The sequence below is a fragment of the Thermobia domestica genome, chromosome 15 (genome assembly GCF_964235325.1).
Source record: "Thermobia domestica chromosome 15, izTheDome1.hap1.1, whole genome shotgun sequence".
NCBI classification, from domain to species: Eukaryota; Metazoa; Arthropoda; class Insecta; order Zygentoma; family Lepismatidae; genus Thermobia; species Thermobia domestica.
The window spans coordinates 40,133,579-40,277,757 of NC_137468.1; the positions used below are offsets into that span (position 1 = coordinate 40,133,579).

Genomic DNA, 144,179 nt, shown 5'->3' on the forward strand with positions numbered 1-144,179 from the left:
CCTAAGTTGAGAGTATTATGAGATATTCAAGTTTTCGCATAAAGTTTGAATTTCTCACTCATATCTTAGGATACTTAATTAAAACCACATCATAAATTAAAATTAGGATATGGCCCAGTCGTGTATCAAAAATTATTATCACAGTCATTCCAGCGGTCTAGAAGGGGTTCACGGGAAAACACCGTTAAATACATTTTTAAATGCATAGAAGATGCCTCCTTGCCCATTAAACTGAGAATTTTGAAAAAAACGCTGGGATACAGGAACTATTATCTTAAATGAAGAATGCATATACCAAGTTTTATCTTCCTAAGTTAAGAGGATTGTGAGGCACTTAATCTTTCGCAATATTTTGAACCTCCAGCCCCCTTAGGATACACAATTTATCAAATGTAACATAATAGAAACCTTGCTTACACCATGGTATCGTCATACACCAAACATCATCAAAATCAGTACAGCAGTCTTGAAGAAATTGGCGTAAAAAACATTGTATATTTAATTTTAATATGCATAGAAGATGATCCCTCTTCAAACCTTAAAACAGAAATTTTCAAGAACGTTGGGTCAAATTCTATGATTTTAAATGAAGAACTTACATACCAAGTTACATATACCCAGGGGCGGATCCAGGTCGGACTTCTAAAGGGGGGAGCGATGGGTTATAATACTGCTACTAAGAGCTACTTTTAAGAGCTTCAAACTTGGAGATGGGTTTTATTTATATATAGTGTTGCCACGAGACGGGACAGAACCCTTTTAGACGAGACAGACTGCTTGTCCCGTCTCGAAAACGAGACGAGACGGGACGTCTCGTGAAATGTCTCGTCTCGTCTCGTGTCTCGAAAATGAAAATTCTGGCGGGAATGGCCAAGATTGAAATTGCCAGTGGTCATATAGATTGCAAAAGGAAAATCCCCTTTCTGAGAAAACATGTTAAAAAGCCTTCATAGAAAAGTGTCCTCTGTCTATTGAATGAAACAATCTTGATACACGAGCTTCCAGGAATATCATCCTTAATGTCTTGTCCCCAATTCCCCTTGCTGTAAACTGAGGAATTCTCATTTTTTTCATTTCTGGCTGGAATGATGACAAACAAAATCAAAGACAGGGAAGATTTTTTACAAGGTCAAGAAACCGAACTACCACCACCATCTATTCAATTTGAAAACTGGGTAAGGTCTATACTCATTACAGGTTGTAGTTGAAAGTTCTGGCTGAGATGGTGGAAGAGAACAGAACTACACTTGTCTTTATTCTCTGGTGGCGGTATTCTTTTTGCTATATGAACCGAAAACGGCAATTGAAGTATGTGATCTTGCAACTAAAATTTTCTCTCTCTCTCCCTCTCTCTCTCTCTCTCTCTCTCTCTCTCTCACACACACACACACACATATATATACACACACATAGAAAGACACTTTTACCATTTTACCAATCGCTCGCTTATTATACAGCAGTCATGTTGTAAAATTCACCTCTTCGTTTGGAAGGCGGGCGAAGGACAAAGAAAGCAAAGATATTATTGACGAACCCTTCAAATTGTTTGCTTTCAGCAAATTTATGATACTAACAATAACACTGGAAGTGAAGAGGTCTTACAGGGGGCCCTTCGTTTTCTTACGCGGAAATGTTTGATCTGAGCAGAGTGCGAAATTGCCGTCTGCTTCCATGTTGTGAGGATGGGAATACTTCCCTTTCCTAGTGAATAATATTCATTAGGACCTGAATTATCTTCAGAAAAGGTTTCTTACAGAGTGTAAAGAACATTTGGTATAATATTCATGGAACTCCGTTCAAAGCAGAAAATATAATGAGAATGATCAAAATTCGAACATTGAAGAACATAATTAACAGAAAAGAAATAGGATACCCAAACCATATTTTTAAACTTGCCATAAAATGTATATCCTATATTTTTACTAATTCCTTACTCCCATGAAAGTATCCTGGGAAGGATATTCTCTCCAATTTTTTCAGACTGAAATCCTTTTATCCCGTGCGATTTCGCCCCCTGACATAATACGAAAAAAACAAATGCTGTTAAAATCCATACACATTACCCTTCCGGGACTCAACCCGGGTCCTTCAAGCCGATGGTCTATCGCCACAGACTGCTCGGCTTGGTATGAAGATGTACGTTGTATGATTGCGAATAGATCACGACAATATAAGAAACTTTAATCCAAAATGGCCACCCAAAAATCAAATTTTTTTAAGACCACTAGCTAATCTGGGTGTACTGTCATGAGTTTGTTACACAAACGGGGCAACCACCATATAGTGGCACACAACCCCGCTGTTATGGGAACAGATTTGTACCATGGAGGTGAAGACTGGTCCCAAGCATTCTTTCGTCCGATGTGTCGTTCAGCTCCCATTACTATGGCACTTTAAGTAGAGCTTACTGTGCAGTAACATAAAGTTTCAATCAAATACTTTCCATTACTCAATAAAATTATTTGGTTCCGAGCTTTGTTTTTAAAAAAAAAAATAATTGCAACAAATCTAAACATGCTAAAATGGAAAGTAGTTTTTGGATTGGTGTGGTTAACACTGTGAAACCTAAAGGCTGGAATATATGAAATCAAAGTGTACATACATATCTATCTCTCTATTTATCTATATATCTTTCCATCTCTCTCTCCTCTCTCTCTCTCTCTCTCTCTCTCTCTATATATATATATATATATATATATATATATATATATATATATATATACAGACACTATAAACCAAGTTGGCTGATAGTATACGATAGTGTAGGGAATGGTGACACCTTTAGATCGAACTTTGCTTGTCGTGTAAACGTTATTTGACATTAGTGTCTTCATCTTCGACGTACCTATGAGCAGTTTACTGTATATTCGTGTATTGAAACTGGTGAAACAAATTTCAATGTTTCAGAATGTTAAAAAAAAAAAAAAAAAAAAGGTCGAGAAGCCTCAGACAACTAACAGCAGAGATATATTATCTTGTAAACTATTTGTCCTTGCCTTGTGAGCTTATTTGATTTTATTTTTAAGACCCTTAGGCAACTTTGGCCCACCCCGAATAGATGATGATGGGAAAATTAGTGGAATGAAGAAAGTAGTAGGATATTAAACAACTTCGAGAAAACACACACATTCGAAAAATGAAACGAAATGAAATCTTTGAGTTTTACGTCCCACGATTATGCCGGTTAGGCTAAAGGAGACGGTGATGATGAGTAATGAATAAAATGGTGGAATGAAGAAAGTGGGAGGAAACGGGAGAACCCCGAGAAAACCCACGCACACGGTGTTTGTCCACCACACAGTTCACTTGGCGGGGGCTGGGATCAAACCCGAGACCTCTAGCACCAGAGGTGAACGTTTTGCCACTGAGCCATCGACAATCTGCTTGTTAGACTTAAGTCTGATAACGATATTTCTTTGTCAGTTTTGAAATACTCAGCAAGAAGTATCATCTCTATATCACCATGCATCATCTTTTCCATATCCACCATGTTAGTTGGAAATTTCGACTCATGGAGAACAGAAACTTCACGCCTTCGATAGGGAATCTTATGAATAAATTATCAATTAAAGTCTGATAAACTGATGATTTCTTATTTGTTTATAAATTTAATTTTTGTAATTACACATGAAGGTTTGATGCCATTCCCAAGTTCCCTCTCCCGTCTAGAAAGCGAAAGGGAACGAGGTTGCTGGAAAGTGTTCATAGGTGAATAGGAATTTCCCTCCTTCTTCCTGTTCAATTAGCACATTACTGTTTGCCCTGTGCCAAATTACGATGAATTTCAACTAAATTATCATCGATACTTCTGAGTGGAACAAAGGATGAAATTTGAAACAATCAAATTAAGGTAAGTATACGAACGTAAATGTAAAAATAGTGTAAAATTTTCCATACAATTATGCGTACAATCCAAACTTAAAATTTCCGTGTAATTAATCTTACAGTACAAATTTTATGCCTATTTTAGTCACAACTTTATGGGTTGATTGTCCTGTGCTGTAAGCGCTCCATATAATAAACATAAGCTTCAGCAATTATTATAGTAGAAAGCAATGGATATATGAAGCCAAGCACTGTATTTTTTGTTTCTGATTTTTTTCTTAAATAACATCGATCGTTTTCGATCATTTTTACAAACTAACTCACTACTAATTTTCCATATATAGAATGTGCCCCATCCCCCATAAAGGAGAATTTTAAAAACTGCTAGGATGTTTATTTTCAATAAACAGTTAATACACTGAATTTCAGCTCCGTAAGTTTAACGGCTTGCGAAATACTCATTTTGTTTCGCAAAAATTCGGATTCTCACTACCTCCTTAGGATATTATGCATTATAATAAAAGCAATATAACATCCCAGTTTGGATTAAGGTCTAACTATATACCAAAAGGAATTTCATTTGACTTTGCAATTTGACCGTGATGATCAGGCACACATAGTTACATTCATTTTTTCATATAATAATTTATATATTACAGTGATTCAAAAATGTATTTTTTCCAGTAGTTAGCTCCTCTAAAAACTCACAGGTCTCGAATGCCAAGTAGTAGTATAAGCCCTATTGCTATTATTACAATTAAAATATCAATATCCAAAAGTGCCTGAAGATCTTTCTTCACTTGGTTAGGTTTACTCATCTCAGGTAAGTAGACAGAAATAAATGGAAAAGGAAGGGAAATGAAGATCTTGAAAGTAAAACGAAGAAAAATTTACATTCTTCAGAATATTCTGTCTACAATGCAGTGAGCAGAATGGGTCGGTAGATCATACTGAGCCGGTGGGCCGCAGTGGGTCATGGTGGGAGGTAGATCGCAGTGGGTCACGGTGGGTGGTGGGCCGCAGTGAGTCAAAGTGGGTGGTGGGTCGCAGTGGGTCAAGGTGGGTGGTGGGTCACAGTGAGTCGCATGCTGTTGACCCACGACCCACTCAGAAAACTTGACCCACTTGACCCACCGACCCACTCCATCTCTGTTCTTGTCTTGTGTGTTCAGGGTAATAACTTAGTTGTATCTTGATTAGCATGGTGCAGCCTGCTAGATTTTACTTTCGTTCCCATGATATGCTGCTATATTTTTACGAGACAATACGAGACAAACGAGACGAGACGAGACGGGACGGGACAGAACCTCTCGAGACGAGACACGAGACGGGACGAGCACAATATTTCGAGACGAGACTCGAGACGGGACATGCTTTGCACGAGACGAGACGAGACAGTCTGAAGTCTCGTCTCGTCTCGTCTCGTGGCAACACTATTTATATATAAAATAAGAAAGTTTCCTCTTCTAGGGGGGGCAATTGCCCCAATCGCCCCCCTGGATCCGCCCCTGCATATACCTATGTTGAGAGGAATGTGAGATACTCAATTTTTCGCGTAAATTTTGAACCTTCTCCATTCCTTCCCCCCCTTAGAGCAGGCATTTTTTAAAACCATAGTTAATTGACAAAAACGTAAGCCAGGTAAGGGTGAAGTAGAGACCTGCCCGGGCCAAATTTTTCTGCCCGAGCCCAATCCAGCCCAGGCCCGGAAAGTTTTGGAGATTTTTGGCCCGAGCCTGGCCCGATAAGTTTTTAAAATTCTTGGCCCAAGCCCGACCTGGGCCCGATAAATTTTGAAAGTTTCTGGCCCGACCCCGACCCGATATTTTTTTTTAAAAAATTAGCTCGAGCCCCAATCTTTCTCAAGATTTAGTATTAAACTTGACCTAACCCTCAGAAACATTTTCTAAACTCTGGTTCACAACCTGACGCTTGTCTCCCGAATGGTACCATTGCCCCCTAGAACTTTGCCTGTCATCGAGAGAACAAAAACTCCATTTCCTGTAACAAAAATCTAATTTAATTGATTTTTAGCATAAAGTGAAGATGGCAATATTGTTTAGTGACAGGTAAAACTTTCCCACCCCTTCTTGTCATATTTTGGATTCAGGGAAGGTAGGGTTAGAGCTCAATTTACCGCGCAATGCCTGCAATCCTCTACAGTGAAAGTGGAGCCGCTAAGCAACACAAACTGTAAATAGGTATCGCATTCTTTGTGACATTTTTCACGGGCACACTTCTTCAACGTTTTGCTTTATTCCAATTATCGTTTAACGAAAGTCAATAATTATTAAAGAATTGCAATTAGTCGGCCCCAGCCCGGCCCGACCTGAAGAGAAATCAGTGTCGGCCCGGCCCAAAGAAATAACAAAGTCGGCCCACCCAAGCCCGGCCCGTGCAGGTCTCTAGGGTGAAGTAGGCGCCAATAATCGTAAATTTAAAAAAAAATGGTCCAGGGATCTAATATAAGAGGAGTTGAGGGGCAAATATGAATATAACCATTTTTATATACGATCCGCTCTGGTAAGTTGGTGCCACTTCCGTTATTGAAACTGAGTTATTTGGATGAATGGGTTGAGATCGAATCACATAATTGTATGCAGGTATCTTTATTTCGAACATTCACCAGTAGATGGCAGGGGAAGCTTGTTTGGTATGTGTCATTGCATTGAGTTGAGTTGAGTTGATTTTAGTTTAGCGTCCCTTTCAGCAGCGAGGCTATATGAGACGTGAACCTACGGATGAACGTGGGATCCGAACCACATGAGCTGCCAGGAATCGAACTCGGGTCTCCCACGCCAAAGGCGCATACGCTAACCACTGAGCCACGAGGGAGCTCTGTCGTTGCATTGAATAACATGGAAATAGTCAACCTTGTTTTCCAGTTTAAATGAAAGTTAGAAAATGTGACATACCAATACGTTCGTTGGAGCCGCCCATCATTACGTTCATATATCAAGAATATATCAAGGATGAGAAATGTCCCTAAGAATGTTAATTTTTTGTGTGTTTGCACAGTACTGAAGTTAACTCCCTTCAAAAATGAGATTCCTCTGTATATGTGTGTGCGTGTGTGTGTTTATAGAATATTGCTGAATATTGCAGAGGCGGATCTACAAGCTAAAACTGGGAGTGGAGGAGGCAACCAGAACTCAGACTATGATAGGTTGATCATGAGTTTACTATACATTTTCAAAAATACGTAAGTAACAGTTTCAATTATTTTTGCTACTCAGAAAAGTGGGGGCCTAGGACCCCCGGCCTCTGGCTAGATCCGTCTTTGGAATATTGCGAAAATGAATCTTGGACTGTTTCGAATAGCAATATTATTGACTACCCTCATGAAAATAATAGAAGCTTTCCACGTTTAGTTACATTTCTGCTTGAAATTTTTGTACTAATTGTAGGGCATCGCATCCAATTCAACAGTTTTAAGACAATTTGTCGAGAATATCACACACACAAACACACACACACACACACAAAAAAAAACTCAAATTTGGACATACGTAGGTACAGACGTTCCAACTTCGAGCAAGATCTACCAAATATCAAATATGGCTCTAATAATCTTGTAAACGTTCGTAAAACTTAACTTCTTACAGCAAGTTGGAGACCTAGCCTTTATAATCGACGCCTTTAACCATAGCGTTTGTGTGTTGAAACTTATCTTGGATTGATTAAGCTTCATTAATCAATCAAGGAGACGAAGACGAAAAGGAAAAACGGCTAGAAAAGATCCTTAAGAACTGTTAAGGAAAAATAAATCGTTACTTTTATCATTCAAAAATCTAGGCTCTTTAAAGGTTTAGCAAAAGGATTTTTACGGCTTTAGGAGAGTTTTTGGCTAATTTATATTTTGGCTCGACAGACGAAAGGCTTGCCTTTCTGAAGTCATTTAACGACGACCCATGCCTAGTAAACTCGATTTTGTATCTTCCAGTGAGGGAAAAAAAATCAAGGGCTACTATCGGCTGTCATGGGACCATCACAAGAAACTAGACGAGAAACAACTTGTTCTCGCGACTGCAAGGCTTTCAATTCTTCTTAGCAGTCTAATACCTATCCTTCTCGAGGTCATGACTATTCCCGGCCACTTGCTCGTCCATCGTATACTACAGCTGTAAAAAGTCCACCTAAAACAACAGTCGCATCAATTGAGCCACCTGCTATTACATTATCAGCTCCTATGAACGTTTCAGCCTCAAACTCTGGTATCATTTGTATTCTATTCACTCAACTTGATCGTTCGTTACTTAAAACTCATGCGATATTGTAATCGCTTTGATTTACACCAATTAATAAAAACACAAAACGGGATTATACTTGAAACAACGAATTCTAATCTGTACCAGCAAATTATATACATAAAGTCGGTCCAGCAATGTTCGGCACTAATGGAAAAGTTCAATTGTTGAAGTCTCCTGTTCAGAGAACACCATCTCCACTTAACTGTGCATCATTACTATCAGTAGTGATTCGTGGCACTGATCCTACAATTACAGTGCAAGAAATTTTGGATGAACTTAAAGCTGATGGCATAAATCCTAGCCGTGCTTTTCAGATTAACAATGCAATTGGCCCCGCATACATGGTTCAATTGCTTACTGACGATAAGACTCTGATAGATGACTTACTTCAAAATGGAGTATATAACGCTGTTATCATTGAGTTGAACCATCTCATATACCATGTCTCTCTCTTTGTGTTGCGAAAATTGTCCTACCTACAACTTGCACTCGACCAACAAGTGCACTCTTCCATCCTCATTTCAAAAGACGTCACAAAATCAATAATTGTACGCTCTTAATTCAACCTTCTATCTGCAACATTTGCAATGCAAACCACCCTACTTATTGCAATCAATGGAAACCAAAACTTTTCCCTGACAAACCAGAGACTGCCGTTCCACTGCGCCTTCATGCCTCTTCTACACCAGTCAATGTTTCTACAGGCACTTAAACATGATTACTTCCACCTTCAACTGTGGAACATGTTTTACAATTCGTTACTTTAGTTCTACAAAACGTCTTCCCATTTCAGCTTTACTCTATACTCCTTCATGCCACAAAAGCTGCATACGACATCTTTAATATTCATATGGCAGCCACCTATTCAGGTCTACATTCACGTTTCCATTTTCACTCCGAGCTAAATTCTATTGAACAATATGGACAAGAACAAAATAAGAAATTAATCAAACATCTCTTTGGTAATATCCATTCTCTCAAAACTAATAGAATCTTACTGGAAATTATAATATTGACTGTGTTGCACTGAAAGCATCAGAACGCTTCTATCTTCCTTGTTACCATCATCTTCGTTCCAAACTGCCTCACCTTGTTCGTGGAGGAGCCGCACTTGCAGTCGAACCCTCATTATCTCGTTGTCATATCATACAACCATATCCAGATCAATATTCTGAACATGTCATTTCAACGGTCTAATTACCAACACTTACTCAAACTTTCGCCATCATTTATGTTCGCTTCACCCAAACTTTACCATATCACTTCCTTTTGTACAAGGATCAAAAGTTTAGAACTTGTATCATCCTAGGTGACATCAATTATCATTTACTTACAGCAGTATAACAAAAAAAGGTTTGAGGACTTTTTACAAACCATCCGCAGCACTTACATATCTATATCACATCTCACTCGTCCTGAGAGTAACTCCACTCTTGATGTAGTTATTGTTAGTAACAACCTCTTCACTATGTGGAGGTACTCAGTTCAGTAGGCAGCGATCACTTACCTATTCTTCTGACAATCATTTCGTCTGGCACACAGCAAACAGATCCACAAGTTTTCATTACGAAATATAATTTTGCAAAACCAAAATGGGATATATCTCGTCTCTATATCTTAGAACTACAATCTACTGACACTTCTATCATATCTTTATGTAGATGACATTGACTCCATCTCCACTTCTTTAAGTTCTATCATTAGTCACGCTACCGATCATACAGTTTCAGGAAATAGCTTTCACTCTAACCGGCCTAGCTCACCTTCTCACGCCGTCACACTTCTTCGCCGTTCTCACGATTATTTAGAAGAATACCGAGAAACACGTGATCAACACTTCCTACTACTACATCGACAATTTCAACGCATGGTCAAACATTACATTGTCGCTCACAAACGGCTAGATTGGAGAACTTCTTGTAATATATTAACATGCATGAAACGAACTCCACGAAATTCTCGAACTTATTAAAAACGGCTTACTTATCAGTAGCACGGCTCACAGTATGACATTCGTCCTAAGGTACTCACGTAACAATTTTTATAGAGGAAATTTGGCGACGGGCATATAATTTGAAGTATCCACCAACTACTTCTATAAAAATTGTTGCGGAAGTACCACTTGATTCTGAAACATGGATATTTGTATAGGGCACATACTAGTTCCTAAGTGAAATCTTGACCCGACTACGATGGGCCCTAGAGTATTGAAGTTATGGGCCTTTAAAGTTCATGTTCTCATGTTTTCAGCAGTCTATAACTTCGAAATGACGGATTTCTGCTCCCAGGTTGGTCTCTACTTTTTGTCTTATCTTAGTGTCAGGAATCACCTCGCAAATGTTGTCGGTGTTGTTTTCAAATACCCTGTATATCATAATGCTTGAGTGAAAGAAGGTTAGATAAAGAACTACCATTGATGCCAATATTAAATAAAGGTTAAATGCTTGGGTAAATTTATAGTTGCACATTTTATACTGATTTGAGGATTTTAACCCCTTACCGCATGCTGTGCCATATATGGCACATACCTTTTTTTTCACTTTAGCTTTTTTTTGTGATTTATCAAAGTCACCAAATGACTGTTTTGTCTGCTGTGTGAGATATTGACGTGTATGAATAAGAGATTTTGGTGTCATCTGGCATGTTCTTTGTGAGTTGTAAGTGTGTCATATATGATACTTATTTCTCGTCGGAATTAAGTGAAAAATCTAAAATTCAAGTTTTAATTCATTTTTCAAGTTCCCATATGATGATTTCCAATACTGATTTTTTTCGCTAAAAGAAAAAAAATCATGCAGAAAGGGGTTAAATCGAATGGAACTACAATATTTTAAAAAATGTCAGTCCATACGGTTACGAGAAAAATGACTTCTAATTTGTGGATATAAATAAATATAGACATCCCAAATCTGAGGTCATTTACCTGGTGACTCCATTGTCGAACAGGGTTGAAAAAACACTTTTTTTAAAAAAAAAAAAAGAAAAAAAGTTTAAAACATGAAAAAGATGTTCAAAATTTTTTAAACGTGTTTCAAAACACACAAAAAACAAACATGTTTTAATCATTTTTAACAGTTTAAAACATGATTTTAAACATATATTTAAAAAGTGTGTAATAACTTATTTGATAAGACTTTTTGCTCTTTACTGGCAACCAGTGATGTTATTCTAGTTTTTTAATAACTGGTGATATACATATACATACATATACATACATACACACACACACACACACATATATATATATATATATATATATATATATATATATATATATATATATATATATATATATATATATTAACAACCTTCCACCGTCGTGCCTATATAGCATGGGGATGAAATGTAAAATGACGGTCGAAGATCGCTGCTACTCACCATCTAGAATGAGTAGGTACAGGATGACGGAAAGAAACCACATTAATTAACTTTGAACTAAAACTTTGTATTTTCATTAAGCTTGTGTATTATTGTGATTGATCGTCGACTGAATATAATCGCAAGATCACATATCTTTAAGCAGCTAGGAAGTTAACCACGATGAACTCAAACATAGCTGAGATACACGTACCTTTATACAGCTGATGACTGGAACTGCTATCGATGTTCTGGACGATCTCTGTATTGCTGCCAATAGTCTAGAATGGTTGACTATTGTGTACCATTATCTACTATAATGGTCTGCTGAACTATTAGATCTCCTGATCTAATACTGAACGTAGAATCACAGAGAAGTGACTACTGTGACATGAGCAACTATGTGACTACTAGACGTACGATGATCTCTTAGACTCCACTCTGAGACAAATGCTCGAAGACTGCTCCCTAGAGACTGATCCTCGAATCCCCCCATCTCTAAAACTATAAGGTTTTATACGAAGATTCCAGACATCTTGGAATTCATTCTCGTCGACTTTCTGTATATCTCAGCTATTGGTAAAACGTTGGTTTCACCCGAATTACATCGTGATCAAATTCTCAGACTTACAAATTTCTGCGAACTCAACGATTATATCACAGTCAAAGTGTGTCAATGTTACAATGTGACAATCTGATGACAATTCAAAACATTACAAATACAAATTACAATATCTTACAAATTGACGAGCAAGCGTCTAGCCGTAGAACATTCATTACATACACACAACATTGATGTCAACACATAAACACACACACGTGTTTACGTTACGTGATAATACTTATTTTCTTAACATTCAATTTTATTAAATCTACTTTCCTTTACCAAAATAATATCTTTTTGAATAAAATCAATGACATGCCTCAACATGCCCCTCCTTTAAAATAAGAGAACTCCGTTCTCGACTCAATTTCTTCCCTGAAATTGACCGAAAACTAATTACATAAAATAATCATATATATTCAACCATCACCCTGTATATATCTTTATATTCATTTTTCACATTCGAAAGAAATCATCAAAACATTATTTATTTACAATCATTGTTTTCGTTTTAAAAAAAAATACTTTTCAAGAGTCCTCATCAGAGTATGAGCTCCTGCCATCTATTGAGTTACATATATAACTACTTGAAGTTGTGTTGCATTTCCTGTGCTCGGAATTGCTCATATATATACTTTTCCGTTCTCGTTCTTGAAAACTTTCCACTGAAGTTAGTCGCAAAGTTCAACTCAGTGTTTATTGACTCTGCATAGTTTCCACTAATACCAGTGACCATATCACTGATGCTTTCCATAAAAATAATGCACTTCATTATACACTAGATTTGCTGTTGGAAATCACTAATACACTAATGAACAACGTCTCCTATCGCTGCATGATTTTGAGACACAAAAACAAACTTTAAAAATATTATTCACTTCACTTATGGTAAGTTTGCCATCTATAGAGTTAGCAACTCTCGATGCACTTCCTTCCGCAAAATGTTAAGTCAGCAAACGTTTTGACACTGAACTTGGACAAACTTCCACGTCTTATCCTGTTTGCCGCGTTGCTTCGATGTATAAAGTTAACTTTGAATACGTGCTCCGCATTGTTCGTGAAAATTTCGGCAAAATGTTCACAGGACCAAAATGTCGCAAGGACACATGTACAGTTTTTCGTGTTTCAAGTTTGTGACCAAATGTTGATCCGTTTTTTTCTGCTTCAAAACCGGATAATTCGTGATTTGTGTTACATCCCTCTTTGGTTTTGGTGCAGTGCATACCAACAATGTTTAAGTTAACTTGTGGTTCCTTTTTATGCTCAAGATAGTGATCTGCTTTGTGTTTTGTGCAAATAGTGTGCTTTTTAGTGTGGTTTTTATTAATCTCTGCATAGATTGGAAATAATTCGCAGTTTTCTACGTTACTAATCTCGTCATATACTTTTTTATTCTCTACTCTTCCTTCCTGTTTTTTCTTTCCACTAAATCTACGTAATTTAATAATTAAATAAATGATAATTATAGACGTTGCTAGTACTAAAGTTATTAACGATGTTAAAGCAATAGCCATTACGGTAAACTTCTTTTCCATAATACCTGTAAATATATAACTAAGTGTGAAATCGTGTTTTTATTTTCTTAAAAACTTATATAACTATACCGCGGTCTATGACTCTCTTCTGAACAATATATTCATAATTTCAGCATAGGCCTAATGTTAATGTTCATTAATCGTTCATTATTTTCTTTAAAATGCATAATCGATGCATATTCTAAATAATGAATAGTGTTCTAATCACTATGTAACCTATTCGGATACAAAACTGCTATCCTTGTTACATTTTCATTCGTTTGACGCTGTTATTGTCTTTTTTTTTTTTCAAAGTCGGAAAATCCTACATTTTCGTGCATATTTCAGCTCTTGAATACACTTTATTACTAGTTTTAACGTTGTTTGTAGGTACAGTTATCTTTATTGATGTTTAATCTATCTTATTTTAACATTCCAACACTCTCTGTCCTTAGAATTCATTCATAACGCATCAAAATCATTGTGAATACAAGTAGCTAGTCTCCCGTGGGTGGGACTTGTTGCTATGCTGGCGGCCATCTTCTCGTAAACCACGCCCCTTAGCAACCGCTCTCTGCTGCATGAGCGCACGGAGTCCTCGCCAGGATTCCGTCGTCTCGTAAGTAGTAAACAGAAAACTACTCAACGGAGTACAGTACTCTCATGAATATCAAAGATACTCATGAACTAAATACAATAACTTATTATAATACAAATAATCTATATACCAATTGATCATTTGATAATAATAATGAATCAATAATTCCTCTCTCATTTTAAAAAAAAAACGTGAATTTAGAAAATGAATTTTGATAAAAATAACGTGTTTTCATACAACTTAACGTTGATTATTGATATGATGCATTATGATTGTATTCTATTTGCGACTATTTCTCGTGTCTTATCTATGATTTTCCTACTTTTCTATTAAAACTATTTACTTCTTTTCAACGACTTTTTCGTACTTTTTCCGTACTTTTTCCGTACTTTTAACGACTTATTATCGTAGATTTGTAAGCTTACTTGAACTAGTTTATAACACTAGTATCTACTTTATCTATGATTTGTCTATTTATCTAGCTTTACTAATAGACAACTTTTCTATTTTTCTTCTTTTCGCTTTTGTTTTCTATAGCTTGAAGCTACTGATTTCACTAATATTCTGATGTTATTTAACTTAGCTATTATCTATTTACATGCTTTTATCTATGCTTGTCTATGATGATCTATTATCTATGCTTATTTTCTATTGCTTCTTTTCTACCAAAACAAAGAGTTTTGCCGTACTAGCTCTACGTAACCATTTTATTTTTTTTCACCGATTTAATCGTTTTCACCGACTCAACTAGACCAATCCTAGTTTTATCTAGGATGACAACCAAAAGCTTTTCAACTCACAACTACCTCATGCTGTAGGTAAGTATGTCTACATATTACCAATTGTTTTAAATGTTAATTCGATATTCCTTTTCAGGTTTTATTGCAACTTAGATATTTTTTTTTCAAAATAAACTCCATTCTTCTCCATATCCATAAATGTAAAAACTCTATGTTATATACTATTATTACTTACTTATATATACTATAACTATTATTCATTACCTTACTTATACTATTAATTATTTACATATAAAATAAACACGAGTATATAGGAATATATATAATTCTACTAACCTATTCTATTTACTGTATTCAAAACCTGTCTAACGATTAAATTTCTAGTGAGAAGTCCGCATTTCCTCAGACTCCTAAGTGAGGCTTTTGTTGTTAAACTGCCGCCTGACTGGCAGTTGCATCGATAGACCTATTTTGTCTACAGTAATTTTTAGTCCCTACCTAAATAAAATAGCGTATATACAATTGTCGCAAATCGTAAAAACTCTTGACCCGATTTAGTCCTCGCTTTTAATTAACCTTGTAATTTAATTAAAATGAACTCTAAATCAACAATGTTCAACAAAAAAAATTCAATATACTTGCAATGAATGCAATATGTAATAGAATTTTAATTTAATTCATAATCATGAAATTTCAAATGTCAAAACCGTGTTTTTACCCAAATTTCGCAGTTGATAACTATTCAAAACAAAATCTAGGATTTCGTCAAAATCATTGGAAGTTTTATACGTCTACATCTGTATTAATATAAATGTCTTAATCCAGTAAATTATTCTTAAGTAACATATCTCATAAATCATTAACTATTTTCTTCTTAGTCTTATAATAACAATAATACTGCCAAATGGCCCATCTTCGATATGGTAATCCTTGTCTTCTTTACGAATAGACTTTCAACTTTAACCACATCTAATATTGTTCCTACTTTTAGGGATAATCTTTCGACCAGTTTTCTCACTGTCTTTTCTTACCCTACATTTATTCTTACTTCTGAGTATCTCTGACTCATTATATTATATTTCTATACTTCTACATTTCTTGTAGCTACTATAATTATATATCTATATATTCTTCATTATCTCTATTATCTTTCATAATATTCTTATATTTCTCATATATCAGTATATTCTTATTAGTCATTAATCGAGTAAACATTCGTCTATTCAAGTAATCATTAGTCTTATCCTTGTATCTATTAATGTCTCATTATTTTTATTTAATATCTATTCTCTATTTCTATTTATAACTTTATCTATCTGTCAGCTGTAATGATTTCTCTTATCTATTCCTTATTCCGAGAACCTTTCGTTGGAAATGTAAAATCTAAGATCTAACATATTCAATATATCTCTCTATATTCTATATTTATTTCTCTTCTTCTAGTTCTCAAATCATGTCGTCTAAACCATATATTTAACTTTTTTTTTTCCTATAACTCTATGTCTATATTTAAATTATCTATCCATACTCCTAGTACTACTAAAATATAATCACTTATTCCTACTCAATAATATATTATTCAAATAATTAATCCCGTAACCTGATATCTTCTATTTACAAAACTTAACACTATCTTCAACTTAATACATACTAATAATTAACTTACTATAATATAAAATATAATATCTTTAACCTAGTCTTAACCTACAATCATTTAACCTATACCATGTTGTCCACTAGCAAAATAGGAATTTATTTCTTTCTACAAATAAACCAGCAAATGCTGCTAGGTCTAAGAACATACTTTCGTTAGCTACAATGATCTTTGACTTTTTCTCGTAACACTTAAATGTTTCGACCAAATCCGCGATTTGAATGGCTGTCGAACACTCAAAATTGTATCTAAACCTCTCGAGCCAACTGTCAACTCTCAGTTGGTCAACGCACTCCCTAAATATAGCACAAATTTCATAATTCGGATCTGTAAACGTGAGTGCAAAAAATGTTGCTGTTCTCAAACTTAGAGAAGTCTCAACTACTCTTGACACTGTAGCCAAAAAAAGTCGTCTAAATCCTAGGTCAATAAGCTCATTTAAATTAAAATTCTTTTGTTTAAATTGAACCATAAACCAACGCTGCCTTTTCCAAGTTTGAACATTGTCTTTAAATATTTCCTCTTTATTTTCACTGTATGTTGGACCATACTCAGTGAAACTTCTTAACACCCCTAAGTCCAATTTATAAAATTTTGATGATGAGAACATTGTTGCGGGAGTTCCATTATCCTGTAGCACAGGGTAATGTTCCCTATGGTTATTCACTAGCGATAACATATTGATTATTTACTACTACTTCTTACGTACTACCTAACAATTAATGCGGGTGGGTGGTGCGGGTTAATGTATTACTTATTCTACTTAAGTCAATTGCCTTTAGTCATTCGTGATCCGAACCAACTTTCATCTTTGAGTGGTGAACGATTATAATAGCTGATTTCACCATAAGACTGGTGCGACCTATTTTTAACACTGTTCGGGAATCGAACCAAAATATCTCCACCATAAAACTGGTCTGGAATTGCTACAAAAACCAGCGTCTCTACCATAACAATGATGAGAGTTACTCCTAGTACTTTTCGGGAATCGAACCTCACCATAAAACTGGTGAGAGCTACACTAGGACCGCTACAAAACCAGCATCTCCGCCATAACAACCTTCCACCGTCGTGCCTATATAGCATGGGGATGAAATGTAAAATGACGGTCGAAGATCGCTGCTACTCACCATCTAGAATGAGTAGGTACAGGATGACGGAAAGAAACCACATTAATTAACTTTGAACTAAAACTTTGTATTTTCATTAAGCTTGTGTATTATTGTGATTGATCGTCGACTGAATATAATCGCAAGATCACATATCTTTAAGCAGCTAGGAAGTTAACCACGATGAACTCAAACATAGCTGAGATACACGTACCTTTATACAGCTGATGACTGGAACTGCTATCGATGTTCTGGACGATCTCTGTATTGCTGCCAATAGTCTAGAATGGTTGACTATTGTGTACCATTATCTACTATAATGGTCTGCTGAACTATTAGATCTCCTGATCTAATACTGAACGTAGAATCACAGAGAAGTGACTACTGTGACATGAGCAACTATGTGACTACTAGACGTACGATGATCTCTTAGACTCAACTCTGAGACAAATGCTCGAAGACTGCTCCCTAGAGACTGATCCTCGAATCCCCCCATCTCTAAAACTATAAGGTTTTATACGAAGATTCCAGACATCTTGGAATTCATTCTCGTCGACTTTCTGTATATCTCAGCTATTGGTAAAACGTTGGTTTCACCCGAATTACATCGTGATCAAATTCTCAGACTTACAAATTTCTGCGAACTCAACGATTATATCACAGTCAAAGTGTGTCAATGTTACAATGTGACAATCTGATGACAATTCAAAACATTACAAATACAAATTACAATATCTTACAAATTGACGAGCAAGCGTCTAGCCGTAGAACATTCATTACATACACACAACATTGATGTCAACACATAAACACACACACGTGTTTACGTTACGTGATAATACTTATTTTCTTAACATTCAATTTTATTAAATCTACTTTCCTTTACCAAAATAATATCTTTTTGAATAAAATCAATGACATGCCTCAACAATATAGTATGTATACGAGAGAGAGAGTAAATGGAGAGACATAATTATCTTAGGAAGCAAACCGTACAAGCAGGGGTGTAGCCACGGAGAGCGATCGAAGCCATCCCCCCAACAAATGATTTCCTGGACTTTCCAATGACCAGCTTTTAAAACATCATCGTAAGATTACCTCGCTTCAGTCATTTAAAAATAACAAAGTTTACATATACTGTAATTAATAATTCACGGTAAATTATTCACCGATCGAAAAATACTATGGTATGTATAGTATCTCTCTTCCGTGTAAGGAATGGCCAAATGCACAGCTTGCTACCACATCTGCTACAATTTACCGGTTTTTTCAGGCCTCAAAATCACTAGCTGTAACATTTTTTTGTGTTGATGCTTGTCTTCTCTTTACACTTACAAATGGACTCCTAACAATATCGCACATACTACGTATGATCCCATTCTAAGTAATGTAAATTTTTCAATGAATTTGAATCGTTACACTAACCTAGATTCTCTTCTAAGAAATTGATACAAGAATTCAAAACAAGGAAACTTGCTGTGAATTTACAAAAAGTAGATTGATAATGAAAAAAAAAAAAAAAACTTGAATCCACTTGAAATTTGCACACACATATACCGCGTCACCTTCAGCTTATCTATTCTCCTTATGGGAAAAAAATGTCTGTAGGCTATCTTTATTTAAAGTGGTTATCTCAGCCAGTACAAAAATAATTGCGTTGCAGCTTCGATACTGTTTTAAAAACTGTTGCAGGTTTATGTGTTAAAGTTAACTAATTTTAGGGAGGGTCAGACTCCTTTGCTGTCACATACTTAAGAACAGAATTTTGACATTTTCTACTGGCATCTGTAAGTTTTGATTTTGTATGTATGGACTACGTTTTTCTTTAACTTGCATTGTGTGTCATATAAATTCTTGAATATAGAGTCTTGTTCAAAAAACTATTTTGTCTACCACCTCACTTTGAAAACCCTTATATACATCCCCATATAAATCAAAGAGCTAAGAAAAATTGAATAGCTAGACACTCAACACTGTTGTTAGCATACATGCTTTAGGTGCATCTGCTGTTAGGTTCAGTTTCGTGTGAAGCTCAGAATTCTTCATTCTGAGCCCTGAACGTAAGGAAATTGGGAAGTACGTAACTTGTACAGATTAAAATTACAGTGGTGTAAATACATCTGCTTTGTTTCCCAGAAATTACAGCAAAATGTATAATAAAAATCATGACAGAAATGGCTTTTTCCTTTAATATCATAACATAGACTGCCATCTGTTGGCAATAGAATGAAGTTTTGACATCATTTCTTCTGATAACACATTGACTTAATCTAAGTCTTTCTCGTTGGAAAAGTGACTTACACCATTGTAATTTTAACCCGTCCAATTAAGAAGCAGTGAACTCTGGTAATAGAATTAATATAAGAATAATCGATCTGCTAACCATTTATCATCTAAATGAATGCGTGTCTCTGAGACATTACGTCTAATCCTTGGTAACTTAACACCAAAAAGCATGAGACCTTCTCGTCTTGAAAGTGACGTCACGTGTCGGCAAATGCATCAGTTTCTATTGCAAGATCTGCATTTCGTCACGAAAAGGAAAATTCTTGTCAGGAAAATTCTCTCATGTGAGCATCCAAACAATTTGTGAAGCCACATAGCACACAACGTCCCTTGGACGTTCCATTTTGAACCCAATTATCCCATATAGGCCCCGGAATTACCGGAATAATGAGGTGACCTCCTATGGACGTCCTGCATCGGACGTCCTAAAGGATTCCCACATAGGATGTCCACGGGCGTCCCGGATGAGACAGTAGATCACACGAAAATCCCACGTCGGACATACCTAGGACCACATTATCCGACGATTTACCAGTGGACATCCCTTTGAGGTGCCGTTGAATATCCCGCTTACCGGGATATTAGCGGACATCTGGATATCACGCGGAGGTCCTATGGATGTCCCGAGAGCAAATTCGAATAATCCTGGGAAGTCCCGTTGTCCATTGTGGATCAGTCTCGCACGTTCTGTGAACGTTCGTGTGCTATGTGGGGAATATTTTAGTAAGGGAAAACACAGAGATTCAAAAAAGCCGGCCTTTTTTAATCTTTTTTTATATAAAAAGCTGGCTTTTGTTAGGAAAAAAACTTAAATTTTAGCTTTTATCATTTTCATTATTTTTCTATCTAAATAGCTTTCTTATAGTATACGGTACTCTATAGATAATTAAGGTTTCATGACCTTAAATGCCATACTTCGCTCTAGAATTTACCATCATAATGGATGGAGCATATAGTTTATGATTAAAGTTAACATAAAGTACGTAGTATTTCAGGGCAATTTTAGAGGTTATTTAACTTTTATTTTAACTTCCGAGTTATCGAGATTTTCCTTCTCTAGATCATTTCATTTGTAGTCATTCGTGCTTCATTTCTTATAGCTTAATGCTCTACATTCTAGCACATAAGTTAAACTTATGTTTTTCAATATATCTGTCAGTGTAGAACCAATAAACACCCAAAATTGGAGTTAATCGATTTGGGTCCTGAATTCTCAATTAATAAGGATAATCAGGATTGTTATGTAGAGTTCAACCCTCAAGTAGGCAGAGAAAAAAGTATAGCGGCCTGTAATGTTATCACTTTAGAGAAATATTTGCTCTCTTTCTTCATTTTTTCATAATTGACAACCCGAAAGAGTTTTTCTTGATAAATGTCGTTTAATTTGATTGATGATGTCACACTCCACTTGAGAATTCAATCTTATTTTAACGATATTATCTTCGTATCACTCTGAAGAATACGTGTTAGTTTTGACTATATTTGTATTTTACTTAACCAATAAGAGAACGTTGTTTTAGTTCCGTGTTTGCGTGTTTGTATAACATTTTATAGGTGTTAAGAGAAGGAAGATATTGCAATTTAAGTACTCAACTGTTCGAACAAGTATTGAACTCTCAGGAACAACAATGCTGATATTCATACTAGCTTCTGTAAGTCTCATCAACACTGTTATCTTTATTTTCTTTTAGGTCACAAGTTCAATGGAAGGATATGCTGCGTGGTTATGTCCTGCAGAAGTATTTTATGTCACTTAGTGCATAAGCACAGTTTTGATTGCAGGAGTGGTTCAACCCAAGAAGCTGAGGGAATACTCACTTGTTGTATCTTGTTGTGTGTCCCAACTTCTCTTCTCGCGAAACCTTTAAGCTGAAGAATGATTCTGTTTCTTCTTCTTTCCTTTTTGTTTTTCAAACCTTTACTGTGTAGTAGACAATAGGGGATGACGTAAAAGAAATGAAACAAATCATATCGGGTAGTGAATCGTGCTTCAGTTCACTATTTCTCGCTTTTTTCTAAAAGTGAGAGACTGCTATAGTGTTGGTGTAAGAAAAATGCATGTTTAGAAAAAAAAAAAAACAAGTGAATCGTCCTTCATTTCTTTAGCTAGCTACCCTACAGTTGGTTCAGTTAAGTTTAGGGTTGTTAGGTCTTCAAATTCTTCACAGCTATTCGGAAAATAATAATTTTAATATATATATATATATATATATATATATATATAGGATATATACAGTGGCGGATCCAAAGGGAGGGCTATAGGGGCTATAGCCCCCCCCCTTGACGCTCAGGTTTACACTGGATAAAACAGCAAACTATGGTTTAGCCCCTCCCTTGATCATATCCTGGATCCGCCGCTGTATATATATATATATTTAATATATATATATATATATATATATATATATATATATATATATATAAGTGCTTCAAAGCATTTTTGTTTACCAAAGTTCAGTTTGTAAGTGGTCGTTCTTATATGGTATGATTACATACTTTCTTTGACAGATACACCGTTTTATACATGTGCTAAATTTCCAAACGACGCTTTGATGTACTATTATAATTTAATAATTCGTACATTTATTCGCACGTGTACCGCACAGATCGGTAAATTTTGTTATTTCACAGTTGAACCTTAAGCTGTGTGCAACATTTGATCCTATTGTTTCTTCTCCTTCTTGATGTTGAACTTTTAATGATAAATACTGAATTTTCAGTGTAGTTTTCTCTAAAATATAATGAGAGGAGGTATGCCTGTAATAATAAGTATTGTCATCTTTGATAAGGAATGCTAGATTTTGTAAACCACCATAATATATCCATGTATTTTGAAGCTCTTGATACTATACATTATTTAAGAGTTTAAACCTTGACAACGAAAGCACACCTGTATCAATAAGGTAGTTATTCAAGAGGCAGTCCAGAATGTTCCTCTATGGAAAGAAAAAAAATTCCCAATCTACAATTTCCGATTTTGCTTTCTTATTTGTATGCTTATCCATTACAAAACAACTACTATAAAAGGAAAAAAAAAAAGATTTATTGTTGTACAAAATCAAATTTTCCATATCAGCATGCATTTCGTGGTGTTATGCTGAGGAATAGTGGAAGATGGCTGCAAGTACACCGAATAAATTGCACTGTGCTCGAATGAGCAAGTACGAATTCGTAGCAGTGGTTAATTTCTTTTTAACAACGATTTGTAAAATCCAAAATTTCGAATGTCTACTTTCTGGTGATTAAGATTATATCTATTTTGTAACAAGACCTGTGGCAAGTATCGATTCAGACATATTTACAACGTTTGTTATGAATTATAATACCACTGTCATGTTCTGCAGTGTCGCAAACAGAGCACATAGCACAGAAAGCATACAGGCACGTAGCCAGGATTTCGTGAAGAGGGGGGGGGGAGACCGTGACATGAAATACTGTGGTCATCGCACCAGGGGCTCGATCATTCTAAACTATTTTACTGGAACATATATTGGTTCGTTTAGCAAGGATTTCGCAACGGGGAGGAGGGGGGTAGGGTGACATGAAATTCTGAAGGCCCAGGAGCTCGATCGATCTAAACTACTTTGCAATCAACATGTATTGGCTTGTTAGGACAATAAAATGAGGATATGTTGATAAGAATTTTAGTAACAAACTACGAAGAAATCTCGAGTAAAATAATAATAATAATAATAATAATAATAATAATAATAATAATAATAATAATAATAATAATAATAATAATAATAATAATAATAATAATAATAAACAATATTGAAAAAGAGTATACAATATTTACGTCCTTCCTCTGTTTATTCAAATATAACAATTTTCCTTTCATTATGACCTCAATTATTATAAAAAGTACATACTATCCACTATTATAAAAAGTACATACTCAATAATGTCTTGTAAAATATTTTACAATATCTGCGCTCTTTTATCTGTTGAATCAAATGTTAACAGAACTTTCTTTGCACATTAACTTTTGTTTTTATTATTCCGTCAACTAGTGTCTGTTCCAAATGACTGGTTAAAGGAGCAGTAAAAAATTGTTTTTGAAATAACATGTTTGATACTGCAAGGATCTGATGACGAAAAGCACTATGCTTTCGGAAGCTTGAAATCTCCCTGACTAGTAGCAGAAATTCTGAGAATTCTGTAACTTTTCTAGATATTTCAAATTCCCTAACTCTTCCAGGATATCCCGCTCACCTCGCCACCATGTATTGCAGGTAATACAAATCTCCTCATAAAAAAGAGTAACTAAAAGCTTCTTGTGGTTTATTTATAACGCTAATCCTTTTTCCCATTTCATTTTGTTTCATCCTTCCTTAATTTTTTTTTTATTTCTGGTCTCGAAGGGGGCGGCGTCCACACCTCCGGACCCCCCTTCCTTGGCTACGTGCCTGACGCATATGAGTTTAACGTTCCACTATTATAAGAGAAACAGCTAAGAGGATCAGTAATGAACGAAAGGGTATAAAGAAGAAAGTCAGAGGAAACAGGACAACCGCGAGAAAACCCACGCACATGGTTTGTTCATCACAGATATTATGGACCCGATATAAGCGCACTTTCACTAAGGCACTGCGGGAGCTAAATGATAATAAAAATTTGTGTGTTTGTTTGTTGGGGTTAGGGTCCCTTTCAGTAGTATCAAGGCTGCATGAGGTATGGACCTACAATTTTAAGATGGAATCCAAATCAGAGTAATGGGTTCAAATTTCAATAGTTTCTCACCGAGAATCGAACCTGAAACGAACCACACGCACCTAAGGCGCTCGTACTAGCCACTTTACTACTAAGAAGGGTAGTGGATTCGGAACTACACTCTGAGGAGCCCAAGTCATAATGCTGTACAAACCCACGCAGCCCTGAAATTGTATCAAAAACCCGTGAGGTACGGTAGCTCAGTCATAGAGCGCTTAGCTCTGGTGCGTGGGGCCAATTAAGTTTGTGGTGGACAACACCGTGTTTGTGGGTTTTCTCGGGATATTCCCGTTTTCTCCGACATTTTCATTCCACCAATTCCTTCATCATCACTTATTTGCTTGAATCATCCGTCTTCCTTAGCCTAACGAGCATAATCGTGGGACGTTAAGCTGCCCCATCAGGATCCTGCCGCCTACAGTTGGACAATTTATCCATGCCGACCAGGTGCCGCGGTCGGATTGCCGGCGCCGGACATTGGCGCCTTTCCGCGCGATTTTTGACCGCCACGAATAGTTGTCTTGCCGAGCAGTCGGCAAACAGCCGGAAATGAGCATTAAATTCGGCGGCGCCGCTGTCGAAAAGAGGCCGGCATAAGGAGTCGGCAGAGGGTCGGAAAGAAGTCTGCAAAATGTCGGCAAAATGTCGGCAAGGGGCATTTTATTTTCCGATTTTCGACCGCTTGCCGCCTGGGCAAAAGGTTGGCAACTTTGAACAAGTAGATCGTCGTGCCGCCGTGGACGGGTGCCGGCTGCCTCCGGCGGCCCGCCACCGTCGACGGCGGCAATCCCTCTTTCCGACCGCGACTTCCTGATGGGGTGAAAGCTTTTGTACCTAGATATAGGAGACCCTTCTCATACTAATAATATGTGAAGAAGATTTAGATAAATAAAATACTGTATAAATAAATAAAATAGGATAAATAAAATTAAATAAATGATGTAAAGTGAATCTGATCCATTCCTTCACAATTTCATACATTGCTTCATGTGTTAATGTAGTTAGACATTAAAAGAAATTTTTAAATCGATTTATTTCTTAGCTTATTTGTATTAAATCGTATTCTCGTTACAGATATTGCTGATATCACCAATTAGAGCCCTAAACAGAAGGTATGTTTATTTATATATTTTAGATAATCCAATACTCAAATATCCAAAATGTTTTACTCCTGTCACAAGTCTATCTTTACTACATCACTATTATTATTATTGCCTTGTGTACGACAGAATAATCTTACATGTAGATTTTGCTTTTTATATTGTCATCGATGACTTTGTCATTTAATTTATTTTATGATGTTTACCTAAGTTGTTTAATTAAATTGTGCTATTTATTCAACGAAGTTCTTTTGTTTATTACAGTACATAGCAATGTAATTTTAAAACATAAATTTTGGAAGCTAATTTTCTTTCCATAATATCAAAAATTGTTTAATGTTATAAGTATTTCAGCATTTTTAGTATCTGCGTTAGGGAAAGGAGGTTGGTTTTACGTTAGATTTATTTATTTCCATGGTTGTAACGCCCTGTACCTATCTAACTCTGTGGTTTATGGAACCCGGAAATTCAATTCCGCTTTCATAAAAGCTCTCCACTGACTTCTCTCCTTAACCAGCTGGATCCAGTTTCTACTTTGTATTCCTATTTCTGCGAGATACATCTAAATATTATCCTCTCATCTGCGCCTAGGTCTTCCTAATGGTACTTTTCCGATTGAACTTCCAGTTAAAACTTTGAAAGCATTTCTACTTTCTTCTATTCTGGCTACATGATCTCACGTGAGTCTCTTTGATTTGATGACCCTAACAATGTTTGGTAAACGATATAAATTATATTATTCCTCGTTATTAAGTTTCTCCCATTTACCATACATGTCCCTCTTGGGTCCGAATGTTCGTCTTAGAATTTTGTTCTCAAATACTTTCTGTCTGCGATCTTCCCTCAGAGTAACGCTCTACATCTCGAGACCAAAAAGCTATCGAGAAACACATTTGCTATTACCTTTCGTATCTTGAGAACAAAAAGAGCTATTAGGAATATAAAATGTTTGTCTTAAATACAAAACACATTATACTCGTACCAGGCATACCCTGTGTCTCAATGATGAAACCAGCTATAAAAATACAACACGTCTAACGCCCTATTTCTGTAGGACGAAAAGAACTATAAAGAAACGCGTTATGCCCGTCATACCCTGTATCTGCAGGATGAAAACAGCTATAGAGAAGTTCGTGATGTCTGTAATGCCTTGCATCTCGAGGCCGAGAAAAATTATTAAGATACACACAATGGCTGTAATGCGCTGTATCTAGAGGTCATAAGGAATTATTGAGAAACACATGATACCTATAACAAGCTGGACAACTAGAACGAAAAGAGCTCTTGAGAAACACATGATACCTGTAATGTACTTCATATCGATAACAAAAGGAGCTATTAGTAACAAATTATATGTGTAGTTATCTTTGTCTCGAGAACAAAATAGGATATTAGAAACAAATGACTGTAATCTTGAGAACAAAAGAAGTTATTAGAAACATTATGACGATAATTCCCTAAGTCTATATAGAAACATGTTAAGACTGTGACTCTCTATGTCTTGAGATCGAAAGAAGGTATTAGAAACATACAAACAAACTTTACCGAGCGAAGTAGCTCAAGTGGTAGAGCGTTGGCTTCGCATTCGGGAGGTCATGGGTTCGAATCCCGCTGCCGACCATCCTGACTGAGGTTTTCCAGGGTTTCCCTCAGTCCTACCAGGCAAATGCCGGGATGGTACCTTCCCAAATCCTTTCCGATACCTTCCCAATGTTGTTGTTGTTGTTGTTGAATATCCAGTGTAAAATGGCCTCTGAGCTGTATCTGGTGATTGTTAAATAAATAAATAAATAAATAAATAAATAAATAAATATCTGGAATTCCCTGAATTTCGAGAACAAAAGAAGCAAATTGTGTCTGTAATTCCTTGCGTCTCAAGAACAAAAGGAAGCTATTGAGAAGAACGTGATGTCTGTATTGTCTTGTACTGTATATCGACAACTAAAAATGTTGTTCAGAGACACGTTATATGTGTAATACCCTGAATCTCGAAAATGAAAAATGCTATGGACTGACTGTTTTTGGTTCAGAAATAACATTTTCAACTTGCTCAGTAGTTGCAATATCATAAATGTCCATGTCCTCTATCTGTCAATGGGGTTGCAACAAACCTCTTTCTGGAAACTTCGATTAGCAACTATCGACATATGATCTTCAAATTCAGATTTAACACCCTAGATTTACATGGTCGTTTTAAATATCATGTCCTGTTTTCTCAATCTTAGTGGCATAGCCAGAAATGTATTAGTTAGGGGTACTCGACTAGATATAACTCTAAGGTGACTTAAGTTTTTTGTTTGTTTGTTTGTTTGTTTGTTTGTTTCAAGAACTGGTCAAGTGTTATATATGAAGTATTGTACTGGATGGTTCGGAGACTTGAACATTATGGAAGTTAGAGATGAAATATGTAGAAAGCTTAATGTGGTAATCGAGAAAGGTAGAAAAGATAAAATGAGCAGAGAAAGTAACAAACGAATATATTTTTAAAAGGGGTAGGAGAGAAGAGGATAATTTTAATCAACATCCTTCGTAGGAAGAGCAATTGAATTGGGCACATTTTGGGAAGAAATTGTCATTTCCGTAACGCCATAGAAGAAAATATAGAAGGAAATTGGAAAGTAGGGAAAAGAAGAACACAACTAATCGATTAATCGAAAAATTAAAGAAAATATTGGGAGTTAAAAGAGGGAGCTAAAGATCGAAAAACGTGGCAGAAACATTTACAGACTCGAAACTAACAACAATAAAAAAATCCCATTAGTTCTAGGTGCTGTAGAGAGATAGACAGACAGAATACATAATAATAATAATAATAATAATAATAATAATAATAATAATAATAATAATAATAATAATAATAATAATATGTAATTGATGATTTACCAGGAATAAAGAAAATTCAAAACTGGTCAGCGTACCCAGTAAAATATTTGCTTCAATTTCAGTCACTACATCTATCACTATCTCTAAGCACAATCTCTGAAATATACACAGAGAAAAATCCGTTCTCCGGACAGCGGTATATTGTACAAATATACGGTATCCTCTTGCTTACTATAGAAATCCGTACGGAGCATACGTTATCTGTATGCTACATAGGCACTGCCCTTGGATGTTTCATCATGCCGTTGCAGGATATCTGACATCTAACAGTTTTCCGTATGTCACGTGCATATACTTATGTTACCTTCGTCAGTTATATGTTATATACGTCCATTTGTATGTGAGATCCTGACCGCCTACATTGTTTCATAGAGAAAATATGTATAGATGGAACACTTATACAGAAAGTATTAAACATGTGTTTTCAGTTACACGTCAGCTGTACGTTGTGCAAAAACTACAGGAATTACGCATGTAACCTATCTTTTTAAGTACGCCACTTACAATATTTTTTTCTCAGTGTATGAAACTGTCCAAATAAATTAAAATTTTGATTACTCTTGAAGTAGTAGAAAAACTATAAAAAAAATTAATTAAGCCCTTTAGACTAAGGGAACTAAGGAAAAGAGAAACGAATGATTAAGGCAAGGGAACGATAATGAAAGCATTGGTGGAAGAAGAATATGGGATAAGACGCGAATACTCCGAGGAAACTCACTGCTACGATTTTGTCCACCACAAACTTGCTTCACTGAGGGTCGAAGCAGAGACCACGTGTACCAGAGATAAACGTTCTGTTACAGAACCACCGTGTCCATTGTAAAAACGATAAACACTCATGTATTAGAATTTAGCTCTCAAATAGGTATAAGAATCTATCAGAAATACGAAAAGAAATATTTTTTTTTTTTAATTTTGTAACACAATGATACTTTTCAAACGATATAAGTAAAGAAAAATAAGTAACGCGATATAAAAGAAATTGTAAATAATAAGCCAATTCTGCAACAATCAAAATACATTGCAGTTGATAATCTAATGATTGTCTTTTAGAACGTTGGTGCAAGTTTTATGGAAATTTAAAATCAACACTTACATCCCATTACCAGCCGTAATTATGAGAAATTGTAAATCACGAGTTGATCAATTATCTCGGTCACTGGACAGTTGATTGTTAAAATAACATTGTAGAAACATCACATAAAGTATAAATTAATTTCAAATACATACCTTTGTCGCAAATATGGCGACACAAAGTCAATTTGATCTTTATATACAAGCAGATTATCAAAAGTTAATGTACTGTATTTTGCTTCCTTTTTTTTTTTTTTTCGTTTTTAGTGAATCAGATGTGTTATGTTCAGAGCCTGGATTATTCGCCCACCCAATACACTGTGAGTCGTTCGTAGTATGTAGTGAACAGAATGGAGTGTTGAAGCAAACTATTCTCTCGTGTGGCCAAGGAGAAGCTTTCTCCCAAGATGAGATGAGATGTCTTAACAAAAGATATGTAAGTATCAAAGAAAAACTTTCCAGAATGAGAAGAATGTAGCTATGTCGTATAAAGTACTAAGTCAAACACCTGGAGATAAACTGTTATTAAATTAATTAGTAAATGAAGTAGTATTTTCGAAATGCACTTTTAAGTAAAAATATTTTATTGAAAGGTACAGTAAAATGACATACTCTATACCATAATTTTTATGTCATTGAGTAAGCATTGTATATTTTATCTAAACAGTAATACTAATTGAAAGAAAAACAACTTCGTTTGCAAGAAAAAAAACTAATCTTGAAATGAGATTATTTTTCTTATCTTTCACTCGCAAATATGACAAAAAGATACAAGCCTTGTACAGCAGAAATTCCTAGTTGTCGGTGTCGGGGTCACTAAATTAATTAGTGACAGTCTGGAAGACATTTAAGAGTCTCACTTACTGAAAATAATACAAAATTTACCATTTTTCTTTTGCTTGTTTTTCATAAGACAAAGGAGATAATGAAATGCAACTTACCACAGTCATAGATAACGTTATTGTACAACAGAAAATATGAACGTGAAGAATTTTCAGTGTTCATAACCATAGAAATTACAGTGTTGCCAGAATAACAATTCCCCCAAAATCTAAGTTAAAGCAGCAACTAGAGGAATGAACTCAACTGCATTTGATTACGTATCATGTTGTCTTGGAATCCTGTGAACTACTTTTTTAAATAATAGTTGTATTTAGTTTGTAATAAACAAAATAGTTTTAACATATAGTTATTAAAATTAAATAATAATGTTATTTAAAAAGTAGCTCACAGGATTCCAAGACAACATGATACGTAAGTAAATGCAATTGAGCTCGTTCCTCTAGTCGCTGCCTTAACTTAGATTTTGAGGATATGTTATTCTGGCAACACTGAAGATTCTTCAAATTCATATTTTCTGTTGTACAATAACATTATCTATGATTGTGGTAATTGCATGTCATTATCTTCTTTCACTTATGAATAAACAAGCAAAAGAAAAATGGCAAAGTTTGTATTATTTTTAGTAAATCAGGTTCTTAAGCCTAAGTTTACTGAAGAACGTGCATGCCAATTGGCCCGAGAGTTGCTCGTGAATTTTTATTTCATTGAATCTTTTACGTTTACAATGTCTTCATTTATTCTCTTCAGTCCCTTATTTTCTGAGGGACAATGCCAAAGGCGTTCCTCATGTTAGCTGGACCAAAATTGGCATTGCACTTTATTATTTCTTCTATTCAATTTTTTATTTCGAAATTTTGTGCGTAAACGTTATTATTTCCTTAGCAACACCGAGTATATCAGGAAGTTATTGTATAAAAATAATTAATTGTTATTACCTGTCTCAAAATTTGTAATAATAGTAACTTTGATATAACAAGTGTGTATGTGGATGAGATCACAGACTCTGACACTGAAGCATTGTGCAACGAAAATTCCTTCTTTATATGTACATTTTAATCTTATCATAATTTTGAACTTCGTAATCTAAGAAAGTGACAAAAGAGGTGGATTTTATTCTCTCGCGAGGTTCCTGTAGCTCAGTGGTAGAAGGTTTACCTCTGGTGCATCGGGTCTCTGATTGGATCACATCTCAGCCAAGTGAACTTTGGTTTTTTCGGGATTCTCCTTTTTCCTCCCACTTTCTTCAATCCACCATTACATACATTTCTCATCACCACCGTCTCCTTTAGCCTGGACGGCATATTCATGGGACGTAAAACAGATTTAATTTAATTTATTCTCTTGTGCGCTGACTTCCTATTTATTCTTTATCAATTCAAAACTACTCATAAAAGTAAATTGAAAATGTTATGGTGACATCAAATTTATTTTGTTTCTTAATTACAATAATAAAATAGTGTATGTCTTTATGTGTATCGGTGTGTATGTGTCTGCCAATCAGCTTTTCAGATAGAAAGGAAACACATTCAGCCACCAAATTTTGTACACAAAGACCTTCATCAGATCTAACTGCGTAGGAGACTCTTTAATTATTATTATTATTTTCGGCTCGGGGGTCATAAGGTATGCACATTTTTTTCTTGTGTAAAATTCACGGTTTTAACCTGTTCCGGAATGCCTTATGTGTATGCAACCCATACTACCTCTCGTGATATGCGGGCTTACATAACATAATAGGATAAATGTCTTTGCTCATCGTCGTATTCACTGAGTGTCAGGGTCAACGCCAGAGGCTTTGATTGCTCTTATTTTTCACATTAACGCCGGCTTACCTAAAAGGAGAACATAAGTACCCCGACAATTGAATGATTGTGAAGGCAATTCCTTTATAAGCTTTTATCTTTTCATCCAGGTTATAGTTTAAGACCCGGCGACAACATGGGCTTATTTCCATTTCCCGTTGATTAAAACAGTCATAATAGAATTTGATCAATTGACCTTGAGGAACAAATATTACATTCTCTTTCTCTGCTCTTTTTCTTTATTTTACACTTTCCCCATTTTTTTTTTTTTTTTGTGTGTGTGTGTGTGTGTGTGTGTAGAATAAACGAGTATTTTGAACGTTAAAATGTTCACCTCCTTAAAAGTAATATTCAATTCCCATTTCAGAAAATAATTTGCAGGCGTAGTTTCCAAATTTACGACTCCTTATTATGCCCTGTCTAGTTCGAGTCCTGATTCTTTTTAACATTTCCACACAATAATAACGTCAAAATTCTAAAATTGTGCCATTGCTTATTGGGGGAAAATCTAAGATACCAAATCATTTTGCTTTCTGTATAGCAAATCGATAAATAAGCATAAATTTTGATAAAAATGTATACATATGGTTATCGCAATAAAGAAAACATCCGAAAGAAACGTAACTTACTGCATTGTTTCTGCACAGTATCACCGTAACCTTCAGAGCAGCTCTGCTTCCTTGCAAAATTGGGCTATGCTAGTCATGAATATGAGGGGCGTTTAATAAGTTATCTATCTAGAAGGAAGGAATGCAGATAGGTTCACCTGGTCATCACTGTTTTTCGATGTAGTTCCCGTGGAGGTCTATGCACAGTTCCCACTTTGTGGGCAGCGAAGATATCCCAGAGAGAAATAGTCTTTGTGATGGCCTGCAAACCACTCATAAACAATCTCTTGGATCTCGATGTGGACCTGGATGGACTCCTGCTTGCTCTCAGAATCCCAATGATGGATCCAGGTTTCATCCTTTGTCACCCGTTGAGCCAGGAATTTGTCCTTGTCTTCCTCAAAGAAGTCCAACAAGTCTTGGGACAGCTGTATTCTGCAAACATTCGCTACGTGGTGTAACACAAATACTCTGCTCATAACCACTGCGTTGTTCCGACTGAACTCAAATTGTGCCAGCGTTGCCAACCTCGGAGAACAAAATTATCGATTTTTGTCCTTAAAATTATCGTATATTACAAAAAATTATCGTATATTGGTTATAGGCGTGATAATTGTATAAACAAGTATAATACTACTAATAATAGCAATAATATATAATAAACTTACTGTACCTAGTAATCTTCAGTTTCGAACTCCACATCGGTGTCACTATCCTTATCATACTTAATCACGCAAAGTAATTACGCGATACATAATTTCACTTGCCACTGAACGATTCTAACTTCTTTGTTTTGTCACATCCAAACAAAGGCGCTAACATTCACGTGAGGGAATAATAGAGCCATCTATCATGAACAAACAATATTGCCACCTCCACGTAAATGTGATGGATGCAGGGTCACCAATTCTCAAATCGTTATTGATTTATTTTTGGCGAGAATGACTGTTAAAATGTGTGTTTTATAATTCTTTATTGCACACCTACAATTTATTTGCACATTCAAAAAACTGCTAAGAAGTGTACGTTCTAAAATTATCGTATATTCACCTATTATCGCAAAGGCATTATCGTATATCGTATTAAGGCTTAAATTATCCTATATCACGATAAATTATCGTATGGTTGGCAACCCTGAATTGTGTAGCAAGATTCTCCACAGTTACCTTGGCGTCCGTATCAGGGGTAATCATGCTCCGCCCCTCCCTTTCTGTGTACGTAGATAACATATTGGACGCCCCTCGTATTTTCAAGAGGAATATTGTACCATTCTTCTTGTAGTGAGTACTCAGTTGTTTCAGCAACAATGGAGCAGGGTATTTGCTCTGAAACTGACTGCAACCGTTCAATAATGTTGAAGTCTGGAGATCGGGAGAGCCATAGTAGGTGTTATGGTTAATCCGATATTTCATAAAATCACACCCAAATACCTACAGCAGTATGAATAGCCCATTTTTATCTTAATAAACTGCTTTATTGGCTGGAAACAACTTATTGATCGTAGGATGCACATGATCACCTAACATTTCAATATAATCACTTTCAATATTACGTCATCATTACGTCCATAGCACCACAACGGAGAAAATTCAAACACAAACTTCTTGGGTGTCCGCCGTACGTGAACATGACCTCTTGCTAGAGATAACTTGAAAGAACACTCGTCAGACTATGGTACCCATTTCTAATCATGGATCCGCGGTGGCTCAGTGGTAGAGCGTTCACCTCTGGTGGATGGGGTCCATGGTTCAATCCCAGCTCGCTCGAAGTGAACTTTGAAATGATGAGAAATGAATGAAATGGTGGAATGAAGAAAGTGGGGAAAAAACGGGAGAACCCCGAGAAAACCCACGAGCACGGTGTTTGTCCACCACAAAGTCCACACGACGCGAGCTGGTATCGAACCAGGGACCCCAAGCTCCGGAGGTGAATGATTTACCACTGAGCCGCCGCACCCTCAAATAAGTGAACTTTGCGTTGGACAAACACCGTGTGCGTGAGTTTCCTCACACTTATTTAATTCATTTCTCATCATCACCGTCTCCTTTAGCCTAGCCGGAATAAGTGTGGGACGTATCTTTTTTTTTTAATCATTTCATTTTTTATTTCTAATCATCTGCTGTCCACTTCGCATGTTTTCGGTACCATGTTTCTTCGAACTAAAGCATTTCAGGCGGTGATTAGCGGATTGGAAATAACAACCTGACAGTGGATGTTTATGTAACTGACACAATAGACTGTTTCAGTTGCTGATTGAGTTCCAAAATCATTTTGCCGCAATTGCTCTAAGGTCTTTGGTGACGTTTTTGTTTAATATTCTTCCAACATTGCCAATTATATTATTGGATCTGAATCTATATCTTAGAAAAGAATTTAGAAGTACAATTTGTTTAGTTATTCAATTTCACTCTATAATTTCCGTTTTAATCCCAGCAATAAATTTTGATAATACAAACAAAAGATGTAGAAAGAGATTGAGTATTGTGTACAGTCCATTTTTAGCAAATAAAACGGAAGAATCCAAACTCTTTCCCAAATAAATGAAAATAATTAGAAACAAAAATGGATCAAAAGATTGCGATCTTGGCCAATAATTAGTTTTTAGATCAGGGGCCACAAACTTTTTAAACGACCCTTAAATCGAGTTTTCTTATTTTCTACGGAATAAGTACATCATAATGAGTTGAGTGATAGTTTGGGTTTGGCTACACTGTATGTAGTTCTCCAGATATAAGGCGTACAAGAAAATTTTTGATTGATATGTATTGGATCTTTTGATCCAAAAATTTGACTAATCTTGTCTGGTATCTACTCGAAATGCATTAATGCATATTTCCTAAAAAAAAGAATGAATTTACGAGATCTAAATAATAAGAGTGATAATATTGTCTTGAATTAATAATAAGCTTGTATAGATTCAAAAATTTCTATTAAGGAGTCAATAACTATAAGTTAATTATAAGTTTTGATTACGTTTAGTATTTGATAGTAATTGCAAAACGATAACCCATGTCTCTTAACGTCTCTTGACATGACCGTTATTATGCTTCTTGCAAAATACTGAATTTAACAGAGTACACGGTGAGGCAATAAAGCTCCCGAACTGATTTTTTTTATAAAGTAAAAGATATTACCTCCACAATGGTGTTTTCCTTTCTGCTTTCCACGTAATCACCTCCTCTTTGAATCCACAACTTATATTATGACTGGCAGTTGTTGAAGAAATCATCTTAGCTGCCCTTCAGTTTCTCAGTTACGAATCACAAGTAATCCACTAGAACCAAATCTCGCTAATATGGTAGAGTTTGACGACAATGACCTACTTTTTGACCAAAACACGCCTGTTAATGTTACAGTTACGTCAGGACCTAGAAGCCATTGCTATACAGAGGCCTCCTCTTGGTTGAGCTATTTAACTATTATTGATACTGAACAAACCGCTTCATGACTTCTAGATAGATAGATGGTTTCGATTTCTGGAACAAATTCGTGGGAAATGGCATACTTGATATTTAAAAACAAAAGAGGTAAATAAGAAAGACTTGAGTCGTGATTTTGCATGCAAACCTTAGTTGGCATTGACTTCTCTGAACTGGCTTATAATTATACAACTGCTTTTCGGAAGACAACCGAACTTGCAACCTCGTACTTCATCCCCGGTGACAGTGATTTTAAGGAAATTGGGAGGGAAACCACTGCTATAACGAAGATTTTACAGCTCCACACGGTGGCGCTAAGTAGGTATACAGTCATCCCCTCCCCCCAATCTTTATGAATGATGCACTTAATGATGTCCTTATTGGTGAAGAGAATAGTCTGATGTTCCACAGGCTCAGATAATTGTCTTACCTAGCGGTTTCCTCCGGAGTCCATAGTTTTGTAATCTCGTGTACATCGTTTGGACGTCCTGTCTTATTGCCCTTCTGCTCTCGTGAAAGCATTTGTGTTACTGAAATGTACTTGCTCTAGACAATATTTCATTCCCGTAAGCATTGGTTTGGTAATCAGCAAGCCATAGATTTCCATGGCTGATTTGGATTCAAACTGGATGAGATACTACTAGATCTCGGGGGCTAAAGGCGCGTACATCAATCCTATTGCCACGAGGGAGTGGTTCCTATGTCTGCATAACAAACGAAAAAGTATTTATATACGAGCTTTAGTTGTAGAAGTAGGAAGTTGGAAAATATAGTATTGATACTATAAATTCAAAATCGGAAAGTACTTGTAAATTGATTATATTTCCATTAATACTTGAATCTACATTAAAAAATACATATGTTCCGGATAATTCCTTGAAGCAAGCAGTTGAATGGGAAATTCAGGGTAAACATTCAGTTTGAGAATGGTTCTTCTTTCTCACCTCAACCATAGGTTGGTGGGCAACATGGAAATTTTAAAACTTTTCTCTCTCCTGAGAGGGCTGTTTTATACTCTAGTAAGGTCTCTTCTTCATAACTGCATCTAGATATTCTATCCTTGGTCTTCCTCTTCCTGGTTTTCTTTCTGCTTTACAATATGGTATCTCGTTTGTCCCGAAAAAAAAAAAATAAAAAAGACAGATTTACTTTGACGGTGAATTTCTTCCCCGACAATTTGCTTAAAAATGACTCGAGTTACTTGTTACAGATTCCATAAATAATTTACAATATAGCATAAATCGCCTATCCTCAAAATTACAGATAGAATAGTTTACCTTTGTGGGTAAGTTTTCCCGATGACTCTCGCAAAAACAACTTACAAGGGACATCACCCAATTGTCCGGCTCCGGTTTCAGTGATTTTTTTTTTTTTTTTTTTATAGAGGACATGTATGCATTATTTGTGATTACGAAAATTTTTGCCATAGTGCATGTTTTTTTTTTTTTGATAATTTTCAAGAGTTGTGATGTGGTTATTAGAGATTACTGCAGAAGTCCTTACTACCCTTTGTAAACGGAATGTTAATGAAAGAACAACGATGTGGATATATATAAGACCTACAGGGGAAAGTCGTATGGTAGGTATGACCTTAACGGCAGCAATCTTGAAATCCACCATTTTGAATTAAGATCAAGCTTTTTAAATAGGAATAGGGTAATATGATACATAATTCCGGACTAGAATTTAATCAGGAAGACAAATTCTAGTGAAGTTAGTTTAGTTGTAAGATACGCCCATTTGAGGAAAAGTTACAGGCATAATAATTGCTTATACTTACTATGTGCGTAAGTCCCTTACCTCCGCTTCTAACCCACGTATTAATGAAAATATGTGCATAAAAACTTTGGTAATATATATTATGTCTAGTGGGAAGTGTTACGGTAAGGGTAATCTTGATGGCAGCCATCTTGAAATCAGCGATTTTGAATTTAAGTGAAGTTTTAAAAATGAAAACCATAGCTTGTGACATCTCATTTTAACAGCAAATTTTCCCAAAAAGCCAATAGTATGCTTATGTTTGTTCTATAGTTAACCAGTATGAATTTAGGACTGCTTCTAATGTGCACCAAACGTCCATTATTCAATCTTTCAAATTGGCAACACTCCTAATTTTCATTGCATGTTTTAAGATTCCAACTGGCACTTTGCAATTGTTGCCATGGCTCATGTACTCTAAATGTATTTCATTTTTTAAGAGTTGCGATATGTCACTTCATGAATAGTGTTGGGATAAACATCCAGTAATGTTTCTCAATTTTGAAGAATTATTTACAGTAAAAGCTCCTAATTCGCGCTTTCACTATTCGCGGATTAAAAAAATGCGACCCGATTCCTATATTCGCGGCTAAAGATTTCTTTATTCGCGGATCTAATCAGTACGTACATACATAATAATAAAAAGGATTCCAATAGGTATCCAACCCAATATCCTTTGTAAACGCCGTCAAATGGACTAATAAAATGTAAAATAGACCTTATTACAATTTTGCCTAAAGTATGTTGTTAAATTATATCGCCGCTGTATTGGTTCGGACTTTGACACAAGCCGCCTTCGCCGTGATCGGTGTTTTTGAGAATGTAAACGAACAGAATGAAAACAACCTTATTACTCAATGAATAAAGTATATTTTTAAATGCCGCCACATTATTAGACGTTCCGTCCTTTGATAAGAGCCGCTTTGCGTGTTTTATTGTTTCCTCTTTCCATTCGTTACAAAAATTGTGATCGAGTAACACGTCTCTACCGCTGTCTTCCTAATTTATACAGTAATGTCAACTTAAGAAAATGAGAAACGAGTTTCGACACGAAAAAAATCTGTGTTACCGCTTAAAGTGAAAATAGAAATGCTTGATCGTTTACGCCTTGGAGAGTCGTTTGCATCCATATCAGGCTCATTCAATGTCAACGAATCAACTGTACGATCGATAAAAAAATCCGAAGATAAAATAAGATCGTCTGTAGCTTCAACTTCACTGTCAGCGAAAATTGTTCGTGATCCAGCAATAGAAAAAATGGAAGTGGCGTTGTCATTATGGATCGAGGACCGCAACCAAAAACGGGTGCCCCTGAGTGGTCCAATGGTCCAGGAGAAGGCAAAGCGTCTTTACGCTCATTTTAAAGAACCTGATGGTAGTAGGGCTGTTCCGATAATCGAGTAATCGATAACAATTCGATAAAATTTCAAAACCGTTTCATCGATAAAGAATTTTAATTTTATCGAATTATCGAACTTTCGAGACTCCCGAAATGTTCGAGACTCTCGAAATGAAAGAGACTCTCGAAATGATCGAGACTCCCGAAATGTTCGGGACTCTCGAAGTGTTCGAGGCTCTCGAAATGTAAGAAACATTAGACAACTTCGAGACACTCAAACTGTTCGAGAATCTCGAATTGTTTGAAAACAGCAAATACAGAAATATATCAATAGGATCGCATTTGTCGAGTCGCTTGAATATTTAGAAAAGTTCGAGATTATCGGAGTGTTCGAAAGAAACGATGTATTCGAGGTTATCAGAGTTGTATATAATATGTATTATATATATGCAGTGTTCATTTTAAAACTTCTCTCCTTAGCAATGTAGTGAAGGAAAAGTTTTTTTCACCACAGATCTGTACAAGGTTTAAGCAGTCTGTCAGAAGAGAGAAAGAGGAAGAGAAAACATGCATCACCCGAATGGAATTGGAATCCAAGACAACATTAGTCTATTAATAGTCACTTTGCCGATTGCGCCAATAACGGGGCAGGCAGAAAAATAATTTTACATATGATTTCGACAAATACAACTTTGCAATAACTGATCAGACGAAAAAAGTTGTTTGACTAGTTTGGCTGCAAGAAGAAATCATTGAGAGGTGAAGGAACTGAACTGTTCATCACTACTTTTGATAATACCCGAAACTTCGATAACTCGAAATGTCGATAATACCCGAAACTTCGATAATACTCGAAATGTCGATAATACCCGAAACTTCGATAATATTCGAAATGTCGATAATACCCGAAACTTCGATAATACTCGAAATTTCGATAATACCCGAAACTTCGATAATACTCGAAATTTCGATAATACCCGAAACTTCGATAATTTCAAATACTCGAACGGTTTCGAGTAACCGATGACAACTCGATAAATTTTCACTCTCGAAGTTCGATAGGTCGTCAGCCTTATCGAACACCCCTAGATGGTAGTTGTAGTGGTGAATGTACAGATGGAGGATTTCAAGCATCGGAAGGTTGGTTCAATAAATTTAAGGTGAGATAATCATTGCATAACATTAAAATCGTTGGAGAAGCTGCATCTGCAGACACTGCTGCAGCAAAACGATATCCAGAACAATTTGCAAACTTAGTAGCTGATGGAGGATACAAACCTGAACAAGTATTTAATGCAGATGAAACTGCACTGTTTTGGAAGAGAATGCCAAACAAAACATTCATTTCTAAAAGCGAAAAGTCTGCTCCTGGATTTAAGGCAGCAAAGGATTGAGTTACACTGCTGCTATGTTCTAATGCATCAGGAGTTTGTGTCATTAAACCACTGATGCTTTACAGATCGTTAAATTCTCGGGCTTTAAAAAATCAAAACAAGGACGACCTGCCAGTGTTTTGGCGTGCTAATAAGAAAGCGTGGGTTACAAGCGCTATTTTTGTGACTGGTTCCGGAATTGTTTTGTTTCTGTAGTTGAAAATTATTTAAAAAAAACAGAATTTAGACTAAAGCAGTTCTAGTTTTGGACAATGCACCAGGTCATCCTCGCGAACTTGAAACTATGCTTCCAAATATAAAAGTGGCATTTTTACCTCCCAACACGACGGCTTTGCTTCAACCTATGGACCAAGGAATAATCCAAGCCTTTAAGCTCTATTACATTAGACCAACCTTCAAAATCGTATTGGATAATATGGAATGTAATCCTGATATGAATGTGTAAAATTTGAAAAATGAAAAGAGAAAGATCCCGGTGGTGATCGCTTGTAGCGCCAGGTTTTGTAATAATAAAAAGAAAAAAATTGAGATGGCGGGTTTTGGGTTCATATTCCGTCTGTCCCTATTTATTCCCTGTGCACCACCGTTAAAGTCTCCGTTCCTCGAACTAAAATGGTTTGTGACTTGATAAGGATTGATCTCACGGTTAGGAAATCCTATCTCCCCGCGGTGTCCCAGGGCTTTAGGGAAACAAGATCCCTCTAAAACCGTGTAAGCAAATGAAACTTGATATTATTCGCATACGTATCCTGAATTCACGTGCTGCAACGCTGAAAGAGAATTTTGCTCTAATGTTTGGTTTGTGTGGACGAACTAGACTGACTTTCACTTTTCAAGTGGACTGAATAATAATGGTAGTAATAAGAATAAAACCAGAAAATAAACGAATATTTAGAATTTAGAATTTAGTTGAAAATTCTGAAAATCAGTCTAATCCCCACTAGAATTGAGAAATGCTTATATTGCCTAATTTGCCTAACAGATCCTTTGGAAACCAATGTTATGCTTAAGGTTAGGGATACAACTTGTTTATGAAAGAAAAAGCTTACGAATTTGAGGTTAATAATGTAATAAAAGTTTTAATGAGCAAACGAAAACAACAACAAGAATATGTTTAAAAAAATTTAAGCAGGCCAAAAGTTAACATTGACTTTTGAGTTTTTTGACCACAAATGTTTAGAATAAGGCATAAGGCCTTAAACAAAAAGAAATCAATTTAAGTAAATTACATCTGGGTTTTCTTTCTTGAACTATGTAGTGAATGAATTGTTATCATTAACCTGACACAAATAAACAAATTGTGGAATTGATGTTTATAACCAATGCTAGATGCAATCTTACATTGTTTACATTCTATATAGAGCTTTCCTGATTTACATAGATATTATACCAAACTGGTTAAATTACAATTTTGCATTTGAAATATACCTCATTATTTGACATCATATGCTAAGTATATAGTTTACGTTGATTAGCTGATGTATTTTGACTATAACCTTTTTAATATTTACGAGATTAAGATATTACATAGCTAGACGGAATTTTGAATATAATAACCTATATTTTATTCGGGTGAAAACTAAGTATTGAAATGATTTAAAATAAGTTAATTTAGTTGAAGTAAGTGGAAATGAGTTGAAATAACTTGAATTGAAATAAAATAAATCGAGAAACAAGTCATGACTTTGAGTTGAGATTTGTGGGAAGTATGAAAGAAACATAGAATGATTTAAAGGAGTTAAATAAACCTACTGCCTGACTGCTAACCATTTCTAATTATTTAAATTAATAACTGAGAATGAGAATAAGTGCACTAAATATGCACTTTGACATTTACCTAACAAGCATATACTATCAAATACATAAAATCAATGAGCGTAGCATTACCATTTCGTTATGCATAAAGGCTACATATATATACTCATATTAACACAAGTAGAAAATTAATAGACACAAACATATATAGATATATATATATATATAAAATCATAAGTAAATACATGCATACATACATAAAAATTAAGTAACATATGAATATTAATAATAAATGTCAAGACGTCTCTCGAGATTTTTAATCTGAATATATTGAGTTTTTCGTGATTTTTCTCTTTATCATTAATAGGATTGGTATACGGCCGGACATTTTTATGTATTCCTCTAGTTTGTTCGTCTAGTTTATGCGCATAAACGTCTGATCGCTCGATTGTTAGAGGATCAGACTGACGTAATAATTGCGGCTTTACTTAGCCTACTTCGTATTTTTCATCCGTATTCTACCTGACTGTACTAATGTCGGTTCCGCTTTATTTATGGATTACGTATTTCCAACCAAGAAAATGATTAATTGCGGGACTAGTCGCATATACATCATAGTTACTAATTAATCCTTTAGCTCTCTTACGTAACATATTTTTGATGACTCATTACAATATTATTTATTAGAGTTTTACTAGTATATAGATCGAAATAGACTCATTTAGTACGTTCACTTCTATGCAAAATTACTTTACAAACACTATAATTTCTGGACAATTAAAGCAATGTCTTGAATATATTTTCTAGGAATATCTATTATGTCTTGTTCAAAATTATCTTAAAGTTCTCATATTACATGTACATAGCGCAGATGATGCATTTTTACTTCATACAAATTTCCATATGTTAAAGTAAATACTTCTTTCATCGTTAAAGGTCTACAACCTGTCATTCGATCTACTTTTAAATTAACTTTCTTTATATGTTATCAAAAAAATCTAAGCGACAAATAGAGAAATGACCTAAACTACTATCTCCTTAATAAAAACAACGACATATTTACTAAAGTCACAGAATATATATATATAGAAGTATCATTTTAAAAAGTATCTCTATTTTTAATAAGCCTTGCTCAAAAAGAAAGAAAAAAAATCTAATTGTTTAGCAATTACAGTTTGAGTTGGAAAATCTTTTCTCCACGCGGTGTAAATACATTAACAGTTTTTAAATAGTTCCGACTTTATATTGCGAACGTCTTGCATTTTATTCAATGACGAAAATTTCCCTTTTGGAATCAACAAAAAATAATTTGGATGGGTCCTACCTTTCGCCGTACACACTGCTCTCACCACCAAGCTCACCACACACATACAGATGTCCCTGCGTTTACTGGCTTCCTTCTTTCGTGAGAAGTGTCCTGGATTCGGAGTTCCTCTCTTCGATTTCCGCTGCGTCCTCCTCTCAAACTGGAAGGGGCGTCGCTCTTGGGCGTCTCCTGATCCATCAAGGTGGGGCTTCTGTTGGTTCATTTCTGATAGGATGCACTCTCACTAAAAGCACTTTCAGACGTCACACTGCACCAACATCACTCTCGGTGTTAAAAGTGTAGTGTTACACGGATAAACAGTGTTTATTGTTTTTAAGCATTGTGTATAATACTTCAAAACTGATTATGTATGATTAAAACTAGTTCAAGTGCTTTCGGTGCGTATGTAGGTTATTCTAATTGTCTGTAATAGCCCGTGATTATGTTTATAAGTACGAAACTCTGTCACTCAAAAACAATGTTTGTAGGCGTTTCGCGATCTATATATATATATATATATATATATATATATTAGCAGCGTTACAAAGTTTATATATATATGTTTATATATATAAATATATTTTGAAGAAGATCAATGTGTAGGTTACTATGCTAAGGAAAGATTGTAATTTCGTACACTCGGCTTCGGTAAGTTTAGCCGCACATTGTTATTGTGAACTTAACTTTTGATTATGAATGTAGTGTGTGTGTAGGTTCCGGGTATGTTTTTGTGTTGCGGTGGTACGCTGTTTCCCGGTGAAGAATTATTTTACGACTGACTTGGAGTTTTGAATTTTTTTAGCCGGCCGATCTTTTTGCACTGAAAAAACAGCCTCAAGATGCGTGTTTGCATGTAACAAAATTCATTTGTTTAACTTATTTTTTATTTCAGAAGAACAAACTTTGTCTGCGATTAACAAATCTGCTTTGTAACACGCAAAAAAGCTGGTTTGTTTAAACGCGACTTTGTTCAGTTTAAACAAAGTACAGAATTCATTGTACTATTTGGTTATTCCAGTTGTTAACCATTAATAAATCATTCATTTGGTTTCTGTAAACAAACAAAAATGGCGGCTTTGACTGGAGTAGAAACTCATCAGCTCGTAATATGTAATCAAGAAAATGAAGCAAATAGTGAAGCAAATAATTTGGTAGCAAGAAAACTACTATCCTGGGGATTCGCAGAAGCTATACCCAAATTTGCAGGTAGGAGGAATATGTTTTTAATATTAAGTATTTAAACAAATTAAATGCTGTAACTCAATGCTTTATGAAAACAATTAATTAAAGTGTTTGGTGTAAGTGTTATATGTGGTAGCTCGTGTACAATTACTTTATTGCGTCTGAACGGTATATAATTCATATGTCCTTATATGTGGAACAGCAAAGTAGGTCTACTACGATTGCCGCTTTTTATAGCTACATGATATGATGGAATTTCTTTCAAAACCCTCAGTTAAGAACACCACAGGATAGGATCAATTGACAGACTCTATTTGAAACCATGAAATGTAGGATTCCTTAAACGAATAAATACGAGATGTTAAAGTATTTAGTGTATAGGTAAACACGGTGCCTCTAATGTGCGATGTATATGACAGTCATGCATACATTGTGTACATGTTCTTTGTATCTCATTACTAGGTTAAGTTTGCATAGGTTAGTGTAGGTTCTTTTCTGCTAAATAAAAGTGGTCACTAGTCCATTAAAAAGTCATTCTGGAAAGGAGCATGCAACTACACGGAACTTTACCTCTACAAGTTTCATGTGTAAACAAGTTCCTGGTTGTAAACCAAGTTATCAAAAAATCTTGGGGTAAAAAAGTTACTTCCAGCAGTGATGCTATTTGAGATGTTGACCTGCAGCTTTACGAGGGTTCCGAACCACAGGAATCCCTACTAGGAATCGAAACACGTCTCCCTCGCTGAAGACACGCAGTTAATTATATACCCACGAAGAGTTCATGATCATGAATATAATTTCTGTGGCATTACTCGAGCAAACGATTTTACCGCATTTTCACACATTTATTACATTTTCCGGTTTGTTTTTGCAGAACATGCACTAAATGAGGAGGTAGTGCATGAAACACGAACCAATTTCTGCTAGGTGGACACTAAAAAGCACGAATGATATCTAACCGAGTCAGAACCGGAGCGCAGCAGGGGAGCCCGAGTAGAGCAAGAAGTGTGTCAGGAGGGAGCAGGCGCGTCAGCGACATGGGGCATACGCATAAACGAGGATAGTGGAAGAATACGTAAAATATCCGCAATAATTTTTACTACAAAAACACTTAACTAATCGTAATAATTCTTATCTACGAGATGGCTTCCTCTTTCCAGGATACTGATGGCCTGCTGCGAGGAAGAAGTTAGTCTGTTCTGAATTTTTACTTTTCCACACTTCGCACATTTGATTTTACGTTTCAACATACCATGACGCTGCAAAGAGTAAAATATGACGTTCTTTATCACACAATTCTTTGTAATAAAAGCATATGTTCGCAGTATATATATCACAAACGTCCATTGTTAACTCGAACAGAATATTCCCGCCGTTTATTTCCACCTTCTTCGCATTCTTGCATTCTTCCGCTTTAATAAATAGTAATACTTAGTATACGTTCACTACGATCCAAAATGTATTTCAGTATGCTATCCACTGACATCGTATTTTACCTATATATTTTGTTTTTGATAGAACCGTCTGCTCGAGTAAACCAATTTTTTCATCTGATGTATTGAAATACATTTTGAATGGCAGTGAACGTATTCTAAGCGTAACTATTTACTGAAGCGGAAGAATGCAAGAATGCGAAGAACGTGGAAATAAACGGCTGGAATGTTCTGTTCGTGTTAGCAATGGACGTTTGTGATGGATGTAATGCAAATATACGATTTTATTACAAAGGATTGTGCGGTAAAGAGCGCCATGGTATGTTGAAGCATAAAATCTACTGTGCGAAGTGTGGAGAAGAAGTAAAAATTCAGAACAGACGAATTTCTTCTCGCAGTTGAGCTCCTTCGTGGCTAAGCGGTTAGCGTACACGCCTTTGGCGTGGAAGACCCGGGTTCGATTCCCAGCGGGAGCTCATGTGGTTTGGATTCCACGTTAATCAGTAGGTCCACGTCTCATATAGCCTCGCTGCTGAAAGGGACGTTAAACTCAAAATCAACTCTCAACTAAATTCATCTCGCAACGGGCTATTTGTACCCCAGAAAGCAGTGAAGCCATTTTAAAGGTAAGAATTATTGTGATTATTTAAGTGTTTTTGAACGTAAAAATTGTTGAGGATATTTTGTGAATTTTTCCACTACACTCGTTTATGAGTATGCCCCAGTCGCTGACGCGCCTGCTCCCTACGGACGCACTCGCTTGCTCCACTTGGGCCGCCTGCTAACCTCCTGCCCTGACTCGGTTAGTGCTTTTTAATACGTACTTTTTAATGGCCACCTAGCACAAGTTGGTTCGTGGTTTATGCACTAGATCCTCATTAAGTGCATGTTCTGCAAAAAGAAATCTTAAAATGCAAAGTAAGTGTAAAAATTTGGTAGAACCGTCTGCTCGAGTAATGCCAACTCACGAATGAACCCTGATACGACATTAGAATAAAGTTCCCTTAAAGTATATATAAAGAAAGGCACCTTGGAATTTATAATATTTGTGCTGGCCTATTCTTAAACTGTGCGATTAGGGCAGTCAATTAAGCTGAGACTTGTCTATGTTGTTATGCTGTTGGTATAGGAAGTTACATACCCAGAAACACGTTGTATATTTTGCTTTACTGTACTTTGTCTGTTTGTGCTATGCTGATGGAAAATTTTGTTCCTAAGTACCGGTATTTCAGCTTCGTATTGTAAAAGTTACAGTGATATTGCAGCTACTGAGAGAATACAACTACAATTTTTTACCGAGCAAATCATTTTGGTAATATATTAAAAAAAAAAAAGCCGACATCATGTGTACGTACAAAGTAGCCTAACAGAAACTATTGTACCTAGGGGCAATAATAAATTAATTATAATCGATTGTTTTTTAAGGTTGACCAGAGAATTTTTAAAGTTTTTTGTTTCAGCCAATATTATTTTGTTCAAATAGAATTTTTTGTTTTATTCATTTATGTTACACATTGATAGATATACCTTCGTTTAACCTTAACGCCCTCATGCAACAGCGAGGTAATGAAGGACGAGACCTGCAGTTTAAAGTGGGATATGAGCCACTATTCTTTGCACAAACAAATCATCCTTCACCTTGACTCGAATCCAGGATTGGGGTGACAGTGGGCTCAGTGCTGGAACTTCACGTCTGGTGCGTAGGTTTTCTTGGTATTCTCCCGTTTGCTCCCACTTTCTTCATTCCACCATTTCATTCATTCTCTTCATCATCCTTTAGTCTACCAGGAATACCCCTAGGACATAAAACTCAAAGATTTCATTTTTGAACCCAGATTTTTTTGGTTACAAAGGCTACCAGCCACAATCTCTTCCACATAGGACATTTTTTAAAAATACGTTGTATTGATCTTGCATACTTGTGAATATTTTAAGAGTTATTTCAGAAAGATAAAAATACAGAACCAAACCAGAGACATTAGTGTACAGAGTTATGCACATTTTTAAAATAAATGGGAACGTCAAAACGCTACAGAATACGGAACATCTAATTAAGTCCAAATTAGATTACCGAGTCAAATACAGCGATGTAATTTAACTTGCATTTCTATAAGAGAAGTGATTAACGATATTATTCGTTTGAATTCAGTCGTTCTTTGAACCATTCATATTATTTTGTGGAGAAGGGGTTAAACCATTTTCTTTCTTGTAGAAAAAAGTTAAAACCATGCTGGTTTCAACAAGTCAACTCAAGTTTTCAGCAGTTTATTTCTTATAAAATAAACTATGAAAAGCAGTATCAAGTGGTAGAATCTTTGCAAGCGCACAAACCCTTTGAGCTACGTTGGTAAGGAGCCCTCTATGTTAAATGACAAACCATCATTTCCAGTCCAGTAGGCTGTTCGGACAGAAAGTAAGAACACGCATAAGTGGCACAATCAACTTGCAGATTGCTGTTTGAGGAAACTTAGAAAATACATGAAATTATAACGCTGCATTGTTGATAGGATGAGAGCCCAAGGGAACAGCATGCTGTACTGCCAACGTTGCGTTTTCATTAAATATAGGGTGCCTTCCCAGCAGGATTGTCTGGTTTAAACTAGATAGGTTCAAAAAAAGGTTGAAGCAAAAAAAAAAAAAAAAATCTCCAGTTCGCTGATATTTATGGTGATGTTTTGCTCATATTTCACACGATTTGTGTTAATTGCATCTAGTTTTCACCTTGCAATCAAGGAGTCCAGGCTTCAATTCCCGGTGGGACATTTTTTTTCAGCTGCAGTACTCCCCGCTTGTCGAGTGGCTAGACGCGCGCCTTTGGAGCATGGGATCCCGGGTTCGATTTCAGGGCATGCGGTGGCTCGGATTTGACTTTAAAGTGTAGGCCCATACCTCATATAGCCTTGCTGCTGAAAAGGGGTGCTTAACTTCAATAACCAAAACAAATCAATCTTCCAAGTGCATTCCAGAACGTTTCATGCAAAGGAGTTGCTTTGTTTAGTTTAATTGATTACTGAGAAATTTACTGAAGCAATTATCATTTTACAGAACAAGAAATTGATGATGAGGCATTTCCCTTGCTTACATATACGATGATAGAAAATTTGTTTCCGAAGATTGGACAAAGAGCGAAATTTCTCAACAAATATGAAAACTATAAGAGATCTCTGACTGTTTCACCTGTGGAAATAGGTGTAGGACTTGAGAATGACCAGGTACTGTAGTATATAAAATGTTTTGTTTAGAAATGATTAGTGCCGATTTCGTAGTAGCACCAAGTCAAGACACGACTATGAAATGGGTGCATATACATTGGTTGATTTAAATACCCTGTATTATTCAAGTAATTGTAAACAAATAACTATAACTTATACCACCTGGTATTTTGTATTATTTTCCAAATATTAAAGAATCTAAAATTTCGTTTTGTATTCACATTATTGAAATTATTAAGAAATTGAACTTTCTTCACAGGAAATATTTGAGAATATCAGTAGCTTACAAAATTTTGAGGAAAGCAGCAGTACAATCACGTCTTTTGCGATAAGTGAAACGAGTTCGCTTAGTTCTCCTGAAAACAAAGAAAAACAAGTGTCAGAAGAAACCAGAGAGGTTGATACCAATCCTTTCCAGAAAGTAATTAACGTTCAGGTGAGAATTGCTATGTTTATAACTCTGAAAAGCATGTAGTTGAAGAGAGTGTAGCGTAGCTTCTATCATTAGACTCCATAGGCATTTGTATGTATGTGTCTCTTCGTGTATCTAGTCCACGATAACTCGTAAAACAGGGGGCCACGGGGATTACGTTGTAGCGCGTTGCCGTGGTTCGATCCCAGCTCGTGCAGATTGGGCGTTTTCTCGGTGTTCTGCAGTTTCCTCTCACCTTCTACATTCATCATTTCGTTCATTTCTGAATAAAATGGTTTCTGTTCACGAACCTAGGTTTGATAAATTCTGAGTGATATAAGTTAACGAAAAACCCTTACCAATGCAAAAATCAGCGTGCATTTTAAAACAAAAATGGCTGCCATATGGAAACCAAAAGTACTAGAATGTAAATAATGTTCATTTTGAACTACGAAAATGTTAAGGCAACTGCACAAAAAGATTTTTTTTTTTTTTAATGGTCGAGCAACCAGTGTTGTATCACTTTATGTGGATTGACTCAGATGCTACAATTCATCAATACTTCGAATACAATTCTCGAATGCTTATCCTTAGGAAAATTTTAAAAATTACATCACTTCACGTGGCTGGATCGTTACATGCTATGATTTACTACAGCAGTAGCAAAGTAATTATTCATAGGTTCTCATAAGTATTTGGTTAGGCCGAAGTACATCATGAGCCAGCTACAACGTGATCTTTAAAACCTCCCTGAGAATAAACATTCGAAACTTGTGCTCGAAATATTAGATATATTTGAAGAATTATGGTAGTAATACGAATAATGTCAGGTTACTAAGTGACAGAAACTAATACGTGTTCTTTATGTTCCATTCACAATTATAGATATTTCATCACATTGAAACAATGAGGAACATATAAAAAGCTTTCATTAAACTATCTTTGAATGGCTTGGGGTAATATATGTGTTGTTCCGAAAAAAAAAAAAAGTACAAAAACATTAGTCAAGGTAAGAACACTATCATGTTTACTACCGTCTAATCTCGATTTTTGCAAACTTGTGAACAGAAACTGGTAACGAGTTATACAAGAATCCTAACAATAGTGAAATCGCAATTAAAAAAAAAAAAAAAAATCAGGCATATGGTCCTAAGCTCTTTGTTTGTAGAAACTAGTACATCGTTTTGAGAAAAATAGAAATGTACTATTTACTTTTAAGAGATTTGAGAGAAGACTAATCATAAAACTGTATAATTGTATTATAGGTTGTAAGAGATATATTAGCCCAGTCTCTTCTGGGAAGATCTATTTTAAAATCTTACCAAGATAAAAATAAGTTGGATGGAAAAGCAAGGAGACATATTGTATCCATTATAGTAGATCATTATATGGAGTTATGGTGTGGATTGTAAGTATATCTTTTAGTTATTTCAACATTCAAGTAAGTGATACTATATGCCATATTTTACCCTTTTTACAGGAAATCGTATATAAATATCATTTATTGTGATCATTGTCCATTTATCATTGTATTGGCTGCTTTAGTTTTGTCACTTTTGTATGAAAATTCAAGTCATATTGCTTGCGGTTGTTGTGGAATGCAGTTTGAGGTGTAGAATTTAACGCTTGCCTCCAAACAGGATTAATTTATGTTCACCAACCAAACACTTGGGACGCATGATTGATGTTAATATGAATTTCAAACTGATGACGCGCCTCAAATATGGTGTTAGTAAATATTGAAAGATGTTTTCAGGTGTCTAATGCATCTTAATGGACAAAAGATATAACTTGTGTAAGGACAGTCTGAAGAAAATGCTTAAGATTCATGTAATCTTAAGTGAACTTTGTGATATATGGCATGAGTTCTTTATCGAGTGCAAGGGAAGGATTTACCTGTTACAATGGTTCACGAACAGTGTGCTCCTGCAAGGTGAAAGGTGTGACGCAAGTGTTTACGCATTGTTAGAAATTTTTTGTCGATTATTTATTATTGATAGTTCCAGTTACTGTACTTCATATACTTGTACACTAATTGATTTTCAGTAGTATTTTATGGGGCCGCAATGGCTCAGTGCAGAGTTCTCACTTGGTTTGATCTCAGCTTGCGCTAGTGAGTTTTGTGTTGGAGAAACGCCGTGCACAAGGATTTTTCGAGGTTCTCCCGTTTCCGCCAACTTTCTTATTCCCCCATTTCATTCATTCTCATCATCACCATCTCCTTCAGTCTACAGTGGCAACGCTTGGCGTGGTCGCTAACGCTCTCGCCTTTTGTGCGAGCGGTCCCGGCTTCGATTCCCGCTGGGGTCACTCGGTCGAAAAAGTGTAAGAGAAACAGGTAATTGTGGATTACGACAGGCGTTCCGGATGAAATAACGTCCAGAAAACACTTACCCTATCCTTTTTTTTTTTTCTTTCTTTCTTTCGATTTTAATCTACTAGTTTCTGTGCACTCTTTCCATTATACTAGTGAAGAAGACTTAGCTTTTTCAACATATTTTACAGGCAAGGGCGCCGATTCTAGGAGGGCCGGGCCCTCCCAAAGCTCGTGTGAGCCCCAGCACTGTTCTTATGAACATAGAATATTTGACATAATTTGAATGCATAATTTGTCTTAAAATCCTCATATATACCTTCTGCATCTGAATGGGCCCCCAAATTTACAGAGAAATCGGCGCCCTTGTTTACAGACTGCTAAATTTCAAAGTATGCAGTCGTATGTGGCGCTCAACTTTGTTTTGAATTTTGAATTCAGCGTATTATACTGGAAATATACTAAGAATTTCCAAATCAACTGCAGTGATTCTTGGATCAAAAAACGGAGACGTTAATGACTGCTAAAATACGTGCTTCTGAGAAAAAAAAATACAGGGAGGTAAAGTATCCGAGCTTATCGCAAAGGTCAAGAAACTCCACGCAATAGCTGAAATGTAATTAATGTTGCTTACAAAGACAGTAATCCTGGGTTCAGCTAATAGTGAAATTTATGAACTGTCCTTTCAGCCGACAATCAATCGCAAAAAGTACTTTCAACTACATATTTCTGTGAAGTGGGCTTTGAGACTTTTGAAATTAAAACGTCAAAGAGAAAAGGCTGAAATCCGTCGGTCAGGAATGTAGAGCTCAAATCAATTGCCCTCTTCTGTCTCAATAGATTTTCATTCATTTTTATAATTTATTAATATATGCAATGTTCGATTTCTTTAATAATAATAATAATAATAATAATAATACGTTGATTACAGTATGAATTTGTATTGATAGTATCGTATAATAAATTTTGAAGGGAAATAACGTTTTGGTATGCCATGTAGTCATGCATAATTTAGACTGTCCCACGAGTAGAAAGAGGTGAGGAACACGGACCTAATATGAACTCACTTTCTATAACGTAGCTTTTGGTTACAGTATACAGAAGTTCACTTTCTCTGCAATTTTGTTTGTAATACAAGTATTTATAGTGATAGTAATATTTTTGCATAACCAGTAATTATATATGAGTACTGAAATTGTATATATTTAATATATATATTTTTCTCTGTATTCATATTAGGATATCAAATACTGCTTTCGAAACCATAGCAAACACCTTACAGGAAATTTTTCCAACAGAAAACAAGGTAAGTTCTTATCATTCTACGATTGAATTCAAACAAGGTTTTCATTATTGGTCATGTTTGACTATTTTTATAAGTCCTTTTTAACACTACAAATTTTCAAACAGAAAATGAGTAAATTGGTTGGTTGGTGAGTAGAGTGTAATGTCCCTTTCTCTGGCGAGCATTTCTGAGACATGTACCTATAGCTCAACGTGTGGTCTGCATCACATGAGCTCCCACCGATAAACGAACCCAAGATTTCATCGAAGGTATATACATTAATTATTTAACCACGAGAAAAGGCCACATAATGGGTAAAGTTTTCTTACAGAGTTTGGTCTGGTAAGAATAATAATTTTAAGGTATTGAAAGTTTCTATAGAATATAGTATGAAAATCAGGAAATTTGTGAATAAATTTTGAAATTGAGGCAGATGCGTGTATTCAGAAGCCTTGAATAAACCATTTTGTACAATACCATTCGAATTGTTGAACTGTTTTAACATTGTTACGATAGAAAGTGTATTGTTATCTATTGATACGTGCTATGGAATACATAACTTAAATAGAAATAGTCTTATCTTGTGTGTTACGTTTTTGCAATTTACTTGTATGGTTCAATGTTCTTTTTCACTTTGTTCGCTGACGTCCCAAAATTCCTAGCCAGCCAGCAATTTTTAACCGTCTTTGAAAAAGGTGACAGAGAAAACGAAGACCATACTAGTAAATCACACACATATTTAGAGGTACAATACAACGCTGTTCTTATTTGTATAACTTACAAATCATTAATAAAAAGTAATTTTGAATGTAAACTGATGTAATAGTACCTATAGTGACACGTAAAGAGTGCTTAGTTGTCAGAAATATAGTAATTTCGGGAGTTCAGAAAATTCTTCAAAGTTGTTAAAAGCCAGAAAACGCAAATTTTAATAAGTTACCATAATAATCGTATTTTCCGTAGGAAATATATTTTGTGGCTCCGAAAACTGAGGGACGTAACCAGCGTATTGCGAAAGGAAAGCTCGTTGACAAATATAGAAACAGAAGGAAAATTTTGAGAGAGACAGGGATTGTAAAACATTACAGTTCATCACGTAATTTGAATCAAACAGAAACTAAGAAAGGTAAGAATAAGTTGAAAAACATACTCTAAATCAGATTTTGTATAACCATTGTTCCCTTTTTTGAAGGAGTTATTATATGAAGACATATTTTACAATAGTTATATGTGTAGGTAGATATAATGTTGTTGTATTAACTTAAAAGAACTTAAGTGACTCATGATTAAAAATTTTCACATTGATTCGTCTTGTTATATGTCTGTCGTATAATAATTGTCTAAATTTTCAAGGTGAAATCCCATCTTGCTCAGCGCCTCTTTCTTATACATTAACAGCAAATTCTTTACATGTAATGTGATCTAAAACAATTGCTGTTGATGTTGGAATTGGCTGCTGAAGAAGATAGGAGATCACATTGAAAGTTTCGGTAATTACTGTATGACAGACGTATACCAAGATTGCTCTTATGAAGTTTTAAGATTTAGTTTTTCGTAAGATTTACTATCAATCAGAAGAATTTGATAATTATCACTATTGATAATTGGAAAACGTTTTAAAAATACGAAGGGTGTATAAAATTTATGATGTGATTGCGTTTTTTTCGATTCAGATACTGAAGCTTACGTGACAGAGGAAAATCAACCATTAGGTGATTACCGGGCTGCAGAAGAAAGCAAACAGTGGTTGAAGTATAATTGTGGACCAAGTGAAGAAATTTTAATCCATTGGAGGAATAGTAGAGCCATTCGGCAAAGAGCAGTATTAGGAGAGAAGGTCTTTACATTTTTTGAGGAATGGCCTATTTTGAAACTGCCCACATCGTACAATTTGGTAAGTTAATTACTTGTGAAACTGTTACAAACGCTTGATGTTACAAGATAGAGGATATGCCCGTACAACAAAATAATATATCTACACGCCACTTCGTCACACCATCGTTTTTGACTCTCAATGTCCCATAACCTATTGCTAAACATCTTGCATGTTATTTTTTCAGAATTTAACAAAAAAGTGACATTAAAAGAACCCATTGCTCTTTGCACAAAATGGAACTTCGAAGGTATTGTAGTTTGATATTTTTATGAAAGCATTTCAAGCGGATTAAAGTACAAGGCTCACATGCAAGTTGTATCGCTTCATCCATATTCCAAACTGAAATTCTTATACTTGGTGTTTTCGTTACTTTATTTTACACTTCGAATTTTATTTGTAATTGACTTTTGTATACGTCTCCCGAAATTAATTGGTGAAAGACACTTGGAGAAATTTTCGGTTACTGTTACCGAAAACGCTTTATTTTTCGAAAACATATTGCATCCAAATGGTGCCCTTTCCTCACACACATGTTTCTTATTCTTTTTGAACGGTCTCTATTATAGCAGACATATGAATAGTTGGTACTGAAAAATGTAGCAGGAAATATTTTAAGGCGTGAGTGTTTGAAATGGGTCTCACATATAGGGAATCACTTTCCGTTACAACGTTATATGGCGAATCTTAATTTTAATGAAAGGAAAACTAAAACTATAATAATGCCGTGTCCTCTCATTCGCATTTCGAAGAAAGTACCACCATATTCTCAAATTCAGTGACGAAGTGTCGCTCGAACTTCTGAATTCCCTTAAAGATAGTTTCTTTGTCGTTTCCAAGAACATTTCATATGTTAATGCAGGAAATGAACTATGCTTCTTTTTCATTCTTAGGTGGAAGATGATTTCGAAAGTCTTTTCCCAAACCGAACAAATAATCTCTTCAGGAAATGGCCTGATTTGTCGGGCAAATTGTATGAATTGATGAAAACGAGGGTGAATGAAAAAGACGTCGCTTCATATTTAAAACTTGTTGATGAGTCAGTTAAAGAAGGTGAGTTAAAGTGAAAAACCTGTTCATTATACGTCTATGTGTAATCGTTTTAAATCAAAAGGAAATTGAAGAAAATATTCATAGATGCTTAGCTAAACAGCTATAGCTTCTGGTAACTCCTACATAACTAATATCGTATCTTTAAAATCCATATAGAACATTGTATTCCAAGGAAATAAAAAAAGAAAAAAAGTTGTACGATCTACTTCTCTTACCGTTTCTGAAACTGAATGTACTTATATATCAACTAAAATACAAGTTGCAACTAGATATTACAAGCTTAGAAAAAAATCGCCAAAAAAGACAAAATCTTGAAAATAGGGGGAAAAAGACATTAAAATTTCCTTTAAAGCACTCGTAAACAGTAACAAAGTAAGAATTTGGAAAGCGCATGTTCGCAATACATATATATATATATATATATATATATATATATATATATATATATATATATATATATATATATATATATATATATATATATATATATTTACAATTTGTATTATAAACATAGGCATCCCGCATAAAATTATTTGATCAAAAATAGGATAAATAATATTTGAAACTTGAACACTCATACTCTTTGATTGTAGAAAAAGTTTGATTTGCTTCAAATATATGAATGTATGAAATACAATGAGTGAAAATACGCATGGCTAGATCGCGGCTCTAACCCGGGACGTTCGGCCTACCTCTCACCATTTAAGTCGAGGTTCCAAGGTAGGATCCCGGTCTAGTTATGCGATTTTTCACTTCGTACTTCATGATATTTGCGCCTACAGAACATCTGGTTTCATAAAAGTCGGTTGTTTCCTTAATTAACAAATATAATTAAATGAAGATGTAATATAATATTCACATTCCAGGCTTTAGATCAATTTTTCATTGAAGTACGCTATCCTCACTAACGTAATTTTCTTTCCTATTTGAAAGAGCAGTATTTTCAAAATTGAAAAAGGAGCATTTTTATACAACAATGTTTTGATGTTCCGTACAAACACTGAAACACGAAGGGGGGCGCGGTGGGTCAGTGGTAGAGCGTTCACCTCCGGTGCTTGGGGTCCCTGGTTCGATCCCAGCTCGCGCCGTGTGGACTTTGTGGTGGACAAACACCGTGCTCGTGGGTTTTCTCGGGGTTCTCCCGTTTCCTCCCACTTTCTTCATTTCACCATTTCACTCATCTCTCATTATCACCGTCTCCTTTAGCTTAACCGGCATAAAAGTGGGACGTTAAACTTAAAGATTTCATTTCATTTCACTGAAACACGAGTTGTGAAACAAAATATGCCACCAGAGATGTTTCAAATCAATACTATAACGTTTGGGAGATAATTCCTCACACTAAGACAAGAAGTATACATCAACCTGGGTGAAGAAATACGTTATCTAGGGATTATAAGCTGGTAAAAACGTGAAAAAATGATAAAGGTCCATAGCTTCAATACTATAGGACCTATTTTAGTCGGATCAGGACATCGTTTACTAACTAGTATGCTCTATCCAAATATCCATGTTTCACAGTTGTGCTGTACTTGGGCACTACTTTTTATAGAGGGAGTTAGGGTATGAAAAAATAATTTAGAGTACTATATATCAGTTCCCTTCCATCTGCAGATTAGCTTTTGAAATCCACTAAATGGTGAAAAAGGGACAATTTCTCACGAAAAATGCGGAAAAAGACATTTACACGAAAACAGGCAACATAAAATTTCATCAAATAATTTCTTTTCTCATGATTCGTATACGCGTCATTCCTATTTTTCTGTATGTCCACCCATAAAAAGTAATCATTTTTCTAAACATCCGATGTCTAGTTATAACACAGCTCGGTACATAGCAACTGAAAAAAAAAAAACGTGAGTAATAGAATTTTCGGATTTTCTTCTTCGTTCTTTCTTATAATTATACTGTTTGTAGCTCTGAAAAAACATTAATCGCATTATCTTATTTCGTTCGAAGTGAAAGAAATTCTTTAAAACAACATTTACATTATATGTAATGCGACATTTATAACTAGTTATAAACATTTTCTTTGCAGATGTAAGAAATTTTGGTATATTTTCGCTGCTTCCATTTGTATGTCGTCCTTCAATACATTCCTGTTCTGGAAATAAAAAGTGGAAACCGTCTTGCCAAGAATCTGTAGACGGATTTATATCTTATGTGAAGGTAATTAACTGATACTATAGTATTGCATTGATAAAATTAAAACTTGACATACCACATCATGTGATAGGGCCTGCTGCTTTGATGTATTTCTCGCCATTTATTGTCTGTGTAGTCATAATTATTATTTTCATTACTCGTAACATCTTGTTTAACATTTATAACAGATTGGACGCTACCCATTTTATAAACATATTAGCAGGGTTCTTGCAAATCAGGGAAACCCTGGATAGAGAAAATGAGGTGATATGAAAAAGTGACTGAGAGTGATACTTAAGCAGGAAATCAGAGAAAATTGGAGATTTTTTGCTTAGGGAATGAAAAATGTTTCGGTGTTTTATATGATGAGATACAAGCCGGCAATAATTCAAACACGGAAGACCAATGAAGCAAACTCAGGGCAACACGTGCTCTGGTATGTCATAATATACACACTAGTTAGCATCTTATTTTAGAAATCGAAATTGCAATATATTATATCGTGAAAATAAGGTGGTACCTTCTAATATATTTTTAGGTAACATATGGTTTCTTAGTGACAGTGCCTCATAGCTCCCTACTACGGATCCGGAGGAGGTAGATCAAAGAATTAACGTTTTCTTTTGCATTTTAGATACATTCATTAAAATGTCTAGAGCAACGAATTTTAACCTTGCATGGTGCAAATCGGACTAAGATTTTGAGTGTAATTTTTGTAACGAAAACACTTGCTTTACGTAACGAATCTACTTTTAGTACATATAACATATGAAAATAAATACATCGATATTTACATATTATTTATCCCTATTGCGATCTGCTAATTACTAGTAAATTAGAACTGAAAAACAAGTTTTGAAGATAAGAAAAATTAAAAGACTTCCTTCAAAAGGCACGGCTACATCTTGTTCAGATAGGACGCCTTGCAATAAAGTTTAAAGGTGATCTTTTCAAAATTAGAAGTCGGAAGTTACAGGTAATTCACCAGTATTGTATTTCATATGGTCTTGGGATTTTTTATTTATAATTTTCCAAGGCTACAATTTTCAACAATTATGTAAAAATCAAGTTCTAAACCAATATTGGTTTTGAGGAAATTCACAAAGGATCAATATTATTCTCGAATAATTAGAAATTTTTCACCCGATTCAGAAATTTATTCACTAAAAAATGTCTGTGTTCAGTAATTTTTTTTAACTTTAAAGAAAAATAATTAGGCGACATTTAAAAAAATTGGAAAGTATTTTTAAAATTACCGATTTTTTTAAACTATCCAGTTACAGATTTATTTATTTATTTTTAGTTTACCGTTGAGAAATATGCTCCAATTCTAAAGGAGAATGTGTCTCACTTCCTCCCTGTATTTTATTATAGAAGTCACATTTCATGTGTCAAAATCCTAGAATAGAGTTGATGCTGAACGGAAAATGCATATATTAATTAATACTGCTTACTTTCAGGTTATGGGCGATGTTCAGGAGAAACTGGAAGAAAGAAAAAACCTGTTGGCCACACATCAATTCACCCTTCAGCCATTTATTGTCGCGGTTGGAAACACAATGTTGGACATAAGGGACTATTATGTGGTAATAGATCAGGTGCAGTATCATTTCAACAGTATTGTCAAGGCCGTGGATGTTTGCTTTAAATGCTTTTTTGTAATGCAAATTAAATATCCTGTAGAATGTGAACAAGTTTGGCTTCTAATTCAGAGACTTGTGTACGAAATTACAACGGCACATGACAAGAAAATAATGTCAGTTTCCACACTTATGAATGACCTTGCTTAAGATGTACATAGAAGGTATCATTCAAGTTTTGTAACTTGTAATATAATTCATTAAGGTAAAATAAGGCGTATTTCGTTTGTATGTAATACTGATCCTCAACGTGAAATAATATTTTACAAGTGTTGTGTTACTTTATTTTTATATTTCAGAATGCCAATTTGCTTTATTTGTAAAAAGGATAAACTAGGGATTAGAAATCTTATTCTGCACTTAAAATATCACCATCACAGATTAGAATATTGTATTTTTAAATGTATAGAGAATGGATGTTGTAGGTCATTTCAGTCTTCTGGTGTCTTTAGTCGTCATTTACGAAACAAACATAAATGTATAGAAAAGTATATCCCTGTAAGAAGTACTCTAACTACAGCTCGTGATCCTCTTTGTACTACGAATGACAATAGTAATGTTACTTCCCCCAATACAGAAGTAAATGAAAATCGCGCTTGTACTAGTGAAGACATGCCGTTAAATGAGGAAACAGTTTGTTGTAATTTCAAAAATTTCGTAGGAAAGGAAGTGGAGCTATTGATTGCAAAATTGTATAGTAATCCCTTGCTTACACGCTCTAGTGTTCAAGACATTTTCTCCGATTTTAGTGAATTTCTTCATAACATCATAAATTCAGATTTGAAAAGGGAAATCTTAAATATTGAAACAGGTAATGGAACAGAGAGAAACAGCGAGAATGTATTGGCAATGTTAGAGTCCTTAGAAAGTTCATTTTCGATATGCTCCACAGAGTATATGCGTTTTTCGAAATTGAAAGAAACTGGATATTTTGTTCATCCGAAAACAGTCATTTTAGGTACAGCAAATAGAAGCAGAAAAGTTAATGGCAGTGCCACTCTAGTACCTGAGGTTGTCTCTGCTCACTACATTTCTTTAAAAGACACTATGAAAATGTTTTTTGAGTTACCAAATGCTTTCCAAGCTTGTTTGCAATATATGAGCGAACTGGAAAACCAATCGTCAATTATAACAAATTTTATTCAAGGTGACTTTTGGCAAGCGAAGAAGGAAGGTTTAAAGGGTAAAATTGCGTTTCCATTTTTCTTGTATTTTGATGACTTTGAAACAGGAAATCCTCTTGGTGCACGTGCCGGTGTACACAAGTTGGGTGCTGTATACGTTACTTTTCCTTCTTTGCCCTCCGAATTGCGTTCTTTGACGGAAAATATTTTGTTAGCGTTATTATTTCATTCAAATGATAGAATTAAGTTTGGAAATGAGGCGGTTTTCCAGAGTTTAATTAAGGATATCATTGAATTACAAGAAAATGGAATCGATATTGTATTAACTGACACATCACAAAAAGTGTACTTCATTTTGGGTGCTATCCTTGGAGATAATCTAGGTCTGCATTCTATTCTAGGTTTCACAGAATCATTTTCCGCTAATTATCCATGCAGGTTTTGTAAAATTCACCGTAATGATTTGATTTCTAGTACAAATGTTGCTATTGCCATGCGCAGAACCAAGAATGATTACGAAAATGCTGTATTACTGAATAATGTAAGTGAAACAGGTGTAAAAAGTGAATGTATTTGGAATCAAATACCAAATTTCCATGTGGTTGAAAATTATGCGGTAGATATAATGCACGATGTCCTAGAGGGTGTATGTAATTATGAATTATCTTACATCTTAAGGTACTACGTAACGGATAGACATTTATTTACATTAGATTTATTAAATAGCAGAATACAGTTCTTTGATTATGGGGATATAGAAAGCAGCAATAAACCTCCAAAAATATCAGCAGAACAGTTGACAAAAGGCTTTCTACGTATGAATGCTTCGCAGATGCTCTGCTTGGTGCGGTACCTTGGTTTGTTTATTGGTGACTTAATTCCTTGTAATGATGAAGTGTGGGAACTGTACTTGCTTTTGAGGCAAATCATTGACATAATAACATGTAGTGGTTATCAAAAAGGTTGTGAATTGCTTTTGGAAAACTTAATAGAAGAACACCACGAACTATATATAGAGCTGTATGGACATTCATTGAAGCCTAAGCACCACCACATGTTACATTATCCCTTGATCATGAAAATGTCTGGTCCACTTCTTCTCTTGTGGTCTATGCGGTTTGAGTCAAAACATAAATTGCTGAAAACTTTTGCTACTGTTACCTCCTGTAGAAAAAACATTACGTACACGTTATCATTGAAAAATCAACTTCAAAATCTCAAACGGTTTATGACTATGAGATCTTTAATCCGTGAAATTATATTTGGACCTGGAGAGAAGAAAACATTTCTTGACTTGCAACGTACCTACAACTTTCAAGAACGTATCTCAATAATGAATAAGGAGTGTTATGTAACGCCATGGGTCAAAGTTAGTGGAACTTTATACAAAAAGTGTATGATGGTGTGTTTTTCAGTTGAAGATAACTGTCCTGTTTTCGGTGAAATATGTGCCATTATGTGTTCTGATAATATTTTGTATGTCATAATCAAAAAGTATACTACCGAATATTTCTATAGGCACAATCATACTTATGTCATTACGGAAGAAAAAAGCTATGTGTTTATAGAAATGAATAAACTTATATCTCCATATCCTTTGTTGAAGATATCTTGTCCAGATGGAAGCCTTTGTGTGTGTGAAACGCATTTTTTATAAGTTCAAAATTCTGTTTCACAAATGATAGGTAGATAATACCAAATACAATAAAAGAGAATTTACGGGGTTCTGAAGAAACGTGGCTACTTTCATTGTGGTCTTCTGTAATAAGATTAAGTAATTTTTTTTGTAAAACTTCAAAAAAGTGTCTGTAACTGATATTTTGAGTGTTCTAAATAAAGTTCTTGAAATGTATCACTTTCACATTTTTTTATTTAGTATTTGCTATCAGATTTCCTATTGAAAATTGTTGAATTTCTATAATGAATATTCAGTAAGGTATATGTATTTTCATTGCACTCAACCTGGTTGACATTCAGTTATATTTACTTTTTTAAAACTTTGACTCAATAACCTGCTCTATGTGTAAAAAGACCGCGTTTTTGATTTAGCACAAACCTTCTATTATCTTTGCTCGCCCCCAGTTCGAGAAGCGTTATCTTTTTATTTTTTCTATTTATTAACAATAAACATAAGAATGTGGTTAAATTTTTCTACAACTTATAAAGTAAAATACATTTTGTGCCATGAAAATATATTAATATTAACAGAAATTATAACATTTTTTCAATAGGGTCTCATTTTCCTCCGACCTTCAATATTTTAAGGTTTTTAAGTGCTATGAAATTGATTTTAAATTATTTTGTTCTTCGTGGCTGCTTGAAAATAACGGTAAGTTCTAGGTGTGATACGCATCTTGGTGTTCGACAGGTAAGAACGTTAAACTGACTTTTTTTTTTTTCAACGGCCGACGATTATGCACTGAGGCCAAACGAGACGACGATGATGAAATGGATAAAAAAGATGACGTGAAGGAAGTAAAAACTGGAGGACTTAGAAAACTCACGCACACGGTGTTCCTGCACCACAAAACTCGCTTCCATTGTATTTCATAATAAAGTATTTTGATTGCATAGAAAGTGCACATCCAGAAATATTTAGGTCTGAATTTGGTTAACTTTCTGTCAATGCTTATTTGGTGAAGACAAAACACAAGGTAAAATATTTTAAAAGATTTACGAAGTTTCCGAAGGGGTTTGAAGCCTGAATCCCTGTATATGTATAGAGATAGATAGATAGATATACTACAATGAAGCAACGTATGCTTGTGACTGATCTATGTTTATGACTTGTCAGGTGGTAAATTCCCCTTCTATAATAGAACAAATTGTATTATGTAACAAACAATGGCAATAGCACAAATAGTTCTTAATTATTATGTCACGCAGATTCTACTTTAAGTGATGATTTTCTTCAATATGTTACTGATTATTTATTTTCTATAAATAATATAAATAAAGATATAACCAAAAATTACAATTAATGCATAGATTTTCTTAAGAAAATGTATCATTTACGGAAAATGGAAATCAGTAATATATTGAAATAATTTATCACTTAGAGTAGAATCTGCGACGATTCCAGTGATTTTTGATTCATTTTGTTCTGACAAACAAATCACAGAAGTCACTTTTAAACAAACATTTGTTTAAATGGCATTTGGTGTCCCATCACAAACGTTTGTTACCTACAAACAAACAGCAGTTTGTTAAATAGATACAAAGTCCTTCGTTTGCATACAGTAAACAAACCGATTTTTAGGTTCTGTAAACAAGCTTCCTATTGCTGGTAAACACGCACTTTTAAACAAACTAATATGGGTGTCAGAAACAATCATTTGTTTGGTCCCTATTTAAATAAACTTGCTTGTTTACCAACAATTGTTTTTTTGTTACTTGCAAACAAGGCTCTTTTTTCTGTGTGGATACGCCTTTAACGGTGTCTTTGATTTTGTCTCTGCTCTCTTATTCGTTAACTTATTTTGGTGTCCTAAATTTTGATTCTCTTGGTCTCCGCCTATTTACGGTTTTCGGGCGTCGTTTCTTTAACGTACGTGCTTCCTTCAAATTTCACATGTTATATCGAAAATTTTTATGAGAGTTGATTTGGCTCCTAGTCGTTTCGTGCATGGTTTTGGACCATTTCACAGTTCTATGTTAAAATTTTATCTTGGTTCTGAGTGGCGACATATGGTCTATGCTGTGATTTTGACAAATTCGCAGATTATATTTTTACTTGGATTTTATTCAACGTGTTAGGACTTTATTATTTTTTTCAATTTCACAAAAAGATGCTAAAAGCTGTTTTGTTCTTTCTTGCGTTCACGCCGGGAACTCTGCTGTGTGTGGTCTACGTATGTGGCTTAGGCAGTGGTATTGAGAGACAATGGAAGGGTCTTTCAACTGTCCTCGCCGCACGGACAGGTATACAGAAAAAAAATAAAATATCTTACCTCTCGGATAGTAAGGGAAAATAAAGAGAATGTCCTTTGCCTTTTTTAAACAAACAAAAATGAAAATAAAAATTATATTCACTAATGTCCATAATTATACGCAAAATTGAATTTAAAAGATTTATTTAAAAATTAAATAAAAATGGTAATGATGCAACTGTCACAGTTATCCCCCTCCTAAGATGGAGCAGATGATGCAACTTAGTTGAAGCAGATCTCCATCCTAAGAGAAACTTTGTGATTGACATTGCATTATGAATTTTAGGTGCAAATTGAACATTACATAAAAAATCCGAACCTTAATTAGAAATTTCAAAGTTTACAAAAATATTTTGAAGTACATGAAAATCTTTTTCCTAATTTTGACGTTTATAGGAAAATTGATATAAAAAAAATTAGACCCGAATGGTTTTTACCTTGTGTGCTTTGATTTGCTAGTGGACGCGTTTGGAGAGAGCTTCTTGTTCATTAGTTTGATTTATTTATTTTTTTTTTTGAGAACATTGCCAGACTTTGATATTTTTTATGTGCTGTGGAACCGTTTTTTTTCCACTGCTACAATTAATCAACACAAAAGTGTTTTCCCCTGCCTTTACTTTGACATAATACGGGCCAGAATTATTTTTGCACACACATTAACGAATAAAAAGTATTTGTTAATTACTAAATTAATTTTTAAAAACAGTATTCTTGCAATATACTAATAAAATGTCTAGTTTCGTCGCTTATAATTGTTCACACACACAACACGTTTTACGTTATTTATTTATTATTCATGAAATAAGCCTGAGTGTACGATCTTTTGCAATAATTCCACAGCATAGTAATTCACACCTTAAATCATCTTATCTTAAAGTTTACTAAATGCTATACTTAACCTACATTGGTGTTGATACATTTCTAACTTAATCCTATACATACTGAAAATTCAAATGATAAACTAATATATGCACACCTTAAATATGAACTAATAAAAGAAAAGTTATTTCTATGTAAATATATGAATGGATATCTTACAAATACATGAATGGTAGCAGGTTCGAGTTGATTTTAGCAACTTGTAGTTATTATCCTATTTCTATTTTCCTCACCTGGTTACCTTATTTTTCTTCTTTTTCTTCTTTTCCTTGTTCAATCACTGCTTTATTTTCAATACAAATAAATTCTGCAAACTGAATATTCTCTATTGCTAGCTCAACGTAAACATAATTTACATTCTTCTGGCTGAAAAAGAAATGAAATTGGAGGGGAAAAGAACGTTGATCGTTCCTAGAAGTACTGTTCAACTTGCGTTGAATTTAGTTCGATTCCAAGGCTCATTATGTAGCTGATAATAATCTTAGCAAGTAGTTACCTTTTTTTTTTTTTGTAATCGAGTTCTTAAAAATAATGGAGTTTTTTGAAGCGTATTCGTCGAGACTGTAAAGTAATTATCGAGTAATTATCGTGTCTGACGATTAATTATCGCATCTAAAAATAAATTATCGAATCTGAAAGTTAATTATCGGGTTTAAAAATTAATTATCGGGTTTGAGCGTAAATTATCGAGTTCGAAAATTTATTATCGAGTCTAAAAAAATTAACTATCGAGTTTAAAAAAAATTAACTATCGAGTCAAAAAAATTAACTATCGAGTCAAAAAATTAACTATCGAGTCAAAAAAATTAACTATCGAGTCAAAAAAATTAACTATCGAGTCCCTGTTCGGGCGCCATATTTGTAAAATTTGAAAAATGAAAAGAGAAAGATCCCGGTGGTGATCGCTTGTAGCGCCAGGTTTTGTAATAATAAAAAGAAAAAAATTGAGATGGCGGGTTTTGGGTTCATATTCCGTCTGTCCCTATTTATTCCCTGTGCACCACCGTTAAAGTCTCCGTTCCTCGAACTAAAATGGTTTGTGACTCGATAAGGATTGATCTCACGGTTAGGAAATCCTATCTCCCCGCGGTGTCCCAGGGCTTTAGGGAAACAAGATCCCTCTAAAACCGTGTAAGCAAATGAAACTTGATATTATTCGCATACGTATCCTGAATTCACGTGCTGCAACGCTGAAAGAGAATTTTGCTCTAATGTTTGGTTTGTGTGGACGAACTAGACTGACTTTCACTTTCCAAGTGGACTGAATAATAATGGTAGTAATAAGAATAAAACCAGAAAATAAACGAATATTTAGAATTTAGAATTTAGTTGAAAATTCTGAAAATCAGTCTAATCCCCACTAGAATCGAGAAATGCTTATATTGCCTAATTTGCCTAACAGATCCTTTGGAAACCAATGTTATGCTTAAGGTTAGGGATACAACTTGTTTATGAAAGAAAAAGCTTACGAATTTGAGGTTAATAATGTAATAAAAGTTTTAATGAGCAAACGAAAACAACAACAAGAATATGTTTAAAAAAATTTAAGCAGGCCAAAAGTTAACATTGACTTTTGAGTTTTCTGACCACAAATGTTCAGAATAAGGCATAAGGCCTTAAACAAAAAGAAATCAATTTAAGTAAATTACATCTGGGTTTTCTTTCTTGAACTATGTAGTGAATGAATTGTTATCATTAACCTGACACAAATAAACAAATTGTGGAATTGATGTTTATAACCAATGCTAGATGCAATCTTACATTGTTTACATTCTATATAGAGCTTTCCTGATTTACATAGATATTATACCAAACTGGTTAAATTACAATTTTGCATTTGAAATATACCTAATTATTTGACATCATATGCTAAGTATATAGTTTACGTTGATTAGCTGATGTATTTTGACTATAACCTTTTTAATATTTACGAGATTAAGATATTACATAGCTAGACGGAATTTTGAATATAATAACCTATATTTTATTCGGGTGAAAACTAAGTATTGAAATGATTTAAAATAAGTTAATTTAGTTGAAGTAAGTGGAAATGAGTTGAAATAACTTGAATTGAAATAAAATAAATCGAGAAACAAGTCATGACTTTGAGTTGAGATTTGTGGGAAGTATGAAAGAAACATAGAATGATTTAAAGGAGTTAAATAAACCTACTGCCTGACTGCTAACCATTTCTAATTATTTAAATTAATAACTGAGAATGAGAATAAGTGCACTAAATATGCACTTTGACATTTACCTAACAAGCATATACTATCAAATACATAAAATCAATGAGCGTAGCATTACCATTTCGTTATGCATAAAGGCTACATATATATACTCATATTAACACAAGTAGAAAATTAATAGACACAAACATATATATATATATATATATATATATATATATATATATATATATATATATATATATATATATAAAATCATAAGTAAATACATGCATACATACATAAAAATTAAGTAACATATGAATATTAATAATAAATGTCAAGACGTCTCTCGAGATTTTTAATCTGAATATATTGAGTTTTTCGTGATTTTTCTCTTTATCATTAATAGGATTGGTATACGGCCGGACATTTTTATGTATTCCTCTAGTTTGTTCGTCTAGTTTATGCGCATAAACGTCTGATCGCTCGATTGTTAGAGGATCAGACTGACGTAATAATTGCGGCTTTACTTAGCCTACTTCGTATTTTTCATCCGTATTCTACCTGACTGTACTAATGTCGGTTCCGCTTTATTTATGGATTACGTATCTCCAACCAAGAAAATGATTAATTGCGGGACTAGTCGCATATACATCATAGTTACTAATTAATCCTTTAGCTCTCTTACGTAACATATTTTTGATGACTCATTACAATATTATTTATTAGAGTTTTACTAGTATATAGATCGAAATAGACTCATTTAGTACGTTCACTTCTATGCAAAATTACTTTACAAACACTATAATCTCTGGACAATTAAAGCAATGTCTTGAATATATTTTCTAGGAATATCTATTATGTCTTGTTCAAAATTATCTTAAAGTTCTCATATTACATGTACATAGCGCAGATGATGCATTTTTACTTCATACAAATTTCCATATGTTAAAGTAAATACTTCTTTCATCGTTAAAGGTCTACAACCTGTCATTCGATCTACTTTTAAATTAACTTTCTTTATATGTTATCAAAAAAATCTAAGCGACAAATAGAGAAATGACCTAAACTACTATCTCCTTAATAAAAACAACGACATATTTACTAAAGTCACAGAATATATATATATAGAAGTATCATTTTAAAAAGTATCTCTATTTTTAATAAGCCTTGCTCAAAAAGAAAGAAAAAAAAATCTAATTGTTTAGCAATTACAGTTTGAGTTGGAAAATCTTTTCTCCACGCGGTGTAAATACATTAACAGTTTTCAAATAGTTCCGACTTTATATTGCGAACGTCTTGCATTTTATTCAATGACGAAAATTTCCCTTTTGGAATCAACAAAAAATAATTTGGATGGGTCCTACCTTTCGCCGTACACACTGCTCTCACCACCAAGCTCACCACACACATACAGATGTCCCTGCGTTTACTGGCTTCCTTCTTTCGTGAGAAGTGTCCTGGATTCGGAGTTCCTCTCTTCGATTTCCGCTGCGTCCTCCTCTCAAACTGGAAGGGGCGTCGCTCTTGGGCGTCTCCTGATCCATCAAGGTGGGGCTTCTGTTGGTCCATTTCTGATAGGATGCACTCTCACTAAAAGCACTTTCAGACGTCACACTGCACCAACATCACTCTCGGTGTTAAAAGTGTAGTGTTACACGGATAAACAGTGTTTATTGTTTTTAAGCATTGTGTATAATACTTCAAAACTGATTATGTATGATTAAAACTAGTTCAAGTGCTTTCGGTGCGTATGTAGGTTATTCTAATTGTCTGTAATAGCCCGTGATTATGTTTATAAGTACGAAACTCTGTCACTCAAAAACAATGTTTGTAGGCGTTTCGCGATCTATATATATATATATATATATTAGCAGCGTTACAAAGTTTATATATATATGTTTATATATATAAATATATTTTGAAGAAGATCAATGTGTAGGTTACTATGCTAAGGAAAGATTGTAATTTCGTACACTCGGCTTCGGTAAGTTTAGCCGCACATTGTTATTGTGAACTTAACTTTTGATTATGAATGTAGTGTGTGTGTAGGTTCCGGGTATGCTTTTGTGTTGCGGTGGTACGCTGTTTCCCGGTGAAGAATTATTTTACGACTGACTTGGAGTTTTGAATTTTTTTAGCCGGCCGATCTTTTTGGATACGCCTTTAACGGTGTCTTTGATTTTGTCTCTGCTCTCTTATTCGTTAACTTATTTTGGTGTCCTAAATTTTGATTCTCTTGGTCTCCGCCTATTTACGGTTTTCGGGCGTCGTTTCTTTAACGTACGTGCTTCCTTCAAATTTCACATGTTATATCGAAAATTTTTATGAGAGTTGATTTGGCTCCTAGTCGTTTCGTGCATGGTTTTGGACCATTTCACAGTTCTATGTTAAAATTTTATCTTGGTTCTGAGTGGCGACATATGGTCTATGCTGTGATTTTGACAAATTCGCAGAGATTATATTTTTACTTGGATTTTATTCAACGTGTTAGGACTTTATTATTTTTTTCAATTTCACAAAAAGATGCTAAAAGCTGTTTTGTTCTTTCTTGCGTTCACGCCGGGAACTCTGCTGTGTGTGGTCTACGTATGTGGCTTAGGCAGTGGTATTGAGAGACAATGGAAGGGTCTTTCAACTGTCCTCGCCGCACGGACAGGTATACAGAAAAAAAATAAAACATCTTACCTCTCGGATAGTAAGGGAAAATAAAGAGAATGTCCTTTGCCTTTTTTAAACAAACAAAAATGAAAATAAAAATTATATTCACTAATGTCCATAATTATACGCAAAATTGAATTTAAAAGATTTATTTAAAAATTAAATAAAAATGGTAATGATGCAACTGTCACAAATGTTATGGAATGCTGGAAGAAATTTGACATAGCAAAATGCATCGTAAACATAAAAGAATCATTGGAAGGACTGAAGCCATACACATTGAAGTCATGCTGGAAAAAACTGTGGCCTGCTCTGACTGCAGAAAATGACGAAGAATGTGTGCAAATTCAAACTTTGACTGCAAACATAGCCCAAATTGTGAATGGAATAGGACGAGATGGGTTCGAACAGATAGGATCAAGTGACATTCAGGAATTGCTTGAATCGCAAGATGAAGATTTGATTGAAACTGACTTGGAGAAAATGTTAAATTCACAGCCCATTGAAGAAGAGGCTTCAACAAGAACTGGAAACGTGACATTTAATTTGAAAAATCTTAGTGAAGGTTTAAGAATGGCAAACGAGCTTTGTGATTTCTTTATGAAAATTGATCCGTCTATGGAACGAAGTCTTATTTTTAAGAGGCAAATTGCTAATGCCACTGCTGAATATCAGTCTGAATTGAAGGAGCTTTTAAAAACTGCCAAGCAAGAAAAAATTACAAAATTCTTCAAACCATTGCCTAAGCCTGAAGATAATAATTAATCAATATGGTCAAAATCTTCAATTACAGTAAATTGATTTTTTATATATGTATTTGTTTTTTTTATTTTGTCACCTAGGAACGTATCCCCTATAATCCCATATAAATTACCATTCCATATTCACGGTTTCTGTATTCGCGGTATATTTATGGAACATATACCCCGCGAATAAAGAGCTTTTACTGTATTTCAAACTAGAAGCCTATAGACCTATATGACGTAAAGAAACACAAATGAAATTATAACAAATTGTTGTTATATGAACACAAAATTATCAGGAAATGTAGCCTACATGTTGCGAAACGACAAACAATAAAATATTTTTAATAAATACAACTTTAAAGAAGCAGCAACAATGATAGAAAATATCAAATAATCATAATATGACTGTTCCCAACACGCCGTTTGCACTGTGAACATAATGTGAAAACAGGTTATTTGTTTATAAAGAAGTGTAATTTAATCGAGTTTCCGATGAAAAGTGTTTATAAATCTTACAAATATGAACCTTCGACAACAATCGCTAGAAAACGAATGACATTTTTGTCTAACTAAAAAAATTTCCATAGAAAATAAATAAACAATAAAGAAATAAATATAAAACAAAACAAAAGACTCAATCATATTTCGTTTTCCTTTTTGAAATGAATATTCCATTTGATTTCTCGTCTAATCGGCTATCCATTACAAACTAGGTCTTCGGTATTACCTGAATGCAAAGTTAGAGTTGTTTCGTTGTGCTAGGATTCATGTCAGAAAACGAGGTTTTGAAGGGTAGGTATAGGAAATAAATAATTACATTGTAAGTCTTCAAAATTCAGAAAGATTCTGAATGCTTATCCCAACATTATTAATGAAGTTACAAATCACAACTACTCAAAAATGTAATAAATTTAGAAAACATGAGCCATGACAACAATTGCGAAGTGCCAGTTGGAATCTCAAAACATGCGGTGAAAATTAGGAGTGTTGCCAATTTGAAAGATTGAATAATGGACGTTTGGTGCACATTAGAAGCAGTCCTAAATTCATACTGGTTAACTATAGAACAAACATAAGCATACTATTGGCTTTTTGGGAAAATTTGCTGTTAAAATGAGATGTCACAAGCTATGGTTTTCATTTTTAAAACTTCACTTAAATTCAAAATCGCTGATTTCAAGATGGCTGCCATCAAGATTACCCTTACCGTAACACTTCCCACTAGACATAATATATATTACCAAAGTTTTTATGCACATATTTTCATTAATACGCGGGTTAGAAGCGGAGGTAAGGGACTTACGCACATAGTAAGTATAAGCAATTATTATGCCTGTAACTTTTCCTCAAATGGGCGTATCTTACAACTAAACTAACTTCACTAGAATTTGTCTTCCTGATTAAATTCTAGTCCGGAATTATGTATCATATTACCCTATTCCTATTTAAAAAGCTTGATCTTAATTCAAAATGGCGGATTTCAAGATTGCTGCCGTTAAGGTCATACCTACCATACGACTTTCCCCTGTAGGTCTTATATATATCCACATCGTTGTTCTTTCATTAACATTCCGTTTACAAAGGGTAGTAAGGACTTCTGCAGTAAACTCTAATAACCACATCACAACTCATAAAATTATTTTTAAAAAAATAGATAACATGCACCATGGCAAAAACTTTCGTGATCACAAATAATGCATACATGTCCTCTATCAGAAAAAAAAAAGTTCATTAAAACTGGAGCCGGACAATTGTGTGATGTCCCTTGTTAGGAAATGTTTGTTGTTCATATTTCATAAATAAATGTTATATAAATAATCTAATGATATAATATAATTTCATCATCATGAAAATCTAGTAGTGGTATATCACTTTCGGAAATAAGTTTTAATCTGCGATTTTCCAAGCGATTTTATTCATATTTCACAAATAAATGTTTCATGAGAACAGTAACAACATAGCACAACTCGTTTGTTCCGAAAAGATTGACAAGTGATAGTTTATTCTTCGGGGTGACTTTTTCGACAACTGTCTCAGAAATATTCAGACTCTTTTGCTCATAGTTCACACACAATTATTTCCTTAACAATTCTAATATATGGCATAAGTTATTTGTAACGAATATATGACTAATGGGTACTTTACTTTTGGGCCTAAAATTTCTTCGAACAAAGTTTTCCAAAACCCAGTATTTTATTCGCATTTTCCAAATAAATGTTTCAGTAATAGCTGCAGCCTAGCACGAGTCAGTTTAAGAAATTCGAGCGAGAAAGTTCAGTGTGTTTGTTCTGTACCCTTTCTTAAATATATTTTTAAATGTTACACCTAATCACAATCATCCTAACAAAATTGAAACTTCTTTTTAAATGTGCCTTGTTGTGGTCAAATGGTACAAGTGCATTGGTTCTGGATTTGATTTCCAGTGAGAGCTAGTGTATTTTCATCCAAGAGATGTGACACGTCGGTGCAAAGAAAAAAGTGTTTAAATAAGCTTAACAAAGCTAATCAATAATACAAAGAAATAATGCAATGTTACGAAATTATCGAAGAAACGTTGCTTATATTAGGTAGGTGCAACTGAAATGTCCAACCGTTCATTGTCAATTCCAAAGGTAAAAAAGGGACAAATACAATATCAGATTAATCAGTGGTCTCTAGGTAAAGCTATCCTACTAAGAAGTGATTGATATACTAATAAATGTTGTAATCGCTGGGAGACACGTAGGAAAATACAGTGGGTGAGAGAGAGGCTCCCTACCCTTCGATTTGGAAATAAGGTTCGCGAGAATTTTATATATATAAAAAAGTAATACTGCAAATCGTGGATGGTCTGCACCTTCGTTTGAGGGCGAGAATTGAAGTTCTGATATAGGTTTGCATTGAAATAAACATTAGAACACAATATCTGTTGAACATTGCTGATGGTTTGCGGACAGGTTTGCAGTGCATTTCACGGGGTTCGATATTGTAACGATCCTAGCGAACTCCTAAACCTTCCCCACTGTGCACTATAAGTTAAATTTGTGCTTAATTAAAACGCTATTAGTTTAAATTTAAAACTGTTGACCGTTATCACCTGTGCACTACGGGCAACAATTCACCAGTAATTTTTTTCGCCTTCGTTTGCCCCATAAATGTCTTTGTTCGTAAATTTGTTTTTGTATGGTTTTTGCATATACGTGCATTAAATTTTGACTTCTACAACATACGCATCTAATTATATACACTCCCATAGAACGAGCACAACAAACATTGAATATTTTGTTTGTGTATGGAAAATCACACACGCAGCGCTGCACGGGAGAGCCATATGTATGGAATTCCATACACGTGGCAGTCAACGTGTTAAGAAATGTATAATAATAATAATAATAATAAACAGATAATGAAACGATCATTTACATAATTTATAAACATAAATTAACGTTTATTAACGCATGTAAGTGCAATGGATTTAAGTTATTTCTCTCTCTCTCTCTCTGAACGCAACAGTCCTTATTGTGCCAAGGCGTAGAAGAGGACTTATGACCAAACTGCACCTACATCTGTAAAAATCATACTTTGAGCAAAATCTGCACTTGGAGCTTTTGAAGGCTCAGCAACGGTATGCATTTCAATGTAACTCCTCAAACGATTATATATATATATATATACGATACTATCTATGATTTGAAGTATAAAACCTTTCCCTACTTACAATATTATCCTAATCTCCATCATCGATTACTGCCTTTTCTGCTATTTCAGTAACTTTTTGGCAGGGTAACTTTAGCCAGAGACTGCTGACTAAACCTGTATTGTAGTTTTCATATTTTTTTACCTTTGAAAGTGACTCATTTAAGATGGACATTTCAGTCGTTACAACCTCTTGTAAATAATATATCCTTGATATCTTCCTAATATTGCATGCTTTGTTTGAGGGGTTGATTTATTTGGTTTGGTTTATATAGCACTCTTTTAATGCGCCGATTTATTACCTATACTTTAACGTGCGAATCGGATTTCGGATTATACATTTAAGCCGCTTTGCTACAAGAGGCACATACATGGGGGTTCTTCTTTCGATTTCCTTAGGAATATTGCGAATGGTATGACTTTTGAAACTATGTTTAAAAAAGAATACACATCGACACAAGATGATAATCCGAAACCTAGGAAATAAATTAAATTGTTTTTAATTTGTTCTCAAGCTACCAAAACAGTGCTTATGCTTTTTTTATTCCAGCCTTTTAATATAAGCATTTCACACTATTGTCTGTTCTAGGATGATACAATTCTAGTTCATGTATATGCTATCTTTGGAAATACAGTAGAGTGTCGCATATCCGAGATAAACAGTCAGGCAGAATGCCGGGTAATATGGATGTGTTAAAAAAAGATATGTTAAAACTATGATATAGACTAATTTTGCATATTACGCATCTAATAACCATGTTCTATAACAATTAAATGCACTACACTGAATCAGGTACGTGTCCAACGTGAAGTCCTGGGGGTTATCCCCCTCCGAAACTCAAGCACATTTTAATAAACTTGCTTTTACTCTTTTGATGTTCTTTTATATCAGTTTACTTTGAGCCATTTTCCAAACTTTGGACAATGTGTTTTTGTCTTGTTATAATTCTAAGAACATACCATAATGCCATTGATCCAAGTGGAATTAAAGAACAGTTTTAAATAGGATTAACATTTCGTTTCAGTTCTGTTTATAACTTTAATGTATTAGAACGATACAAGCATTGTCTTCTTGCTATTTTTGTTGTGATATACGTAGCAGTTTTCCTTAGTTATAGTATGTCTCTCGAAAATATATTTGATTTTGTTTGTGCTACAATGCAGTTTGTTCAAAGTAAACCGGTTTATAAATGCAAAATAGACAAATTTAAGAGAAATACAGAACTCTTGCATTATTATTATTATTATTATTATTATTATTATTATTATTATTAGTAGTAGTAGTAGTAGTAGTAGTAGTAGTAGTAGTAGTAGTAGTAGTATTGATATGTTATTGATGTTTTAAAACATTAGAATTACGTTCTTACGAGGATTCGTGTTGGGGCCCCTCCGAAAAGAAAACCTGTATACGTATCTGCAGTGAATGATAGACATATGGGTCATGATGTAGACGGGAGTTCGTATTAACATAAAAATTATACGCTTTCCATAATGTTTCCATAAAAAATTAAAAAATGGGACGGAATGGGATGGGATTCGATCTAGTGTCAAAATAGGGCAAGAACTACTAATCCAACACCCTACCCACTTAAGCACGGAAACTACTTTCTGCTTGTTCTCTTTTTCTTAATGAATAAATGCTCATACCCAAGGCGCATGTCACTTTCAACCTCAAGACACGAAATTTCCTGTTTGTTACTATATTTTCGTACGACATCTTGGTTACAGAAGCTAATTTATATTTGGCAGACAATCGAGACACTAGGTTTAAACCAATAAATGCAATATTTTACTCCATTCCCAGTTTCTTGATTCAACTCCTCGACTGCAAATTTGAAATTCCCTGCGCAATCGTGCTGTGTAACTGCAAGAATCCCTCTAAAGCATGATTGTCAATATACACGAAACCGAGCATAATTTTGTTTTTTGCTTATATTTGTATTATTTTATTATATTATTTGGAAATCTCTCCTTAGATGGATTGCTATCTGTTATCTCCCTTTACTAATAACAGAATTTTATTCATAAATGTAAGGAAAATGGAATAAATGCGAAAATTCATGAGTTACAGTATACGTGATTTTTTAAAGCATGGGGTACAAACACAAACACCAAATGTAAGCCCTATAAATGTGAGGCCTCTGGGAATACCACCCAAGAATACTGAAAGATCCCGAGCTTTACACGAAGACGTTTGTATATACCTTTATGAAATTCGGATGCAAATCTTAATGGTCATAGCAAATGGCCGTGCTTAAATAAAGTGATGATTTTAAATTTTCTTATTTTCTGCTTTCCATAACATTACTTATATGCAAAATGTTTAATATTAAATATCATAATATTAAAGTGTTATGGTACACTTAACACAGCTGGTATACTTCTATAGTATTCAGCCACATACGTATATAGTTATAGTTCATAAGTCTTTTTTTCTATATACTTAATTGCACGCTGAAAGTATTTTCTTAAATATAATTCAAATATATCTTTTTACTTGGACAGTATTACACAAACTACACTTGCTTTTAATAGGCGATATATCCAATATATGTGTATGCTGTGATAAAAATGGTACCTTAAGTTTAACTATGCTATTTAGGAGACGGACGAGTAACGAAGATGGGTTATTATGAAAGAATTGTGGAATGCAAACGTGGAAGAAAATGGGAGAACCCCGAGCAAATACAAAAACACAATCTTGTTTACCACAAACTCACAAGACCTGTGATTGAATAAGAGATCCCTAGCACCAGAGGTCAGCATTATACCATTGAGTTCCTGTCTCCTTTCCCGCATCCTGTGATGGTTTGTGAAATGTTAGTAACTTCGTGAACATTTTTCTGTTTCAAAATATGATACGAGATTTCTGATAGTAATATTGGTGAATCTACAGTATCTTATGTGCATAAGTTTATAGCAGAGATGGAAATAAGCAATACAATTTTACTAGCCCAAGAAAACAAAAGCTACTAGCCCACATACCACAATAGAAATCATTTACTTACCTTTGGTATGATATTAAATACTTGCCCGCACCGATGAACCAGTCTCCCCGGGCGAGTGGTTATTTGCATCCCTGGTTTATAGAAACAAAAATACGTACCAAAGAAAAATGTACGTTGCTGAAAATTCAATATGTTGTATGCAAAGAAAGTCATATCTAAGTTTTTTATCATTTTGTAATGTAAAGTGTCGGCAACAGCTTCCTGAGAGACGTCGCACCAATAGTAAGAGAAGTTATTTACGTACTGGCAATACAGTCAATGTGTCGTTACAGCAAGGTGTTTTTTGCTCTCCTTGACATACGGCAAATTATTGCAGCATCCACGACGATAAGCTCCTCTTGCCCTAAGTGAAAATCCAGTACGTGACTTGGTATGTGTAGAACATACGAGTATGTTTTATATTATGGTATCCTTGTGTAAATATTAAATGTATTAACGGGCGAAAATGTTCTTTTCTTTTAGGTGGATTCATGCCAACAGGATAAAATGAACATGCTAGGATTAAGGGAAAGTTCTTTGTCAATAGACTTGCAAAACAATGACGATTTACAGGGAAGAACAAAGAGAAAAGCTTGTATGCAATCCGGTACAATGTGCGCAGATCCTAAGTCGTTAGTGTTTTGTGAGCAAACGAATTGTGAATACGAGTTTAAACAAGTTTTAATGGAAGATTGTAACAAAAAACCAAACACATCTTGCAATGAAATTACCCAAACATGTGAAGAATATGGAACATTTTGCGATTTTCAGTGTTTCTCAGAAGGCGTGTTTCCTGATTTGAATGACTGTACTGTTTATCACGAGTGTACATCCGATCCTGCTGATTATGTTTCTGGTAAATGTCAACGTGGATATTATTATTATTCCGACACTGATAAGTGTGAGGAAGGTAGAACCTGCAAATTAATAAATCCTTGTAAAGAAATTGGTCAAATAGATGTTCACCCGGAAACTGATCGCATTTACTATGTATGTAAGAAAGATGAAACTAAACGGTCGATTTGCCCTGTGCTTATGCGATGCCCACACGGAACGAGGTTCAGCACGAACACTAAGCAATGTGAAGATGATTATATGTCTGGATGTTAGTTGTAGAGCAAGAAGAGGAGAAACACCAAGTTGTACTTTGTTATTCATTATAATAAATAACCTCTGACTTAGTATATATACTCCATTTATTCTCCATTATACTAGATTTGCTTATTATATACTTTAGTTAAAAATAAACTAATCGCTGATGAAGGCAAATCTATTTATTATTATAAAAACTAACATCTTGTAATAGTTTCGTCAACTAAATACTTGGCTCCATGCGATAAGGTAGTATCGCAGGCAAATATGGTTTAGGCGAAAGAAATGAAAGGGGAGAGGGACTGGTGAATTTCTGTAGACAGAATTCACTAGTAATTGGGAACACTTGGTTCAATCAGCACAAGAGAAGAAGATATACATGGAAATCACCAATAGACGGCGGAAGATATCAGATACACTATGTTATGATTCAGGACAGGTATCGGAATAGCTTAAAGAACGCGAAGACCCTTCCCGGGGCTGATATTTTTTCTCTGATCATAATCTTGTGCTGGCCGAAGTAGATATTCAACTGAAAAATGTAGACAGAAGAAAAGTAGGTAACGAAGTGTTGACTACTGAAAAGTTGAAAAACGAGGAAATAAGAAATCTTTTCGTTGAAAAATTCGAAGAAAAATGTTCAAACGTGGAAAGAATAGGTCAGGTAGCAACGCACGGTGGGAACATATTAAACGTTGCTTACAGCAGGCTGCAGAAGAAGCAGTAGGTTACCGCGAACACAAAACTGCTAAGAAACCATGGGTTACAGAGCAGATGTTGCAGAAAATAAGGGAGAGAAAGATGTGGAAACAGGTTGATACAGAAGAGGGCAGAAAGATGTACAGAAAGTTATATAATGAATTACGAAGAGAAACAGACAGAGCGAGGGAAGAGTTTTACAAAAGAAAATGCGAGAACACCGAACAATTAGAAAGAGTTGGGAAATATGAGGAAATGTACAAGGAGGTGAAATCTATGGAATTTCGGAGGAAACAAGGGGGTATTATGATGGCAGTAGAAAATAAGAATGGGAAGGTAGTCAGCGAGAGAAATGAGGTCATAGGAAGGTGGAAAGAATACGTTGAAGACTTATATGAGAGTAGGGATAGACCGTCTTGCCTAAATGTTGAAGTAGCAAATGAAGTAGGCGAGGATGATAAAGGATTTAGTATTCTTAGGGATGAGTTTGAAAAGGCTATATCCGAGATTAGAAATGGAAAGGCAACCGGAATAGATAACATACCAATCGAATTCATTAAAAATATAGGAGGCAAGGGAAAGAAAGAATTGTTCCGACTATGCAATGAAATGTAAGAAACAGGAGAATGGCCAAAAGACTTTCTGAAGACGATCATGATACCGATGGCTAAGAAATCGAACCCAAAGAGATGTGAGGATTATAGAACTATTAGTCTCATATTTCATGCAGTTAAAATTCTGCTCCGAATACTGAACAGAAGGTTATATGAAAGAACAAATAAAGAAGGGGAGGAGCAGCAGTTCGGGTTCAGAAGAGGCAAGGGCACAAGAGATGCAATTGGATTGTTAAGGGCGATCGGCGAAAGATTTATAGAAAACGGGAAAGAGGTGTATGTTATATTTATTAATCTAGAAAAGGCTTTTGACCGTGTGAATTGGGAATTGTTCTTGAGAGTTCTAACGAAGATAGGGTTGGAATGGAAAGATAGAAGACTAGTAAGAAACTTATACATGAACCAACAAGTAAGTGTTAGGATAGTGGAAGAACTGACAGAAGAGAGTGCAATTGGAAGGGGAGTTCGACAAGGATGCTGCCTCTCGCCAACACTATTTAATGTCTATTTAGAAGAGTAGGGATGTACGCGAGACGAGACGAGACGAGAAATGGAAAGCCTCGTCTTTTCTCGCAGCCTCAAATGTTGGTCTCGTCTCGCAAATGTGAAGTCTCGTCTCGCAAATGTGAAGTCTCGTCTCGCGTCTCGCATAAAATTTTGAGTCTCGTCTCGGGTCTCGCACGAGACTTTCTCGCATGGTCTCGCAGTTTCGCATATATTCTGGGTCAAAATTTTGCAATGTATTATTCTATGGCTGTTAATGAATGATGATGTGATATTCTGTCCGAAGGCAGGTATATGACCTAAAAGTCCCTTGGCAAGGTGAATCCATGGTGGTTTGCCATTGCTTCCCATGGGATGAATGTTCATAGCATCCTAAGTAGACGGAACCTAGAGTTCAACAAGGTATTCGACCTTGTGTCCCCTTCGCTCCAAATTAAAAGAAAAGTTGTGCTGGAATTTGATTGCTGGACCATTAATTTTCGTCAAATTTATAGCATAATTTACAGCAAAACCAGCATAAATTGTTACTGGATCCAACATTGTTTTCCAGTTTAGAGGTCTCCAGCAATATTTTCCAGTATGCCATGCGGGCACATTTTTGCCCCGAAAAGAAGTCGCCAATGTAATTAGGATATAAAGAATATAACGTTTCCGTATATGTTTTTCTGAACTCATTGAACCAAACCCGGTTCATTTTACTATATCTATATGTAAATTGCTTTGTCTTTATTTAACCGGATTTCAACCTTGTCTTTGCCTGCTTCTAGTCCGAGGAACGCTCTAACGTCACAATATCCACAATTGACACGGATTATTCCCTTAGAATAGGTCTGAACTTTCTTTTCAGAAAGTTTAAACTCTCTAACATTAAATTTGTGGAAGCAGCAGAGAAAACATAAAAATACGTTACTTGTGTAGGAGAACAGTGCTGCCATCTATTGTCGCCTATCTCCCTTTACACCAACCACCAAGGAATAACACTAAAGTAGAGCGTCGATTATCCGAACGTCGGTCAACCGAACGACCGCTTAACCGAACTGTGTACTCGCTCGCACCTGTTACTCTCCCACCCTAGCGTCCATCATCCCCCTCACTCCCAAACCAAGTTTCCCATAGTAGTCGCCGCACTGAGCCACCGCTGGCGGAACATTGCTTCTAATGGGGCCTTCATAAGGCGCTGCTGACCGGCCAAGCCGCCAGTCGCTGTGTTTCAACAATAAGCACACTTCTGTCGGTTTGGCACTGGCTGTAGAAGTACAGTCCATTACAGTGCAGTACAGTACAGTACAGTTCGATTATCCGAACAAACCAATTTTCCGAACACCCATGTCCCCCAATTACTTCGGATAATCGACGCTCTACTGTACTTGTGTCAACGGACTTGTGGATAACGCAATATGTTAACAATTGCGAGAATCCAAATATCCAGCAAACTATACTTGATACGAAAAAAGCTTTCTGGATCAATTTCCAGATCATACAGTTGAACTAACTGCAGTGTTGCCAGAATTCGCATTTTATCAACTTTCGCTTTCAACTTATATAGATCTAAAAAATAAATTTACTGACAGATATAGGGCCATTCCTACCATCTCCCACCAAACCTATAGGGCCATCCCACCAAACCAGTGTTTGAATTAAACTTCCGAACTAGAGGGGGATGTTTTTGATAAATATATGGAAAGAAAATACTTATTCCATGTAAAAATATCATGTTATTTCTGCGAGCCGGGCCGGAGATAAACTTTGACGAGAGGGGATTTCCCCGCCATCCTCCAACATTAATCGCTAGTAGTAATGTGAAAAAGACAGAAACAACAGAAATATCACATTTCAAAGCAATAGGCAGTCTTATTCGCTTTTTCAGACCAAAAACAGAAGTACTCGTGCGCGCCCGCGTGTATGTGTTTGTGTCGCAAAATAAATTCATAAATGTTGCGAGACTGCAAGAAGTCTCGCGAGACTTCTCGTGCGAGACTTAACCGAGTCTCGTCTCGCATGGTTTAGTCTCGCCTCGTGTCTCGCACAAAATTTTTAGTTTCGTCTCGTGTATCGTCTCGCAAATGCGAGACGAGACGCGAGACGAGACTTCTCGCGTCTCGCGTGCATCCCTATAGAAGAGATAGTGAAAAAGAGTTTACATGATGATGGTGGCATTTCGGTAGGAGGTAGAATGATTCGATGCATAAGATTTGCAGACGATATGGCGCTTGTTGCAGAATCTGAAAAGAAAATCAATAAAATGTTATAAAAAATTAGAAAGGGCTTTGAAGAATATGGAATGAAAATAAATGTTAGAAAGACAAAAGCCATGGTGATTGGAACGAAGGAATCTGTGTCAAATATAAAAGTAGGAGGGGAGAAAATAGAACAAGTGAATAGTTTTCGATATCTGGGTAGTATTCTTAGTAATAACATGAAGTGCGAACGTGAAATAAAAGCAAGGATAGGAATGGCGAAAGAAGCCTTTAGGAGAAAGAAAAGTCTGTTTTGTGGGACCTTGAATAAAGAGTTAAGAAAAAGACTCATAAAATGCTTCGTGTGAAGTGTTGTACTGTATGGGGCGGAAACGTGGACATTACGTAAAGGTGACGAAAATCGACTGGAAGCCTTCGAAATGTGGGTGTGGAGAAGAATGGAAAGAATTAGTTGGGTCGAGCTGAAAACGAATGAGAGAGTGTTAGAAATGGTGGGTGAGAAAAGAACACTTTTAGATATTATTAGGAAGAGGAAGAGAAACTGGTGGGACATTGCCTAAGAAGAGATTGTATCATGAGGGACGTCCTAGAGGGTATGGTGGCGGGAAAGAGAGGCAGAGGGCGAAGGAGACTACAATTAATGGATGATATTAAAACAGAAAGATCGTACGCGAAGACGAAAAGGTTAGCGGAGGACCGTGGAGCATGGAAGCTTCTCAGCTGCGACAAGTGACCTGCCAATAAAGGCAGAATACCTATGATGATGACCATGCGATAGATAGTGTCTGATAAAGGCAAGTTATTAGTTGGCGAAACTGCCACAATATATTAGTTCTTTCAATAGCTTTGCTTTGCTTAGTGACTCTATTTATTTAATTTGCAAAACGTTAGTAAGTAAAAAGTAATTGGGAATTGTTACAATAGAAAAATAGATCTTTCCCAGCTACACATTTGATTTTTAGAATACAGTACCGGTTCAAGAGATATGGATACTAGGGATGGCCAAAGATTTTCGGATCTCGGATCTGGGTCCGGATCTCGGATCTGGATCCAAAATTCGGATCTCGGATCTGGATCCGGATCTCGGACCTCAGATCTTGATTCGTATCCAAACCTACATCTGAAATTGTGATGATAAAATTGAATATCTAAAATTTGTTAAAACTTTTTCGGATTCACTGATATAGTAGGTTGCTGTGCTTTTAAATGTTTCCATAACATGTTTGTGCTACCTTTGTTCTTTATTTTATTTTAACCTTGCAGTATTTACATGTTACACTTTCTGTCGAAGTCTCGTTAGTAAAATGTTTCCAAGTTTGATTTCTTCCCATTTCATAGTATAGTGAACTGTCTGAAAACTGATGTAAATGGTAACAGATTCTTCTGTTTAGTTCCTCTTCGAAAGTTAATGTTAGCTTCACATTGAAAATATTTATTTTATTCTTAGAAAATAAACTTTCTTCTTTTCTCATATACAAATGAAAGATCTTTTAGATAAGGCCCTTCTAATCGCAGGAATACTAGACAAAACAAACTCTTTATTAATAGTAGTTTCTGACTCACTAGAGTCCAACCATCAACAAATGTAATAATGAATATCTTTCACTTCGAAGGTATATAACTTACAACAAAAAATATAGACTGGTTGGCGTGGAACAACAGTAGATTTTTAAACATACACATGAGAATTTCAGGAGAGCGATATGGTTGTGTTCGTTGTATGACTTTATTACCTAACTTATGGCTCGCCCTTCGTAGGTCGGGAGTTTGTTGAAGGAGTAAATATAAAAGAGATTTCTGTTATTTTTTCTTCACCCTCTAGATTTCTTTAATCACACATTGGAGGACGTAACCAAAACATATCCATGCATCGTATCATTGAAGCGTTTTGTGCTTTGTATATTAAAGTGTTCAAAAATATTTAACATATTCGCATTTGTTCATGTGATCTCAGGTTCAATTCTCGGTGGGAACATACATGAGAAAATTGAAGGCTGAAACAATATGAAAATAGTATTTAAAAGTCAGGAAATTGATATTAAAACTTTAGCTATCTACTGGGACTGTAAGACTGTAGTTAAATTAACCCACACGTTTCGTGAAGATATATTACGTCGTTATTGTTTATTTACTATAAGCTACCAGATACATCCTCAGAGGCCACTTTGCACGTAGTAATCAACAGAGGAAAACATTGGAAAAGAAATGGAAGGAAGGTCTCCAGAGACTTAGATCAAGGTACTAACCTAGCATTTGCCCAGTATAACTGAGGAACAACCCTGGAAAATCCTCAGTCAGGATGGCTGGTCTGCGAATTCGAACCCTGTCTGCGAAGCAAGAGTCCTAACAAGTAGCCTGAGCTTGCTCAGTATTATTATTATTATTTAATAAACGTAATGTTTTAAAACTAGTGCAAATTAAACCGTACTTTCTTTATTGCTGATGTTATAGTTAATAAACCTACATGAGACATCAGTCCCCCATCAAGAAAGAATACTAGAACTGGAATTCAGGAAGCGGGGGTGAAGAGATTAATAAGGATGAGGAAACTATGTAAGATGCAAAAACTGAGTAATTATGACTTTGTCACAGATATATTCACTTATATACGTCAATTAATATTTCTCTGATACAGTGCACTCTTACTTTCTATAGTGGCAGGAAAATGGCCCGCTTTTGTAAACGAACACACTAAGTACGTGCGTATGGGCGCAATGTTCGTGCAAAGAAACATAGGTAAAACTAGAAAAAAAAAATAGGGAAAGCGAGGGGAAAATGATAAACCGCCCTTCAACTTTACGAGAGACGCGAGGCGAATTTTATTGAAAAGATTGTTTTTCCTTAGTGATTAGTTGTGCTAACTATGAACATGAATTAAAAAGAAAACAAGTAGCTAGCTCTGAGTTTCGCAAACTAGTTGAAAAGAAAATATTGGATAAAATTTAATAATGAAGAAGCCATTTATGATAATTAAAACAAACTAAATTCTTGGCACGACAGTCCTTTGGTTCCTACCAGCGGGCTTACGTTCAAAGTGGGGATGTGTAGTCAACGCATCGACACCCTAAGTCCCTAATGCCGGCTTTCTAGACTGGAGTCCACTACCTCTTACTTAAGATAACTCCCCAATTGTCTTCACGATGCTGGGTCAACATCGAAATTGTTGAGTGCCTCTCCGGAAATTGAACCCATGCCTACGGGTACCGAAGGCACACTCTCCGTCTTCTATGGACGAAAAGCTATAGTTACCCACATTATCTAATACAGAAATAAGTTCTGATTCTCTAATAGCTGCTGATGGTGATAGTCAAGGTTCACCGAAGCATGATCCCAAACCCAAACTGAGATATTGATGTCACTGGAAAGTCATTGTGGGTAAGTGAATTGCCCACTTGGCAGGATGAAGGGCGATGGTGATGTGAAATGCGGGGCTGTCAGAGGTACAACTTATGATAATTGGATTTATAATGTTCTATGTTGTCATAAACCCTCTTCAAGAACATAACTGTTAATCTTAGCTTTGAAAATGTTACATAAGGAATTTTATTGCTATCATTAGGTTGCATTAGGAATTATCGGATTTATTTTAACGCTTAACTTTTACATCTCTTTTAATTTACGAATATTTAAATTGCGATTATCTCTTTAAGGTCAATTAGTGATATTTTAAATCATTTTGAACCAAATTTATATATGGTTAGTCTTGTTATATGAGAATAATTGAGACCAGAAGCAGTGTACAGGCTAAGTCCAAAAGAATCTTTGCCGACCTCCTGATAAACCACGCCTTTCAGCAAGGTGAATTGTGGCAATCCGATACTCACATGAGGAAATCTTCGGTTCAGTGTGAAAGCTTCCATAAGAACCAGTCAATACTTGTCCTAACTGTTTACGTTTTCTTAACTGTCAATGAAATAGGTGTATTGAGGAATTTTAAATATTCGAGTTTTATATTCCGGTTTCAAATATAAATATGTGTGTATTTCATCTCGGTCTTGCAACCGGGTGGACCTAGATTCGACATTCGAACTCTCATCCAAATCAAATCAGATTATTTTTCAGTAAGGCAAGCATTTGGTCTTTAGTGTAGAATGAAGGAGACAAATACACTTGTCAATATTCGTCTTAATTTTCTGTTTTCTTCTTCACTGTCAGGACTTCGTGAAATTACTTTCGGCAATTTTTTGATATTCAAGTTTATCACAATTTGGGTGGGATGTGGGTTTGGATAAGAATCAAGATCTGAGATCCGGCTTTCGAACCCAGATCCGAGATCCGAATCCAAATCCGAGATCCGGATCCAGATCCGAGATTCGAGATCCGGATCCAGATCCGAAATCCGAGATCCGGATCTAGATCCGAGATTCGAGATTCGGACCCAGATCCGAGATTCGAGATCCGGATCCAGATCCGAGATCCGGACCCAGATCCGAGATTCGGATCCAAAGGATCCGGACCCAATCAGATCCGGATCTTCGGATCCGGCCAGATCAGGATCCGGCCATCCCTAATTGGGCACGTAGTTTAGAGTATAATAGCACGCAATGAAGATTGTAGAAACCATTTTTCATATGTTAATTTCGTAGAGATGAAATTTTCAGATTTGTTAATTTTTCTAGAAGGTGAGATTTATTTCAAGCTAAAAAACGTTGTATGCAGGAGAAGATGTTACCAAGGTACAGTGAAACATTTATTTATTTTAACAGAATTCGAGGAAAAATCGTTAGCTATAATATATGATTATAAATATTTAACTCAATCCATACATTTAAAGCAGGAAAGTTAAAAAAAATATAAGTTAATAAATTAAGTATTATGTGAAAGATGAAAGGTGTTTCACAAACAATGGTTTAAGCATAATAGAAATATTTTTCCATGATAGAGCAACAGGATTAAATATAAAAGTAGAGATAAAAATAAAAAAAAAAAAAACGTAGAAGGGAGAAGATCCCTAACTTTCTCTTTCTTCAATCCCTGTGCCCTATTTACAAACGAATAAATTCCTAGGAAAATCTTAGCTGAGTGTTACTGGTTGTATTCTCCATAGTTTGCCCGTAGTCAAATAAACGAATGCAAAAAAGTCCGTCGTTTATGCTGCGGAGGTGACTATCCAGGACACCAGATACTGATGAATGCTATATATGTTGAGATACTCAAATAAATTTTGTTTCTGAGACGGCACATATAATACGTAAGTATTGGAAAATGGAACCATTCCCTGAGAGATTCAGTCAGCACCAAGAATGCCAGTTTTTATCGATATAACAGTACACTGGAAGTTTAATCGACAGAGGCGTTTTCCATGAAGTCTATGGCATCGAATACTTCCTGAACATTACTGTCAAGTGCTATTGTGCCAGGATTAATAGAAGATGTTACATAGACAACAATATTCACCAACTTAATTGGTCCGCTCAGACTTCTGGTCTGAGTTAACCTTATAGAGCAATTAAAGTATTCACGACCATATGAAAATGTCTAACATTGATGATCAATGTACCTGAAATTTTCAGAAAACTAACCTTACAGAATGGCTGTCATGACTGTACACGAAATTGGATTAAGAAAATATTTAAATTAGATGTTTCCCTGAAGATGTGTCAGGAATAGTGTCTGAGTACTTGTTTTATTAATTAGTGTACATGTCTTTCTCCTTTATTAACAGACAAGCCACATGCAGTTGGATATGTTTCATATTAGGCAATACATTCGATATAGTGTTGGTATATGCAATATAAAGCACACAAAGCATATCCTCAGCAGTGTAATTGTAGTTCAAAAACTAGCCATGTAACTTTCCCTAAGCTGAAACCTCGAACAAGAAACGTACAAAGTCAAATTGTTAATACCTAATTACATTGTTTAGATATTAAAACTATCTCTTTACTTAAATATTTCAGCTTAACAATATCAACTCAATACTGTTCATGTTCTCACATTACGTTCGCACTTTAACAGACTTCGATAGTTATCCATTACATTTTAATTATCATAATTGTATTTTATAGTTGCGAATAAGTAACAGTTACGTCTCATATCTACGTGATCAGTCGAGGGTAAGAATACAACTTAGTTGCACAGCTTGGAATAATACAGATGAGTGGACGTCGAAAGTAAAGTGTATGTGAAATGACGATAATGATTGAGGTTTATTGATTCCATCGTTAAATATTTAAGATTTACAGCAAATTCCAGCATATATAAGGTAACCAAGAAAGTTCTGTCGGTTTTTGCGGAGGTCTGTGTTCAATTGGCCCTCACACTGTGAGGTGATGGTTAGTTGTTGATATGGGTATATGGCTTCTAGTTGACGTTACACTCAGGATAAACTGTGTTTTTGGCTTAAGACGGCTTGGTCCATCATACGGAATATTTTTGTATAATGTAGGACTGATTTCAGCGAACGACTTTGGTCCTTTCTCTCTTCATTCAGTGCAATAACTTGAGATTCGTCATTTTCATGGATTTCTTGGTAACAAACCATAACAGTAGCATGCAGCATCCCTTTTCCGTCTGGAATGTCCTCTAAGAAGTCCAAATTATCTGCAGCATAGTAAATAAATCTCCCCTTCACAAGTTCTGGTGGAATATACAAACCTCCGTTGTGTTCGGCGCGGTGCATAATTGCATTCGCTAAAGTTATTTCCAATCTTAGTAGTTTGTTGTAATCTACAGAAACATCCAAATGACGCATGAGTTGCACCAAAAATTTACTACGTGCCTTTGAATGAATAGTCAAAGCAACACCAACTTGGAGTGGAAATTCACGAAAATGCCTTGACTTCTCTGAACCGTATGTAATTTGTCTTTCTGAGAGGCAGTGCATGATTGTGATAGACTATCCACTTTCATATCCAATTCTTTGTGGTCAACATTTTCGGAGTCAAACATTTTTCTTCCACCAATAACCACTTAACAAATGACTTAATTACTGACTAGGTATGATCCCATTCCGGGACCAAGTACCTGGGGAAAACCTATATATCGTCTGATAGCTCTTGCCAAGAGAAGTGCGAAACCATTTTCAAATCACGGGCAAACCCGCAACCTGACCCTATAAGGGGTCAGTTTGTTGGTGTTTGTGACCCTATGTATGGCATATACGACAGAAGTAAAAATGAATGTTACGATGCATCACGTTTAAACGCCTGAGCTCATCATGTTCCCTTTTGGTTCATTGCTACAACATAACTCGGGCAAGAGTTTGGTAATATCGCTTTGCACCCAGACATACCCGTTTGGTCAGCGTTGCCAACCAATTGTAAAAACAATGTAGCAGATGGTTTCTGTAATACTGGATGCATATTCATGAAACGTGGCATAAATATCATTCCTCACTAGAAAAAATGGACTGATCAAAATTAACAGATCAAATTCATTTAGCGAGTCTATTAGCTTCAATTATTGGTTGATGAATTTGAGTCGAATATTGAAATTGTACTTGCAGTATACAGTTTGGTAAAGGTGCGTGAATAACCCTAGAGTGCGTCCCCACGGACCTCAAAAGCTAACATTTGAAAAAGAGAACTTTATTTTTTGCAATCAAAATAAATCATTTTAAATTATAGTAGAAACACAGATTTCAACAATAAAATCAATTATTCTATTCGTTTGAGTGATACATGTAGTGTTTCGAATATTCACACTATTACGGACGAAAATTCAAAATGAATTCAATATTACACTATTGTATATTGTAACAATAAACTAATAATTTCTCTGTGACTTTATTTTATTTACATACATTACGTAAACACGGATATTACGTAAAAGTGATGGGAAACGACTGGAAGCCTTCGAAATGTGGGTGTGGAGAAGAATGGAAAGAATTAGTTGGGTCGAGCGGAAGACTAATGAGAGGGTGTTAAAAATGGTTGGGGAGAAAAGAACACTTTTAGGTATTATTGAGAAAAGGGAGGGAAACAGGTTGGGACCTTGCCTGAGAAGAAACTGTATCATGAGAGACGTGCTAGAGGGTATGGTGGTAGGAAAGAGAGGGAGAGGGCGAAGGAAACTACAATTAATGGGCGATATTAGAGATGAGCAAATGCAAGACATCCACGGCCATATGCAGAGTTGTTCTGACAAGTGATTAGTGCGATACTAAAGAGTACAACTAACATATTTCCTGCAGTAGTCAGGCCTTTAGAAAGACGCTAGTCACACGTCAAAACGACTCTGCATAAGGCCCCCAGTCTTGGTCTTGGTCTTGCACTGGAATCTTTGGTCTTGGTCTTGGTCTTGGTCTTGCTGCAAGAGTCTTGCAAGTCTTGCTTTTAAGAAATCTTATACTTTTCACACGTAAACTTTACTCTGAATAAATTCTACATTGCGCCAATAGTAATGGAAATACAATTTATGTTTCTAGATGAAATATAGTTTACCTTCGTGTAAGTATGATAATAGTATCTATACAGCATAGATGATAACATTTTTTCAATGGGTTCCCAAGCTTCACTACTTATAAGATAAATTACAACGTTTCGCAATTTTTTAAAATTTTTTAACAGATTCAATACTCTACTGGTTCCCAAATTGGGAAGACGCATGAAAGAAAATCAAGACGGCACAAATTACTGAAATACCATAAATTGCTAAATTATTTTTACACTCTAAAGGCGTCAGATATTTTTTTTATTTTTTTATTTTCAACTAAGATAATTAATCTTTGTATTGAACAAACTTCCAACTAAATATTGAGATTTTATTTTACTGATTCCAATATGTACTCTATGGAACAGAAACAATGGACATTACGCAAAAGCCATGAAAAAAACATTGGAGGCTTTCGATAAAAGGAGAGAATTAGCTGGGTTGAACGGAAAACGAATGAGAAGGTGTTAGAAATAGTAGCAGTAGGGGAGAAAAGAAGAATTTTAGATGTAATTAAGAGGAGGAAAAGTAACTGGTTGGGACATTGGCTGAGGAGGAACTTTATTATGAGGGACATGCTAGAGAATATGGTGGAAGGAAAGAGAGGTAGGGGCAAAGGAGACTGTTGAAGGAAGGTATTAAAACAGAAAATTGCTACGTCAAGACGAAGAGACTAGCTGAGGACCACCATACATCGAAGCTTCTGAGTTGCAACAAGTGACCTGCCAATAATGGCAGAATAGCTATGATGATGGTATGTTAGGAATATTGGCCAAAAAAGAGAGAGAAAAATTAAAATAATAACGATTATAATCAAACCTCTTAATATTTTAGTATAACGTGAGTAAAAACTGAAAACTACTCAACAGCCCATGTCTTTTGTGTAAACTCAAATTATACAAATACTTTTGACCTATATTAGAAATAGAAAAACAACATCAAACTCAAGTTATTTGAAATAACTGTGCAAAATCAGTCTCACTTGTGAATATGGATTATTTATTGTTGTATAATGTTATATCGCTCAATCCTCGTGTGCCATATACCTGAGGAGGCTAAAAGTTATATTGATAAACAATTATTCAACGTATAAGCACCCGCCCATGAAATCAAACTTGTGGTCCCATACACAAGTTTTTGTCAATGTCATGAAAATATTATTTCGATAATAATTTTTGGAGCACACATTAAAAATTTCTAGCGGATGCTTGATCCTTGGAGCCAAGGCCATACCTATGTAGTCGGCACCTATGGTGTACGGAATTACCGATGTTCAATACTACATTTCTGTTTAGTTTTAGAAGGAGAACACCACTGATATGTTTTGAAATGATGTAATATCTAGTTTTACGTGCCACGATTATGTACCAAGCCTAAAGGAGATGGTGATGATGAGAAATGAATGAAATGGTGGAATGAAGAAAGTAGGAGGAAACGGGAAAATTCCGAGAAAACCTACGCACACGGTCTCTATCCACCAAGAAAGCTCACATGGTGCAAGCTGGGATCGAACCAGGGACCCAAGCACCAAAGGTGAAGGCTCTACCACTTAGCCGGTACTTGCGCAAGAGTCTTGGTCTTGGTCTTGGTCTTGGTCTTGCATCGGGATTCTTGGTCTTGATCTTGCATCGGGATTCTTGGTCTTGGTCTTGGTCTTGCATACAAGACTCTTGCTAAAACTGCAAGACCAAGACTCTTGCGCTCATCACTAGACGATATAAAACAGAAAAATCTTACGTGAAGACAAAGAGATTAGCGGAAGACCGTGGAGCATGGAAGCTTCTCAGCAGCGGCAAATGACCTGCCAATAATTGCAGAATACCTATGATTATGAATATTATTATTATTTTGTTTATTTATTTACTAACAGCGTTCACCCCGCTTCGCTGGGGTCACCCCGGAACGCAATAAACTTTGTTACTTAGATAATTTTTACTTTTTCGCTTTCAAGTGATATGATAAAAACCATAGAAGATTGGAGTAAATGTTAACATTATATCGCCTGTCATTTATGTTAACCCGCCGAGTGACACGGTCATGTGGGTTGCATATAAATAAGGTTAGATTTAGCTATGATGAGCTAACAAAGGATTTGTACGTTATGGACACTTGAATGGTCAATTATCTCAAGACACTGGTAATTGAAAATTAAAGTGATATGATAAAACCATCTAGGGTCCAAATCTTAATAACCCCCCAAAAATGAAAGAAATTGGTTCAGCCGTATTAGCGTGATGAGCTAACAAAGGATTTGTACGTTCTCTTTTATATATAAGATTTATTTTTAAAAACGTAAACTTGTAAGAGTTTAAATCTTTCTTTACATCAGATTCAAATCGAAAGTTCATTAAAATTGATACAGGCAGTGGCGTATTTACGATTTTGTTTCGGGGGGGCTTTGCTAACTTTCGGGGGGCTTTGCCTGAAAATGTGAAAATTCTGCAAGAATGAATGTGAAATTTCATATACTTTACTATAATAAGTAAGATTTCGGGGGGGGGGGAAGCCTCACCCCTAAATATGTCACTGGATACATGGGAACGTTGAAACTAAGATAAACGTAAAATAAGTTTCTTTTTTCTTTTCTTTTCTTTTTTCTTTTTTCTTTTTTTTTCATTTTCTTCTAGCAGAAGTGTCCGTTCAACTCACGGAATGAACACGGATATGTAACCTGAAACACAGCAGATTGGTTTAGGCTGTCTAACTTGAGAGACTTCTGAGGTACCCTATCTATACTTTATGAACCTCCAGAAAGTGTGACTCACTCAATCTATCTCCAGTTCCGTATGCTATTAGCAGAACTATAGCTAGGGGAACACAAGAAGGACGCCCGCCCCGGGCGCTGATAGAAAGGGAGCGCCGGACGAGCAAGAGGAAAGAAAAAATATTGCAAATGAGCGAATAAGTAAACGACGCGTACGTAAAGGGTGTTCAAAATCAGAAACGGTTAAAGTCTGAAATACGTTGTCGGCGTTTTGATGATGACGAGTTTGCTTAGTAATTACGCTTTTCTACCCAATCGGATTAATCACGATGGTGAGAATGAAGGTATGAAAATGAGAGGAATAAAGAGACACACGTAAGATGCTGTTTGCGCGGGAATATTAAAAACGGAGGTAAACAAGGGGAATAATAACATTTTGGAACTTTCAGCAGTTGTAGAATAGGGGTTTAAAGGGTCAGAACTTAACCAAACAAATTTCGTCTTTTTCAAAGATTATTCACTGCCAGTGATTTTTTAAATTCCATTGACATATGAAATGCTTTCAATTTGAAGGGATTTATTGGGATAATTTCTCCACCTACCAATTTTTGTATCACCAGGATTATTTTGTGCATACGTACCTAGTTGTGATATTTTTTATCTATCAACATACATGCAAAAGATTTGTACACATTATATATATATTCGAGAAATCCGTAACAGGGCCTTAACTCAGCTCCTAGTGCACAGAAATCTTTGAAAAAATAAATACCAAAGTGCATGTGTCAAATCATGTGGTGATGCTTCAGGGGCGTTTCAGGAATATCGATACGTGGGGGCAACTTCAAAATTTTAACAGGGAGTTTAATTTGTCCCAATTGAAACAATCACTAAATTTTCAACAACTTTCAGAGGAAACACTTTGCCAATTTCTTACCGTTTAGGAGCTATACGAGCTCATTAGTATGTCAATGCGAGGATTTCCACATGCAGCAACTCAAAAGGAATAGCAAATAATTGTTTTGAAATTAAACCGAAGTACGAAACTGCACAATTTTCAAAACAGTGGCGTCTCGAGGGGCGAGTGGGATTGTGGGCGGCTAACTTCAAAATGTCAAAGGGAAACAGGGGTCGACTTTGCTTGCGTTGAAAGAAGCGCTAAATGTTGAACTACTTTCATAGGCAATAGTTCATGACAGTTGATACCGTATGGCTGCTACAGAACCTGAGTGAGTTTTTGGGGAAAAAGAGAAGATGAAATACGATTTACAATGCTAGAACAAAACGGAATAGGAAACAATTGGCCTGAAAGAAGGAGAAAAAGTAACGAATCTGCTGTTACTAAAATAGGCATGAACCTGGTTATTTGCAATAAAGTAAATTCAGAAAGATGCGTACCTAAAGAATCGTCTTATCTTCTGCAGAGTGTAGTAGATGCAGTGTTTGCTTTCACAAGTGCTTAAACTGATGTCCACGAACAGAAATACAGTGATTTTTTCGCTTTACAAAATTATGAACAACAGCTTCAAGCTCAGTCACGTTGATGTTACGAAATGGAATTGTAATACGATGCTTCATGCTGTACCATTGGCCAGTTGAATTAAACAAGATTCTAAATTTGACCCTTGATAAAATAGTCCATACAAGCAGATCGGGAGGCCTCTAAGAAAACTGTGGATTGGAAACCTTTTTCAATCCAGAGCTGCGGAAATAGAACATTTAACTCTTCCCTACTGATGCCAGCATTATGTGCTGGACACCCATTTAATTGAAACCACATCGTCTGACGTATGTGGAAAGGTACATTTTCCAATAGCAGCTGTGGCTGGTTTCGCAAGAAATCACGAAATATATCACTTTTTAAATGAGTTTCAAGAAACAATAACACAATAACCTGTGTCCCTAGAAATCCACCCAACACATTAATGCTCCATCGTTGCTGATTGACTTCTCACATCTCGTGCGGATTCTCCGCTGACCAGTAATATGCATTCTGGAGATTCACGTTGTTATCACTGCAGAATATTGTCACGGTACGCCAAAATTCTGGAATATTTTAATATCTAAATTCATTCAATTTTATTAATTGGCTTCAAAAGGAAACAGTAAAGTTTTTGTTTATAATTTAACTTGTTGTAAGAACGTAATTAGGTCGCAGACAGACATATTATAACATCAGGTTACGTATTGCTGATGACTGTTGTTTTCTTGAAGTAATAGACACGAGTCTGCAAGTGTCACAAGAACATGAACAAATACAAAAAACAAGAAAATGTAAAACGTTGTATAAATTTATGTTAACATGTACACATTATCAAAATTAGGTAAAATTGTGAATTTCAAAGACGTAAACTGTCTGGAGAATGTAGTCAATGAGAGAAACAGCAGAAATTGTGATTCAGCACAATTTCGGCACAGATATGTAAGAGCTACAGAATTTGTAATGAAACAACAACAAATTCGTCATCATGGACATGAACATAAAAAGGTAATGTTTGATTGAATAAGGATCAGTGGCAGGAGAGCCATTAGTAGATCAGTTTTGGAAGATCAGTGGCAGGAGATCCATGAGTAAATTAGTTTTGGAGGATCAGTAGCAGTAGAACAGCTATTGGGAACCAGCTGTTAACAACAACGATTTCCAGTGGACATCCATCCACTGTGTGGAACTTAGACGACGAACTTCGTGTCCAGGAGTTCGAATCCAGTTCAACGAGGTATGTTATAATACATCTCTGATACTCTCGAGTTGACTAATTCACCAACAGATTTATTAAATGTGATTTAGCGATTTTATCTAATAACTTACATCACAACATCCGACTCTAAACTCTACTCAAAGATAATTTAATAAATGAATACTTTAAAGTTAACAGTCTAAGCTATAATTGATTCAATCACCTTTCGCATGTTGTTATACAAAATCCTACGTAGTAGTAGTAGGTTGGTGGAGATAGTAGTTTAATGTATTCCTATCTACTTCAGATAGTGGATAGAAGCAACTAGTACTGTGTCATTTTTAACACGTACATCCCTGCTTAATAGGCACGAAACAGTATAGAGTTGACAATATGCTTCATGAGTCCATATAATGAAGACTATGAAATTCGAATGTTCTCACAGTTGGTTGACTACTCAGATGCAGAACAGAAGGCGTAAATTGCGGTCAGCATCACTTAATTTCTGATACAGGAAAAGATGTTAAGGACGAAAGTCGTATTTTCACAGAATACCCAGTACAATATCTTGACCGACATCACGCTCTCGTGCAATCTGTCATGAAGATCATTTGTACAGTCAGCGACAGTAGAAAATGGAGGTTGGATACATAAGAAATGATAGCTTTTTCCAGTAGCAGAATAGTTTCACTGTATGTCTGATAGTTGGACAACCAACATGACAGCAAATACATGCCCGAAAACATAACATGCCAGGATATTCCTCCATTTGGAGGAAAAAGTATTACTATCTGAGAGCATCACTTAGAGAAACAACCACGAGATAAATCTACAGAAATTCCATTTACTTTAAGATCAAAGAGATAGGAATTAATGCAAAGAAAACGAAAAGAATAATACTTTTCATGCAGAAACCTAAAAAGTACGGAAAGCTAAACAAAATGAGAAAAGAAGGAAAGAGGGAAAGGAAAGAGCAAAAGACATAAGAATAAATTAAATTTTAACACTTAAGGATAAACAGTGTCCGCCTTTCCCCCTGCCCCCATCCTGGGTTTTCTCCCTTCATAGGATAAATCTCTTTCAGTATCAAACGCGAACATCGTTTATAGTGTTGAAAAAAAATTAACTCAGTCTAGGCTGAGACTCGAACCCCACACCCTTAGAATGATAGTCTCCTGCGGTATCCACTTACCTACACAGGCTCTATCCATAAACCAGCTATTACCCGCGCTGTTATCGAACGTGTTAAATCAGCCATTGTCGGTGAGCCACCCCAGTTCCATTTGAAGTTTAAATTTTATTTACCTCACTTAGCCATCTATGGGTAGCAGTCCCCTTGCTTTCATAAAAAACATTTGTTCTGTAGATTAAAATCAAGAATGAATTAATCTGTACTCTTGGGAGCTTACTGGTGCACCAACATATCTATCTATCTATCTATGTATATCTATATGTCTATATATATATATATATATATATATATATATATATGTGTGTGTGTGTGTGTGTGTGTGTATGTATGTGTGTGTGTGTCGAATTGATTTTGGATTAAAAGAGCGACTTCGTAAATTTACGGAACGCGTGTTAACACGACAGTAAGGACATCTCGTAACGTTGTTACGTAACACACGCAGTGTAAATAAAGTTTCAAAACCAGAAGTCGGAAGATATGCCGTGGGTAAGTCGGTAAGACTTCTGCTTGCTGAGTGGAGAAATCCGGCTTCAAATCTGGGCTGTTACGTTTTTTTTTTGTTCCGTTTAAAATACATTTCTATATTTTTGCGTTTGAAATTGCTTTCTTTCATTTTTTGTAGATTATCTTAAATTAGTGAAGGCCAAGTAAGGTCAGATTACATATATGTCTGCTTTATCTGTGTGTACAGTCCAGAGATGGAGTGAGTCAATTGGGTCAAGATTTGTGAGTAGGTCAGTGGATCGTGGGTCAACAGGACGTGACTCACTGTGACACACCACCCACCGTGACCTCTTTGACTCACACTGACCCTACGTTTTAAATTTTAAGGTCTCCCTCTTTATTCGGCCTCCCTCCTTATTATTAAATTCAATGTATAGATAATTATTGAGTTGAGTTGGTTTTGAGTTTAGCGCCCTTTTCAGCAGCGAGGCTATATGAGACGGGACCTACTGATTAACATAGAAACCGAAAAACATGAGCTCCCGTTGGGAATCAAACCAGGGTCTTCCACGCCACAGGTATATAATAGTGTCTTATATAGCAGTTAATATTCTTGCTATAAAGTATCAAATAACTAAACATTTGATGTAAATAAATGAGAAACCTAAAATATTGCAGATTACTGCAATTGCGATTTAATTCAATTTTAAGCATTATACATCCATATGATTGTTAAAGTTGCTTTATAAAGATGCAGATTATGAATTATAGTATTTTTTTCAATGAAATGGAATTAAATTAAGTTTGACGTCCCATGCTTATGTCGGCTAGGTAAAGGAGACGGTGATGATGAGAAGTGAACGAAAATTGTGCAACGATGTAGGTAGGAGGAAACAGGAGAATCTTGAAGAAACGAACGCACACGGTGTTTCTTCACCACAAATCTGACTTTGTGCAAGCTGGGATCGAACCAAGGACCCCATGCATCAGAGGTGAACTCTTCCACTAAGCCACTTTGGCCATATGAAAAATACAACCATATTTATTCTCTCTCTCTCTCTCTCCATTTTTATATAGGTATCAGAAGCATGAATAATTTTCATTTTGGGGTGTGCGGTGGCTCAGTGGTAGAGCGTTCACCTCCGGTGCTTCGGGTCCCTAATTCGATCCCAGCTCGCGCCGTTTGGACTTTGTGGTGGACAAACGCCGTGCTGGTTGGTTTTCTCGGGGTTCTCCCGTTTCCTCCCACTTTCTTGATTCCACCATTTCACTCCTTTCTCATTATGACCGTCTCCTTTAGCCTAACCGGCATAACCATGGGACGTTAAACATAAAGATTTCATTTTATTTCAATTTTTGTTTTGAACGTATGGTTTCAAGTTGGTATTAAACTCAGAACTCTGATCTTAATGAGTTGAGTTGATTTGGAGTTTAACGTCTCTTTCAACAGCAAGACCATATATGACGTGGACATATTGATTAACGTAAAACCCGAACCATGTAAACTCCCGCCGTGTGGTGGTGATTGTGATTTTGAGTTTAACTGCCCGGTCAGCAGCGTGGCTATAGGAGACGTGGACCTACTGATTAACATGGAATACGAAACACATGAGCTCCCACCGGGAATCGAACCCGGGTCTCCCACGATAAAGTCGTGCGTACGCTAACTCCCACTGGGAATTGAAATCTGTTCTCATTGTAAGAATGTTAACGTTCCTTATTTTACCGGTTTTTGTATAACTTCATGGACCAAATTTCACAGAAGTAAATCCCCACGGTAAGCAGATTTGCATATCCAGACTCCTAAGTATGAAAACATTTACGCTCACTTCAACCTCAAAAAATTCATGAATTGAAGAATAAAGGATAATATTCCCGATAAAGTATATGGTTTGAAAAATACCATATAGGAGAGGGACATATCAGTCCTTTCTGCTCATGGAGTTATTAAAACAGGATCATCGGGCAGTGGTCTTTACCATTGAAAGATATTGCTTCTAAAATATTTCCAAGTAACTTCCAATTTTCTTGTTCTTGTTGTGGGGCTCAATGGTAAACCGCTTACTCTGGTGCGTGTGGTCTTTATTGTTTCGATCCCCGGCCAAGTAAGTTTGCGTTGGACAAGATCGTATCCGTAGGTTTTCTCAGGGTACTCCCGCTTTTTGCCACTTTTCATTCAACCAATTCTTCTATCATCATTGACTTGCTTTAAACATTAGAGAGGTCTTGGTCCCTTGAGCATTGCGGTGATGTAAAAAATCAGATTCGGTCCCAAGCATTTGGGTTGTGATGTAAACCTTTGCTGTGGTTCAGTCTCAGTATTTTATTACGCGAGGTAAAACCATCCATACAGCTATAAATGTTGTTCTATCTTACGCAACCAGGTATTGATATTGAGCCAATGCGGAACCTCATTTTTGGCGCTTTGAGGCCAGGAACTGACTTCGGACATTACGCTGTTTTCAAACGACTAGGATCTTTCCAATGTTACCATCCGCGTCCAACAACCCCATGTTTAAAAGGGGAATAGAAAGAGCCCGTGTCTAAAACTTCCGGACCCAGTTTCTTGACGTTCAAGTTTAGGGATCGACTTCTGACATCACAATTGTGCTCAACGGATCAAAACCTTTTAAATGCCGCCAACACCGTCCAACAACTTCATCTTTAATAGGTGAATAGAAGGGACCCGAATCCATAACGTCAGGACCCCATTCCTTGAGTTGCGTGGCCTGGGCCAGACTTCTGACATTACTACTGCACTCAGGGGAGCCGGACCTTTCCAACGCTACCACTTGCGTCCAGCAACTCCATGTCTAACATGGTCGTCCTGACGTAGGAGAATCGACTCCATGCTTTTTTCATAATTATTCTCCAAATGGATTTGTATACAAGGTAGTTTGGCAGGTTTAGCAGCAGGTCTAAAATAAGCCTCTTGAGAGTGGCTCTTATTTGTTAAAGAATACATAACGATCGCTTTTGGCTGTTGCAATGGTCTGTCTAAGCGGCTTGATAAAAAAGAAAAAAACAGCGTAGAATAACAACAAAAAGGTATTTCTCTTATATGTTAAAAATAAAAGCACAGAAAGAAAAAGTCAAAGTTTGGTAAGGTGAGTGTCGGGGGACGCCGAATTCTACTTCGCCCCGGGCAACGAAATTTCTAGCTACGGCTCTGAACTCCAACACTTATCGGTCATTCAGAGTCTCATCCCTTACCTACAACAGCGTAGTTTGATTAACCTGTTATACCAAAACGTTTGGAAAGAACCTTTGAGTGTGACTTATTGATAGCTATGCAATATGTTGACAGAGTGCTAGTCTTCAGTTTAGCAACGAAGGTGCCCTTAGGCGAAATTTCACGTTGCTCTCTACTTTTGTCTGTGCCTTGTAAATCGTAACATTATGTTTAAAGGCAAGCAGAAACAACGTCAGTTGTTTAGTACTTCTTTGCAGAGCCACTGATAAGGCGTTTGTGTCTTTTACACAAATAATTTTTGCCTGATTGCTGTTTGAAGCCTTTTTGCATTATACACTATAAAACAACATATCCAGATTCAGAGAAATACACAGAAAGTTTAAAGAAGGGGGGTTAAAAATATCGTTATTATTCAGGTGCTTTATTATTATTATTATTATTATTATTATTATTATTATTATTATTATTATTATTATTATTATTTTCTTGAGTAAAGAGATACAAAGAACAAGAACTCCGTCACTATTAACATGGAAGCGAAAATGACTTCGAATTGGAAATAATAGATCAATGCATTTAATTTCGAGGAGAGGCTATAGGGCAGACACGGATCCAGGGAGCGATCGGGGCAATCGCCCCCCTCCCACGGAAGAGGAAGCTTTCTTATTTTATATATAAATAAAACCCATCCCAAAATTTGGAGCTCTTAAAACTAGCTAAGTAGCAGTATTACAATCCACGCCCCCCCCCCAGAAGTCCGTTCTGGATCCGCCCCTGCTACAGGGGTACTTTAGAGTTCACTGCTTTTCCTTGCAATCCACGCTCATTGCTGGATAAGTATTATATTTTATTATATTATTTGTCAAATTGAGCGAAATAGTTTTACCACAGCGGCAAATTCAACAATTAGGTTTAGGAAAAACAACTCATTGGTTCAAACACACACAGAAAGAGAGAGTCCATTTGTTCGGGATGTTTTTTGAGGTTCGCGGCGTCTCCCAAGAAGAAATCTTGCTAAAACATATGTTGTTTTTAACAAGGAACGTAAATGGGTATCAGGTATATCAGTACTTCAAATGAAAAGCAAAAAGAAAAGAGAGATAAAGATGAGTAATTTCCTATACTGTATTTTTGGCATTGAAGAATACCGTTACTGTTTTATTGATCTACTGTACGCACTTCTGCGTTTTACTAACCAACCCACAATCATGCTATATATACCATATATCGGCTAGGTCCAATCTGCTGCCAATGCGCCTTTTCTTCAAGGAACATTTTTTTTATTATTACACGCTCAGAAACAAGGATAATCACCCGAAACCTGAGAAGATCTGGAGAATGACCCAGTAACAATAAACTGACAAAGGGAAGGAAATACAAAAGTGGAAAACTATTGTAATCCATAATCGAGGCATTTTTTCTTGCAATAACCGACCCTTCTAGTCGGGGGAAGTTTCTTGAAATAATAGTAATATATTTTTAACTTGCTCCTTATTTTAGCTTATGTAGTAATTTAAGACACAAAGATGTATCGCAATTTGCAATACATTTTTCAATTTGCAGTGCAAACATGGAAATGCAATGTTGCATTTCCATGTTTGCGCTGCATTGCATTCCCATTTGCACTGCAAACTGCGATGCGATACTCCATTTAAAAAATGCAAGGAGATTCCTGACCAGTTGTTCTTTCAGAAAAAATGTTCAGGGTTAGGGGAGCACTGCTGGTACTATTCTATTTATTATTGTATTATAGACGTAATATTTTGGTCTCCTCCGGGGGGCACTCTCAGAGCTCCGGGAGGGGGGCAGTGCCCCAAAAACATATCTGGAAGAAATACTGTTCCTGACACCAAGATAAGACAAAAGGTAATAACAAACCTGGGCGCACAAATGCTTAATTTCGGAGTTATAGGCTGCCAAAAACATGAAGAAATGAACTTTAAAGGTCCATAGCTCCAAAACTAGGCGACCTACCGTAGTAGGGTCAAGACCTTATTTAGGAACTAGTACGTGCGCTGTCCAAATATCCATGTTTCAGAATTCTAACATATTTCTGCAACAATTTTTATACAGGTATTTGGTGAGTACTTCAAATTATATGCACATAGCCAAAGTTCCTCTCTAAAAATTGTCGCATGTGTACTCCAGATTCTGAAACATTGTATTTTTGGATAGCGCACATATTAGTTTCTAAGTGAAGTCTTAACCCGACTACGATAGGTAGGGATGCGCACGAGACAAGACTTGAGGCTTTCTCGTCTCGAAAATGTGCTGTAAAAGTGATGTCTCGACTCGAAAAATGTATTCTTTTTTATTGCAAGAGCTGTGTCTCGACTCGAAATTTGCCAGGAAAATTTTGTCTAGACTCGTCTCGTGCGCATCCCTAACGATAGGTCCCATAGTTTTACAGCTATGAACCCTTAAAGCCCCGGATCCAGGATATGATCAAGGGAGCGACTAAATCACTGTTTGCCGCTTTATCCAGTATAAAGCAGGATTGAAGCCTATTTTATCCAGTGTATACCTGAGTGTCAAGAGGGCTGTAGCTCCCCTTGGATCCGCACCTGTATAATATATATATATATATATATATATAACTGTTTCTGAGTGATTAATTTCTTCAAAACTATTTTTAAAAATATGTGAAGAGTTTTGAGACATTCGAGTCGAATCAAGATTTTTACGAGCAGTCTCGATTCGACTCGAATTTTACAAATTGTGTCTCGACTCGTGCACATCCGGTTCGGTTCGATATTGAATAAGCTGTGAGCCAAGCCGCACAAGTCGTTGACAACCGTAGACCCAGGCAGAACAGTTTTAAACATGTTTGCCTGGCACGCTATAACTTTTAACAAATTTTGGCCCAAGCACGAATACTTGATCCTCCGGAACTCAAACCCAGAACCTCGTGAACGATGTCCTTGTGTCCTAGATTTCACGACTACCGAAATCGGCAGTTAACTAGTTTTTAGTATTCAGATGGAAACCGCCTATCTTTCAAGCTTAATTACAGAATTTAATAATAATAATAATAATAATAATAATAATAATAATAATAATAATAATAATAATAATAATAATAATAATAAGTTGTAGTGGAAGTAGCAACATTGATAATAATTATATTGTTTATGCAGAATAAGTGAAAAAGGAACTTGAAACTACACACAAGATTTGGCTCGATTTGGCTCGACTCGACTCGAAACTCGATCCAAATTCGAGTCGAGTTTCGAGTCGAGTCGGAAGAAATTTTTCGAGTCGAGTTCCCGAGTCGAGCTAAAAGATGTCTGTTTCGAGTCGAATCAAGTTTAAAAAAAACTTACTCGAACTCGCTCGTGCCCATCCCTAACCACTGCCCCTGAGTGCAGTAGTAATGTCAGAAATCAGGCTCAGACCACGAAGCTCAAGGAATGGGGTCCTGAGGTTATGGGCTCAGGTAACTTCTATTCACCTATTAAAGATGAAGTTATTGGACGGCGTTGGCGACATTTCAAAGGTTTTGATCCACTGAGCACAATAGTGATATCAGAAATCGATCCCTACTCTTGAACCTCAAGAAACTGGGTCCGGAAGTTTTAGACACGAGTCCTTTCTATTTCCCTTTTAAACATGGGGTTGTTGGACGCGGATGGTAACATTGAAAAGATCCTAGTAGTTTGAGGACAGCGTAATGTCCGAAATCGCTTTCTGGCCTCAAAGCGCCAAAAATGTGGTTCCGAATTGGCTCAAAATCAATACCTGCTTGCGCAAGATAGAACAACATTTATAGCTGTATGGATGGCTTTATCTCGCGTAATAAAATACTGAGACTGAACCACAGCAAATGTTTAAATCACAACCCAAATGTTTGGGATCGAATCTGATTTCTGACATCACCGCAATCCTCAAGGGACCAAGGCATCTCCAATGATTAAAGCAAGTCAATGATGATAGAAGAATTGGTTGAATGAAATGTGGGAGGAAGCGAGAGTACCTGGGAAAACCCACGAATACGACCTTGTACACCACAAACTTACTAGGCCGGGAATCGAAACAATAAGGACCCCATGCACCAGAGATAGAGCTCTACCACTGCGCTATCGCGCCCAACGATTAAAGCGTCAATGCTAATAGAGAAGTTGGTGGAATGGAAAGTGTGAAGAAGCGGGAGTACCCTGAGAAAAACCACGAAGACGATCTTGTCAACAACAAACTTACTTGACTGGAGATCGAAACAATAAGGACCCCACGCACCAGAAGAAGCGCTCTACCACTGAGCCACCGCTCCCAATGATTAAAGCAAGTAAATGATAATACAGGAATTGGTGGAATGAAGAGTAGGAAGAATCGGAGTACCCTGAGAAAACCCACGGATACGATCTTGTCCATTACAAACTTACTTGGCCCAAAAGAGGAAGCGCTCTACCACTGAGCCACTGCGCCCAATGATTGAACCAAGTCAATGATAATAGAAGAATTAGTGGAATGAAATGTGGGAGGAAGCGGGAGTACCCTGACAAAACCCACAGATACGATCTCATCCACCTCAATGTTAATTGGTCCACCAGAGGAAGCGCTATACCACTGAGCCACCGCGCAATTATTAAAGCCAGTCAATAATAATAGAGGAATTTGTGGAATGAAAAGTGGGAAGAAGTGGGAGTACCCTGAGAGAAGCTACGGATACGATCTTGTCCACCGCAAACTTATTTGGCCGGGGATCGAAACAATAAGGACTCCACGCGCCAAAGTAAGCGGTCTACCATTAGCCACCGCGCTCAACAAGAACAAGAAAATTGGAAGTTACTAGGAAATATTTTAAGAAGCAATATCTTTCAATGGTAAAGACCACTGCCCGATGATCGTCTTTTAATAACTCCATGAGGAGAAAGCATTGATAAGTCTCTCTCCTATATTGTCTTTTTCAAACCACATACTTTATTCGGATATTATCCTTTATTCGTCATCCGGATGTAATCAGTTATCCGAATGTTCTATTATCCAGATATTATCCGTTATCTTAATTTTATAAATTATCCGGATAAATCCATTATCCGGATATTATCCGACATCCGGATAACATCTTTTATCCGGATCTTATCCGTCATCCGTTATCCATCATGCGGATAGTATCCGTTACCTCTATATTATCCGTCATTCGCTATCCGGATATTATCAGTCATCCATTATCCTGATATTATCCGTTATCCGTCATCCGTTTTGTTGTCCGTCAACCGGATATTGCAAATCTGGATAAGTTTCTATCCGATATCAGTATAAAAATTATCCAGATGTTACAATCCTTAATCACCATCGCAGGAGCTAAATATCTTCAAAGTCTGCTACACAAGAGCGGGGGCGGATCCAGAGGGCGATCATGGCGATAGCCTCCCAGAAAGGGAATATTTGTTATTTTATATAGAAATAAAGCCCATTCCAGAGTTTGGAGCTCTTAAAAGTAGCTCTAAATAGGAGTATTACCAACCACCGAGCCCCCAGAAGTCCATCGTAGATCCACCTCTGGACAAGAGAATGGGAAGCACTTATTATTCACATTCAGTTTGCGCATCTCAACAAATAAACAATATTTTCTTTCACTTCTGCATTCTACTACTGCATTCTAGTGAACTGTAATGCCTTTTATGTTTAAAAATAATTATTCATTTTTCAAGAATTGTCAAAGTTTATAAGTTCAGTAATTCACCATGAATAGAGTCAACTAGAAGTGCTTTTGTAACGAAGAAATAACAACATGAACTGTGAAATATCTTCTTACAAACTGTCGAGAGTTGAGAGTCGACAAACTTTGCTCTTTCGTTTACCGATTACCTCGAAACCGCGGTAGCCACAATTAGCCCAGGATAGGGGACTTATATTAAGAAAATGAAAATCTTAGGAAAATGCAGAAGTCTTTTAGTCTGAGAGAAAAAAGGAATGAAATCTTTAATTTCTAGTTCTGTTAGTCTTGTAGCTCTTAGTCCGTACCAAAGTACTGATAGAAATATGGCCAATGAATTATGACTATTTTGTAGAATATTCCACTTTAGTATTACAGGAAATTCATCTTCCGGCTTGCTTGGTTGTAAAAAGTTATAGAGTGTATTGGAATACTATGTAAAGTATGTGTACTGTCGCTGATTTGTGATAACAATCAGAAACAGACGTAAAAGGTAAATTGCAGTAATAGTTTTCTGTTAATTTTTATATTCAAGGGGAGACGGAAAACCTACTTTTATCTTAACATTTGTTTTTCTTAAAATTTCTATTCGGGTTCACACTCTTCCCCCTCAACATTGAATACGGAAATGGAGAACTTATTTAGAATTTGATTGTTGATTCCAGTATATTTCAAGCATCACTTCTCGGATATGTCGATAAATCGCTATCGTCGATATATATATATATATATATATATATATATATATATATAATCATATATCAACATTCGATATCGCGAATATATGGACATGAATATATCATTCGAAATTTTCGATATCGATATTCGGGGGGCGGCGAGGTATAAGGGGCCTCTAAGACTTGCGATGGATGAAGAAATTAAACTTACTTATTACAATATTGTTTTCTAATCATAATATCTTTATTACCACAAATTACAATGTAAATACATCCACTTGCAAATTTGCAATATTATATGGTATAATTTCTTAGGCGCCAGAACTTTACTGTTCCCTGAAAAAAGAAACAAAAAATCACGTGCAAAAGCAAGTGCTTCGAACTTTGAACTAGAATTTACCATAACAAAGTTTTTTTTTATTTCTCTCTCTTGGAGATTGACTGATTGATTTTGAGTTTTACCTCCCGTTCAGCAGCGAGGCTATCTGAGACGTGGACCTATTGATTAAGGTGGAATCCGAACCACATGAACTCCCTCCGGGAATCGAACCCGGGTCTCGTTACAAGTCGGAGGATAATAATGGGAAAACATAATTTATATTTTGTTTTCAGCTATGGATTTAGATTTGCAATTGATATATTGTTCCGTCTTAGCCGAATTTGAAACAAAAGAAGTTTCCAATGAGTTATTCAAAGAAATGTTTTCCGCCTCCAAATGAAAATAGAAAGACATTTAGAAAAACTTATTATCGGGTTTTAACACACAAACATATGATTGATAGAGTATCGACCTAAACCACTCGACCATTTAGCATGCTTTTGCAGGCTTTTTTTAAACCTTTGTGAAAGCAGTTTACTGTTCCATACTCGCTTTTGTTTATTGCGATACACTATGAGTTCTCAGTGAATATTTAGACGTCACAGCTCTTGCAATGTATAAAAGTGTTTGTAGAATAAATCACATTCAATTTTACGTCCTAATAACATATGTAAATCAGGTTGAATTAATGAAATGATTGAGGTTGGAGTGAGCGTAAATGTTTTCATACTTACAAGGATGGGTCACGCAGTGGCTCTAACTGAGATCGGAACGAGACCATTGTGTTTGCATTTTATATGTTATAACTAGATGGATCCCAAAGTTATACGTGCCACCGGGCGGAATATCGTGAGTTACAACATATTTTGTAATGTAAGAACTACAAAAAATTACCATGCAGAATAGTTTGAACCGTCATTTGTTCGGAAATGGTTGAGTAAGTGAAAAAATCTGCCAACACTTATCTCACCATTTTCAACGAGAAACTTTTTGTGGTAAGAAAAAAGTGCCCCAGGGTTCCCCGCGGGGTCCCAGATGGGGTCCAACTCAAAATTTTCAAATGGCAAGGGGGGTTAAGTGGCACATCATTTGAAATCTGTTGTAAAATGAAAGAAAATGCAGCAAGTCTCGACTCTCTACAACAACCGTGTGCAAAAGGGCGACGGGTCAAAGTGTAAACAAAATCTTAATTGCAAAGTCCATGACTACCCCTATAAATCGGAAACGGTAAAACAAATGTTGAAACAGGAAAGAAAGCTGGCATTATTTTCAAAGCACAACGTGAAAATGTCTTGTTCCAGGGTCCCCACATGGTCCCAGGTGGAGTCCAACTAAAAAGTTTCAAATGGCAAGAGAGGTAGGACATCGTTTGAAAGCTCTTGTTAAGTGAAAGAAGATGGAGCACGTCTCGACTTTCTTCGACAACCCTGTCCAAAATTGCGGCGGGTCAAAATATAAGCAAAAGCTTAATTGAAAATCTATGGCCACCTTGAATCCAAGAGACAGCTTAAAACCTATATAGAAAGGATAAACATACCAAACTGCTGAAGCTAGGAAAACCAAATTTGGCATGAATGTTGATCAGTGGATGACGAAAAGATGCGAAATGTTCAAAAAACGAAACGTCTTGAGTTCAAAATGCCATAGTATGTATCGAACGCATGTCCAGCTCAAACCACTGGTGTTGGAGGTAATCCAATATGGCTGCCAGCGTGAAAAATGAGTTTGCATATAAATATGTTATTTCTTGGAATACTGTAATTAAACCAACAAAGTTTGGCGCAACTCGAAATACTGAAATGACTTACACATGGTTTGGTACTACTCGCCAATCTTGCAAATGATTTTTTTTTTGTATATTTGGTATTGCTTGGAGTATTGTGATCAAACCAACGAATGACATTCAAAAATGTAACCGCCACGAATACGCAGTTACGAATTACAATAGAACCACCCACCTACTGGTGCAGCAAGTCCTTTATGCATGAACTACGTATGACAAAATTAGAGGAAGTCAGAGTTGTGTGTTCATCGCATATTCGTTATATTAAAGTAAATGATGGCGAGGGAACCAAACAAAACATATATGTGTTGTTATCGAATGAAATTATAGTTGAGGTGAATCGAAATTCAATTGTTCTTTAATCTTCCTATTGTTTCTAAATATATAATAGAGAAAAATAGAGATTTAAATTTGTACTATTATGAAAGTTAAGTTTTAACCGGCCATCTTGGATTCGAGGTGGCCATAGTTTATCAAATAAGCTTTTGATTACTTTTTGACCCGCCGCAATTTTGGACAGAGTTGTCGTAGAGAGTAGAGATTGCTCCATCTACTTTCATTTAAGATGATCTTGCAAACGATGAGCTACTTAACCCCTCTTGCCATTTGAAACTTTTTAGTTGGACCCCACCTGGGACCATGTGGGGACCCTGGGACAAGACGTTTTACCTTAAATTGTTGTACTTTGAAAATAATGCCACACTTCCTTTAACATTTTCACATTTTTCACCGTTTCCGATTTATAGGGGTGACCATTGACTTTTCAATTAAGTTTCTGTTTACATTTTGACCCTCCGCCATTTTGCACAGGGTTGTCGTAGAGAGTCGAGACTTGCTGCATCTTCTTTCATTTTGCAACAGCTTTCAAACGATGTGCTACTTAATCCCTCCTGTCATTTGAAATTTTTAGTTGGACCCCATCTGGGACCCTGCGAGGATCCTGGGCAAACTTGTTTATCCGAAAAAGTGTGTTCTTGAAAATGACGGGATACATATTATCCGAGTTTTGAATTTAACCAACCGTTTCCGAACAAATGATTCGGTCAAAATATTCTCCCAGCTTTGTAGTTCTTACATTACAAAATATATTGTAAGTCACGATATTCCGCTCGGTGGCACGTATAACTTTGGGATCTATCTAGTTATAATATATCAAATGAAAACACATTTGTCTCGTTCGGATCTCAGCGGAGCCACGGCGTGACCCTTCCTTGTTAGGAGTCTGGATATGTAAACCCGCTTAACGTAGGGATTTATTTCTGTGAAATTTGGGACATGGCGAATAAATACGAGTGAGCTTGGAAATCTGAAAGTTCATCTGAATTTGTTTTACAATCACTTCAAAATACAACTTTATATATACTTTTAAAAAGCCATCCCTATTTTGAAAAAAAAAATTTACTGTACTCAGGCTCGAACCGCCGCCCTCCGGTTCTAGAACTTTAACAGCGCTATTAAGCACGCTTGACCACAGAGGCAACTCACGAAAATGCGTTGTGATATAGTTAATAGAATCGCTCCAAGCGCAGGTTTACACTTGGAATTTTAAATAGCCAGTTTCTGTCTTTTTCAGTAATTCCAACTGAAGATATTGACTGATTTCCCATATTGGAACTTTGCGTGAAGTGTGAATTGTATGCTCATTTCAAAAATGCACTATTTTCTGTTCTTTCAATTTTACGTATTTGTGAGTGTTCCTAAGACCTGTTGTGTGCAGCGATTTTCACACAGTTAAGCGTTTTACTAACCCCCGGAGGCATAATATGTTAAACGTAGGCAGCATTCTGTTGTTATCATAGTAGTCACTTGTAAAGGCACAAATAGTATTAGTTTTGTATTTTTGTTCTTGTGTTCACCTTGAAGGACCAACAAATGCCTTTCGTGAAGCTACAAGTTTTCTTTATACTTTATAGCAAGAATATTAGCTGCTATAAAGGACACAATTATATACCTGTGGCGTGGGAGACCCTGGTTTGATTCCATCGGGAGCTCATGTGTTTCGGATTACATGTTAATCAGTAGGTCCCGTCTCATATAGCCTCGCTGCTGAAAAGGGCGCTAAACTCAAAACCAACTCAACTCAATAATTATCTATACATTGAATTTAATAATAAGGAGGGAGGCCGAATAAAGAGGGAGACCTTAAAATTTAAAACGTAGGGTCAGTGTGAGTCAGAGAGGTCACGGTGGGTGGTGTGTCACAGTGAGTCACGTCCTGTTGACCCACGATCCACTGACCTACTCACAAATCTTGACCCAATTGACTCACTCCATCTCTGGACTGTACACACAGATAAAGCAGACATATATGTAATCTGACCTTACTTGGCCTTCACTAATTTAAGATAATCTACAAAAAATGAAAGAAAGCAATTTCAAACGCAAAAATATAGAAATGTATTTTCAACGGAACAAAAAAAAAACGTAACAGCCCAGATTTGAAGCCGGATTTCTCCACTCAGCAAGCAGATGTCTTATCGACTTACCCACGGCATATCTTCCGACTTCTGGTTTTGAAACTTTATTTACACTGCGTGTGTTACGTAACAACTTTACGAGATGTCCTTACTGTCGTGTTAACACGCGTTCCGTAAATTTACGAAGTCGCTCTTTTAATCCAAAATCAATTCGACACACACACACATACATACACACACACACACACACACACATATATATATATATATATATATATATATATATATATATATATATATATATATATATATAGACATATAGATATAGATAGATAGATAGATAGATATGTTGGGGCACCAGTAAGCTCTCAAGAGTACAGATTAATTCATTCTTGATTTTAATCTACAGAACAAATGTTTTTTATGAAAGCAAGGGGACTGCTACCCATAGATGGCTAAGTGAGGTAAATAAAATTTAAACTTCAAATGGAACTGGGGTGGCTCACCGACAGTGGCTGATTTAACACGTTTGATAACAGCGCGGGTAATAGCTGGTTTATAGATAGAGCCTGTGTAGGTAAGTGGATACCGAGTGAGACTGTCAATCTAAGGGTGTGGGTTTCGAGTCTCAGCCTAGACTGAGTTAAATTTTTTCAACACTATAAATGATGTTCGCGTTTGATACTGAAAGAGATTTATCCTATGAAGGGAGAAAACCCACGATGGGGGCAGGGGGAAAGTAATTTATTCCCATGTCTTTTGCTCTTTCCTTTCCCTCTTTCCTTCTTTTCTCATTTTGTTTAGCTTTCCGTACTTTTTAGGTTTCTGCATGAAACGTATTATTCTTTTCGTTTTCTTTGCATTAATTCCTATCTCTTTGATCTTAAAGTAAATGGAATTTCTGTAGATTTATCTCGTGGTTGTTTCTCTAAGTGATGCTCTCAGATAGTAATACTTTTTCCTCCAAATGGAGGAATATCCTGGCATGTTATGTTTTCGGGCATGTATTTGCTGTCATGTTGGTTGTCCAACTATCAGACATACAGTGAAACTATTCTGCTACTGGAAAAAGCTATCATTTCTTATGTATCCAACCTCCATTTTCTACTGTCGCTGACTGTACATGTGCATTCACTGCAACAGCTGCAAGTACATCAATGTCAATGTTTTCATTTTGTATGAGTCCACTCCAGCATCATGGCTTCGATGAATGTTTCCTGTCTGCCGCAATCGTGCTGCTATTTCCGCAGAAGAAAGTATCAAATAACGTTGTCGTTCTGCATAGTGTGCAGCGTATGATCGCGTTGCAGCTAGGGATGGCCGGATCCGGATCTGGCCGGATCCGAAGATCCGGATCTCGAATCTCGGATCTGGATCCGGATCTCGAATCTCGGATCTGGATTCGGATCTCGGATTTGGGTCCGGATTTCGGATTTCGGATTTCGGATCTGGATCCGGATCTTGGATTTCGGATCTGGATCTGGATCTCAGATTTCGGATCTGGATCCGGATCTCGGATTTCGGATCTGGATCCGGATCTCGGATTTCGGATCTGGATCCGGATCTCGGATCTGGGTTCGAAATTCGGATCTGCATCCGAAATCCGGATCTCAGATCTTGATTCTTATCCAAACCCACATCCCACCCAAATTGTGATAAACTTCAATATATCAAAAATTCACCGAAAGTAATTTCACGAAGTCCTGACAGTGAAAAAAAAAAAAAACAGAAAATTAAGACGGATATTGACAAGTCTATTTGTCTCCTTCATTCTACACTAAAGATCAAATGCTTGCCTTACTAAAAATAATCTGATTTGACCCGGATGAGAATTGAATCACTGATTGGAAAAAGGGAATAAGTGCATCAGACCTAACTTTCCAAAAACGCTAAAAAACCTTCCCGAGGCGTTGTTTGTACTTGTTGCAAAAAGTGTATAATAGATTACTTGAAGCAAAATAACTAACAAACATTAAGACAAGAAGGAGAATCTTGTATTGCAGCACTGCAATTGGTTAAATAAGCTTAAAAATGGTAAAAATATTCCCTTTTTCCAATCAATTAGAGTTGGACGCAATTGTAATTGTGTGTAGGGCATGTAATGTGCAGTTTATGATAGAAAGCTATGAAAATATACATGCTGAATACAATGTGTATGTTAATCTTGGATATATGTATCCGAACTCTCACGCATGTTAGGCTTTTAACAATGCTATTGTCACCGTTCGTTTTTTTTTTTCTTTTTGTAAAGCACATGCTATTCGTACAGCAAGAAAAGTAATACAATAGACAGCTGAAAAAATACGTAGCAAAATACGTTGTCAAAATAGAATGACTTTACATAGGGTCCTATCCGTCTGCACCTTCGTCTTTTGCAGTTTCTTGGTCAGTGGTTTTCCATGAACAAATCATCCTATAAAACCTTTTGTATTGGTTAGGTATGCATTTGATGATTTGTGAAGAACCGTTTAACATTTTCTGATTGATCGGGACTTGCCAATCGTATGCCTTTGACGTTGGCAGTGGAACGTTTGTGACATTACTTTTGAGTAATCGAAAAATATCAGTTGTTAGTTCATTGATAAACTTATGAGCTTGCACATAACCTAGAGATTCTGCTTTATAAACAGTGTCTCTATTTACTTACTTGGAATTTCACTGTTTTGTCCACAATGCTACGTGAGGATTTCTTGTAAAACGGTTACCACCAATGTTTAAAATCTAAGATTTCTTCATTGACAACTTAGTAAACCTGAAATGGAGTATCAGTATTTCTCGCATTCGTAATCATGTGGTTATACTGTGCTGGTAAATAAATGCGATTGTGTCGTTTGTGTTATCGTTTGATTATAACAAAATTTCGGTCACATGGTAAAAACTGTGACCTCTGACAGGCAAATATTGCTGTACAGTGGTAAAGCGTTATGACACGATCAGACTGAAAAGCATTAATGTCATTGTATGATTCCAGTTTTGGTATTGTATGATCACCACTTTTATCACTGAAAACACGTAAATTTGTAACTGATTGGGTTAATATTTCTCTATAGATTGTGCAATGCGAAGACAATGCGAAATATCGTAACGTCAGCAGAGGGCTCTAATGGTTGTGTACATACACACATTCTCACAGTTGTGGTAGTATCCTATAGTGATTGGAAGAAGGAAATATGAAACGTAGTTATTCCCTTTTTCTAATCAGCGATATATTTTGTCTTCTACATTGGTCATATAGAGTTGCCCAAATATTCCTATTTTCTACTCAACGATGTAACTATCTGAAAGGAACACATCTGCTATCTCAGGTTAAAATCGCAAAAAATTGTACTTATTCCCTTTTTCCAATCAGTGGTTCAATTCGAATGTCGAATCTAGGTCCACCCAGTTGCAGGACCGAGATGAAGTACACACATATTTATATTTGAGACCGGAATAGAAAACTCGAATATTTAAAATTCCTCAATACACCTATTTCATTGACAGTTAAGAAAACAAACAGTTAAGACAAGTATTGACTAGTTTTTACGTATATTTATCTTGCTCAGTCTGCTCTAAATATCAAATGTATACCTTACAATTAGATTTAATAATTATTTAGTAAATCACAATATGAGTACCGAGAATAAACTATGGATTTTGGTGTCCCTTATCTAGATTTGAAATTTCGGATTCATACATAGAATCAGGCTGAAAGATAAATATTTGAGATCTGGACACCGAAACAAGTGCTAGTACCAAGATCGTAGCCGTTTTACCTAAGTAATGCGAGCGGAAGGCGAGCACTAATTCCGCATGTACCGGTACTTTGGGGAACACGAGAAACTAAAAACAGATAAATATTCTTTTTCAGGGGCAAGTTGCGCTTTAACATGACTTTTCATGAGTGTTGTGTTCAAATACGAAAGCTGTAATGGCGACTTGTTTGAAATAAATGCCTTTTCTTGTTTAGCAATAAAGTTAGGTACTTTCACATTGAATAAAAATTAGCAAAACACATTTCACTGATTAGAGTGCTGGTTCTTATGGAAGCTTTCACACTGAACCGAAGATTTCCTCATGTCGGTATCGGATTGCCACAATTCACCTTGCTGAAAGACGTGGTTTATCAGGAGGTCGGCCAAGATTCTTTTGGACTTAGCCTGTAGACTGCTTCTGGTTTCAACTATTCCCATATAACAAGACTAACCATATATAAAGTTGGTTCGAAATGATTTAAAATATCACTAATTGACCTTAAAGGGATAATCGCGATTTAAATAATCGTAAATCAGAAGAGATGTAAAAGTTAAGCGTTAAAATAAATCCGATAATTCCTAATGCAACCTAATGATAGCAATAAAACTCCTTATGTAACATTTTCAAAGCTAAGATTAACAGTTTTGTTCCTGAAGAGGGTTTATGGCAACATAGAATATCATAAATCCAATTATCATAAGTAGTACCTCTGACAGCCCCGCATTTCACATCACCATCGCCCTTCATCCTGACAAGTTGGCAATTCACTTACCCACAATGACTTTTCAGGCATTCCAGTGACATCAATATCTCAGTTTGGGTTTGAGATCATGCTTCGGTGAACCTTGACTATCACCATCAGCAGCTATTAGAGAATCAGAACTTATTTCTGTATTAGACAATGTGGATAACTATAGCTTTTCGTCTATAGAAGACAGAGAGCGTGTCTTAGGTGCCCGTGGTCAGGGGTTCAATTCCCGGAGAGGCACTCAACAATTTCGATGTTGACCAAGCATCGTGAGGACAATTTGGGAGTTATCTTAAGTAAGAGGTAGCGGACTGCAGTCTAGAAAGCCGCCATTAGGGACTTCGGGTGTCGATTCGTTGACTACACATCCCCACTTTCAACGTAAGCCCGCTGGTAGGAACCAAAGGACTGTCGTGCCAAGAATTTAGTTTGTTTTAATTATCATAAATGGCTTCTTTATTATTATATTTTATCCAATATTTTCTTTTCAACTAGTTTGGGAAACTCAGAGCTAGCTACTTGTTTTCTTTTTAATTCATGTTCATAGTTAGCACAACTAATCACTAAGGAAAAACAATCTTTTCAATAAAATTCGCCTCGCGTCTTTCGTAGCTCTAAGTTTAATTATTTTTACTTTTTTTTTTCAAGTTGAAGGGCGGTTTATCATTTTCCCCTCGCTTACCCTATTCTTTTTTCTAGTTTTACCTATGTTTCTTTGCACGGACATTGCGCCTATACGCACGTGCTTAGTGTGTTCGTTTACAAAAGCGGGCCATTTTCCTGCCACTATAGAAAGTAAGAGTGCACTGTATCAGAGAAATATTAATTGACGTATGTAAGTGAATATATCTGTGACGAAGTCCTAATTACTCAGTTTTTGCATCGTACATAGTTTCCTCATCCGTATTAATCTCTTCACCCTCGCTTTCTGAATTCCGTACTTTCTTAATGGGGGACTGATGTCTCATGTAGGCTTATTAACTATAACATCAGCAATAAAGAAAGTACGGTTTAATTTGCACTAATTTTAAAACATAACGTTAATTAAATAATAATAATAATACGGAGCGAGCTCAGGCTACTTGTTAGGATTCTTGCTTCGCAATTGGACAATACCGGGTTCGAATTCGGAGACCAGCCATCCTGACTGAAGATTTTCCAGGGTTGTTCCTCAGTTATACTGGGCAAATGCTAGGTTAGTACCTTGATCTAAGGCTCTGGAGACCTTCCTTTCATTCCTTTTCCAATTTTTTCATCTGTTGATTACTACAGTGTAAAATGGCCTCTGAGGATGTATCTGGTAGCTTATAGTAAATAAACAATAACGACGTAATATATCTTCAAGAAACGTGTGGGTTAATTTAACTACAGCCTTACAGTCCCAATAGATAGCTAAAGTTTTAATATCAATTTCCTGACTTTTATATACTATTTTCATATTGTTTCAGCTTTCAATTTTCTCATGTATGTTCCCACCGAGAATTGAACCTGAGATCACATGAACAAATGCGAATATGTTAAATAATTTTGAACATTTTAATATACAAAACACAAAACGCTTCAATGATACTATGCATAGATTTGTTTCGGTTACGTCCTGCAATGTATGATTAAAGAAGTCAAAAGGGTGAAGAAAAATAACAGAAATCTCTTTTATATTTACTCCTTCAACAAACTCCCGACCTCAGAAGGGCAAGCCATAAGTTAGGTAATAAAGTCATACAACGAACACAATCATATCGCTCTTCTGAAATTCTCGTGTGTATGTTTTGAAAATCTGCTATTGTTCCACGCAACCAGTCTATATTTTTTGTTGTATATACCTTCGAAGTGAAAGATATTCATTTTTACATTTGTTGGTGGTTGGACTCGTGAGTCAGAAACTACTATTAATAAAGAGTTTGTTTTGTCTACTATCCCTGCGATTAGAAGGGCCTTATCTAACAGATATTTCATTTGTATATGAGAAAAGAAGAAAGTTTGTTTTCTAAGAATAAAATAAATATTTTCAATGTGAAGCTAACATTAAGTTTCGAAGAGGAGCTAAACAGAAGAATTTGTTACCATTTATATCAGTTTTCAGACAGTTCACTATACTCTGAAATGGGAAGAAATCAAACTGGGAAACATTTTACTAAAGAGACTTCGACAGAAAGTGCAACATGTAACTATTGCAAGGTTAAAATAAAATAAAGAACAAAGGTAACACAAACGTGTTATGGAAACATTTAAAAGCACAGCAACCTACTATATCAGTGAATCCTAAAAAAAGTTTTAACGAATTTTAGATATTCAATTTTATCATCACAATTTCAGATGTAGGTTTGGATACGAATCAAGATCTGAGATTCGAATTTCGGATCCAGATCCGAGATCCGGATCTGAGATTCGGATCCGAGATCCGGATCTAGGTCCGGATCCGCCGAAAATTTTTGGCCATCCCTAGTTGCAGCCCTATAATTTTCCTCACATTTCCCTAAAATCATTAGCATTTGGAATGCCCCCAAATTCGTATATGGCATGAATGTTATTATTTACTATCGACATTTCCTACTAAAATCACTCAAAGCAAGTAAAATCGACCCCTATTTCCCTTTGGCATTTTGAAGTTGGCTGCCCCAATCCCACTCACCCCTCGAGACGTCACTGTTTCGAAAATTGCACCGTTTGTTTTCTCATATACACTTCTGTAATTCGGTCTAGTTTTAAGCAAATATTTGCTATTCCTTTTGAGTTACAGCATGCGGAAATCCTCCCATTGACCTATTAATGAGCTCGTATAGCTCCTAAACGGTAAGAGATATGGCAAAGTATTTCCTCTCAAAGTTGTTCGAAATTTAGCGATTGTTTCAATGGGGACAAAAATAAACTCTGTTTCTATTTAAAATTTTGAAGTTGCCGCACGCAAATGATTTTACTTAATTGAATATCCACTCTTCAAGTATTCTAAGTATCGCAGAATCGCGTGGCAATTGCTCAACAAACTTTAGGTGGAAGGGTAAGAATCAGAGCGACTGATTATATATATCAACAACTTTCTGCATACAAAACGTGTTGCGCAAGAATCTCATGATACTGAATGACCTCGTATTTCGAGAGAGAAGGATGATATATGCCACTAAACTACCTTATTCACGATTTTAAATCGATAATTTTACCTTCACTGAATGTTTCACATTGTTATCAATACCTAATCTCTTGTAAGTTTTTGTTGATTAATTCATAAACAGGGCAATTACCAAATGATGAGTACAGCCCATAGCAGTAGAAAATTCCCGTACATGCTGTGGAATTTCTTTTATGAAGAACTTCTCAGAGACATTTATTTGAGAAAAAAAATTCTGTAACTTAACTTTCCGCGTTTATGACCTTTAGGCTAAAGAAGGCAAATGATTAATAACATTAAATCGTTATGAAAACTTGATGAAATGAGTATGTGTGACAAAATGGAAGAGTCCCGAGAAAACTCCACTGACATGATGTTGTCCACTACAAAAGCACATAACCGGAATCAGACAGAGGACCCATTGAACTAGAGGATGTGTGCTCCACCACAGAGTCACTTGTCTTTCTTGTCTCAAACTAATGTTACCTCTAACCAGCAGGCTATGTTGAGGAGTTTCAGAGAAAGCTTACTTCATTTTTTATATACAAATCTGATAATTTACATCAATAAATTACAATTCTATTAAATTTCTATTTTAACGTCCCACGATTATGCACCGAGCCTAAGGGAAACAATGATAATTGAAAATGAAATGAAATTTTTGAGTTTTACGTCCCACGGTTATGCCGGTTAGGCTAAAGGAGACGGTGATGATGGGAAATGAATGAAATGGTGGAATGAAGAAAGTGGTAGGAAACGGAAGAACCCCAAGAAAACCAACGCACATGGTGTTTGTCCACCACAAAGTTCACTTGGCGAGAGCAGGGGTTGAATCCGAGACCCCTAGCACCAGAGGTGAACGCTCTACCACTGAGCCCCCACAGCCCCACAATTATAATTGAATGAAAATGAACAAAGAGGGAGGAAACGGGAGAACCTCAAAAAATCCATGCACACGGTGCTTGTCGACCACAAAGTCCACTTAACAAAAGCTATGATCGAACTAGGGACCACACACACCAAAGATGAGCGCTGAACCACATTACTGATCTAATACCTTCATTGAAGACATCGTAGGCAATCCATTTGACACAACCAGAATTTGTGTGTCTGTTCCACTGTAACTTTAGCACAATTTATCCTACTTTAATACGACTTGCTATATGTTTTCCTTCAACCTAAGAAAATAATCTTGCTGATCGATGTGTTTGTTCAAGTCTAACTTTCATTTTCAGCTTCAAATAAGACACTCACTAGAGGCATGCACTCTAGCCACTAGACCAGCAGGAAGGGCTTTCTGGTCTTTGGAATTGAAATCTTAAAGATCAAAGATCAAATGATGGTAAGAGTAATTTTATCTTGGAATTACAAACATGTGTGTAATGGCATAACGAATAATCAATTTTCCAGAATAACTTTGACATAAATACTCTATTTTGATGCAACTTGGTGTACGTATTCGTTAAGGAATCCTCATTAACCCCACTGTTTGAGTTGAAATCGGGTCAATAACGATGAAGTGAATTTAGACCCCCTAAAACCTAAAAATCATGTTCCATAATTATAAAATCCGTAAAACTTATTCTGATTATTGTGAAATAAAAGACAAGCGTCTGACGTTCTACAGCTCCGACCCCGAAGTTATCGCCGACTTCGGATGCTTGGATTTACTACTACATACATACATAAATGCACAGACCCCTGGCTTCTTATGGCACACAATCCCGAAGTTATCGCCGCCTTTGGTAGCACGCATCAACAACTACGTAACAAAAGGACGAGCTCCTGACATCTGACAGCACCAAATCTGAAGAATAATTTGGTTTTTAGGTGAAATATAAAATCGAAAATATAATTTCCCTTTCAGGGACCCCTCTTCAGAATTTATTGATGTGATATTACAGTTTATATCAGGGATGCAAATAAGCAACAAAATTTTACTCGCCCAAGAAAAAAAGCTACTAGCCCGCACCGATGAACCACCCGCCCCGGGCGAGTGGTTATTTGCATCCCTGGTTTATATATTGCTACTTTTTGTTAAAAAAAAAAAAGTTATGAGATTAAAATAAACAAAGTGATATGGGAACACGATCTTTAGATTCTCTTCACAGTTATAGTATTTTAGAGTTCACTTTTATTTACTTTATACAAAATAATACGACCATCACTTTTAATGTTTCCACTTTTGAGGACTTACTCTTTCTAGTAATTAGCCTTACAGTATGTTACGAGATGATTTTCTGCATTTTCTGGTGTCAGATTATGGCGTTTGCTCGTTAGAATAAGTTTGTAAATGAAATGAAATGAAATCTTTAAGTTATACGTCCCACGTTTATGCCGGTTAGGCTAAAGGAGACGGTGATGATGAGAGATGAATAAAATGGTGGAATGAAGAAAGTGGGAGGAAACGGGAGAAGCCCGAGGAAACCCATGCACATGGTGTTTGTCCACCAAAAATTTCACTTGGTGGGAGCAGGGTTTGAACCCGGGACTCCATGCACCAGAGGTGAACGCCACCGCGGCCCCTAGAATAAGTTTGTATCCTGAAAATAACCTCTCAACATCAACAGATGTTACCAGACAATAGTTATAGAGAGGAGCAAATTTGTTATCTATACTTTCTAGCAAGTTCGAATTTAACAGTTGAAAAATAGTTACCTAGGTAAATAACTTATTGAACGTTCCTCGTAGTTCTCTCGCTAACCGTGTGGCTATATGTTTGTACTCGTGAATGCTGTATATGTAGGTTATTTTACAATATTGAATTTATTTTCCTGGTGTTATATAATGCACCCAAATAGTATTTTGGGACAGGAAAGTAATTCAGAAAATTAAATCAGATTGCAGAAAGACACTTGTAAGCTACTTGGAATTCGACCTTCTGGCTTTAATACGTATTTATATCTAATCGTTATTTCCAATTGTGTGAAAAGGAGTTTATCTATTTATCAATATTGTGTCAACAATTTTGCTTTTATTGACCTATACAATATGTACAATCTTCAGTGGATACAATATGGTACTATAAATACGTATACATATGTTAGATACAATTAGTAGAGGCAAAGTTTCAGCGATTACAAGGCATAGACAAGCTAAAATAAGCTTAACAATAATTTGAGTCTTTTAGTCTGTTTCTCTTGGAGGAATAATCATGCTAAATTTAATAGCAATTTCAGTAAGTTTCAAATGTTCATTTTTATTTAAGTTGGATAGTGTTAAATGTTTAAAAACAAAAGTTTCAAATAAGACCTCTTAAAATTGTTTAATTAATTTGGTTATTAGATTTATATACTCTTCCATTAGTAACCAACGAAGAGCAAATGTTTGCAAAGAGCACTGCTTCTTCACGGAGCAACCAAACGCAGAACGTCATCGTGTACTAAAGAAAAGTAACTGAAACACTGTTACCATTTCCAACGTTATTGTCTGGAAAGAAAATTCGCAGTCAATAGTATTTTTTTTTTTAATTAACATCGCGCAGTAGACGAAAAACATTAGTACACTTCTCTATCTGATCGCTTTTCACAGATCAAAATGTGATATAAGCAGGATTGTAAATAGTAACGATTACAATAATCGTAAATGGATTGTGCTTGATTTCGGTTCCGGAACCGAAACTGATTTTCCAGAAAAAAAAAAAAATGTTTCGGGCAGAGAACCGAGAGACATTTTCTAATGAAAACAGTTTTAGAAACAGTACCGTGCGTGATATTTCCGAACTGGAACTAAAATCGATTTTCTGAGGTAATCGATTTTGCTTCATTGTCCGTTTCTACCAGGAAATTTCTTTCCAAAAGGGAAATATTGGTTGAACGTTATCTAATATATGTCTTCTCCAGATTACTGTGTCCATGTAGCCAATATGAAATACTGACATTACAGAGTGATCGTGATATAGGATTAGCAACCTGAAGACTAAAGTTGGAAATCAGTTGTTAAAACCCTACTTCAGGTAGTGTTTCTTTCTTTTTCATCCGTTTCATTTTGCTGTTTTATCAAACTCCAAATATCTTGATGTGATGAAAGCTTTGTGTATTTAATATCCGAAATTATTATGGATGGTAGATCACTATAGGTGATAAATATTCCCTGAATGTTACTTGCCATTATTCGCTGAATACTCAGTTAATGTGCTTTGAATATCCAAACTGACGAGCTCCGAATATTTTATTCTGATATTCAAGTAACATTCGTAGGATATTACAGCACTGCCAATAACAATTTTAGAAAGAATAACTAGTTTGACCCGCTAGTTTAGTGGCTATCTCGTATGACATTAGTAAAAATGGTACTGTGTTCCATAGGCGCCGACTTGAAGAAAATATTGGGGGGGCCAAAACAATGAATAAATATATAATCATATTCGGCCATTTTGTACCAACTGCTGGATAAAGGCCCCCTTCCCTCCACATCTCGGTCTGCTGCATCCGGTCCACTGCTAAATTCATGATCTAAGTCAAATTTGTGTAAACGCATTAAAACAAATTCAAGTTCAAATTCTGGGAACTTCCTTGCACCACATTGATCTTCACTTCTCATATCAGTGTTACCATAGTGTTGGTTGAAGCTTCAGTGCTCTATTAACTCTTTTAGGATTTTTGGTAACTTTTGTTACCATGGCGTACTATGGTCTTTAACCTCTTATTTAGGTTCTATAACAGGTACTTGAGTCGTTTTTTTATTAGTCAAAGTCAAGGATAGACCAAAAAACACCCAGACGCGTTTTGGAATCGGATGGTCAACTTGGCTGCGCCAAGTGGGGGTGGAAGGGCGTGACTTTTTACTTTTTCTTAAGGCAAATTTCAAAAATTTTTCACGCCTGTAGTTTTCACGATATCAGATTGGAATTGTATGTACCTTTGGATATTTCTCAATTTTTCCTCAGATCTCTACGTGAAGCCGAGTCCGGGCACGAGGTGCGCGAATGTTCCGAGGGGCTGATTTTTTCAGAAAAAATTCAGTTTTCCCGATTTTTCCGGTTCAGGAATACGATACGATCATGTGTTTAGCACCGTTGGATAGGGCTTGTTATACTAAAGAAAATAACGTTTAAGCCCTGACCCTAGGCTCAATAGTAATGACGCAGAAAATTTTTATAATAAGTATATACGTATGTGTGTGTGTAAAAAGAGAGCCTAAATTCAGACTTTCAACAATTTTCCTGCCCTTTGTTTTTAAGATACAAGATTGGAATTTTGCACACGTATTATGTATATACATAAAATGTATTTTTAGAAAAAAAAATTCAGATCCCTACGTCAACCCAGGCCTAGACCAGAGGGGCAAAAAATGTTTTGGTTGGAGTTGCAAAAATACTTCCGAGTTTTTCCCTAATTATCTGGTTTAGGTGTATGATACGGACATGTGAGTGATACCGTTGGAAAGGACTTATTATAGTAAAGGAAATGGCGTTTAAACCACGACTCTAGGCTAAATAGGAATGACGCAGTACATTTTAAAAATATTTTATACCTAGCTGTATATAGAGGAAGTTCGGGTATTATGGAATAACATTTTTGTTTCGCTTGTAACTCAGTTAATAATTGCACATTGAAACAAAAAGGAAAACAAGTATACGCCTTACATATTTGGCTTTACTTATGCATATCTTGATAAAGAAGTTTCGTTACAGGGGTGGGTAAAATTTATAATTTGTAAAGAAACCACTTTGGAGGGTAATATGAAATAGTCGAGCATGGAATACAAATGCTATACAGAAAAGAAATGAGTTTTCTGTTGAACATACAATGAATACAGTGACAATATATGAAAATTCTGAATTCCAAGCCATAACTGATTGTGATTACTTGCAAAAGTCATAAATATAATACTCTGCTTCAGGATCGGCACAGTCATTGTGTGCTCACATTAAACATGATGAACGCTGGAACCAAGCTCACCCCTTGTATCATCAGAAAATCTGCTGTAATAAAAAATACACTTAGCATTGTTGTCATCATAAATGTATATTTAATTGCCCAATATCGATAGATATTTTTGTAATCAGAATACCATACGGAATACCATGCTTTTCTTGCGGGTATTCCATATTGCCCTCCACACCACCTTGGAAAAGAAAGAGCTGTTAAACGCATTCGAAGGCGTATAAGATAATGGCGCTTATCAAACTACCTCTGTATATCCAACGTCGTAGTGAATAGAGAATTGTTGTTCTATTACATTTCAATAGGAAAATACAGGTTGTAAACCACTCATCTGTAAAAGTATTCCTGAATAAGAAATCAGATTTTCACGTTTACCAACACAACGAATGTCACAATCACATGGAGACTGACTGTACAGCATCATGGGGACGTGAGGTAGTAGTTTCTTTCCTCTCCGCTTGGAAGCAACACATCACAGGCGAGATAATGAGGTATTCCATATTATCCGACTATTCCATAATACCCGAACTTCCTCTATTTATATACATATATGAAAAGATGGGCCACCTTCAGACTTTCAAAAATTTCTCCCGACCTCAGTTTTCAAGATACAAGAACGAAATTTTGTGCACGTATTATGTATATAACAAGATTTTTTTTTAAAAAAAAGATTCAGACCCCTACGTGAACCCAGGCCCGGGCCAGAGGGGCACAAAAATTTCTTTTTCCGAAAAATCTCATGTTTTTTTTTCAATTTTCTTATTTCTGGTGTATAATACGGACAAGAGAGTGGTACCGTTGGAAAGTATGAGTTATCCTGAAAAAAACGAGGTATGAACCACGATCCTACGATAAATAGTAAGGAAGCAGTAGCTGTTTGAGTGAAAGTCTAAAATTTACCTCAAAAAGTGGAAATCCTAAAAGGGTTAAACGCCGATTTGAAAACGGTGCTTTTTATCGAATAAGAAGGTTGTTCCTAATATTGAATTAAAGGCACGACGTAATTTACGACAGAAATTCTTGCTCCTCTTTGGTAATGTTTCCTCAACTGGATTATATTGGGGGGGCGAGGACCCCACCTTTAAATATTGGGGGGGCCAAAAGTGCCCTGCCCCCCCAAAGTCGGCGCCTATGCTGTGTTCAATCTCCGGTAGGAAAGCATTGAAAACACCATAGTAACTCGGATTCAGTCTGAAACTCTAGTCCGCGACCCATGTAGGCCAAGTTCTGAAAAGAAACGTTAAATTGGACATATAAACATTAAAAGAAAAAAAAGAGAAAAACTCGGGAAACTATTTAAATGAAACCTTTCCAAAACATAATTCAATATGACTTTGGTTTTCAATTTCGTGAACAGAAATAATATGTGAAAATGTACTTCAGATCTGTCTTCTAAACACAACAAATTAAAGTGTTCTATTTTGTGAACTGAACTAGTATGTCGAAAGACTTTCGGTTCTCTCCCAAAGCACGCGGAATTTCAGTTATCGGTTCTGTGAACAGAACCGATAGTTTGAAATATACTTCGTTTTTTTTTTCTTGAAAATCCGGAACCGGAACCCCAAACACTTTTGGTTCTGAGGCTTCTGTAACTCAGTGATAGAATACTCACCTCTGGTGTGTAGGATCCCTAGTTTGATCCCAGTTTGCACCAAGTGAACTTCGTGGTGAAGAAATATCGTGTGCTGTTTTCTCGGGGTTCTACCGTTTGCATTCACTTTTCCTTACGATCATCAAACAACCCTGTATAGAAACACTATAGTCAAGAATAGAAAACAAATTGGTATTGTATGTAGTGGTTCCTTTTGGTTTAGTAGTAGACCTACTGAAATTTCAAGAGAGGTATATAGGAACATGTAACCATAGAGTATGAAGTTTCATATCTGATTTAATCGTTGTTTAGCTGTCAAAGTATAATGATAACAAAAAATGTTAACAAGTTTGGAACTCACTGCCATAGAAGCAAAAGAATCTCATTGAATAGTATTCAGTGCGAAATTAATCCTGTTGGCCATTTTGTAATCCGGACTTCTCGGGCTCGCGCGGGGCCAGGCTCACCATACTGAATGACATTTGTGCTCACTAACCTTAATAACGCTAGCACTAGCTCAGATAAAGTTACCTCGTGCCTAAGCGGTTAGCATACGTGCTTTTGGCATGGGAGACCCATTTTCGATTCCCGTCGAGAGCGAATGTTGTTCGAATCTCACGTTAAGCTATAAGTCCAAGTCTCATGTAGCCTCGCTGCTGAAATGGACGTTAAATTCAAAATCAAATCGAATCAAGCTACTTCAGGCTCATACTCCAGTGACGAAACGGGTCACCGTGACACGTAATCCGAAAGACCTGTGAGGCACAATGATAGGAGAGACGAAGAGCATACCAGAACATCATTTACTACATGGAGAGCATATTTTAGGCTGCTTATGCAATTGTAACAAACATGATACCCTTTCCTCTCTCTGATCAAATTTTGTTTCTCTATTTTGTGTATCTGTGGGTTAAAACATTTCACTGAAAGATAATTACAAGATCCCTCAGAGTATAAATGTGAGAGAATCACAAAAATGAAAATCTACATGCTTTTCTTATAAGCCTTCGTCAAAATTTAATAGAGCTAGCCTTTATAGCTTTTCTATACAGCTGAGTCCAAATGGTATTATGTAAAATCTCTTTTGTGTAGTTTTCGTTCAAAAGTATTGCATTACTTTACAACGTCTGAAGGATGAAATTATATTAGAAATAACGAAGACATTGTGTCTTGAGGGAAAGGAAAAGGTATAACACCGCGAATTAAACACGTGAATAATACTCGAGATCGATTAGTGGAAATCATTCATTCAGTGTGAAATTTTGGAGTAATGCTGTTGATATTTCAGCTGTTCAAGTCTGTCCGTTTCATCTGGCGTCTTGATCACCAGGTCATTCTGGAATACTGGCTCTGAGAAGCGAGACCCAGACCAGGATGATCCGCACAGAAGTGTTGTCCTAAGTTCCTCGGTGATCCGTGACCCGTGTCATCACTGTTACATTTATTCGATTTCGAGATGATTACCTTTAATAAGGCTTATACTCGCTGATTCTTGGTTTGATTATTATCAAGGGACTAATTCTTGCTAATTGATCAGACTTGCTAGCATTCAGTTCCGCTTCCGGTTTCAATATACCGAAAGCGTACTCATAGAGCGAAAGCGGTAATAGCTAACAAGATACCTTTATTTGTCTTTTTGTATAATACATTGGGTATACCAAGAATAAGTTTTACCTTCATCCTTATTTATCTACTAATACTGGACATGGTACGTTTTTAAATATTAATTCCATTTCTATTATAATGAAATTATAAGACTTGAGTTTGAAAAAAAAATCATCATAATGTATAAAATATATCAAGAAGTTTTATTCTTACTTAAATAACCAATATTGTTTTTTGTATTCTTAAAAGTAGCAATTGTATGAAAAAAAATAAGATAATACTTAATTAGGTAAAAAAGGAACTTATGACAAACAGTGACAACTGATCGTAGACTAACGAGGTTCTCCGGCAGTCACGTAACGTGGAGAGTAATTAGGAGAAAAAACAAAGCTGTTATGGAGAAGCTTAGGGTCTGAATGATGAAAGTCATTGCATATAAAAAGGTAAGGGAGGGGACAGGCATCATCCAGAAATCGTCCAAAAACTGTCAGAATTCGAAATTTGCAAACCAACGCAGAGGCTGGCACGGACATGGGTTGGCTACCGAGAATGAATACCATAAAACCTAACTACCACACTATTTAAACACTATGAAGAGAAAACTGTACACAATAAGAAATGGTTTTTGTTATGGTTTCAGTGTCCCAATAATAAATTGCATCCCCGACTGAAACTGAAAGTGATTGGTCTCTCATAAATTGAATCCTCTTAGCGTGGAAGTCTACCATACTTTCGTATCCTTTCGTTATCCTCTAGATAAGACTATTGTATGTTTATATTAGACGCACAATTGTTAGGATGAAAAATATAAATAGTTGGTTGATCAGAAATGTTTCATAAATAAGGGCCATGTCTATGATGGTTAAGACTAGAAGAAGTAGTTAAAAAAGGGCACTGTGGTTACATCTTGGGCTTGGGCTAGAATGAGTTTTTGTATAATTTATATGTATTCGTTTATTTGTATATGGTTTTAAATTTTGAAATACAAGAAATGTATTGTGACAAAAAATACGTAATGTTTTACATATATTATATTTTGACATAGTTAATTAAGTAGTGCTTGTTATGCCTAACACATCATAAATCTTCATTGGCACAATTCAATTTTTTGGTTACCTAACAACAATAGTGGCAGATTGACAAGAGAACTTAAAAATAGTCGTTTCCTTATGAAGCCCAGAAAACGTATTTCAATCATTTACGTCATTTTGTCACGTAGACCAGACAAAAGTTTTCAGAAAAGCTTAAAAAATTAGATTTAAGAATTAATGAACATAATATATCATTAAACTTTAAACTTACTAATAGTTGTTATTATTATTGTTTGCAGATACTCCTGGCTTATCCAGTTACAACGTTAGCTGCTACGTAAGTATACTATATAATTGAAAACAGAGGGTGCAAGACTTGAACTTTGTGGTTCTTTACTTCGCAAGCGCGTTTTTTTTTTTTTTAAGTGCTAAAGAGTAAACGAATTTAAATGTATGTTAACCAATCGTTGCATAGCTATACTTCCGATGTTGCCAAATTTCGTTGATAGACTAAAATGTAGCGTCCATTTTCACATCGGAGGCTATATGTGACGTAAATTTACAGTTTTTAAGTGAACTCTGGACCACAGTATTGCATTCAAAATTTCAAGATCTTCTCATCAGGAGTCAAACCGAGGTACATCTACCACATGCTCACCCTCTTGAAACTAGATCATCGGGAAAGGGAACGAAATTTCGGTAAATAAAGAACGTATTTTCATACCATGCAAGAAATTCGTTGTTACTAACCTCTTCTAACTTCTTATACACTATATGCTACATATCAGATACTTCTTAACTTTGTATAAATATGTAATGGGAGTTTTTTTGACATGAAAATGTGATACTTATATACTATACAAAATAGCAAAGGAACAAAGGCTAGAAGTATGGTAACAATTGATCGGTGTCGTTGTTTTTATTATTATTATTATTATTGTGGTAAACTTAGGTAATGTTTTCAAATCTACTTAATGGAAGTAATATTATTTCTGGTAATTTGTTAATGCAATAAAGAAGCTGTATTGAGTTGCCTATTCTGAAAAAATAAAACTACCAGTATCCTCTCGTAATCAGTGTTCGTGGTTTGAGGGAAATTTCCCTAATCTAGGTAAATTTAGCAAAAAGGGGAAAAGGGAAATTTTCGATAAAACACGAAAATTCAGGGAGATTCTCGCGCTAACTGAGTAACCCATATAAATGCTCAAATTTTTCTTTGCTCTTCAGAAATAAACGGATACACAATAGCAATAGTTTGTGTGTGTGTGTTCAAAGTAGCATAATTTACACCCATTGCTGGCTAGGTGTATGAAGGAAAAAGTAAAAAAAGAAGAAAACATCAAATGATCAAAACAAATGTGGTTTCTGTTCCTTTAATATGATCTAAATTAACCTTATCAAATCTCTTCTGTCATAGGAATTGGACACTCAACAAACTAAGGAAAATATGATAACAAAAAGAAAAATTTTGCGTCAGTCGAAGGAAATTTTCATAAGGAAACCTAAGAACACTGCTCGTAATACAGCCGAAGATTAATAGTATGTTAACCCTTGATATCTAACATAAATAAAATGAAGTTTTTTTTTCCTGTCTGTCTGTGTCTGTGTGCTGCCTGGGGACCAGACGAGTGGACTGAGAGTTACCAAATTTGGGTCACTAGTACCTTGCCCCATGCCCCAAACCAAGACGAAGAGTTTCTTTCTTTAAATTTCGAACCAGGTGGGTTTCAGTGGGGGGGGGGGGCTTTACCGTGACATGTAAAAGTAGTAGAAAATGACCGATGTCGCGATCGCTGTGTGAAGAGCATGAGACAGGTGGGAGGTGCTTTCAATACCCATCTCATTCTATCACCACAGGAATGTACAACATACGCAAATGATATATAAATGTTGTAAATAATCAATAAAATTTAGATTAGCCAAAATAAAAAAAAATAAAAAAAATAATTTAGTGTCGGTAGAGCCAAATTACAATAAAGTTAGAATTTACATTCCTGTAAACATGAGTTCTATTTTAATGTTCCATTGCCCCGTTAGGGACAGTAATGCTGCTTGAAGTTCTGACTTTAGGTCAGATATTATCTTACTATTAAGATAATGTGAATTTATCATCAAATTGCGTTAGTTAACTCTGGCAGATACAACAAATCCTGGAATGCCTGAAAGGTAAATAAAATTAAAAAAAAAATACAAGTTATTTTGTACTCACCCTGCGGCTAAGTATTCAATTAAAAACTCCACACACTTTCTAGAAAATGCACACATATTTATTTTTAATTTCACTAATGAACACACAACAACACCACACGCAATATATGGATATATACACACTAGATATTCAATAGATATATATATTTTTTTATTCAACTTGATAACTGCTTAAATGAGTTTCTTTTTTATAAAAAAAAATAATAATAGAGATCTCTCTCAAATTCAAATGTTCACCGTCACTAAACCGTTTTAACAAGATATTTCATTTCTTGTCACTGTAATCACACTTCACTACAGATGATTCTCCTGGAGAGGTCCTATTATCCTTCTTCTTCGGGAGTCACTGTCTTTAGATCTTGTCTTCTATTGAGAATAAAGTTTCAGTTTCAGAGAAACTGCTGATAAAACACACTGGCATCTTTAACTCAGTCTTATACCTTGTGTTTAAATAAATAACACTGCACTGATGTCAAATTGAAGTTCAGCAATGCAAACATAGTGTTTTACTTTTGGTATGCTAAACTGCTTTCAAACACTTTCAGCTGTAAATTTGTCAATAAAGATTATTCACTTGAGCACCAAATAAAATGTGGTCCTTCAGAATAAATATCTTTTTATAACAGATGTCCAAATAACCTGTGCTCCGTTATTTACTGCTGAAGTTATGTATATATGAAGATATGACTTCAACTCTCAGTTTCTCCAAAAAAAAAAAAAAAAAAATGTCTGACATTGGCGACAGTCGATCTTCAACTAACTCTATGTTTTACTCTCTTTTGCTTTTGTTACGCACACAAACGCGAGCTTTTACCAAAACTCGCTTCCTTCGCGGGGCTACAAAAGTTTTTTTTTCTTTCTTCATTGTCAGAGGATAGCGGGACTTTCTTTCACAATAAGGGTTGCTTGCGAGAGGCCTGACGCGTGTATCCCTCTAGCGGTTACTGTTTCTTTTTCGAATGAAGTCACCTTTCTCAGTGACCGATATCCTTTTCTGTTTACATTTATAATTAATGATATTACCGATTAACGAATTACAATTGACATGTAACAAAAGTTGAAAACCAATATTTAAATATCCTATTTTACATTTATAAACTTGGGTGGAGTTGTCATTGTTAAAAAGCAGAAAAAATACCAAATAACTTGTTGGTGGTAGACAATTGTCTTCTGCTACCTTCCATCACACTCCAAGGCATGCCGGGAGTGCCAGAATCAATATACTGAGTTAAAAATTAAGCAAAGAATAGCAAACTGCCAAAATAGCTATTCTATAAAGAAAATACGGTAAGGATCGCGATTCTATACACTAATATAACTATATCGGATCTGTCCAAGAATTGTTATGGGTTGGAATTTATATTCAAAAATATATTTCATATATCAGTACCTTCTGGCAACCCTGGAACAATATGAAAATTGAATTGATGAAGGTTCGCTGACTAGGCACCCAGATCCGTTGAACCACCCCCACCGGAGAGGTCGAAAATTCGTATCTAGGTGTGTATAGTTTAACAAAAGATTGCTCAGCGACTTCCTGTCGCCAATTTTGTTTTGTCCATCCTTAGAGTTTCTTTCCTTTTCTTACAATATATTTCTATAATAGTTATAACACATTGAAAGAATCTTGTTTATAGTATTTTCTAGTTACTATAGGTTGGCAATATTTGGTACTGTAGAGGTCACTAACCTCTATCTCCCTGAAGTTTCTAAAATTCATACAGAACTTTCCACAAATATATATAACAAAACAGTTTTCTGTTATGCCACTAAACTTAATGAAATTTAAAATAAAATAAAATAATATCAGAATGATTAGCTTGAAATCTAATGTATATAAAATAACTAAACTAATTAAATATATATACATATTATATATTAAATCTGAATATAAGATTTAGGTTGCTTATGCAAATTTTATGAATAATAAAAATAAAATAAATAAAATATCTCTGTTAAGCTTGCTCATAAGAGCTTAGATCAATGGTGAAACTCCGATCGAATTAACTCCCAAACTCACCCCATTCGGCTGCCGGCCAGGGATCACCGCAGGGGGGGAGGATACCGAGGCATGTATAAATAATCCAAAATGATCAATATTAGTGTCAAATCCATAGTTTTCGTGATCGCTGAGATCAATGGTGACACTTCCATTAGCGATGACTTTCAAATTCAGCTACCATTGTATGCGGGCCGGGTTCACCTGCAAGGGGGGTACAGAGACATGTAAAGACAATCTAAAATATTAGTGTCAAATCCATGTTTTTCGCGGCTGCTGAGATGAATGGTGATACTCACACAAGTGTTGACTTCCAAATACAGCCCCCATGAAAAGAATGGGTATTTCAGCTAGTATAACTGTATAGCTGAGCCTTACAAAAAGACTAGACAGTTCACAACCCTAAAGCTGGACAATATGAACATGAATCATAGACGGTTGAGTAATTAGAAGAAAGCTATTTGTTATAAGCATTGGTTTCTAGTTGTATTATACTTTCTAAAAGTATAATTTCTTTGTTGAGTGTTTCCTTAACGTGATTAGATGTGCAAAATCAAATTGTACTACAATGTAATTTATGTTAATCTTTTCTTTATGTATATCTATATGTATATAAATTCAATAGGAATACAAGTGCAATCTTGCCAAATATAAGGACACTTTCAATATATCGTCGTTGCGCCTCGAAGAACCGCTATGTGAAATTTTTTGTCGAAAATGAGTTATGTCATGCCGATAGACCAGAAAGTTGTCAGGAAGCGTCCCTTATAATGCCGTAAGTTAATATTCAATTGTTTCACCACAACAATGAAAAATAATAGATTGAAATTAAAGGCTTCTGGTTCTCATCACGTACGCATTGATTAATGTATACAAATCCTGTATATGCTTATAAAGGCGCAAAGGGTGCTACGTAAACACAAAAATAGCAATATAATACTGTTGAAGCAAGCTGCAACAATGTCCAGTGCATAATATACGCAGAATCAATTTTATTATATTTTTCAACTGTTTCCGTGTATTTGGCAATTTTTTTAGAGTTTGGAATGATTTTTGCTTCCCCTGGAAAGTTGTGGTTTTAACACACAACACTACTACTCTGAACAACGTGTGAAGTAAGATGACAACTCTTTTTTGTTACTTTCTGCAAGTCATGACAAGTACTTTCAACAAAATTTTATAAAAAATTACTGTGAGGTAACGTACCTTTAGTGTTCCTAGGAAGTGAGAAGCGTTAAGTGTAAATGTAATAAAAATGACCGGTATTAGTGTTGGATAAATAGTGTTTGCGATACTGAGGTGAATATGAAATTTCCAGATGCCATTTGAGTCCAAGTTCAGCCTCATCCACGGGATCAGGCGAAAGAGGGATCAAACTTTATGCGAAAACTTGATTATTTCATTATTCTGCTAACTTAGGAAAATGAAACTTGTCTGTCTGTCTGACCAGGGCCGGATTTAGCATTTTGACGCCCCTAGGCCCAATATTTTTTCCGCCCCCTAATCTGGTTAAAGTTACTTCCCTAAAAACCTTTATTAAATAATTATATCAGGCCTATATGTTAATTGCTTAAACACCACTCCACGATGCAATTTTATTATTGCAAGTTTTTTTTTTTTTTTTTAGGAAGTTTACTTAGTTCTGGGCTTAACAAAATACCGTTAATGTATTAACAAAAGATTGGTGAATAACTTTGGTTTTGTTCAGTTTAGCCATTTGGGCAAATAAATAAAAAATTGTAGCAAAAAAAAGTAAATAAGTAAAAAAAACAGCCAGTTCTCCCGTGTTTGATATCAATGTTGTAACGAAGTAGATGCATAATGTTGAAAAATAGTTTAACTTTACCAACAATTATTTGTTCCAATGAACTTCAAAATCAGAATGCTTTATTAGCCTGATTTTTTTAAATCAATTCAAAAAATATGTTAAGTTATGGCTTTTTATTTTTATTTCTAGATATTTTTTTAATTTTTTTCTCTCGGCCGTGCGCCCATAGGCCCGGGCCTATTGGGAAATTCGGCCCTGTGTCTGACTGTATATATATTTATGCTCCAACATAACTCTAGAACATCTGGAGCAATTTCATACAAATAAATTTGATACACATATTACAATGTGGGAAAAATTACTGAAGTGGTAAGACACACTCAGTCCATTGAGGATTCGGGAAGGGGTGACATATAAAAAATAATCGAAAACGTCCGACATTAATGTTAAATTCATAGATTTTGAGGTCGCTGAAACGAAATTCATCTGCTGAGAATTACTGTGTGGTGTGAAGTTTGCGTAGGCGGAATTTTTGAGCCGTTTATCTTTGAAGATGTAAGGGAAGTAATTACCATTAATGGAGAGTGCTATAGTAACATGATATCCAATCGGTTGTGGTTAGTCTAAAAAATATAGGTATTAACTGCTCTTGGTTTCAGCAAGATGAATCCACACTACGAATGAGGCCCTTCGCCACAATTCGCCCGCGACGAGTGATTTCTTGCGCACGGTCACCACGAATAGCAAGCAGGGTTACGTAATCTTAAGCTCTATGATTTTTTTTTCTTATTGGGGTTTGTGACAGTAATCACAGGTGAATGCTAACAAACCATGCACTGCTTTGGAATTGAAACCGGAAATTGTATGCGTGGTTAGAGGCATCAGGACGGGCATGTGACAAAAAATGATAAATAATTTTGTTGAGTATGTAAATGGATGCAGACTCAGTGACGATGACGGTGTACATATGCTTTGATTTTGTATTTCATATGTAAATGGGAGATATCACTGATTACACATATTTAAAACGTAATCATTTTCATCAAGCTTTGCTTTTTTAGAAACAAAAAAATCAAATTCGGTGTCCCATATGAGAAAACCTATATTTATAATAGTTTGTAGAAAGTATTCTAGAATCAATTATTATCCGAGACAGATAGTTTAACTCATGTTTCTTCGCATTGTCATCCATTATGCCTTCTATTAACGAATCTGCCAGTGGAAAGGAGCATTTGTCCTAATTTTTAACAATCAGTGTATACGTTACATACAATGTTCTTATCAGTTTATCTTAAATAGACTTCCGATTTATAAAGTACCAGTACTGTAAATTAGAAAATCCATCAGTTTAAAAAATAAAAGTGTATGATTGATTGTTTTCAATATCTAGACACATTCAACTATTTAACCTAAAGAGCGTAAGCGCGGGCAGGAGCACACCCAGAAAGTTTTGTTGGGAGGTGTTCAAAGTTTTAGGGGAGGTCCTACATGTCTATATAGTATTAAGCTTGTGTTATCTTGCATCCGACAGACGATAAGTAATTTTTAATTAATACCACCTATATTCTCAGCAGAAATGGTAGAACTAGATAATTTTATGAGAGAAGAAATACGAATAAAGGTGTAAACTCTAATCCTTAAGTTACATCAATCATTTCTTCTTAAACAAGTATAATTTGTGATAAGAAAGTCTATAAATGTTATACGAATTTCGAAATGTTAGAGAGGTCGGACATCGCGGAAGATAAAACTACAGATTCGACATGTATATAGTATTCCCACCTATACATACTTGTGTGCTATTTACTGGTGCTAAAAAACTGAGTTGATTTTGAGTTTATCGTCCCTTTCAGCAGCGATACTATATGAGACGGGATTTATTGATTAATTTGGAATGCAAACCACATGAGCTCCCGCCGGGAATCGAACCCAGGTCTACCCATGATAAAGGTGCTTACGCTAACCACTTAGCCACGAGCGAGCTCCATTAAAACATTGAATGTGCAAACTTGTCAATTCGTAAATATGTGTGTACTAATAAAAATTCCCGTAACAGAAAAAACTTGCTTTAAGCAAGGCCTCCGTGTGATTGTTTTCCTGTGACTAAACAAATGTGAGAAAGACAAAAGTCATGTTGATTGCAACGAAGCGATAGGTGTCAAATGTAGAAATAGGAAGGGAGAAAATAGAACAAGTGACTAATTTTTGATAACTGGGTAATATTATTAGTGATGATATGAAGTGTGAACGTGAAATAAGAACAAGGATAAGAAAGACGAAAGAAGGCTTTAGGAGGAAGAAAACACTATTTTGTGGGACCTTGAAGAAAGAGTTGAAAAAAAGAAAAAAAGATTCACAAAATGCTTCGTGTAGAGTATTGTATTGTATGGGTCAGAAACATTGACATTAGGCAAAAAACATGAAAAGTGACTAGAAGTTTCGAAATGTCGGTATGGAAAAAAAAATGGGGAGAATTAGCTGGGTCGAACGGAAAACGAATGAGAGAGTGTTAGAAATTTTGGAGGAGAAAAGAAGAACTTTAGACGTTATTAAGAAGAGGAAGAGGAACTGGTTGGGACATTTGCTTAGAAGGAACTGTATCATAAGAGACGTGCCAGAGAGTATGATGGCAGGAAACAGATGGTGGGCACGAAGGAGACTACAATTAATGGACGATATCAAAACAGAAAAGTCGTACGTAAAAACTAAGAGGTTAGCGGAAGACCGAGCAGCATAGGAGCTTCTCAGCCGCGGCAAGTGACCTGCCAATAATGGCAGAATACCTACAATGATGAAGATGATTACCAAAGCTAAAGTCAAGGGTGTACGACGAAATCCGACGTACATCTTCTGATTAATCTTTGTCATACCTTCTGGTTTAAGGCTTATTGTTCTCTTGTTTTGTTTACTCTGCGATCACAAAGAGAGAGAGAGAAAGAAAGAATATGCGAAAAGATTACGTAAGCTCAGCCTCTGTCCAAGTTTGTGTTGTTTTGATCAGTGAATATCAATACAGAAGCTTTAACTGTAATATTCGTATTTCCATACTACTTCTTACCACAATTTTCATAATTCTTTCTCGTACATCCCACGCGATTCTCTTTATTTCTTCTCGCAGTAAGTTGGTTCCTTTTGTGTACTTACCCCCACTTACAGTATGTTCCTCAGGAAGTGATATATTAAATGTCAATTTTCAAGAAAATAGAATCAAATACTTTTAGACTATAAAGCAGCATTGCATTATCTATATTTTAATGGAATTATAAATATATATGTGTTTTACATTGTTTATTTGCTACGTCAACATTTGCTACGTCTTGACTAAAAAGTCACTAATGTCAGTGGCAATGACAAAGTCTCTCTCTTGAAAACTTTTCTTCTTACATTTAAATCAGAAACAAATCAATAGATGGCTCTGAATGCCCATAATGCGCAAATGACATTGGCTTTTGGAATAACAGATGGCACATTTTGCTCGTGACAAGGACATTACTGTTGTTGTGATAAAGTAGCAGAAACTGCATTTCGAAACAGTAGCAAATGTTTTGGTGAGGCGGAGACGTCTTTGTAACGATTCTTTGTTTATTATTTGTGCTATTGTTGTTTGTGTGAAACGGTTCTACGGTTGTTGTGGCTACGACGTAGTACTACGTCTGCCACCTGAGAGTCTGAGAATGCGTATTTCCAGAAAATTGTGCCAGTTAAAGGGTTAAAAAAAAAACCTTATCTATTGTCATATGGACGGGTGAAAGTTACAATTGCAAGTCACTTTTAATAAAAAAGAAAGAAAATAAAAGGTATAGACAAAAAATCAGGTGTAGAAAAATTAATATGAAGTAAGTCAGAGCTTGTCTGGAAGATGGCTTATTTCAATAGATGACAGTAAAAGTTATTTATTTATTTATTATTTAAAATGGCGGAGTTAAGGCATAACCTTTTCATCCACTCAACAATTTACATTTTTCTTTTACAGTCGGATCTCATAATAGTTTTTTTTCGACGAGAATAAAAAGGATATACACTTAGGCACGTTAAAGAGTTACAGACATACAGAACAATACAGAAAATAAAACATGAAAAGTTAAAATGAAACTTATTACATATAAAATAAACACTAAAATAAACAATCGACAATGCTGAAGACATGTTAAACTATACAAGGAGAAACAAAGAAATCAATCTCGATTATATATATAACATAAAATACATTCCTATGATTGACTATGTATAGATAAAATGATGCACATAAGTGATTGTGTATAATGTATACGTTCATACACACGTATCAGAAGGGAATAGAAAAGAAAATAAGAAGAAATAGAAACTAAAAAACGGACGACTGCATGGTAATAGTTTCGTGTGTAACAACTATTTTTTTTTTTTTTTTTTTTTTTTTTGGTTTGTTTACTGAAGACCTTCATTAGAAAGACATTCTTTAAGCCGACGTTTAAAAGTCAACACTGAACCAGTTTCTGATGCTTTCAGGGGTGTCATTCCAAGCTTTGGTGGCAAATAGTGTGAAAGATTTGGAAAAGAAATTAGATTTGTGCGTTTGAACGGAGAGTGTTGTATTTCCTTTAGAAAGGGTATTTAGTGGGTGAATATAAAGGTAATAAAAGTTCTAGTGATAAAGGAAATACACTGAAACCTCTGAATAGCGGACACCAATGGGACGGAAATTTTTGTCCGTTACTGAGAGGTGCCCGTTACAGAGAGGTTACAGAAATTTAATTTTTTACAACGGTAATAATGCATTAATAAACAGAAAATACATTATGTATGAGCGTAAATACGAAAAATTCAATATGAAGATACTCTATTTAGTACGTATGTGAATTACTGAGAGGGATGAAGGAGAAATTCACTTCTGTTAAATAATAATATTGCTGGGGGATATGTTAACATAATCGTATACTGCAAAAAATAATTCGTGTATGGTAATTTTCTTAAGTACATGTCATCACCCTGTAAAAGAAATCCATTAATTCACTTGTTCTCAATGAAATTGTCGGGAAAGATGCAAGGCCTAGAGGAAAAATTACTAAATTTGTTAGGGAAGGGAAGATTTTTTCGCATAGAATTTTTGACCATATGACTGCCCCTGCATGAGCATTAATGCTTATTGAAGTTTTACTATGATTTCCACCAGAAAGCAGTTTATTGAGGGCAGAAAAAAAAATTCAAGGTCAGCTTCAAGCTGTTTTGTTTGATGGTTCACCAGGTCTAGACTCATGATAGATAACTTGTGGGGAAAATACTTTTCTGTATACTATTGTAATATATCGCAGAACCGAGTAAAATTTCTGTCCGTTATGAAGAGGTTATTGAAACGCTTGGGGGAAAAAATGGCTGTCCGCGTCCGTATCTGAGAGTGTCCGTAAAAGGGAGGGTTTTGTTCCATAAGAGAACATATTTTGCCGGGACAAAAAGATCTGTCCGTATTATAGAGGTGTCCGTTAAGGGAGGTTTCACTGTAGCTGTTTTGTTTATCAGAAAAATTATGTTGATCAGACAAGAACTATTACTTATATCGATACGACTTCCGGGCCGCGGTGGCTTAGTGGTAGAGCGTTCACCTCTGGTGCATGGGGTCCTCGCTTCGATCCCATCTCGCGCCAAGTGATCTTTCTGGTGAACAAATACCGTGTGCGTGGATTTTCTTGGGGTTCTGCCGTTTTCTCCCACTTTCTTCATTCTACTATTTCATTCATTTCTCATCATCACTGTCTCCTTTAGTCTAACCAGTATAACCGAAGGACGTAAAACTTAAAAAGGAGACAACTATAACTTCCACCCGTCAATCTAGGAGATATTTTATGCTAATCATAAATGTTTAACCCTTAACAGTTCACTACCTTTGAAAATTATCAAAAAATTATGATATTTGCAGTATGTCGTCTATTTGGTTTGTATATCATTTGAAAGTATTATAGTTTTCTAAATTTTCCCGCCAATAGTTTTCGAAAACTGAGTTGTGTCCAAATGGTTACTTTGCACAGTTTTCCGTAAAGTACTTTTTGAGTACTTGCAGCCATATAGTAATAAAGAAAAGTAGTCTCATAAGAAAGGAGAAATAAATGAAACATGGTAAGAGTTGTTTACTTTATAGGATTTAATATCTAAATCTGGAATATTAATTTATAAAAAAAATGTAAGGTACTATCTGTGTGTCCACATAGAAAAAATAATATTTATATTTCTCAGAAAATACAGATTGAATAAATATGATATTCAAATATATGCGTAGTTTTATAGAATATTCTTCTTTTTTATTTCATTTTTTATATTTTTAAATTTGAATATATCAACGTAGTGTTAACAGTGACTTAGGGGTCTAGAATAGATATCAATTACCAAGTGACAAAATCATTCCTTATCGTGATACATATACGTACAGATGGAACTGCATAAAGGAATTCTTTAGTGAGCTTGTTACTCCCGACTTACAAAAACGACATCTTCCCTTAGATGTGTGGGCTGACCAGTGAGCAACAAACTCTTTCCTTGCATTATCTCATGGTCACGTGACAACAGGTCGACATATTTTCGCTTGAGGTTCGCCCAAGCTTTCAAAAGATTTTCTCTCTTGTTTAGGCTTTCTGCATGATACTAGTGCAGATGCAGTATCAGCTCGAAACACTTTAAGGTGTCTGGATGATTTCCCAAGTACGTTAAACTCTCTTTTGTAAGGTAACCAGCTATTTACGACAACTAAATCTAGCATGTACCCAAAAATTCTAAGACACCATCGTTTTGATTTCATTGGTGTACAGCAGAGTTCTATGAACATGTTTGACTTGTCTACACTTCTCATGTGTTTGCCTCAGAAGATAAGAAAAAATCTTATGTTCTGCCTCCTAAACGATTTTGTCTCATTGTTGGAAGAGTTGAGATTTTCATTACATCCTTCAAATATTGCATTAATTTAACACTTGTAAAAAGTTATCAACGTACACGACTAAAAACTCAGACTCTTCTATCTTGAACGAGGACGGTGATTTCCCATAATTTTTCAGCAAGACGGAGCTCCACCTCACTATGCCTTATGTTCATGCCAATGGCTCGATAGACCATTTCCGGGACATTGGAATAGGCGACGGAGACGGATAGAGTCGCCCAGAATTTAGAGCTCTTCCCACTAGAGCTCTTCCTCTGCTATCATCTGAGGAACCTTACTTATCAAGAACCCATCCATGATATCCACCATCTGACGCAGAGAATTTTGCAATGTTGTGAAACCTTTGACATGCTGTTGCGAATCCATGCGGATTGGCAGAGGTGCTTCGCAGTTTGTATTGCTCAAGA

General features: G+C 35.7%; 3 protein-coding genes across 4 annotated transcripts; all 3 read left to right on the forward strand.

Moving 5' to 3' along the window:
- Positions 1 to 21,494: 21,494 nt before the first annotated feature.
- On the forward strand, positions 21,495 to 79,776 carry LOC145671845 (uncharacterized). The gene is made up of 4 exons (XM_081741069.1): positions 21,495 to 21,589; positions 25,725 to 25,762; positions 29,975 to 30,143; positions 79,136 to 79,776. Exons 1-4 carry the CDS (start codon positions 21,566 to 21,568, stop codon positions 79,760 to 79,762), a joined length of 858 nt encoding a protein of 285 aa, XP_081597195.1. The 5' UTR covers positions 21,495 to 21,565; the 3' UTR covers positions 79,763 to 79,776.
- Positions 44,723 to 60,630, forward strand: LOC145670988 (uncharacterized). 2 transcript variants are annotated; one of them, XM_081739617.1, is made up of 10 exons: positions 44,726 to 45,137; positions 49,592 to 49,758; positions 50,018 to 50,194; positions 51,436 to 51,578; positions 53,724 to 53,790; positions 54,733 to 54,895; positions 55,443 to 55,663; positions 56,536 to 56,695; positions 58,734 to 58,864; positions 60,301 to 60,630. In XM_081739617.1, the coding sequence occupies exons 1-10, from the start codon at positions 44,999 to 45,001 to the stop codon at positions 60,628 to 60,630; spliced, it is 1,698 nt and encodes a 565-aa protein (XP_081595743.1). In that variant the 5' UTR covers positions 44,726 to 44,998. The 2 variants fall into 2 exon arrangements, with proteins under 2 accessions (XP_081595744.1, XP_081595743.1); XM_081739618.1 differs by lacking the exons at positions 51,436 to 51,578; positions 54,733 to 54,895 and having other exon boundaries at positions 44,723 to 45,137.
- On the forward strand, positions 60,781 to 63,576 carry LOC145670987 (uncharacterized). The gene has a single exon (XM_081739616.1). The coding sequence runs from the start codon at positions 60,781 to 60,783 to the stop codon at positions 63,259 to 63,261; it is 2,481 nt and encodes an 826-aa protein (XP_081595742.1). The 3' UTR covers positions 63,262 to 63,576.
- Positions 79,777 to 144,179: the final 64,403 nt, after the last annotated feature.

Excerpts from the sequence above, each read along its gene's own strand:
- LOC145670987 (XM_081739616.1), top strand. The coding sequence starts at position 60,781 with ATGCCAATTTGCTTTATTTGTAAAAAGGATAAACTAGGGATTAGAAAT.
- LOC145670988 (XM_081739617.1), top strand. The coding sequence starts at position 44,999 with ATGGCGGCTTTGACTGGAGTAGAAACTCATCAGCTCGTAATATGTAAT. Across the intron at positions 49,759-50,017 it reads TAGGACTTGAGAATGACCAG|GAAATATTTGAGAATATCAG; the intron begins GTACTGTAGTAT and ends CTTTCTTCACAG. Across the intron at positions 58,865-60,300 it reads GATTTATATCTTATGTGAAG|GTTATGGGCGATGTTCAGGA; the intron begins GTAATTAACTGA and ends GCTTACTTTCAG.
- LOC145671845 (XM_081741069.1), top strand. The coding sequence starts at position 21,566 with ATGCTGATATTCATACTAGCTTCT. Across the intron at positions 25,763-29,974 it reads ATTAGAGCCCTAAACAGAAG|TGAATCAGATGTGTTATGTT; the intron begins GTATGTTTATTT and ends TTTCGTTTTTAG. Across the intron at positions 30,144-79,135 it reads GATGTCTTAACAAAAGATAT|GTGGATTCATGCCAACAGGA; the intron begins GTAAGTATCAAA and ends CTTTTCTTTTAG.